The sequence below is a fragment of the Rhinatrema bivittatum genome, chromosome 13 (genome assembly GCF_901001135.1).
Source record: "Rhinatrema bivittatum chromosome 13, aRhiBiv1.1, whole genome shotgun sequence".
Classification (NCBI taxonomy): Eukaryota; Metazoa; Chordata; class Amphibia; order Gymnophiona; family Rhinatrematidae; genus Rhinatrema; species Rhinatrema bivittatum.
The window spans coordinates 68,377,567-68,521,745 of NC_042627.1; the positions used below are offsets into that span (position 1 = coordinate 68,377,567).

The 144,179-nt window shown below is 43.4% G+C and overlaps 1 protein-coding gene across 2 annotated transcripts; it reads right to left on the bottom strand.

The window, feature by feature from the left end:
• Positions 1-1,941: 1,941 nt before the first annotated feature.
• Positions 1,942-89,341, bottom strand: ACAN (aggrecan). Of its 2 annotated transcripts, XM_029575076.1 has the most exons (19): positions 88,912-89,341; positions 47,576-47,652; positions 46,475-46,858; positions 45,234-45,408; positions 44,784-44,911; positions 42,945-43,238; positions 39,247-39,771; positions 38,717-38,891; positions 35,974-36,101; positions 33,115-33,408; positions 30,622-30,822; positions 27,929-30,088; positions 23,779-23,883; positions 19,859-19,972; positions 18,455-18,613; positions 14,351-14,433; positions 13,802-13,946; positions 8,862-9,044; positions 1,942-3,737 (listed from the first exon to the last, which is right to left on the bottom strand). In XM_029575076.1, the coding sequence occupies exons 2-19, from the start codon at positions 47,643-47,645 to the stop codon at positions 3,649-3,651; spliced, it is 5,412 nt and encodes a 1,803-aa protein (XP_029430936.1). In that variant the 5' UTR covers positions 47,646-47,652; positions 88,912-89,341; the 3' UTR covers positions 1,942-3,648. The 2 variants fall into 2 exon arrangements, with proteins under 2 accessions (XP_029430936.1, XP_029430937.1); XM_029575077.1 differs by lacking the exon at positions 19,859-19,972 and having other exon boundaries at positions 88,912-89,339.
• Between the last annotated feature and the right edge of the window lie 54,838 nt (positions 89,342-144,179).

A 144,179-nucleotide genomic window follows, 5' to 3' on the forward strand; every position in this document is an offset into this window, starting at 1 on the left:
CCTCGTCTTTCCAGCTTTCTAGTTCCTCATCAGCCTTGGTGATTGCTGCGTTATTCCCAACAAGAATTACCAGTCTCTTCTTCACAGGACACTAGGCTGGAAAGAACCAGGGAAGTCTGCTTTTCATATTTAGGACCAAGCCTCTGGAATTCTTTCCTGCTGGATCTGCATTTGGAGAAAGATTTTAAGTTTAGGAAAGCCTTGAAGAGTTTCCTGCTTTAGCCTCTCCATCAAATTACCGTAGTCTTTTCCTTTCTATAAGTGCTTTTCTTTACATCATGTTGATCTTTGAATTGTGACAAGATTTTCTTCTATCATTTTTGTTGTTTTTATTCATTCTGTTGACTTTTATTACTTTTGGGTTTTAGCTTATGTCTGTTTTTTTACTGATTTTGAATTGTAAGTTGCAACAAGATTTTCTTTTATATTTTGTTTTATTCCTTCTGTCTGTTTTATTGTTTGCTTTTTATCTTTTGTCTATTTATTAATTATGCTTATATTTATTTTATTGATTTAGCTTATATTTCTTTTTGTTGACGTTTTACATTTTATTTTTAGAACGTTATGTTAGCTTGAGAAACTTTTATTATGCACCGCATTGGTTTACATGCATAAGGGTTGCGATTCATCAAGTAATAACTAAACTTCATTCTATTTAATTAGCTCCAGAGACCATGTTACAGAGAGGAATGTTTTGAAAACTTCTGCAGCTTAGCTGCACCTATCATACGAGTTAATTGGGTCAATTGGGTCACTGCCATGCTGCTCCCAGGCCACGCACAATATCAGGCAAAGTCTTCCTCACACCTCATAAGCAGTTCCGCACACACAAACCCAGGCAGATGCTGTCTCACACATACACACAACGCTGCTTCATGTACTTGAAAACCGGGGCAGAATAAAACACAACAGGTTCACGCTTTATTTTACACATTTTACAATGCTTTTTGTAGGTGTCAGAAACATTTTCATCAGTCTTCTCCCTATGCACACATGTTTTATAAAATACTTTTTTTTTTTTTTTTGCTTTTTACAAAAAAACAAAACAAAGAAACCAAAATATATATACCCACTGTGGGCGAAGGAAAATGTTGTATATCGCTCACAGAGGCTTCTTCGGAAGTCCAGGAGACTTGCAATTTAATTTAAATAAAAAGGAATTAGTACTCCCAAATTTTTATTTAATATTATTATTATTCTTTTTAAATATAAATAGGGTCCCAGAAACATCATGCACTGCATGGTCTCTGGAGCACAGCTGTGGGCTGGAAGCAAACATCATTCTCTGATATAGAGATGAGAGACAGTCACAGCTGGAAAAGCAGAGGAAGAAAATAGCAAGAGTGAATTTGCCCATTCTCACGTTCTCTCTTGTTGGCCTTGTCCATACAAGCATTCAATATTGTTCTTCCAGAGCCACAATCACATCTGGTTTTCATTGTAATCAAATATGCAACGGAACCAGATTCTTAGGTCAAATGAATGCAGATATTCATTGTGGCTTATCCTGAAAGCCAATAATAGATGTGGAATAAACGCAGTCATACATCAGATTATATCCCCTTTCAGTGCCAATTTTACTTTCACCGTGAGGCAAAGCCCAGGGCAGTGTTAATGTTCTGCTGGAATGTATTATTAGAAAATTCACTTCCAAGCCTCCAGAGTCACAGACTGGTCTGGTTTTTCAAGATAAGCCAACAAAGCAAGGTGTGCGACCAAAAATATTGCTGTTCCAATTATGTCTTCAAGGTAGCATTTTATTTAAAACTTCAAAGTCAATTCCATAGAGTACAGTCCCCCTTGAAGACAAGAGTCCAGGTGGGATTGCATCCTTACTGTAGGAAAGTTCGTTTTTCAAATCCTGGCTCATTTTAATGTTCCTGTGAGTAGAGACTCTGTTGTTTTATGCCAGTTCAGAGAGTCCCGATTCTCAGTTTGCCAGCTGCATCATGGGATGGGTTTTGTGTTTTTTTTTTTTTTTTGTACAGCTCTACAAAATGGAAAGTTTATTTTATAAGGGGCGACTTGATTTCAGTTTTTATTTTATTTTTCCCAGAATGTATCAGTGTTTATTATAACAAGAACAAACGTGATATTTACCCGGGAAAATGACCGCTCATTTCTTTCTCACTCATTTTGTCTGTTTTTTGTTCTTGATATAGTAAACACTGATATACAGTCCAAGGTAAAACAAAATAAAACTGAGAAGCAAGGTCCCCATCTTTTAAGGCAGAGTTTCCGCTTGGTTCATGTAAAATCATTGCATTATGCGTGTTAAGCTGCTCAGCCCCAGATGTGATCTATTGCACCATATATCCCCTGGATGAAAACATAACTTGTAAATTACAAATGCAATGGCTTTTTTATTATTTCAAATTGTAAATGCTAAGCTTCTCTTATCACTAGATGCTGATCATCTGTTAGGGTGCATGAGGTCAGAGAAGCCTTAGGAAGGAAGGGGGTGTTGCCATTCGTTTCAAAGAAAAATACGAAAGGCGTTGGAATTTTTGATCTTTAGATTTTCTTCCACGGGGCATTTTAGAGTGAAGCTTTTCACCTGCAGCTAATTAGTGCACCCTCACAGATCTGTGGCTGACCGTGCCGAGCTGCGTCAATGCTAAAAAGAACATACAGTGGGACTTGGGGATGTCGGAGCAAACAGTGCCTCTCCAGGGTCCAGACTTTGATACAGCAAAATTCACAACGTTGCCAAGGCAGACAGCTACTAGCCCTTCGCAAGCATCTTAAAATATGAGCCGTTATTAAGACACACACAAACTCACCAAGGGCGCAGGTGGTCGATGTAATGAATGAGCTGCGGCCATCAGGGAAAAGAGAAGTCATAATCTGCAAGTGTGAGAGAGAAAACATAGCGGGCCCACCCTCAACTTGCACTTTTAATCTAGACAATAACTGCACTGTGTTCATCACCTAGGTAGTCAGGCCGGAAGGGTTTAATGTAAATCTAACCAGGGTTGGTGTCATAGCTGGAAACTTTGAGCCAGAAAAGCTATTGACACCATTTATGAATCTTATCGACCGGTGGGAAATGCAACCATGGCGGATGGCGACTGACGTCCAGTTACATGCACCGTCCCCGGGGAGGGCGGCCATGACTCACTCCAAAGCAGCCGAAACGCAGGACAGGGCCACTCTCTTCACCCCTTCCCCCTAGCCTTTCATCCTCGTTCTCATTTGAGATACATTCAACAACATTTCAGTACTATTTATTCAACGTCTTGGATGTCCAATGTGTGGTGACTTTTTTTTTTTTTTTTTTTTTTAATTTTTATTTTCGGCCAGCCTGTACTTTAAATAGCAGAAATAGTTAGGTTGTGCTTGGATAAAATCAAGGAAAATCTGTTCTTCAGTTTTTCACTTGGCTTTTCGCCTTCTTCACAGTTCCTCCCCCTCATTCTTGATCAAGGCGCCATGGAAGACATGTACAAAGACACTTTTTTTTTTTTTTGTTTGCTAGTAAATATGCTTAAACCTAATTTGCTTTGGTGCTTTCTTTCTGTTTTTATATATACAACTTGGGTTTTCTTTAATATAAACTTATATGACAAAAACAACGCAATAAACAAATGGACTCTGTTAATATAAATTGATTTACAATATTGTGCTATTCTTGATGCTGTTTTCACTTTAATGGGTCTGTGTCTGTGAAGCTGTGGCAGTAGTTTTTGACCGACTTCTAGGGCTTCTTTTGCGTACTCTGCGTCTGTAAGTAGAGGCTGCATGGGAACAAAAACCACAGAGAGCACTGAATATTTCTTCTGTGCAAGGACATTCCATGTGGCACTGTTTAAGCAACAGGAAAATGGAACAAAAATACGATGTCCAATAATATCTGCAACACCGATCTAGTCTGCACACTTTCCTTTTGCTCTGCCATGCGGCAGAAACTACGTGAAGGTTAGCTTTGCTCCCATTTACCCACAGTTAAAGATCCCGCTTGTTCCAGGAGGCCTAGTGGTCACAGCTATGGGTTGAGACCCGGCGAAGCCAGGGTTCAAATCCCACCACTGCACCTTGTGACCTTGCACAATTCGTTTTCCCTTCCATTGTCATACATGCCATCTTAAATAGTAAGACCTCTTTGGGGCAGGGACCTACCTTCCGCCTCTGAATTTTAATAAATAAACAATAACTTGCTTCAAGCTCGGGTTTGGAGAGGCAAATGCATTATCGCATGCAGTAATACATTATTGCGGGTGTTACCCTATCACATTTGTTGCTAGGAGCTTATTTCCATAAACGCCACCCTAACTCCTCCCACATGCATAAATAATATGAAATTTGAAAATTAACATGCATGTTAGGGCCATAACGCAGGCATTAAGCCCTTATAGCAAAATGATAAATGACCCTGTTAGCTGGATAAGTAGCGATATTTAGACATATATCTGACTAACCCCATCATTCATCAAAAAAACGTTAATAACGCATTGATAACGCATACAGGTTTAGGGGCCAGTTTCGCATGTAGAGTGAGACGTACGAACAGCACGGTACACCTTGGTGAAGATTTGATGTCATTTGGAGGAAGGGAAAGGTAATTTTGGTCAAGCTGGCCTACACTGTGGTTTCTTAATGATAAAACTTAAAACTCCTTTATAACCCTATAAACACTCCTGTCATGCTAGTAAATCTGCTGGGTCATTAATTAGGACAACTTTCTGAGAAGATAAAATTTAATACGGATTAGTTTCATTAACAGTGAGGCATTTTATTGATATTGACCGATTTTATTAATTTTTTTTTGTTTTTTTCATCTTGTAGTTTCCTCCTGTTCCAGCTTCATTGGACATGATCTTTATGGGGGATTATAGTGCCTTAAGCCAGCATTTATAACTGCCCAGGCTTTTGCCATTTCTAACCCCCTTCTTATCTAGTCTGTGGCCAAAGGCCACATCTGTGACTTCTTTTACAACCCAGCATGTAAGCATCCTGACCGACCAGTGGCTGTCGCTGTTGCATGATGACTGGGATTCTCTCCTGCAGGGCCTGTTAGTAGTGCCTCTGTGGTAGTAGTGCCTCATTCATTTAAGACTATTTAATATTTACGTTCTATTGTTCTGACACCCTGTTTAATGTAACACCTTAACCGCGACTGTTTTGTTATAATGGAAACCGATCTGATTTGATATTTGTATCAAGAATGTCGGTATATAAAAATTCTAAATAAATAAATAAATGGTATCACCAGGTCCGGTCAACCCAAGGAACATAAAGCTTCAAGTCAGGTTTCCTGTGCAGCGCCACTGAGCCATTGGGCTGGCCCCAACGTGAATACATTTTGCACAGAGTGATTGGTTTAACATGAGGAAAGATGGAAAGAAAGAGTTGGGTGCAGTGGGGAGCAGGTGATTATCGGGTCTCCATGAATGAGCTTTGATCCTCACCCCCACAAACAGAGAGCTCAGTCTGTACGCTGTATACGTGTAGACGCACACAGTACTGGAGGTCATGTACAAGCAAACGAAACAGCAGCCAACTGCAAAACCTTGGGTGATGTACCAGGGGCGCTGACTGCTCTTTACAAAATATAGTTTGAATATTTTCTTCCCTGCTGGGAAAATTGCTGTGGAGGATTATAGGAGCGTCTATTGTGCTTAGACCTTGGTGAGAGTAATGCTTTTTTCCCAACACTAAGGCATGAAATACAAAAAGTGAGATTTTCCCATAATCTTTCTCTAGGCCACCGGGTCTGCAGGCATTACTTTTTGTTCACATTGTTGTCTTTATAGTCATTCAGATTAGTTTTCCCCTGTTTGTATTCAGACAACTTGAAAAATACATTAGTAAGAGCGCCAGCATTTAGGCTTGTATTTCAGAACTTAAGTGCTGGTGTTTGAGAATTTGTATTTATTTTATTTTTTTTTTTGCAGTTTATTGTTATGATTAATTACTCTTTCTTATCATTTGTGATCAAATGAAGCCTGGAACAATCTGATTGTCTGGAAATTCTTGTACCTGACAACAGCTAAAAGTTAGCGGTGGTGTATTAATGACTTTGCAGCAGATTTTTTAAAACCTGCGCGCGGGTGCAGATTTGTTCGCACAACCCGGCGCGAACAAATCTAATCTACGCCCGATTTTATAAGATGCACGCGCAGCCGAGCACACGTTATAAAATCCAGGGTCGGCGCGCGCAAGGGGGTGCACGATTTGTGCAACTTGCGCACGCCGAGCCGCGCAGCCTGCCTCCGTTCCCTCCGAGGGCCGCTCCGAAATCGAAGCGGCCTCGGAGGGAACTTTCCTTCCACCCCCCCCCCCCCACCCCCATACCTTTGAAGAAGTTACGCGTGCCGGCCAATGGCCGCTGTGCCTGGAGGCTCGGCTAAGCCCCGGGACATACGCGCATCCCAGGGCTTGCGTGCGCCGCCGAGCCTATGCAAGATAGGCTCAGTGCGCACAGGGGCAGCTTTTCGGGGGTTATGCGCGTATCCCTTTGAAAATCAACCCCTTTATGTCTCCTGTACACACAAAGTCCAAGATGAATTTAACAGTCTGGGAGAGGTTAATTCCAGAAGTCACGTAATTCTTGTGGTGGGTTATTATTATTCATGTTATGGAACTGGAGCATTTGGATAAAACGAATTAAGTTCTAATGGTAAATTTAAAATTCAAGCTAGCGTATGTTTTTGGCTCTGAGTAGGATCAATATAGGGTTCTGCTTCAACATGCACAGACTTAACACTGTTCAGTTTTTTTTCCCCTGCTCTTCTGCTGCTTGCACGGACTTGTAGCCTTGCTTTATAGCAACATTTTGGATCATAGATGCAAACAATGAGGCAGAAGCCAAAACAAGACTCTCATAACATGGTTTTCATAGTCACCTAGGAATCCTAATTGGAGGCGATCTGTTTTTTTTAATTAATGATTCAGCTCATGCCATTTCATTGGCAGCTCAAAGCAAGTTATTTTCAGATACTGTAGATATTCCTCTGTCCCCAGAGGGCGTGCAATCTAAGTTTTGAAACCTGAGATAATGAAGAGTGAAGTGCCTTGCCCAAAGTCACAAGGAAAGTCAGTGGGGTTTGAATCCTGGCTTCTTTAGTTCTCACAATGAAATACAGCAAAGGTTACAAAAATACAGGATTCATACAATACAACTTATACACGAAAACAAAAAGAATCCCTCAAAATTCTAAATAACTATCACTAAAAGTTTTAAATCACATCCATTTCACAAAATACTGTATAATTCTTACAAAATGCTTTTATTCAAACATCGGTGGAAACAATATCACATGTTGCACATATATTAGCAAATATATCTATATATATCAAGTATTACACATCTAATAACAGATATTACAAAGGAGATGTAGTAAATAATTACAAAACATTAAAAGTAAAACAAGCACATCATATTGCTATTTATCAGGAGATCACGGAGTTTTGAAATGAGATTAGTTTGAGGATGTTTGTGAAGAGATGACATTATATTATAGCTACGTCGTTATAAGGATTGGCTATGAGAGAATATTATTCAGTAATGACATTGCCATAAGGAGAAGATTAAGCGGTGCAATAATTTGTGCAGTAACAATGTAGGTCTATAAGAGATTTTACTACTTCATTAGAAACCTATATTGATAGTGGAGGTGATATGATAATGGGAGTTATATAGTGTATGTGATGCAGTGTATATAATGGGGTAATGCATGTGTGAGTTATGTTGTTTGTTTGCATGAGAAATATGAATGATTAGGCCTTTTTTTAAAATAAGAATATGTGTTTTATTTTTAATATATTTTGTAATTATTTGTTACATCTCCTTTGTTATATCTGTTATTAGATGTATAATATTTGATATATATATTTGTTAATATATGTGCAATATATGATATTGTCTCTGCCACTGTTGTCCCACTTCTGACACCATAAAAATGTTGCTAGCAGTAATTTTGTTATGAATTTGACAGTTGCTTGCTTATGATAAGTAAGTATTGCTATCCTTAACATAAGGCATGGGGGTAACCTGCACAGAGCAGCAGTTATTACCATAAGAAACGTGCTAGGCAAGCTGAATGGACCAGTTGTTCCTTTTCTGCCAACAATACTATGTTGTTATGTTTGTATGTTACTATGTAAGAAATATATTTTGTAAAATGGATGTGATTTAAAATATTTAATAATAGTTATTTAGAATTTTTGGGTTTTTTTTTTTTGTTTTCTTGTATATTTCTTAGTTCTCAGCCTATTAGGCTACTCCTCTTTTCTAAAAAGAAGATTTTAAAAGCCTTGCATGCACAAAAATGGCCACTTACACATGTAAATGGGTGGAGTGCGAACTATGTAGCCAGGAAGGGCATGCGTACATTGAGGTTCATGTGCCCAGAAAAAGTAGTGGGGCATGTATGTTATGCACAGCTTCCTGAGAGAGACTCTTTAGGCTCAGTCTGATAATCTATACATGGACCACTTTAAGGGGGCACTTTCATTCGGGGTGAATTTTCGGGAGATGGGTTGGGGTTAGGGGGGTGTTCAGAGGTATCCATTGTAAAATTGACATCATTAAAGAATTTTAGACCTTATAAGTGATGAAAAAGAATTGATTTGTACAATGCAGCTGGCAGAGACTGCAGTGTACAAATCAACTCTTTTTAGAATTTTCTTCACTTATAAGGTCAAAAAATCTTTAATGATGTCAATTTCACACTGGACACCTCTGAATTTGTCTGTAACAACACCCCCTAACCTCAACCCACCTCCCGAAAACTCAAGAGATTGGCATAAACTTATCTAGACTTCAATATGATCTCATATTGCTTCTGGCTAATGACCTCACAAGAGTCTACACCAATGGTCTAATATTTAATAGGAAAGAGGAGTCAAGGTATACGTACAGTCTATGCAGATTATCTGGGGCTTCTCCCAGTGCCCGCTTGCCTGACACCGGATTATGGGAACATGACGCTGTAAGTAACCTTCATTACACTGGTACCGCACCAGTGAGTTTATTTCATAGCGAGCCTTCGTCTTTCCAAAAGTCTTGGCATTGTCCACAACTGGTGGGTCACCACAGGCAACTGGCAGAGAGAAAGCAGGAGAAAATTAGAATCCAATAAAATAATTCCAAGCTCATATTTTATAAATCTAGTTCCTTTAGATAAGACTTGATCAGTCATGGATATTTGCAGTGTGTTTATGCCTTTCTGTGTGGAAGCCCCAATTGATCATAGAAGTGGGTCTAGAGAGCCGTCCTTGGATGGTGATATATATAGAATGGGACAGGCAAGGTATATGATTTTGACAAGAATTGAATGGAAGACTGTTTCCTTCTAGGTTTTAGAGTGCTTTTGTCTGTATTTTAGAAGTATTCTTAAGTATGGCCCCAATGTAATAAGGTGCGCTAGGCTGTGCACACATACTACCCCATGGTTCTGTGCACACATACTACCGCATGGTTCTGTGCCCATTTTTGTATGTAGAACTTTACTCCTAATGAAGCAAAGAGTTTTGAACCCACAAAAAACCCTGAATAAAAATATGCACGCAGCTGAGTGCTTTTCCATGCAAATCCCATATTAATCAAAGCATTCACTAATAACTATTACTCCTCAGTAGGGATGTGAATCGTGTCCTCGATCGTCTTAACGATCGATTTCGGCTGGGAGGGGGAGGGAATCGTATTGTTGCCGTTTGGGGGGGTAAAATATCGTGAAAAATCGTTAAAAATCGAAAAATCGAAAATCGAAAAACCGGCACATTAAAACCCCCTAAAACCCACCCCCGACCCTTTAAATTAAATCCCCCACCAAATAACTTAAATAACCTGCGGGTCCAGCGGCGGTCCGGAACGGCAGCGGTCCGGAACGGGCTCCTGCTCTGAATCTTGTCGTCTTCAGCCGGCGCCATTTTCCAAAATGGCGCCGAAAATGGCGGCGGCCATAGACGAAAAAGATTGGACGGCAGGAGGTCCTTCCGGACCCCCGCTGGACTTTTGGCAAGTCTCGTGGGGGTCAGGAGGCCCCCCACAAGCTGGCCAAAAGTTCCTGGAGGTCCAGCGGGGGTCAGGGAGCGATTTCCCGCCGCGAATCGTTTTCGTACGGAAAATGGCGCCGGCAGGAGATCGACTGCAGGAGGTCGTTCAGCGAGGCGCCGGAACCCTCGCTGAACGACCTCCTGCAGTCGATCTCCTGCCGGCGCCATTTTCCGTACGAAAACGATTCGCGGCGGGAAATCGCTCCCTGACCCCCGCTGGACCTCCAGGAACTTTTGGCCAGCTTGTGGGGGGCCTCCTGACTCCCATGAGACTTGCCAAAAGTCCAGCGGGGGTCCGGAAGGACCTCCTGCCGTCCAATCTTTTTCGTCTATGGCCGCCGCCATTTTCGGCGCCATTTTGGAAAATGGCGCCGGCTGAAGACGACAAGATTCAGAGCAGGAGCCCGTTCCGGACCGTTGCCGTTCCGGACCGCCGCTGGACCCGCAGGTTATTTAAGTTATTTGGGGGGGGGTTCGGGAGTGTGGGGGATTTAATTTAAAGGGTCGGGGGTGGGTTTTAGGGGGTTTTAGTGTGCCGGCTCACGATTCTAACGATTTATAACGATAAATCGTTAGAATCTGTATTGTATTGTGTTCCATAACGGTTTAAGACGATATTAAAATTATCGGACGATAATTTTAATCGTCCTAAAACGATTCACATCCCTACTCCTCAGTACAGAGAGGAACATAGGCTTAACTCCAATTTTTTTTTAATGCTGGAAATTTAATTGAACTTCTTATCAGAGTAAAGTTTCTAGGGCTAGGTTTAGTCTATAAGGCTGAATCTGGAGTTTGGGACGATGGGGGTCCTCTGCTTGGGTTTTATGTGCATAAAAACATGATTGATGCAGGTTTTCTGTACCCAACCTAGGAGCACAAATTTTATGCTTTTAACTCATGTTTTATGAGCATAACTTTAAGGAGCATAACTTACATTGCTAACTCACGCTTTGTGTGAACAGCTTAGGAGCATAAATGTTTCCCCAACTCATGGTTTGTGAGCACAACTTTTATGAACTCAAATCATGATTTCTACACAATGTACAGAAACCATGATTATGTTCCTAGCTTGTTTTGTTTCCTAAATCTTGATTTGTGGGCATAAACTATATTCACAAAGATTTAAATGTGATTTATGTGCACTATTCATTTTGTCCATGTGCAAACTTTTAGTTTTATACGCTTTTCCTTACAACTCCTGATGCTTTTGCATATTGTTCGCATACTGTGTCGGGATTTAACATTTATTATTTTTGCATGCAAATTAAGAAAGTGTGTTCACATTTTTTTACATCTGTCAGATTACATTGGCCTGTACGTCAGTAAATGTGCACGAGGCCATCTTATTCAGATGCATGCATATTATTGCTATGTGAGCCTGGTATCAAAAAAGGCAAGTTAGTATTTTATCACGACATGAGTGATTTCTGGAGCTCCATTAACATGTTCTTATTCTAGAGAGTAGTGTGATGAGTGGTGTGAGAGTAAGCCCTTTTTGTTGTGGCATAGTTGGTGCAGCCTTGTAGGCGAACCTACAAGGCCTACACAGATAGGTTGCAAACGTGCCCTGAAACAGTACAGACTGGAGCTTCACCTATACCCCGTAGGTTGAGCCCTTGGATTCTGATGGTCAGCAGGGCTTAAGTGGGTCCCTAAGGCAAGAGAGACAACAAGAGTCCAAGAGTATGCCGGGGTCAGACCAGGCAGCAGACTGGAGAGACAGAGGAAAAGGCCAAGGGTCGGGGCAGGCAGCAAATGTAGCCATGTGCAAGGCAAAAGGTCAGGTCCAGGTGGCAGGCAATCGTGGTCAGGTACCAGGAGATCAGACCAAGGATGGATGAAGACACATGCGAGACAATTGAAGAGCAGCTGGGCAGGGCAAGGCTGGACGAGGAAATTTGTGCAAGACAAGGCTGGAGCACAAGAATGCAAGAACAGGAGCAATTAGGAACACAGGATAATAAGGAATTTGGGAGCAACAGGCACTTCTCAAGTCAGGAGACCCTTTGCTGAGGCAGCAAGTGGCAGCATGTGAGGCCCTTCAATATCCCGGGCTGGGTGATGTCATGTGAGGGCACTGTGGGGCTTTTCCCACTGCCGGCCCTTTAAGAATCCATGCACACTACATGCACGGGCCTAAGATGGACCTGGGCGGAGGCCGAAGCTGGAAGACATGAGATGGCGTCGGAGCCACGAAGAGAGCAGTGCCTTGCCGGTGTTTGCAATCTGTTGTGGAAAGAGGCCGTCGGCATCTGGGGTGAAGGTGGAGGTTCATGGGGATGTCCCATGGACTGTGAAATGTAACTAGTAGGATGTGAGTGGGATAAAAAATGCAAAATGTCAGCTTTTTTTTTTTTTTTCCATCAAAATCTTCAATATCCATTCAGGATCAACAGCTGAGATTCTATGTAAATAAAAGGATCTGACAGGCAAGGCGAAAAATGGTTATGGCGCCTTCATTATATTAATCCATCACAGCAAAAGCGGAAGCATCTGATTGGCTGGCCTGTAGCGGTAGTTGCCACTCGGAGGCCTTCTGTCACCTACCCAATAGATAATCTCACGTGCCAGGTCACCGAAACTGCTGTGACTCGCCGGCCAAACGTCTGCTAGCCAAGATTTTATGATTTTATTGTTTGGTATTTAAACTCTACCTTTCTGTGTGCTAGGGCAAGGTCAAACGTGCTGGTAACTTAAGGGCTTCTGGCCATGCGCCAGACCAAAATTCACATTACCAACGGAGGTCAAATGTGTACGATCTGTTGAATCAAGCTTGCTCCTGGAAACGAGGGGTGCCAGAAGCTTTGCTTGCCCTTCCTCTCAGGTAATGCCCCTTGTTGCTAACAATCTAACCTTACCTTGTAGCCTGCCCCGGGCTGTGCCACTCTACCAGGCTGGGGGGGGGGGGGGGGCACAAGAATGGCAAACGGAGAGCTCCACAACTTTTGTGAAGAGAGTACTGTGCAATAAATAAATACATGGCAGACTAATTAAAAGAAGCTTTCAGTTTCCCCGCAGTTGCAGTCTTCTGTAAAATTTAGTGCTTGTGATTATTTAAATTCTGTGGCACGCTCGAGCTCCAACCGGGAAGCTTAGCAACAATTTTTGAAGAGGACGTTTAGAAAGAAAGAAAAGAAGAAAAAAAAAAAGCAAAGCAAGGCTGTGGAAAGCCGAAATAGGGATTCATTTCGACAAAGGACCCCAAGTCCTTCTTTTGTTGTTGGTGACTCTTGGTGGATCTGATGACCTGGCAGGGGGTAGGGGATTACTCTGGGGCGGGGCATGGGATCTACCAATCGGCCCACAATAAAACATGCAGGTTTATAAAGAAATGAAGGCGGAAGATGGCCCTGCGCAGCTCCGTCTTCTGTCTGGCGAGAGGGAGGCCTTTGTGATCCTGCTCCTAGTCAAATGGACAGAAAATAGCCGTAACCCAGGAGACTCTGAGCTATTTCCAGGGGGTCCTTCCCTTCCAGCTCGCAGACTTTTCACATCCAGAAGAAGGGATATATTTTATTTTATCACAGTCTCCTGAGCCACTCAGCTGCAGCTTTGCTACACCAAACCTGCACCTCCCACCTTGCTTCTCCCTGTTGATTTGTAACTTGGGTTGTTCTAGCAATTTAGGTGTTCGTTAAAAAAAAAAAAGGCATTGGATTTCTGCAGGGCTATGCACCTTGTGTCAGGTGCGCCGCGGGTTATTTACTCCTCCCCCCCCTCTCTCATCACAGCCTCGGGAGCGAACGCAGGAGTTCGGAGGGGCGAGCACTGCTGCGCGGCAGGTGCCAGCCTTGCTCACCTGTTCCCTTTTTGCAGGTAAATGGCAGGTGATAGTTGCAGGGGACGTCGTTCCATTCGCCCCGCTCATGCCAGATCATCACGACACAGTCCTCGCCTGTAGCAAAGAAGTTATCCGGCTGGTTTGGCCTCCAGTTTTCGTATTGCTGAGAAAAAGAAAGACATGTATTTCAGCTGACAGCATGGGTCTCTCTCTCTTTTTTTTTTTTTTTCTTCCATTTTCTCTTTTCTTTCATCCTGTCTTTCTGTGACAGGGCCTTTAAATTAGGTTTTGCTCAGTAGAAAATTACCCTTAGGAAATGGGATGTTCAGGGATGTCACTTAACCTCTACTTTGCTTTTGAATCACCAGTATACCAAAACCCATTCTTTGATAATGCAGCGAGCTGTTAAAAAGAAACCACATTTCTATTTGGATCCTCAGCAGTTTTGAATTGAGGATTTCCAAAGCTCGCCCTGCTCGGCCACTTCCAGCCGTTATGAATCTAAGTGTTATGTACAGGTATCGGGCAGCACGCACCCTCACTTCTCTCCCACTGCCAGACACTCACCAAGGGGTGACCGTCAGACCAGCGGAAGTCATGCTCTATTGACCGGTCATTCAGCCCAATCCATTGGTAATCCTGTGCATTGCCTAGAGAGCAAATAAAAAGACAAGGAACCAGAGAATCAGAATGCAAAACTAAAACGTTTAAAAGTGACAAGACTCAGAAGCAGAACCCAGGAACAAAACAGCAGGGCTGTCAGCATCCTCAGAGCCTGCCATCTTCTCAGGGTCCAGCCAGCCAACGGACACACTCTTGGGACCTGAAGACATGCGCCGATCGGAAGCCCCGACATTGACCCAGAGTTGCATCTTTGCTCCGGTGACTAGCCTGCACCTCTGCCTTATCTCCTGTGCCAGCCTACAGCCATCTGGCACAGTGCTCCTGTCCAGCCCAGAGGCTTCTGGGTCGCAGACGGAGACTGCACACGCTTCAGTCACTGACCTGTTTATCAGTGCGGTAAGAGAGCAGGCTCAATGAGGCTCAGGTCAGGCAGTTGAATTTAAGTAATCAGGGGGCACGGGTTGCTTGGCTGATAGAATTTGTGAATTCACAAATCTGTGAAAGTTTATAATTGATTGATCTGTTGTCATAATTTAGAAATCGTAAAAGTGCATCTAATTGTCTTGCATCACTAAATAAATCACTATATATTTGCAAAATACCTAATCAAGGTATTTACCTTAGTAAAGAAATTAATGAATCTTGACAAATCAAAGCAAGTTCTTTGTTCTGATTCCGATCCTAAATAAAAATTACTCTAAGAAATGTATTTCTCCCTACAAAAGTGACATTAACAGATTCCCTTAATTCATTAATTAATTATAAACATTTGCTCTTCTGCCTTTATCACGCTAGTCTCAAGGCAAATTACAACCAGATTTAAAGTTAAATTCTTATTACAGTAGTAAGCAGTTTACAATCTACGTACATAGGGAAACACGAAGGAAACATGTAAAGATATTAGAGACACAAGGGGATTTAATTGGTTATTTCAGGTAATAGAAGGAGTGGAATGAATTAGGGAGGGTAAGTGAAAGTGAATTAGAGAAATCATCTGCATTGTGCTTCTATTGAGTACATTTAGGCATTCTCCCTCATTGAACTAGTGGCAAAAACTCTCAAATACATAGAAACATAGAACATGACAGCAGATAAGGGCCATAAGTGTTGTACTGCTCCTCTGTTTTGAGATCATCTCTCTCCTGCTTGGTGCGCACGAGTATCATCCCCCTCAGATTTCTGCACTCCCAAATGAATTCTTTGCCTTTGTATCGCTCCATAGTGCAACCGTACCTGGAGTACTGGGTGCAGTTCCGGTTACCTCATCTCAAAAAAGACATAGCAGAACTAGAAAAGGTTAAAGGGGATGGAACGAGGCTACACAGGTTAGGGCTCTTCAGCTTGGAAAAGAGATGGCTGAGAGGGGACGTGATAGAAGCTTATAAAATCACGAGTGAGGTTTAATGGGCGAATATAGGATGGTTATTCACCCTTTCAGATAATACTAAAACAAGGGGGCATGCCATAAAACTAACAATTAACAGATTTAAAACCATTAATAGAAAGTACTTTTCAATCAATCTGTTGCCAGAAGACATGGTGAAGATGACTAGCATAGCAGGGTTTAGAAGAGGTTTGGATAAGTTCCTGGAGGAAAAGTCCATGAAACATTATTACCCAGGTAGAATAAGGAAAGCTATTGCTATCCCTGGGAGTAAGAGGACATAGATCTACTTTTTTGGGGATCTGCGGGGTACTTGACCAGCCACTGTCGGAGACAGGCTGCAGGGCTAGATGGACACTGGTCTGACCCAGCATGGCTGTTCTTAATTTCTTAATGCTTGATTGCCATTTTTTGCATTAAAAAAACAAAAAAAAACCCCCAGTATAGCATGAAACTCACGAATGTCCAATATATAAAATCTTGCTATTACTGTAAGGGCATAACCAAACCCTGTTGGTAATTTTTTGCATTAAAGCATAGCTTCCAAGCACACGACCAGTTCTTGTGCTTTCTTAGATCTCATCTCATGCTGTCTACTGGGTGTTCACTCCTGTTGCAGATGTTAGTGTCATCTGCAAAAACCCCCAAACGTTTCCTACTAACCAGTCTGCAATATCACTCATGAAAATAATGAGCAGAACCATGCCCAGGACTGAACCTTGAGGCATGTAACTATTACTAATTACCCTTGATTCCTTGGAGTGAATTCCATTTACTGCTACACTGTTTTATCTACCCTTCAACCTGTTTCTCATCCAGTAAATCATCTTGAGGCCTACCCTCAGGCTGCTTAGTTTATTAATAAACCTTCAGTGTAGGATGGTATAAAATCCAAGAGTATTGCATTGAGCGGGTGCTCCTGATCTAATTCTCTGGTCACTCAATTAAAGAAATTAATCAGATTTGTTTGACACAGCCTCCCTCTGGTAAAACAAAACTGCTTTGGATCCTGAAACCTGCTGGTTCCTAGATATTTCACTATCCTTTTCCTTGGAATACTCTTCATTAATTTTCCTACCATTCTATACTATGGAGCCAATTCAGTCTCCAAAACTGAACAGATCCATCAATGGACCCACTAGAAGCTCCCTGAATTCCCTTAATATTCTGTGATATGTCCCATCCAGCCCTATAGCTTTGTCCAACTTAAGTCTTGCTGAATAGCTTCAGGTTACTGGGAGGAAACCCTTTAGCAGGGTCAGTAAAATTCTAACTACTTATTGGGCACCCAATAAAATCTAATATCCAGGGCACTTAGGAGTCCGTTCTACCCAAGGCTCTGCAAACTCATTTTCAAAGAGAAACTCCCTACAGGGTTTCTGTTTGAAAATCTGACCTGCAAGGTCTGTGGGTATAAAAATAGCCATGGAATTTACACTTACCATTTGTATGGGTTGAGTCCAAGGGGAAAAATGCACATTCAAATGTGAAAATCAGATCTCTGTGTGCACGTTCACTGCCCAAACTCCCCCACCAACACCACCCTTTCATCCCAGTAATTCCCTTTTTTTCTCCCTTGTGCAAACCAGCACAAATACTTTTACACCCATAGAGACTGGACATGTTTAAAAGCCCATTTTACATGAATGAATGGGTGTTTGTCAGTGTAAAACGCTTTAGAAATTTACCCTTCCCAGATGCATTGACTGGATCGACTGAATGTGTTCCGCACATAGAAAAATATTTTTCCGATTAGTCGACTGATTCCCATATTCAGAAAATTGATTTGTCACCGTCTTTGATTAACATTTGTCAATGTCATAGGCTGTTGAACAGTTAATAGGCCCTGTCTTCTGGACAGTAAACACAAATACCCTTCAGTATGACGCATTATTCTTAAGAAAGTTGTTGATTTCAGCCTTCCATGGAAGAGAAAGGAAGTACTAAGTATCAGAAGGACACAGGTTCTAGCTTCTGAAGACTTGAACATGGATCTTAATTATTGTATTATAGGTGTGCAAGTAGAATTACAGTAGTTTGATTAATTCATTTGGGCCACAAATGCATGTTTTTCCTCATCCCAAAATCGCAACTCACTTGGAAACATGATCAGCCTGCTTTGCTCAAAGAGGTCACTATAGCTGGAAAAACAGGGCGTATGGCAGGTCAGCCCGGAGATAGTAATAGTGGATGGAGTTTGCTGGATTTGGGGTGAATAAGAGCTGTGAGGAACTATATAAGGTATTATTAGGAGACTATGTCGTTACTAGTTTTGGAGACATGGCAAGGTAAATTGGAAATCATAAAGAACTGATAATGGAATGAATGATAGAATTGAAAATGTATTATTGGGGGTGAGAGGGGAAGGTGAACGGTGCCAGCCAGACTGGTTCTTGCTGATGCCTGAAAGTTCAATTCCCAGTAAAAAAAAAACCAAAAAAAACAAAACAGCAGGAGCTACACTATCTTTCTCCTTTCCGAATCTCTTTATTTTGTACCATTGAAGAGAAAACAGTCTTCAAAGTAAACCAAACTGAAACTGCAATACACTACAGGAATATATTCTGATAATTTCATATTCTTTTTATCACTTGGCTCGGAATTAATTATTAATTAATTAATTATTGCTTTATTTCCAGTGACTCGTTAATGGTGGCACTTACTATTTACAAACTCCTGTTCTTCTGGGGTGATGATGCTGGCAAGGTGGGACTGGTTGTTTCGGCACTTTGTTTCTGCATCCACCCAGGTTTCTCTGTCCGGGAAGTGTTTGTAGCAGTTGCCCTGGAATTTTGTCCAGCCCTCTTCACAGAGCTCCATGTCTGAAACCAACAAGAAGTTAACAGAAGTGTTTGTGGGGGGTGAGGGAACAGCAGAGGCGACTGCCGTGCATGGAGCTTCTCTCGGCTTACAGGAGCTGGTTGGAAGAGCCTACAAAATGAAAGACGTTGTTATATTCTCTGGTCGAGAGGTAGCAAAATGTTATCTTCTTAAGGGATGAGGATGGAGAAGAGGACCTCTCCTCCACTTTACTCATACATACCCATGTACCTTTTCATACACCCCTACACCTTGGGGTTGCAAAAGCATGAAAATCAGCAGGGTCCTACTCCATTAAAGATAAATATTTAGAGGTAGAACCCTGGAGTAGCTCCCACTTTCCTCTATAGATTTCAAACCTCAGAGTATCTTGTATAGATTTGAAGCCTCCATATTTGTAGATTGAGCCAGCACTTCTAATAGACATACTGTGGGCATGTACCTCTGTTAGAAAGTCTCATTTCTCTAAAACGTTACGTCTACCCCGTCTAATCGGTGATCATGGACTCAAGTATAAATTAAAATATGGTAATGCGTTCTTCCCACATTTTGCTTTCATTGAAGAAAGAGTTTCGGTTAAGTGTGGAAATAGCAAAGGAGTTAGGAGCTACTTGTCCTTAGGAGAAGGACATGGCTTTTTTTTTTTCTATCATAAAAGCAGAGCATTTGCTGGCATGACCTGTAGTTCCTGTTTCAGTCTGGGCCTCAATTCAGGATTTAAACAGATTGGAAGAGCGTAGAGAGCAGGGCTGAATGGAAGGCATGCAGCGTAGCAGACAAGAAATGAGATGCATTTGGGGAGCTCTCATCAGTGCTTCAGTTCTTCATTGTGTGAGCACCAAAAAGAGCTGAAAGAAAAGAAAAATAAAGGACAACGTTTTGGGAATTTTTTTTTTTTTTTGCTGTCCTTCAAATGTAGTTTTATTTTTTTTCCCAGCAAGTCTTTTCTTTTTCATACAGATCTTAATAGCCGAAGAGAAGAAATAGGCAAGTTCACCAAGATGGCGGGTCTCTGAGGAAAAGGCAAATTGCAGCTTATTCTTAAAAATGGAAAGATGTCTGAAGACGCAGAAGATTAAACTGGCTCGGGCTAGATGTATAATAGTCAAATTATTATACAGCTCAACCTTCTGTTCAGTAAGAAAAGCTCTTTGTTAGCAGTTCGCTAACTGGAACAAGCATAGCTGAGGTGCTTTTGGTTTGGATGCAGGCGTTAGTAAAATTAGCTCAAGCCAGGTTGGTCGTACCGATCTCACAGAGGTCCCCTCCGTAGCTGGGAAGGCATAAGCAATTGAAAGAGTCGATGCCATCAACGCAGGTAGCTCCATTCAGACAGGGGCTTGAGAGGCACTCATCAACGTCTGCAAGAAATCAAGGGTCTGCCGTTAGGACTCCTGGCAGAGAATGGGATGAAACAGGAGAGCTCCTATACCTACTTGTTCTGCAAGAATCCACTACTTGTGTTTTTTCGCAGTTGCTGCTGCTGTTGCTGTTGCTGGTTGTATGTGTGCATCTAAATATAGGAATAGATGTGTGTGCATTGTTAAAGCACTGTCATACTTGACTCCTACCTAAAGCCTCATGATATTCATCCTTGATAGAATGACATTTCTTTGTAAACCTCAAGTTTTTTGGTGTTCTCAGAGGTGCAGTGGCAGTGTTCATCAGCATATATAGAGATTTTGATATTTGTATCTCCATATAGAAAGAGATGAAACCTAGTTGTGTATATGCTAGGATTTTATAAGTCCCTCTTTTTAATGTATTACATACGACAGCCTCAGTAAATGGTGTGGATCTTGTGTCAAGCCTCAAAATATGCATGTGTTATCTCAAACCTAATTATCTAGTTTCTTTTACTGTAATTCTATCAGAGCATTCTTTAGGGGGTTGCTTTAACATTGGCCTTTTATTTATTATAAAAAGCAAAAAAAAAATGTAAAGTGGTTGAACGCATATGAATCCAATACAATTTGGATTATGTAGGTCCTGTTGCCATAGTTACAAGGTACAATAAAACATCGCAAAGTCTAGGCCAGGCAACCACTATCTCTTGCATTTCTGCCTGTGCAATTATTAGATGCCAATGAAAGATCACCTGAAGCATCAGCTCAGTGTAGGGAGATGGTTTGCCAAGCTATGAATGTCTCTTGTTCCTGACTTGCAACACTCAGCTGGTTCTAGTACTAAACTCTCCATCGTCCACTATGCCAGAGAGTAGTGGAGAGAGATCCCCAAAGAACTAGAGATTTGAGAATACACAGTTAACTTGGGTCATATCCAGACTTGATACTGAGCCTTCCAAAGGTGACTGGACATACTATGTCAATAAGAACTCAACTCATGATTAAGTTGGGAAATCTTTTGCTAGGAAATGTGGTCAAGACATCTAGTTTAGCAGGGTTTAAAAGGGGTTGGAACCTGTTCCTGGAAGAAATGTTTTAAAATAATTGTTGGGTAGACCTGGGGAAAGCCAATGCTTATTCCTGAGTATGAGCAAGAAGGAATGGATCTAGTCTCTGGAACGGGACGGGTACTTCCTAGGGATCAGGAATAGCCACTGTCAGAGACAGGATTCTGGGCTCGATCCAACAATGGCACTTCTTATGTTCCTATGGTAACTTATTTTATGCAGTATATTCCCTCTTTTCATACCCATCATAGTCCAAAATGTATGTTGAAAGTTCCATCAACACTGATTTTTAGATTTGTTCCCTGGTTTGGAATTTGTGAGGACAGTGATGTTGATTATTAGAACAACAGAAGAATTAGCTCAAGAAGCTACTCTATGTGAAATTTTAATACCACACAGGGTCGACATGGTGACCAAAGCTCACATGAGACATCTTTGGATAATTCTTGCTTGTCCAATAAAAAGGTATCACAGCCTCTGAATGATCCAGTTTTTCCCCATTTTGCTGATAGATTATGTTGTTTCTGATGGCAATTCCTCCTTTTAATAAGGGCACTTGAATCCTCAATGTGTGTAAATGACAAAAAAAAAAAAAAAGCACCCACGGCTCTTTTATTAAAAGCTTTGCGCTAGTTTTCATTGCTAAATCTAGTGCGTTATTTTGCATTAGAGCAAAGAAGCACAAAACTCTAATAGATGAGCCCCCTTTTATGTCTCTTTTTAAAAATATTTACCAGCTTAGTTCTTTTGAGCTGTTTTGGTCTGTTTGATTTTCAAATGAGTAAAATCCCAGCATGCAATGTGTTTGTCAGCGAGCAACATCAGCAGCAACAAAGTTACACCAAGTCATAGTGGAAACCCCTCTGAACAAGATAAGGTGGGCTCCTCCTTTTCATTTGGCGTCGATTAAGGTCTAAGCAGGCAGCAGCAATGGCTGAGAAGCAGGCAGCGAAAGCAGGGGGACACAGCAAGGGGCTGCGGGAGTTTTATTATTGACGGAAGATTAACAATTTAAGCTTCGGCGATCGGCGGTTTGTTGATGTCTCTTACTCACAAGCCCTGGAGAGAGAAAACAAGGAAAGCGAAACGCACATCAAAGAATGTTGGACCAAGTCAGAAACTAATGGCATAACACTGTTTCAGGGGCAGTGACTGCATTTTTACATCTTTCTCTCTCTAATTTTATAACACGTAATGCTTAGCAGTTTCTTTTCTCATCATGAGTTAATGAATGGCCTAATCCTAGGGCCTTGGTTGAGGTAACCAAGTTTTTCTGCCAGTCTCTCTATCTCAATATGCGACTGATGGAAAGCGTTCATATCATATCTCATAGGCATTATTTACGTATGGTTGCAGTTGTCTTCTGATCAAAACATAACTTTCTTTGCCATATATTTTTATCTTATATATGCATTTCTGCTGAGTTGATCAGTAGTATCAGAGAAGAATTGGTTAACTAATAGATAAAGTTCTGGTCCTGCATAAGGACAAGTTAAAGTAATGTTCTGATAAGGAGACTCTTTCTAGAAAAATGATTGATGTGTAATGTATAGGCCTAGGATAAAGTTGGCAAAATAATTGATTTTCGTTAATGTTTTTGGAATAGACTAACTGACAATTCTTTTAATGGTTTTCCTTGTATTTTTTTTTACAATTCTATAATCTTAAAACTTTACACTGATGTAGTTGCCAACTTTGACAAAGGACAAACAACCTGCATCCTTATCTATTGACAGCCAAGTATCAGTTAAAGCCAATTGTTCTCTGTATTTCACTGAATCCCTTCCAGCAATCCCCAATCTTCTGAAAAAGAGTCTCTGTGAATGACATGAACAAATAGCAAACACAGAACTTCTCTGCAGGAAGCACTCATTTTTACGTAAACCCTTACAACTATTGCTAAGAAAAAAAAAGGATGGTAAGAAAGTTATCCCTTAATCCAGTTCTCTTCATGTGAAGGATTACGCTGACATTCAATTCACATATAAACCTTTGCTCAGTACCTTCCCAATGGTTGCACAGATTATGATCGTTAACCAAAGTTCAATGTGATCTCTTTCCCTCGTCCAGGGTGCCAGGATATCCACAATAAAATATGCATGAAATAAATCTGCATGCACTGAATCTCCAGTGGGTACAAATTATCTCATGTGTAGTCACTGTGGACATCCTGAAAAATCTGACTAGCTTTCTGTGGGGATCGCAAGGGCAGTTTTAGAAAGCATCGTGTCCTTCTCTTGATGGAATCAGTTTTATTGACTTAAAAGAATGTGTAATGGCATGGTCCAGATACAGAAATCCTTTTAAAGCATAGTGTATAGTCTTCCACTAAACTCTGCTTTTTCTAATTCTTTTAAATCCTCAGCTCCGGCCTTCTCCAGGTGAACAGTGGATCTGACATGTGGAAGTAGAAGAGAATCTCAAGTATAGATGGCAAATAGAAAATGAAACACATTTGTAAAAACTTTTCAAGTTAAAAAAAAAAAAAAAAAAGCCCTAGAATGTTAACAATTAACAATTATAATCAAGGCACACGTGGGAATCGCCAACTCTTACTTTTAGGAAACAGCAACAAAAAAAGGGATCTTTCTGTTAACATCTGCTGGGTCATTCCAAGTGATCTGGGTCGATGGACCATTGGTCTGACCCGGCATGGCCCGCCTTATGTATGTTAATGATTCTCCCAGGCGAAGTTGTTTTAAACATATTTATAAGGGGATTGGTCATGGTGCTTTCCCCATCAGAATGACTTACCGATGTCACAACGCTCCCCCGTATATCCTGGCGGGCACAGGCAGGTGACTCTCCTGTCTTTCTCCACGCATGTACCAGCTCCACAAGGGCTCCCACTGCAGGACTCTGTAATTACCAAGAAAAAAAAGCATCCGCCAAATATTCTGCCTCTTTTTTTTTTTTTTTACAAGAACAGTGATCACTGCTTCAGAGTGAGTCCAAAGATCATATTTATAGATCGAGTAAAAAGCCATTACGTCTGTTTGTTTGAACAAGCAGCGCATTTTTGTTCAAGTTTTTAATTTCCTACGACTTCTGGAGAGGAAAATATTCCACAGACCCATGCAAGCCAAATCTTGACCATGAGGGACAGGAGGACATTTCCCCAATCCTTAAACATGCGTCTTTCAAGCACATGTTCCAAATTAGAACATTTTTCTGTGGAATCTTTTCATTTCCAGGATTTTCAGGAAATTAAATCTTGGGCAAAAGATGTACAGTTCCAATGTTTGCCCATTTTTGCTCAGATACAGGTCGACTTTGAAAGCGTTGTTTGGGCAAAAACGCCCCCAAGCATGCGCAGGTGGGTCGCGAGTGAGCCACGTGGATTTTTAAAAAAGCCACAAAATACGCGCGTGTGTACCTGTGTGCGCGTGAGGAATAAGGGGGCAGAGAATGGGGGTCCTGGGGTGGGGCCGAGACTCGTGTGTGGGCCTCCATATTTTAAAACCGAAAACCGCAGCGTGAGTAGGTTAGATGTCGGCGTAACTTTACTGCTGCTCCTGATGAACAGCAAGACTGTAGATATCGGGTTTTAGGGCTTGTAGAACAGGGGAGGGGACCAAGTCAACTGGGAGGCATACAAGAGGGGTCTGAAAGACCTAAATATTAACTGGACAAACTGGTGGACTGATTGGAAAACTGGGAATGTGCCTTGCGCGAGCGTGTATTAAAATCAGCTTACATAAGTGCGTAAAAGCCAACAAAGTGCTTTGAGAGACACACGTGCTAGCTTTGCTCAAGTAACCTCTTAAAATTAGGAGCATACTTATGCGTAGTTGGCGAATTTTACAACATATGTGCACAAGGGCACACAGGAATACAAATTCCAGCGTATCTTTGCTCATGTGCTGATATGCGAGTATATGGGTGAACTCGTTTTAAAATTACCGTCTTATTTTTTACCTGATCCTTAAATTTGTCATAAGAACATAAGAATTACCATGCTGGGTCAGACAAAGGTCCATCGAGCCCAGCATCCTGTCTCGGACAGTGGCCAATCCAGGTCACACATACCTGGCAGGTCCCATAAAGTAGATCTAATTCCCAGGGATAACGATAGCTTTCTATAGTCTACCTGATTACTGACGTGTTATGGACTTTTCCTCCAGGATCTTGTGCCAAACCTCTTTTAAACCCCGCTGTGCTAGTCGTCTTGACCACATCCTCTGGCAACGATTTCACAGCTTGATAGTGTGCGAAATGAAAAAGCACTTTCTATGATGTGTTTTAAATCTGCTGCGTGTTCATGGAGTGTCCATTGTTTTAGTACTACTTGAAAGGATGAATAACCATCCTTTATTTACCCATTCCACCCCACTCATGATTTTATAAATTTCTATCAGCCGTCTCTTTTCCAAGCTGAAGAGCCCTAACCTGTGTAGCCTCTCATCACAGGAGAGGTGTTCCATCCCCTTTATCATTTTTATCGCTCTCCTATGTCTTTCTAGAGATGGGATATCCAGAACTACTCCAAATACTCAAGGTGCGGTCGCACCATGGCTTGACACAGACACGATGTGATGTTTTCTGTTTTGTTCTCCATTCCTTTTTGGATCATGCCTAGCATTCTATTTCCTTTTTTGACTTCCGATGCCCACTAAGCAGATGATTTCAACATATTGCCCCTAAGGACTCAAAGGTCCCAAAACAGAATCCAGCATCGTGTACCTGTATTGGGATTATTTTTCCCTATGTCCATCACTTTGCACTTTTTTCTACATTAAATTTCATTTGTCATTCAACTGCCCCATCCCCTCATCTCACAAGCTCCTTCTGCGGGTCCTCACAATCCTCTGCCGTTTTAACAGCTTTGAAGAATTCTGTGTCATCTGCAGATCTGATCGTTTTAATTTGTCATTCTCTTTTCCAGATCATTTATGAATACGGTACCCCACTAATGACTTTTCTCCATTTGGAAAACATTTGGATTGGCTTTACATTTGAACTGAGAGGTGATAATGGAAAAAAATGTACAAAAGTGTTTGCTGAGAAAATTAAAATGGCAAAAATGTGAGCAAAAAAAAAAAAAAAGTGAAAAAAATACTTTTACGACATTTTTTCACTATGGAATTAGATGCGAAAATGGTAGTATGAAGCAGCATAAATCGGTGAAAATCGCTGTTTTTGTGCTGCACCTTGCTACATGAATCCTCTCTTTGGACTAAAATTTCATAAGCATTTGCGTGCAAGGAACACGATTTTATGCGTGCAAGTGGGCTTCTGAAAATTGCCTGGGTGGGGTTGTACGTGTAAAAGTACGCAGAGAAATGAATCCATTTCATTCTTGTCTGTGTACAGCAAAGGGGCACTCTGGGGTGGAGTTGGGGCTTGCACTTACTCGCTTGCTTTATAAATTTACTCACAGACATCCACACCTGCTAATGAGTGCCGCTGGCTTCCAGGTGCAGACCCGCTAACTTTCAAAGTGCACTCATGCATACAATCCGCTCTTAAAATTCTGTCTAAAGTATGTGTGCATTTTGTACACATGCAAGTTAACCCTCTGTGGAACACTTAAAATTACCCTACTAAGTTTGGTGAATAGAGTTTTCTAGAACTTGCCAGAAAGCTGCAGAATTTAGTGAATTTCTCTGGTTTTTCACTTTTTTCCTATGGACATTCTTCCATTTAGGTCTAGGGTGAATATTTTTGTGTATATTACAATTTAAACAAGATTCACAAAATTATTATCATTCACAAATCCTTAGCAAAAGGTGAACAAAATGTATTTCTAATAAACAACATATTGCTTTAAATACTTCTTAGCACTTTCTTTAAGCAATCAGACTATCAGATGAATTTTTAAAGGCATTACACATGTAAATGTAACATACTATCATAGCAATTTTCAAAAGACATTTATCCACATTAAGTGCACTTAATGCAGGTAAAATCCATTGACAATTCAATTGCATATTGTTAGGATAGCAATTTTCAAAAGCCCAATTACATGAGTAAAGTGTATTTAAATGTGTAAAACACAGTTTTAGGTAGGCAAATGCTTTTGAAAATCAGGCCCGTTTTGTACATAATCTGTCGTTTCCATACAGCAAAGATACTTTTTTTTCCCCCAAGGACATAGAGTAATTTTCATAGGAACTTCTGTGGGTAAAACAGTGCTTTATCCACAGAAATGGTTTATTTGCAAATTACCCTCCTGTATGTGTGTAATTTTATGCGCTATGTTGTCTGATTTTCAAAATAATTTACACGCACAGAATTCATTTGCATCTCATTAACATGGGTCATTAATGCACATTAACGGCCGATGTTAATGCACATTAGTACATCATCTCCATTAAAGTAGCATGAATATCTATGGGAGGTACTGTAGTTTGGCTCACTCTTGTGCCTTATTTAGCAAAACTTTTTCTCACTGTGTCCCCAGGGCAACAATTTTTTATTGAATAAGATCCTTTGTTCCTTATAAGGTAAAAGACATGAGGTTGGGGTGGCCTAGTGTTATAGTAGTTTTGGAAACCTATCTGCAAAATTATGTGGACTATTAGAAGACCGAAAAGAGAGGAAAACAAAGGCCAATGAGTGCAGGGTGATGGTGTGGCTGTATCAAGCGATTTTTTTTTAACAGCCTTGTATTTTGGTGTCAAAATCCTAAAACTTAATCTTGTCACTGTTCTGGATGATGATTACCTTCCTGAAAGTTTTGTGACGGGTCTGTTCTCTGTCTTATAAACTGCTGTCTGTATGGGAAAGGCATAAATAAAAAGGACCCAATTCATTGTACTGTTGCATTAAAACTTGTCACATTTTGTAGATTACCACTTGCTATATGGAAAAATAAAACTTCTTCTAGGTAATCATACATTGATGTATAGCATTAGTAGTTGTTTGAATGTCAATAGCTTTTATAAAGATATTTATACTGTACCTTCTGGGGGAACCTGAGGTGGAACAGTTGTCAAAGTGGGTGGAGTAATATTTAGAGGAATACTCTTTTCAGGCACTTCTCCTAGAGCAGAGGATGTTATTTCTAGTTGAGTTTCTTGGGGTTCACCAGGATATTGTGTTAATTCGATTTCTGAAATTCTGCTATTGATATCAATGTCTGGTAGAGTAGCTTCACCTGAAATCTCTCTGCTAGGTAACCTTGAGGTTCCTGAAATATCAGCACTGACTTCTGTGCTACCTTCAGGTGCTCCAGAAGGTTCTCCACTAATAAATGGGATGCCAGATGGTTCTCCACTGATTTCATGAGCTGCAGACGGTTCACCACTTGTGAAGGTCATGCCTCCCAGTTCCTGTGAAATGCTTGCATGTGTCACAGTTTCTATTAATTCAGAACTTATTAAAGTAACTTCTGGAAGTCCAGATGTCTCTCCACTAATTTCTGATAGCGTTGAAGATTCTCCACTTAAAACAGTGACTCCAGAAGCCTCCCCACTAATCTCTGGAATACCAGAAGACTCTTTGCTGATGTCCAGGATGCCTGATGGTAGCCCACTAATAACTCCAGACAAATCTCCAGATGTTTCTATTTCCCCTGAAGGAAGACCACTGATTTCTAATATTCCAGATGGTCCTTCTCCTGCTTCCTGTGCAATAGATGTCTGTGTATGAACTTCAACCAGGGTAGAATCATAAAGAGAAATAGTAGGAATGCCAGATGAGAGGCCACTAACATCAAAAATTCCAGATGGCAAGCCACTAATATATTCAACCTCTGAAGGTTCACCACTAAATTCAAGTAGTCCACTGGTGAGTCCACTGATGTCAACTGTTCCACTGGGGAGTCCACTTGTTTCTGAAATTCCAGAGATAAAACCATTAGTGTCAATTAGGCCTGAAGGTTGACCACTGATATCGATAAATCCTGACTCTATTCCAGAGATGTCTTCTCCTCCAGAAGGTAAGCCACTAAATTCCACAGATCCCTTGCCCTCTTCTTCTTTAGCAAATGGTGGTGTAACTTCCAGCAAACTGATATTCACAAAGGTGATGTCAGGAGACTCTTCACTATCAAAAATGATGCCAGAAACCAGTCCACTGCTATCTGTTACTCCAGATGTTTCTCCAGTAATATCAGGGATTCCAGAATGCTCTCCACTGAAATCTGTCCCAGATGATTCTCCACTGATGCCAATTATTCCAGAAACATCTCCACTTATATCAATTATCCCTGATGATATTCCACTAATATCACTAGTTCCTGATGGTACCCCACTAAAGTCAATTATCCCAGATGAAACACCACTAATGTCAAATACTCCAGATGGTTCTCCACTGGTGTCAAATAATCCAGATGATTCTCCACTGACAGGAGCTAATCCAGATGGTTCTCCACTCATTTCAAATCCTGAAAGTAGCCCACTCATTTCCACATTACCAGATGCTAATCCAGATGTTTCATCAGCACCACTGATGTCAATTATTCCTTTGCCTTCCAGTTCTTTTGCTGTTGTTGTTGTGATACCTTCTTCCCAGGAAGTATCTATATGTGTTATAATTGGGATGCCAGATGACAGTCCACTAGCATCATCAAGTCCAGATGGCAGGCCACTAACGAACTCAAGTCCAGAAGCTTCTCCACTAATTTCAGTTATTCCAGAAAACAACCCACTAATGTCTGGAGCTCCACTGAATTCTATATCTACAGAAGGGAATTCAGCAGAACCTGAAATTCCGGATACATCCCCTGATATGTCTTTTTCGACAGATGGCTGCCCACTACCTTCGAGAGTACAAGAAGATAACCCACTTATGTCCATTTCAACAGATGGTAATCCACTTTGCACACATTCACTAGATGCCTCTCCAGAAGGAAGACCATCAGCACTATGCTCTCCAGATATTAGGTCCACCCCAGATGGCATTCCACTTTCTTCAGTCCCTGATGACTCTCCACTAATTTGATGAATTCCAGAAAAATCACCACTGATGCCTGGTTCTTCACTTATATCTCCAGATGGTTCCCCACTGACTGATGAGTCTACAGATGATTCCCCAGATGGCAACCCACTGACCATAACAGATGACTCTCCACTTATGACTTCTGGAGATACACTGATAGGTGGGATTATTGAAGGACTCACTGAAAGAAAACAAAAGAAGAAAAAGATCAAAATAATTGTCGCTTTTTTCAATTAGATATAAATGTTTATAGGTATTTGAAAAATTTCAAGATTTAATCATAGTGAAATAAGGGGATGGAAAGTATATTTTATGGACAATAAAGAAAACAAGTTTCTTCATAAATGAATCAATTCAGTGAGATGGTATCAATGCATGGGGGCCTAAGTTCCCCTTCAGCTCCTATACATTGGTCCATATAGTAGAGATGATATAATCTAAGCTCAGGGAGAGCTGCAAACTGATTGTGGACCTTTCACTAGCCTGTAACAGTTTAGTAAATTCATGAAGCGATTTTAGATTGAGTTTCAAGACAAAGGGGAATTTTGGAGAAAGGGCCATCTACACAAGGACAGATGGAAAATAAATGTAACTAGCAAAACAAAAAATAAAAATCTTCCATGTCACAGGGCACAGCAGTTGTTTTTTTCTGAATTCTTGATTACGCTGGTCCTGAGGCAACTCCAACACTTTCTCCACTTGCTCGGCACCCACCTGGTACCATTGACACATCAGTTGGAAGGACAGTGACTTCTGTTAACCATACGTCTGTTTGATTTTCAAGGTCAGTGGTAAGCTCCATTTCCACAGTTGTCTGTTCCCCAGAGGGCACTCCTTCCAAATCTGGACGCACCTGGGTCACCACAAGATCTTCTATCGACTGGGTGCCTTCTACCTCTTCCAGAGATGGCAGACCTAGAACAGTAAGTTAATAAGATCACTTTCTTTTTGAATGTAATGTTACAGGCTACATTAAAGGTTTGACATATAAGTGGAGAACAAAGGTCCTGACTTTTATGGTCTGGGAAACTGATAAGTATGGGGGTGACCTGTATGGCATGGCTGGTGCTACTATAAGCTTGCTGGGCAGACTGGATGGACCATTTTGTCTTTTTCTGCCATCATTTCTCTGTTTCTACGTTTCTATGATATGATGCACTGAGCTCAGTGGTCAAAGAGCCATCCATGTAGATGAATACTTTCCCTTTGAAAAGTTTCCACCGAGCCGCAGACTCTGCACCTGCTTTTTCTATGGGCAGATGTTTGCTGGAAAACAACATGTGCAGATTTGGAAATATAGGGGTTCATTTTCCAAAGCATTTACACATGTAAAATGAGGTTTTACGTGCGTAAATGGGCTTTTTGAAAAGTATCTCGCTAGTTGCATGCGTAAAGGTACGCGTGGAGGCGATTTCGTGTGTGCTTTTATGCCTATTTGAAAGAGGCATTCCTGGAAGTGGAGCTGGAGCAGGGAAACCATTTCTACGTGTACTCAGAGAACCAGTTTACCTGGGAAAATTGCTATTGACGCAGATAAATAGTTTTGAAACCTGTGCTCTTAAAATCTTCCTCCTTTCCATGCACTCAGCTGTCTCTGCTGGCCCGGTTCCTCCCCAGAATGATCCTTCTTGGGTGACTCAGGTAACAATTGCAGAGATGCACCCTCAGCAGTGCCCTTCCTTTGGCCCGTGAGGGCCACTACTGTAGCAGCGGCCATCTTTCCTCCCTTTCCTCCCCAGGTCTGACCAACCCCAGCAGAAGGGGGATTCAGACCTGGATCCCTGCACCTGAGTGATGGGCCATCCCTAACGTTTAACTTTGACCACCCATTGTATCCTTCTAAAAATATTTCTAGCGTTCAAATTCTCTAGATCACTCTCAGAAAGTCAGCAGCTCGGTAATATTAACTCAAACAAAATGAAGTGCTGGAGGGGAGGAATGGAATGTAGACTGGTGCTTCCACCATAAGACAAATGTTGCTGGTGTGGTGGTCACCCAGGAAACATGTACAGCAGCAGGTTTTAGGGAATGCCATGGGGATGGGCAAACTTCCTCCAGCCCAATACGAATGCAAGCTGGGATCCATGAACACTCGGACACTCAGAGGGAACTTCAATCCAATTGAAATTCAACCAAATTGTTTTGTCCTGGAAAATCAAAATTGACTCGGATTGGTTTGGGGTTGTGCGAATATTCAGATTCAGCTACCCTGAGATATTTAAAGATGATGCCAACTTAGATTTCAGGGCAGTCCTGGATTTCTGACCCCCCTCCAGTACTGATATCAAATGGTAGAAGCAGGGTCTACAAATACCACAATGCACTGGGAATATAAACTGAAACATACCAGTTAGGAGTGAAAGGGATCCAGGTAGGTGTACCCAGATGACCTTATTCAAGTATTTTCAGGGGGTCGTTTATGATTTTTGCCATATCAGTGTGGTCTTTGTTTTTCAAACTTAAGTTGTGCCACCACAGCTGACTCCCTGCCACGTTTTGGGGCTGGTTTCATTGAGAGGGCTCCCTCTACCTGTGAGTACCAGCTGACCAGCGACTGTAATTGAGATGAAAGCAAGTGACCGTGACACAGATCCCCACTACAGCACCAAGGGCCCTCTGAGGTGAACCCTGGCACCCGGGGCTGAAATCTGATGCATTCTGAGGAAGCGAGAGATCCGGGGGTGAAACGGTGAACCTGGGACTTGGCTGCAGCCTCTCGATTAGGTGGGCCCTAAAACCAAGAGGGGGTTACGCTGACAAGCTAAAAATTGAAAGGGGGACAGATGCAGGGCAAGCTTAGCTTTTAATAACCTCAAGCTCCCACGTAACACTACACCTTGGAAATGAATGACTGTGGCTCTTTGCCGAAAAATATGTGGTAATTTGTGCAAAACCTCTGTAAGTTGCCGTTGGTGACAGAAACGATTATATCTAACATTACAGATTCTTGTCCTGAAAGAATAGAAAACTCCATTACTAAAGGCAGCTACCATCCATGCCTTGCAGGACAACAGGATGTACTACTGCCAATGGATTCCAGCAAGGTTTAGAGATGATGAAAACAGACCAAAAACACTGCAGTTAAGTCAGGCAACTTCTGCAACATGGACACCCCATGCCTTTAAGCTTCCCTGTGATGTAGCAGTCTGCATATTTGGAGAAATACACATTACAAATAAAATACGGTGCTGGCGTGAGCAGCCCTACCTATGAAACAGAAGGCGCTGTACCGTGACAGCTGGTCAGGGTATCCGGGTTGGTTGGCTTTGACGTAGACCGTTCTCACTCCAGGCTGATCTCCTCCGCAGGCAGGGCCAGGGCTCACGACGGGATGACGGACGCTGCCGTCGGCAAGCCAGCCGGCGTGACATATGTCCAGGCCCGTTCTCCAGGCAGCGTAGAGTTGTCCAGTTGAAGCGAGAGTGGCATTTTGATTCCGACAGTATTCCTGCGCTTCTCGGAAGGTAAACTGATTTAGCTGGCTTGCGAAGAACACCTTGCCTGGAGGAGGGGGGGAAAAAAACCAAACCAACCTAGTATGCATTTTTCCCCTTTCGGTCAGGGCAGTTTCCTCCGGCTGGTTTGCATTTTCAGCTCAATAAGAACCTTTCTTTAGCCAGTGGCGGATTTAGGCTTTTGCTACCCCTAGGCGCTGTTGGTGCGGCCCCTACGGCTCCCTCAGAGGATCAAACAACAGGGAGCAGCAGATTTAAGGCACAGCCCCACAGTTTTCTGCAGAGGAATTAGAAAGCTCCAACATCTCCCACCTTTATATTATTTTATAAAAGTGGTTTTCCAAATTTGCTTGTGCCTGTGGATTTTATTTTGGTTTTATTGCGAGAGGGAAAGGAATCTGAACCATCGGTAAAGGGAGGAGATCTTGGGGATGGGGAGAACAGAAGGAGTGGGTGAGAGATCCAGGAATGGGGAGATGAAAGGGAAGACTGGGGAGGGAAGATTGAGAAAAAGAGAACTGGGGATAGAGAGAAGAGAGAGAAAGGGCTGAGGATGGGAAGGTGTGGAGATGTGGAAGACAGAGGAAGTGGGGAAGAGGAGGGAGCGAGAGGAAGGAGGGAGAATCTAGGATTAGGTGTTGGAGGGGGGATTCCAGGATCTGGGAAATGGAATCCAAGATCAAGAGAGAGAATTGTAGTTGGGGAGAGAGGGGAGAGGAGAAGGAAAATATCCCTACCATGCTTTGGTCTTGCTTCCCCTTGCATCCCCTTTCTATCCTCCCATCTTTTCTGGAATACAAACACACACACACACCTGGTACCAATCTCTTATCTCCCTCTCTCTCTCCCTCTCTCTCACACACACACGCACTGCTTCCTTCCCCATTCCCATCTCTCTCTCATGCACAAACACTCACACACATACAAACACTGCTTCCTTCCCCTTCCCGTCTCTCTCCCACACACATACAAACACTGCTTCCTTCCCCTTCCCGTCTCTCTCCCACACACATACAAACACTGCTTCCTTCCCCTTCCCGTCTCTCTCCCACACACACATACAAACACTGCTTCCTTCCCCTTCCCGTCTCTCTCCCACACACATACAAACACTGCTTCCTTCCCCTTCCCGTCTCTCTCCCACACACACATACAAACACTGCTTCCTTCCCCTTCCCGTCTCTCTCCCACACACACATACAAACACTGCTTCCTTCCCCTTCCCGTCTCTCTCCCACACACATACAAACACTGCTTCCTTCTCCTTCCCGTCTCTCACACACACACATACAAACACTGCTTCCTTCCCCTTCCCGTCTCTCTCATACACACACACAAAAGCACTGCTTCCTTCCCCTTCCCGTCTCTCTCCCACACACACACAAAAGCACTGCTTCCTTCCCCTTCCCATCTCTCTCCCACACACACACAAAAGCACTGCTTCCTTCCCCTTCCCGTCTCTCTCCCACACACACATACAAACACTGCTTCCTTCCCCTTCCCGTCTCTCTCCCACACACACATACAAACACTGCTTCCTTTCCCCTTCCCGTCTCTCTCCCACACACACATACAAACACTGCTTCCTTTCCCCCAATCCCGTCTCTCTCACACACAGCCATTCCCAGCCTCTTTCCTCACCCCTCAATGTTACCCTGATAACTTTAGCTGAGTATATTCAGAGGGAGAATTGTCTCGCTGAATATTTTGCAAACGTTATCCAGGTTAAATCTGTCTGAATACCTTTGGCACTTAGTGGCCTACTGAATGAGGTCCTGAAAAGTAAATACCATGAGAAGACTAGAAAAAGGCTCAGCAGAGCAGTAAAATAAAATGTGCCAAAGGCAGAAAAATCAGTAAAAGAAGACGTCAGAAGCAGGGAAACAAAGAATAGAAAAGTGATATAATTGTCTGAAATTAATTAGTGTTATTCAGTGTTTCACTATTTCTGTCGCTATTTTCCTTTCATTTTGAATATATCACATTTTTATAAATAGCAAAGAAATTGGAACTAATAGGAATAAACCAGAATATCTTTCTCATCCCTATTGGGCGGGATCGGAGCCTTTCCAGGTTATTCCTTATGTGCCTTTTCCGGCCACAGTCGCCAAGCCATGCAAGGAGATGAAGTCAGAAAGGAAGGTCCCCATTCTCGCCCATAGGAAGGCAAGTGCAAGCCTTGTGATGGGGGAAAATCACGTCCAGCCCTGAACCGCAACAAACGAGCCAAACGCAGAGAGAGTGGGAAAGGACCAAGGGCACGGCTAAACGGTTCCAAACTTTGATTCTGGATGCATCCCTTTCAGTGCGATGATTATTCTTAGTTTGTTTGGGTTTTTTTGGACTCTTTCATCCTGCTCCCCTGGGCTTCCAGCTCGATCAGAAGCAGCCTCTGGGCACCCCGAGCCTTCATTCCCATCTAACTGAGCGTTCCCCCCCCCCCCCCCCAACTCATTCTGCTCTGTCATTGCAGCCACGTTCCTTGGTCAAGGGCCGTGGAAGGAGCCTTGAGTGGAAACCGTGAAATCGAACTCCAGGACCCAGGACCGCCACGGAGTCCCTGGGCCGGGTACGTTTTATTGCTCTTAGTAATGCTCAGTGAATCACTTACCCCGCAGGCTCTCAATGTAACAGTAGACGTCAAACTTCTCCGTTGGACTAAGCACCCCATAGCTTCTCACTCCAGGGAATCCATTTCTGTCTCCCTCACAGTTGTCTTGTGGGGTTACAACTGGGTACCTGTGAAAGGAAATAGAAATAGTTCTTGCTTATTTTTTACTTTTATTTGACTTATAATAATAATAAGTTTTTTATTTATATTCTGCCTTTCAAAGCAGATTACATTCAGGTACTGTGGGTATTTCCCTATCCCCAGAGGGCTCACAGTCCAAGGACCCGATTCACCATGGTGGTCAATATTCAAAGCTGACCATGTAAGTAACTTAGCCGGTTAGAGCTTATCCAGCTAAGTTACAATGTATTTTCCGTGGCACAGCAAAGCTACCCGGCTATGATTAGACCTGCTCTATGGCGCGTTTAAAGTTACACGTATACTTATGTGGCTAACGCTGTGTAAGTTATATGGCTAACTCGCTCTGCCCCCAATCTGCCCAGTTATATATATTACGTGCATGTTAGCTGTATAAAGGACTTACGTGGTTAAGCGGCGACTGCTGAGCATGGGCGCATATTCAGCGACCGCTACTGAGCTTCCTAAGTCCCGCTTATCCGGCTAAATAGCGCTGAACGCGCTTTGAATATCGGGCCCTACATGTTTTTCCCATGGACACAGAATGGGAGAAACGCCTTAGTAAATCAGACCCTAAGTTTGTACCCGAGGCTATGGAGGGAGACTTATCACGCGCCTTTCCAATGTTTAGCGCAACAAAATGATGCGTGCAGTCTGACCGTTCATAAACAGGAGCAAAAGCAAAACACGATTTAAAGCAAACAACTAAGCTCAAATCTAGTCTCTTATGAACCTAAAAAAATAAAACAGTAAAGTAATTTAAAAAAACCCAACAATAACACATTCCGACGACAGAGAAAGCCTCTTTACTCTCCTACCGTAGACTGATATTACACAGCTGCAGTGTATGATGCACATCCTTTCACCTTCCTTCACACAGGAAGTGTTTGGGTCCCATGTAGCAATCCTGTGATTCCGTGAGAGACGACACAAAAAACCCGTGCACATACATTTGCTACAGCTGGGCTGCTACAGGTCTACTTACAGCTACCGTGAAGACGGGAGAATCTTTGCCATGAACTTTTCAGTAAGCAGATTCTCGACAGAGCTGTAATTTGTATGTAGGACTGCGATCAGCCTGGACTGCAATCATAAACCTCTTCCACCTAAATCTTCTTATAACGTTTTGGGGAACGGGGAGAAGAACCGTTTTGTGAGCAGGAAAATCCCATGCGGAAGTATTTATTATTTATTTATAGCAGGCCACTCTTACCTTTTTAGTGGCCGAGGATACACTCTCCCTTCCTCACTGCCTCATAAAAGGATGTGAACCCCAGCAATGGCGATCAACTGTGATAATTGTAGTTTTTGGCCTGACTTACCGCCATAAGAAACCATCTGACGGGGATAAATTGTGATTTGCCTGATTTTCCAGTCTTTGCGCATTGTTCCCCAGCAAAAAATTTTTTTCCCTTTGGAAAAAAAACAGGTGCAAAGTCCCCGGTGCACTTTCTACCCGCAGGTCTTATCAGTAACTTTCAAAGGGAAAATTAGCGACAAGATCCGTGGGTACATTCGGGGGAATTTTCAAATGCCTGCGCGCGCCGATACCGGCAGATATGTGTGCGGCTGGGCTGCGCGTGCGCGCCGAGCGCATTTTCATAGCAGCCCGGCCACCCGTGTATCTGCCCGTACGCGCTGAAGTCCTGGGTTACTGAAAAGGGTCTGGCTGGGGCAGCGCCATTTTGCGCGGTCCCGGTGAAACGAGCCGGCGCGCACAACTTACTTCTGCTTGGAGGAGCAGGTAAGTTCTGAAACAACAACAAAAAAAAAAATAGGTTAGTTAGGGTGGGTTTAGGGGACGGCTAAAAGGAGGAAGGTTAGTTAGGGAGATGAGGAAGTTCCCTCCCAGTTTGCTCCTTTATTATTGGGGCAGACTGGGAGGAAACCGGGTAAATGCCCGATCTCGTCACCTCGCGGGTGTTAAAAAAATTCCCACCCGCGCGCACATGCGCACGCTGATACAAAATGGGGCGCGCACACGTGCGCAGGGGCATCGGATTTTATAACATGTGCGCGATGACGCACGCGCGTTATAAAATCGGCGTGTATTTGAAAATGTACCTCTCTGTGCGCTGCGGCTGGGAGGGCTTTCTGACAGTGTCCCCGGAGAGGATAATCGTTAGTCTCGAAGACTTTTAGCTTGAATCTCCAAAATGGACTTCCGCGTAGAAATTCACTTTGAAAGTGCACGGGTTGTCCCGGCCCACGCGTACACGTAGGTGCAGAGGCGACGCGAGCTCTGGAGCAGGCGTAACGTTCGGCATGCACGCTGATGCACGTTCGTTTGAAAATCAGAAGCTTGTGCATGCGTGCTTTCCCCTCTCAACTACGCCCGTCCCAGGAATGCCTCTTGCTACTGAAGTTAAAAGTAGATGCAAAATGGGGTTCTGTGAGTTGTCTTGCACGGGCCCCTAATTGTCACTTAGGCAGCTAAAACAGGCTTGTATGCACACATGCCGCTGTGAAAATTAATCCCTAAATGTGCAGCTCTCTAGGGCAACCTTCCAGCCCTGGCAGGCTAGACACATTTCGTGATCCCTAGCACAAATAATAATTTGTATTTTTTTCATTCCTGCCTTCCGAATCGTGTTCTGGAGGTTACCTGACCGTCCGGTCGGAGAGCCATCCGGCATCGCACTGTTGGAAACCAGCCTCATAAGCCGCTTGCAGTTGCTGGGGGGTAGCAATGACCGCACTGTTCTTCAAGCACGCGTGCTGGGCCTGCAGAAAGTTGAGGGCGTACCGGGTGGGACCAGCACGGTAGTGGAACACGACACCTGATCACGAGAAAGCAGAGATAGGAACGTAAGGCGTAAAGCAGAGCAGAAGCCCAGAAGTGGAGCCGTTTGAAGAGTTCTCCATCCACGGTCCCTTCCCTCCGTGCCTTAAGATCCACAATCCAGCAATTAGATGTACCTTGGGCCCTCAGCTTTTTTCAACTAGATTTATCTCATGTAGGAGTCAGACCACAAAAGGCTTTCAAACTGTGATTAAAACATTTTGAAAATTGCATTTGTTTAATTTTCAGCCCTGAGCCTGAGCTTGTGTTGTGGATACGAAGGGTTTGGAGCATTAGCGAAACCAAAAAATGTAAAAGATGTCCATGCTTGGGAATTAGTTAATATAGCTCACCTGTTTCAGAGATGGGCTTCTGAGGAGGTTGTAAAGCATCTTTGCCCACTGTTACTGGAATGATCTCCTCCTCCACGGTGAATGCTGGGATGGACTCCGGTTCTGAAGTGGCAGTCACCTCTGTTGTAGGGCCTGTGGCATCCGTGACCAGATAAGGTGGGATGGTTTCCAGGACCGAGGTTGTAAACTCTTCTGGAGCCACATCAGTCGCAGCGATGCCCTCGCCGGTTCCGTTCTCGTACGGTGCCTTGGTGAACAATGTTTCTGCTGTCAGCGCGGTTTCTGAGCCGTCTGGTGCTCCTGTGAAAGCTTCCTTCCCATCGGAAGGGGAAGGGGTAGTGTCGAGCGGCTCCAGAGTTGCAATGCTGCCCCGGGCTTCCTCTTCCGTAGCATTGCGTGGAAAGGTGATCTCCTCGTCGGCTTCAGTAACCGTCTGGATGGTGATAAGTGCGCTCCCCAGTTCAGTAAATCCCTCTTCTAGATCTGTGAAATTGTCTGGTGTTAAAATCTCAACCTCAAGTTCACCTGTACAAATGGAAGAAAGAGCGATTTTTTATTTATGTGCTTAGTCTGTTTTCTAATCTATCTTGTCATAATTGCTCAAAATGGAGAACAAATTAGAAATATATGTAGAGAACCCAGTGGATTCCTTCTAAGAGGATCAGTTCATCTTTTCAGGAGGAAGGTATAGCACAGTATTGTGGGTTGTAGCTCCCCCATAAGGGAGCCTAAGATGGTGATCTCCTAGTCTATAGAAACCACTGCCATCATCTTAAGCTGTGAATTATTTAGTGGACCCTCCTCATGGCAGCAGGACCCTTTTGGTTTGACTTCCTGGGCTCTTATAGGGTTGAGACCTGGGTACGTAGGGTGCCTCTTCCTACTCATTACTATGAATTTTGGAAACCTTTCCTTTGCAAGGAGGAAATTTGGCCCACTCTTCCTGCCTTACGTTTTGGTTTCCCCTTTTTCTTGTTTTATTTTACCCGAGTGCACACTAGGGCCCAGGGGCCTCTGGCTTTCCCTAACATCTTGAGGAAGGGCGCCTCGCACAGAGAGAGTGAACACCGGGGGGGGGGACCATCGGTGTCTTCCTGGAGGAATGAACCTGCATTCACTCCTAGGGGGAAGACGGGTATGACCTGGGGCATCAATCAGGTGTATCCACGCCCATCCCAATGAGATCAACCGGGAAGAGAAGAGCACAAAGGCATCACCCAGGTATGAACTAAACAAAGGAGGAGAACACGTAGTACCTGGAGAAAAGGAATGCAGACTGGGACTTGAATCTAACTTAAGCAAATTGGGTTAAATTGAGGAAGCTTAGAAACCTCAGAGAAGGAACACAGTCATCAATTGGAATTGGCTTTAACATCAGAGTACGTTTTCAGGAAGCCCAAGGTGACAAATTTATTGAAGATCTGAAGTGTGGCAAAGAATTTGTAAACGCCAAGTGCTGTAAAGGATCCATTTATCAACTTTCTGTTCTTAATCAGTAAAAATTTAAGCTGAAAACCACATCAGCTTCCAGCATGATTATTAGTGCTGTTTACAATGAACTTTAATGCTTGATTGAGACCTAAGCAAGTCACAGGGCCAGGAAAATTAATCTTGGACACTCAGGGAAAATAGGTTATCCTGAGAGGACTCTAAACCTCGGTTCCTGGGGCCCCGTCGAGCGATTCTAGCCTAGGGGTCACCCACTAAGCAACCTTAACGCATTAATACCGCATGTTAAAAATATATAAACAAGGCCCCACATCCTCAGATCAAGGTACATAAAATGACAAAATGATCAAAGCAAAACACATAAGCCAAAAGCAATAAAATGACAATACACTCCCTATGAGTCTTACATCGCAACAGACTTTCTGCTGTCGTTCTTAGACCTTCCACAAGCCTAGCCAGGATGTAGCTAAACCCTCCCCTGTAGAAGACAACTTTCAGACCGTGGACAGAAGCGTAAAGTCTCACGGGTGCTTTCTTCCTACGGGACCTTTTACGTCAGGTTTCAAAGAGGAAAAGATCCCTTCGAATACTGAGTCGGGGAAAAGCGCGTGCGGCAGACCCGTGCCTGCTATTTGTCCGGGTATTGCTCCCTCGCATAATTTATTCACGCAGTTCTTAAAATAAAAATAATTACGCGTACAAGTGCTAACCTTGCCCATTCTCCGCCCGCAGGAAGGCCCACCCTATCTGTAGGTAAAACTATGCAGGTGGCAGCCCTCTGCATGCACTGCTTACCTGCAGATAAGGGCGGGCAATTTTCAAAGGCTCCGTTTCACCCATGGATATGCCTTTGAAAATTGTCTTCTTTATATATATATATATATATATATATATGGAGCTACTGATAGTGCCAGGCATAGTAAGCTTATAGATAGATAGATAGATGTGTGTGGAGACGTTGGAGTAAATACCCCATGCACACACACATATATACACAGACTGGATCAAGAACTATAATTTTCCCTTTCAGATTTTAAACAAATATAGATTTTGTTCCCCAGCCACTTGATAATTGTGGCCTGAGTCCCGGAGGCTGAATTACATTTATACTAATACCCATTACCAGCCCAGCTGCTCCCTAGCTAATGGCACCAGAATGTCCCCCATTTTAATCATCTTCCTATTTGGCTGATGAGCTGCCGTTCCCTGCTGCTGTGATGAGACCCCACCCTTAGTCCTGGTACTCTATAAATTTTCCCGGTTCTTAAACTGGAATTGCAGGGGGGGGGGAGTGAGCAAACAGAATGTTGGGAATTATTAGGAAGGGAATGGTTAATAAAACGGAAAATGTCATAATGCCTCTGTATCGCTCCATGGTGAGACCGCACCTTGAATACTGTGTACAATTCTGGTCGCCGCATCTCAAAAAAGATATAATTGCGATGGAGAAGGTACAGAGACGGGCAACCAAAATGATAAAGGGGATGGAACAGCTCCCCTATGAGGAAAGGCTGAAGAGGTTAGGGCTGTTCAGCTTGGAGAAGAGACGGCTGAGGGGGGATATGATAGAGGTCTTTAAGATCATGAGAGGTCTTGAACGAGTAGATGTGAATCTGTTATTTACACTTTTGAATAATAGAAGGACTAGGGGGCATTCCATGAAGTTAGCATGGGGCACATTTAAGACTAATCGAAGAAAATTCTCTTTCACTCAATGCACAATAAAGCTCTGGAATTTGTTGCCAGAGGACGTGGTTAGTGCAGTTAGTGTAGCTGGGTTCAAAAAAGGTTTGGATAAGTTCTTGGAGGAGAAGTCCATTAATGGCTATTAATCAAGTTTACTTAGGGAATAGCCACTGCTATTAATTGCATCAGTAGCATGGGATCTTCTTAGTGTTTGGGTAATTGCCAGGTTCTTGGGGCCTGGTTTGGCCTCTGTTGGAAGCAGGATGCTGGGCTTGATGGACCCTTGGTCTGACCCAGCATGGCAATTTCTTATGTTCTTATAATTTTGAAGGGAGCATAGCTCCCAAAAGCTCGTCACTGAATTATTAAGTTAGTCCAATGAAAAGGTATTGCCTACTACTTGTTCGTTGACCCTTAATTCCATATAAACGAATACGGTAACTGAGCCACCCCCACCACACAAACTCCTAGTTCTAAGTGTCTTATCACAGTGCTCTTAAGCTCTGACATTTCTGGCTGTACTGGGATGAAATTCCTGCAATGCACAATTTGCCTTCAATTACCTTTATAGCAGATGGCATCATAGCGAGACAGGGGGTCGGGATAGCCAGTCTGATTTGCATGAAGGTACACTGTTCTTACTCCAAGCAAGTTGCCGCCACAGTTGGGTCGTGCCGTAGAGATCGGATATCTCACACTGTGATCCGCGAGCCACCCGGCGCTGCACACATCCATGCCACGCTGCCATGCTAGATATAACTGCCCTGTAGTAGCCAGCTGGGCATCAAGGTTTTGGCACTGTTGTGCTGCTTCCTGGAAGGTGAACTTGTCTGGAGATGTAGCATAAAATACTTCACCTATAAAATAAATAAATAAATAAATTGCACTATTAATTTGTGTTGATAATTTCCATATGCTTCTGATAATGAAAACCCCTAAAGGTAGTTTTTCATGTAGTTCCTGTTATGTTTTCTTTGCTCGTGTCTACAAGGTTCACAGATTTCTAGCCCAGGTATTTTATGGAAATAATTCCTTTAGTTGTGGCAAACAGTGGATAGAATGCACTAATCTATAAGAAACGAGAAATAAATAATCTGGAGCAGCTGAATTTACATCAAGATGAGCAGTCAGCAGAAAAAAAATGCATTTTGACGATCTCCATCCAGATCCAAGTGGCAAATACTCTACCTCACCCAACAGATACTTAAGTGAGCAGAATTCTGTGTGACCGGAACAGGTTCCGCAGCTGGACAGGACGGATGTCTCCGCCTTGGGAAATCTGAGTGCCAGCCCCTCTCCTGGTTGTGCTGGCAAACTAAACTGGTGGGGCTGTCCCCCAGGAACTTGCACCTGTATTGTACCGGCTCCACCGCTCAGGCAGTCCAATGTTCAAACCTATTCACAGGACTGCGTTTGCGCACGTGAGTGGGTGTGCAGAGATGTATCCTGCTATTTTATAAATGATGCGGCAGGAGCTGCACGGTTTATAAAATACAGCAGAGTACTGCTCTGAAAGTACATGCGTATGTTTCAGTACGTGCGTATATTTCCAATGCGAGAAAACACTTACTTCACCTGTTTTATAAACCTATACGTGCATAATTTAGGGGTGAAAAAAATATAACATGCAAGTGTAATAACCCTGATTTATTCACAGAGACAGATATTTCATAAAGTATGAGCATTTTCAGCCGAATTTTCAAAATAGTTAGGCACATAAATGTAACATACTATTGTAGCAATTTTCAAAAGCCATTTACGTATTGTAAGTACACTTTGCACGGGTAAATCCTATGGACAATCCAATGGCATATATTGTAGCAATTTTCAAAAGCCATTTAAACACGTAAAATGCATTTACATGCGTACAACCCAGTTTTATGCATGTAAATACTTTTGAAAATAAGGCCCATACCATTTTCAAAATACTTGTGCTTACACCTGAAATCACCACTTCACCGATACCTCCACTATTCACCCAGTCTGTCTCCAGTTCACCTAAACCTCTAGTACTTCACCTTGAATCCCCACCAGTTCACCCAGGCCTCCCACCCAAAAATTGCAGACGAGTCGGATTTCACTTGCATGAGTCAATGTGCAGGTGTAAAAGTGTGCAATTAAGTTCAGTAATGTACACGCGTGTACCTCTTATAAAACAGCAACTTCTGTCCATATTTCTTGATCCTACCCTGCAACACCCCTAGACGATCATCTTTTTTGCACTGGTAAAATGTGCATGGACTTTCAATGTTTATAAAATAGCGCATATATATATATATATATATATATATATATATATATATATACACACACATGAATACAGGCCATTTACAAGCCCATGTGCTACTTTTCTGCATGGAACCCATTTGAAAGTTTACTCAATAGAATCCAAGCAACTTCACCTTTCATTTCTTCCGCATAACAATAGACATCGTAGGTTTCATCTGTTTCTCGGATTCCATACGTTCTCACTCCAGGGAATTCATCCTTATCCCCATAGCATTCCTCACGGGGTTCATGGATGGGGTACCTGCACAATAATGTAGCAATTAAAAGAAAAATGAACACCCACGCAGCTGCCGGTCCTGAAACCCAGTTTACATTTCTGCTCCGTTCTGTTGTGCTTTGCTCCTACCAACGGCCTTGACTTGAGTGCTGGATAGATTTCAAAAGCAGCTGGATATACTGATACAAGGTATTTCTAGTCACCAAGCCTGCTTTCTTGTACAGACAAAGATTGTCTCCATATGTTTTCTACTAAAAAGAATGATTAAAACAAACATAAGAGATGGAAACTTTAGATTGGATATTAGGGACCAACAAAGTTGCCCATCATGGCTGTTCCATCGTACCTGACGGTTTGATCGGCGAGCCACCCAGCGTCACACTGATGGAAGCCGTCGTCGTAGGCAGCCTGCAGCTGCTCGGGGGTGGCAATGACCGCGCTGTTCTGAATGCACATTTTCTTCGCTGTCTCGAAGTCCAGCGTGTATCTGGTGGTGATGGCTCGATAGTGAAAGACAATCCCTGGAGGAGTTTGAAAATGAAAACACAACATGAATCGTGACGACGTCTTTCTTCCTAATGGCGTGTTAGGTTTAGAGCATCAGGAAAGCTTCTGGTTGGGGGGGGGGGGGGGCGTGTTTAATCAAGGTCTGTATCTCATCTTCAAGAAGAGATTGTGCAGGGAAAATCAATTCTATGAGGGTATGATTACCATATAACGAGAAAAAAAAAACCCCAAACCCCAGCTATGATGATCTTACTGTGAAAGGCATTTTAAAACACAATACATTTTTCTACCATGTGGCTTTGCCTTGTTTTTCCGTTATTCCCAGAATCCTTGCTTTCCTTTATTTTTTTTTCATCCCCTACTTTTCCCCTTTCTGGTGACACATCTCCCCTTACTGGCCGGGAGGATCCTTAGGATCAAGCACGTGGCCTCCAGGCCCCACAGATTCTTGCTTTTGGGTGACTCCACATTCAAGAACAATTAACTTTATCATCAGGGTTATTATAAAGGACGGCATTTATCTTAAACAACTATTCTATAAAAATTGTGCAGGGATAGGGATATCCAAGTTTGGGAGGTTAAGAGCCTACCTTTTTATAGTTGATATAAAATGTTATACGAGCGGTTTTATGCCAATGCTTCTATAATGCCCTATGTAATATGCTACTTAGAATTCTGTCCTCGTTCAGAACTTTATACAATAGCCCAGAGAGTCTAACTGCAAAGGTTGGTAATTATTTAATTAGCCACCAGTACTAACATGGTTGTACTCTCTCCGTTCCTAGCTCCCCTGCATAGCCTCTCAGACAGACCAGGCAACCTGAGTGCCAGAGTTTCTGCTAGGGACGCCATTCCTGTACTTGTGGCCTGCTGGACAGACCCAGCTGCTTGTTAATTTTATCATCCCTGAGGAGATGAATACGAGAAGCTTTAATTACTGATCCATTATCACCTAACTCTGGTAAAGCAACAGGCAGGCAACACTTCATGCATTTTAAGACTCAGTAGCATTGGTGGTTCCACATCAGGAAGAAAAATGATGCAAAGGCTGAAGAAATGTAAACATTACATAAGAGTCACCTTTCACAAAAACCTCTACCGTATCCTGGCTGTCCTCAATGCCATGTATCACCTCACAGCGGTAGATTCCCGAATCACTGGACTTCAGGCTTGTGATTTCCAAGGTCACATCCGTGGGGATGGCAGGATAGTTGGGCAGAGAGATCAGTCCTTGGTACTCGCTGCTAATACGAACTTGTCCGTCGGAAGCCACCAAGAGCACAGTCTCCTTCTCCTTGGACAGTTTGATCCATTTGATCCTGGGGGTCAGTGGGGACGTGAAAGGAGCCACAGTCATGGGGTCAAAGGCATCAATGAAGTAGCACGGGATAGTCAGGGAGTTCCCCAAGATGCCTTTCACTGGAGCCTGCACAGGTATGCTCACACTCAGTGCGTTACCATGGTCTGCAGATCACAATTCAGAAAGGACGGGACACAGAGAGAGGGCAGTGTTACTGAAAATAAGGGAATGCCAAGCTCAAGCATATTGACTTGATTGCTTTCTTACTGGAAATGCATGCACTAGTGTTCTGTACGGGCTGTGGTCAGAAGCATCATTCAGATCTACTACTTAACATTTCTATAGCCCTGCTCAAAACTGTGGGGTGCTTACAAAAGATGTAAAATCCCCCTTCCCAAAAATAGAGAAATAGTCATTTCCAATTCCATGTCTAACTCTCAAACGATTCCCCAGTAGCTTATGGACACTAAGTGGGAGAAAGGGAAGAGGGTAGGATGCAAGATCTATGCTATTCTCAGGGCTCATGTCAATCGGAGCGGCCATTAACGAAGCAGAGGAGAGCATAAAAGTAGAGCAGAAAGGAAAAATGTATCTTCTGGAGGGGGAGTGAATTTTTAATGTGAATTCCAGCTGTGGAAGCTGTCTGCAATCTCTTGGCACGTTCAGCGAACGTCGCAGTCGTCCCCCCCTCCCCCTCCCCTGACAGAGAGGATAAAATAAGGCAGGATAACTTCCGAGCACTTCGTGGCACTCCTATGAAATGCATTCATTTAGCGAGCTCCCCAGCCAGAGCCGAATGAAAGCAGAGACTTCCACACAAGAACGGGTTCACCGCCCGCCATCACGTAAAGGGCATGGAGGGAAGAGGATGTTCTGCTCACCCAAAACTTCCATGGACATTGCTGCAGCGATGACTCGCAGGTAGACAAGCGCTAATAGTGAAGTGGTCATGGTTTACCTGCAGCAAATAACAGACGGGCGTAGTTAATACAGCATCAATCTTATCATTTTATTTTAATTTTCGAAAGGGCGGCAGTCACATGGCAATAGAGGCCTTGACAGCTCAGCGTGCAGCACTACAAACACTCCCCACGGTTCATAAGACTTTACAAATCCAAACGAGAAAAAAAAGTGGGGTTAAAAAAGGTTACTTGAAGTCAGCAAGCATAAGCAGTCAGGATCCCATGGTCCCCAAGGATGGAAAATGGTATTCCTGCAGTTTGTATTACCAGGCTTAGGGAGCAATTTTCAAAAGCGTTGCGCATGTAAACGTAACGTACTGTTGAAGCAATTATCAGTCGTGGAGAAGGGACGCCAAGGTGCAACAGCCACGTCTTGTGGCCCTAGGGCAAGTCACTTTACCCTCTCTCTGAGGTACAAACTTACAGGCCGAAGCAGAAACCGGAACATTAAAACTGGGGGCTGCAATTCAGTGCACACTTTCCTAACGCAGTAGTGAAGCTGCACGTGTGAAAACCCAGTCAGCGATGCTACGAAACAGCACCTGCAAGTGTTTGGAAATCTCACGTTTGAAAGTTGGCAGCCCTGGGGGGGGGGGAAGGGAGCTGCCAGCGAGACAGTTTGTCTGACGTCCGCCGCCACTAGGCCGGATAAGTGGCGGCGGGAGCGGGAAAGACGTCTGTTTTTCCATATTATGTGCCTGCACAACCGCGCTGGAAAATTTACTCCACCTCTGACTCGGTGCAAAGTTTCCAGCATTAAAAAAAAAGCGAGCTCAGAGCGCGCCTCTCTGCATGGAGCGGGAATGCTTATTGCCCGCCCGTGTGCACGGGATTTCCATTTTAGAAGGCAGATTTTGTGAGCGTAAAACGCCTCGCTGCGTCGACAGTAAGGTTTACGCTCACAAAATGTGCATTCAGGTGTGGGCAAAACTGGAGCTGGGGCTGAATGCACCTCTGTGCGTCAGCCGGTCAGGCCGCGAGCCCCCTGGGCATAGGAAATACCTAGGGTGCCTGAATTTAATGCGCCTCGAACTGCCAAAATGGGGAATATAAGTAAAGGCGGATTTATGTGCGTAAAGTGCACCCCAGGTTTAAGGTTTAAGGTTTATTATTACTTATATACCGTTGTCTCAGCGTAGCCTTCACAGCGGTTAACATAACAATAAAATACAATAAAAGAAATTACAAACAATTAAAATAACAGAAGATGAAATTTAAAGATTTAAGAACATATTAATAATAAGCGTGCACTTCCTGCTCTGCAGCACAAGTCCTATGAAAGGGGACCTGTGGCCCCTAAGACTGTGTATCCTAAAGGAGAGGAGAGAGAGACTCAAAGGGACCGTGTGAGTAATGCACAGGCAGCAAAGTCATTTTCAGTGGGGAGGACATTTTAGAATAAGAAGTCACAAAATAAGCGCTGGCGTCCCTTCCCCAGCCAAGGCAACTCGCAGGGATGGCCCCCGATTTCAGGGCTACCCTCTGCGCGGCTCGGTCAAAGCCCCCATCCCTCCTCCCAACCCCACGCTCATGTGGGGGATCCGTGGTGGTCTGTGGACTAGCGGCGACCTCCCCTCCATCCCCGTGCGGCCCCTAAATGCAGGGAAAACTCGCCCCCTTGGCAAGGTCTCTTTAAAGCTACCCAAAGCCCCCGAGTGGGCTCCTCCCATCACCCGCTGGTCCACCCCCCCCCAAGCTTACCCTCTAGTTGTGGGGTTCATCACTCGGCAGGAGCAATCTTCCTTCGCCACTTGTGAGGCAGAGAAAGGCATAAGATGGCGCCAGCGGGGCAGGAATGATTTGGGAAGTCCCCCAATACTAGGGGTATAGCCGTGGGAGGAGGCAAAGAAGCAGTGGGCGACTCCTTCAGGGGCTTTGTGTGGGGTTTTGTGGTTTGTTTGTTTTTTTTAAGGAGATGGGGCTTATAAGTGGAATGTGCCTTGCCAAGGGGCCATTTTCCCCCCACATTTAGGGATCGGGAAGGGTTCGGGCAGGGATTTTCCACACCGGAAGGGAAAGAGCTTTGACAGGGCCCATGTAGTCCCCTTGCACCAGGGCACACCCACGTTTATTACCTATGGTATTAAACTGGGGAGAAAGCTCGCACGCCACCCTCGGCTCCCGGGATGGCCGAGAAAGATCACTACACCTCGCGCAGGCGTAATCCTTTCTGCAGAAACCTCCCAGTGCGCTTTCAATAACATTCAGTACGGATGCTCTTGTCATGCAATCCACTAGTGAATATTAAACAAAATGTTGGAGACATTTCAAAGCCCTTTCCATATACAACTGTACCAAATGTATTTTGCTTTGCACTTAAAAATGCTTCTCATGTACGGCTTTGCACAGATTAATCCTTTACGCCATGAGGAGCATTAGCTTATTAGCATCATGCAGCGTACAGCTTCGTAATTCCCCAGGATAAACCTTTAGGGCATGATGAACATCAGTTTGTCGCTAGCATCATCCTGTGTACAGCTTCCTCTTCTCGACCCATACATGTCATGGAGCCCACTAGGGATAATTAACATATTTTTGAACATGAAAAATACTTCTTTTGCATTTCAAAACATTTATCTTGTGGTAAAGTCATGTAAGATGAGGCTTTTAAACTTTCCAAAAAATATTTTTCAACCTTAACTTGCGGATTCCATGACAAGAAAATGTGTGGTGAACACAGAAACAGAGAAAATTGACGGCAGAACCCATCACTTCCTTAAAGATCGCCTGTATTTATCCCATGCTTCCTTGAATTCAGATACTGTTTTTGTCTCCACCACATCCACTGGGAGGAAGGGAGAAATGTGGAAAAGAGGATTTACATTCAGACAACATCCAACAAGGCATGGATCTGTGCAGTCTGGGTAAAGCATTGGGGTAACTTGCTTGATGCGCCTGTTACTACCCATAACCATTAAGTCTTATGCTCGCCTTTGATGCAACTCCAACATTACTCTGCATCAATGGCAGGGGGTGGCAGGAAATTTGAATCAAACAGTTACCAACAAGGACCCTGAACTTGGTGGTCGGTGAAACAGATAAGTATGGGAAAATAAGTGTGGGAGCTTGCTGGGCAGACTGGATGGGCTGCTTGGTCTTTTTCTGCCATCATTTCTATGTTTCATGCATCCACCACTCTCTCTGTAAAGAAATATTTCCTAAGATTACTCCTGAGTCTACCCCCTATCAATCTCATTGCATGACCCCTTCGATCTAGAGCCTTCTTTCTGTTGAAAAAGCCTCACCTCCTGTGCATGGAAACCTTTCACATATTTGAATGTCTCTATCATATCTCTCCTATCTCACCTTTCCTCTGGGGTATACATGTTTATATCTTTAAGTCTATCCCCATATGCTTTAGAAAGAAGATCACTGACCATTTTAGTAGCCTCCCTCTGGACCGACCCCATCCTGTTTATATCCTTTTGAAGGTGCAGTTTCCAGAATTGTACACAGTATTCCAAGTGAGTGGAAATTCATACGTTACGTGGGTTATTATGAAATTACCCTCCCTTTAGGCACCCTGGTGGGCAGGGGATCACGGTCATCACTCAGGGGTGACACCTAGTGGCTGGATTCAGAGTCCATAATTGCAGGGTTCTGGAAAGAGCCTTGATGCATGACATCAAGAGGGGGATTTTCACTTTGTAAGTTGAGAGAGCAACAGGAAATGGAGGGCAGAGAATTTAAAATAAGGGAAAAATCTCCAGCTAGTTGTGAGCGAAGGCATCTGGCACCAGATCCCAGGCCTGGTTCTGATTGACCTGGAAGTACAAAGGAGCAGGAAAAAGCTGCCAGATAAAAAAAATAAACAACCTGCCTATGAAATTCTTTTAATTCATGAATGTCATATCCGACTCACCTTCGACCCTACACACTACTTTCATATCAATGGATTTTTTTTTCATACATGCAATGACTGAAAAACATTTGAGGTAACAGGAATAAAGCTAAAAAAAAAGTTATTTTTTAACCTGGCCCAGTGCAAAAAGTTTGGAAACCAATTATTGTTTGCACATATTTAGGACACAAACAGGTTGGTGCAATTTAGTGCACTCGGCCAAGTGCATGGCCTTACACGCGCTTGGATGTGCGTTTTGGATGCACATCCAAAACCCCTCATGCAATAAGGAGGTTAATGTGCCCAAAACGCACATCCAAACCAATGCATAGCTAATAGCATGCATCATATTTAAATTCATGTTGATGAGGCTATTAGCTATTACCCCCAATGCAAAAAATTGTTGGGTGGCCACAGTGCCCAGTTTAATGCTGCAAATTTAATGCCTGCCCGGGAGCAGCTCAAGGGCTGATGAAAAAAAAATCCTGCTTTTCATGATTCCTCCTATTAGTATCCTATCGATATTAAATAGAAAGAACCACAGAAATCAGAATTATGTCCTGCTCAAGGGGGAACCACAGAAAGCAGCAGCCCCAAGGTCTGGCTCAATTGGAAAGGAGTGAATACATTAATATTAAAGGTCTGGCACTTGATATTAATTTATTCAATACTTCACTTCCTGCGGATTGGTCCATTCAGTGTCACATGTCAGCGAAAGGACCAATTCCCTTTCAGGAAAGCCTTCTGAAAGAGGATTGGTCCTTTCACTGACAAGTGTCAGTGGAAAGGACCAATCAGGAACAGCCCTGCAGGTGGTGGGGAGGGGGCTCTGGCCAGGTTGTTCTAGACGCACAGCCACTTCTCCTGGGCGCCCGATGCAGAGCACTAGGGCCTCCCAAATTACCCATTCCACGGCCATTAGAGCATGGCAGCATCGCACGGCCAGGACAGGTGGATGTGCGTGTGTTCCAAAAACGTGCGCCCAGTTTGGATGCATGTTTTTTACGCGCTGATATTGCTTAGGCCTGAAAGAGGGGTTGAGTTTTGTGTCTGCAACTGCATGAAAAGGAAATAAAAAAAAAATCCACAGAAAAAAAATCCTGCCTGTAAAAAAAATGTGCACTAAAAGCCTTATTATGGAATTTCGCTCTTCTCGAATGTGGCACTTTTGGGCCAAAATCCTGCGGTGCTTCTTACAGAAATGTTTGCTTGTGCGGTGTTATCTGTGCATTTTTTTCCCCCTTTCTGAAAGAACTGATAATTCATTCAGCAAAAGACTGTGCAAGCAGAACGGCTTACGCGCTTCTTTACACTTTCCCACATACTTTAATCCAAACCTAAATCTGACCTCTGAGATCTAAACGAATTAATCATAATTCTGTCTTTGTTTTCAATTTTTTAAAGTGAAATGTTAAGGGAAATAAATAAAATAAATATTTGTTATGTTCCACTATGAATTTTCCTTTCTGGGGATGTTATTTTCCTATTATCATATTTAAATGTTTTGAGTCTGTATATGTTTTCCGTATGTCTTAGTTACAGTACTGTGTTTGATGCTATCAGTGAAAAATGAACATAGGCCTTCAGTTTTCCTCAATTTTGAGACAATTTTTTGAGTCAGATCCTCGGATCACCATTCAAACCCGCCATGTCCACAGGACTAGCATAGACCGGTCGACTGGACTTATCTGAAGTTAGAAGTTTGTGGAATTTACCTTGTTAGATGTAACTATTATTTTCCTCCTACTGATGTTAATTGTTACCCCTGTTATAATGTAAACCGATGTGATATCCATTTGAACGTCGGTATATAAAAGTTTTAAATAAATAAATAAATAAATAAATAAATATTTCACACGCAACTTGGTGTACTGTGCATGCAATACTTATGGAAGATATGAGCAAAGAGAAACTGAAGAGTTATAATAAATGCCCCGGTCAACAAAGCTTCTCAGACTGTGCTGAGTCCCTGCACACTCGAAACCTTCAGATTGGAGACTGAAATGTTTCTCAGTCTAAGAGATGCCTTCATTTACTGAAAATCCGTGCACCACGCTGCCCCTCAGATAAACTGACACCTTATAATTTCAAGGCACTACATTACTGAACTGCAGCATTGCAGATCTGGTTAGAGGTACTCAGTGTACCCTTTTTATCACCCGAAAACATGTAGCAGATGTGTTTAAACCCAACCAATTGCTGGAGCTTACTATTGGTGCATCTTATCTGGCAGGAGGACGTGATACGTCGTATCTAAGTCAGGCAAAGTGACCTTTTGGCTGTTTTGAAGTGTACAGAGATGCTTGGGTCTTCATATGTGTTATTATAACATAACATTTTCTAAGATGTGTGACTCGGGAAAGACACAAAAGGAGCGATGAAATCAGCACAAGTTTGGAATCTGTGAGCTGTAGCACCGATTTATAAGCACGGAGCGCAAGCCAATGAAGGAGACACTGCCCTCGATGTCATAACCTGAAAAGAGGCTTCAGGAGACCTGCCGCCAATGCTTCAAACTATGTTTCTGAATCTTTAAGTGACATGCATGGGAATCTGCAGCTCAGGAAAGGCAAACCTGGAGAGCCGTGCTCCAGGACAAATTAGCGAGCACCCTCCAACCAAGCGCAGAGGGACTTCATGCTCTATCTGCTTGCCTGGCAGATGGACTTACAATCTTTTTCATCAAGTACGTAATCACACCTTTGCTTTGCGAGGCTAATATCAGGAGATTCCCACACATAGGGCCAGAATTACGTTTTGGGCAGAAGTCCGATCCAAAAGATAAACCAAAAAGCCCTGAAGTCAGCTTGCTTGCCTAATTCTGCAACAGCGCGTTAACTTGTTGAGAGATTCAGCTTCCTGCAGTTTCCGGAAGGGAACAAAATTCCGCAGATATGTTTGTGTCAGTAAACCCCTCTTCGGAGAGAAGTACTGGAGCTTTTGCTCATTTTTAAGTTTAGGATTTTCAGGCCAATGCAGCGTCCCCGGTGCATAAGATGTATAACTCCATCAGAAGCTGACGTTCACAGAGGCCTAGCTACGAGGGACATCACACGCCCGAGTCTTACAGCATCTTTATTCCCCATTATAGTACAGTCATCCAGAAGAGAGTCTCTCTTTCTTTGTAGTAGGCAGTGTCATCTTATTACAATAAGAGTAGTTCATGATCAAATGCCGCTGGATACTCCTTTTGAGCTCTTGCTGGAGCAGAGATACAAAGGGGGTTGAATCTGGAGTTTCCTTAATTTGCCCGACTGCTGCCCATCCATCCTCGCCCGACGACCCGCCCTTCACTACCTTCCCTGGTCTTGCTGCTTACTGGCCAAGTTTGAAATTTGCGAACAGTGGCCCCAGTCCTCAAGGGTTCAACCCCCACCTGCTGCACATTTGTGTCTCTCTCAATAAACATTAAACATTCAGTTCCCTTAAAAATATTGAAAAATCTGTAAAAAAAAAAAAAAAATAAAGCAAATCTCACCTTTATTCCTTCAGTCTTGGATAAAGAAACAAAACAAAACTGGGTGCACCTGTTATTAGAGAATGTACATATCAAAGGGGAACAGGGGACTGTCACTAACCAGGGAGGGGGAGGGGAATAGGGGAGCACATTTTACAAATGCAAAAATAGGTATAGCTGGGGAAACTACTACGGGGAAGGAAACTAAAATCCCAAAAATACAAGAAGAACCATTCATTGCCCAGATCCTCCCATGGGCACCAGCCTCTTCCTGTATACACGTTCCCAAACCTGACTAATTCTATTTAGGATTTTGGGCTCTCCGATTTAGTTAAAAGTGCATTTCCCAGCACTCTCATTAGAGAATTTAACCTGCAGGGCTTTGTTACAGACTGATATTTTTATTCGCCTGGAACTCCCAAACAGTCCTTTATGATCCATGCTTGAGGTGAACGGGGACAGGATTCACTTATATTTTCATAGATTTTTCTCTTTAATTTTCTAAAGTAGTTGTTTATGAAAAAATGTCCTAATGGACCGCCGCCAGGGCTGAAGAGTTAATGATCGGCACGGCTGCTCACAAGTTGCAAACCGGTGCTAATTCATCTGTTACCGTGGAGGAAATAAAGCATTTTACAAGGGGTAAACAGGTTCCTGCCCACATAAAATTGCATTTTGATTCTTGCCCTCCCAAGGTATGAGTAAAGGTGTGCGTGCTGTTCACAGGGCGGACACTTTTACCTGTGGGGAGAAAAGGGACGGGGGCGGGGCGGCAGGTCAAGGAAGAGAAGATATGCACGACGGTGATTGCATCTTCAAATCACTGGAGGTACCGTGTGCCGGTTTCACTGTTGGTAACACTTGATTTTCAAAGGGAAACTCTCTCCAAGGAGTTTCCCTTTGAAAATGAGCCTGTAGTCCCATAGGTAGAAAGTACTTGTGGAACTGCAAGCTCCGTGAGGAGGCTCATTGCCCTCCCTGGATCCAGTATGAGGACAATTTTCAAAGGAGTTTCTCCGGGCTTAAAATTAGGCTCCTTTGAGCAGTTAAAAGTATGTTTAGGTAATGGTGAAACCCTAGTTGAGGCTTGAAGTGGGGGGGGGGGTCAGCTCTAGGGTTCAGAACAAGAGTCCTAACCCTCAGAGCAACTAGGGACCCAAGTCAATAGGAAACAGCAGAGAAGAGCACTTCAGATATCCGGCAAGGCCACACCTCCAGGGATCAGGGATTGGTTGGGATCAGACAAAAGGCGTTGCAGAGGAACAGGAAGTTGTGTGCAGCAAACTAAAGGCGGACTCGCCCTCTTGCTAGGGGATTTGCTACATTCTGAACCTTGGATTTTCAGACTCTTTGTAAGACTTTAGCTCCACTCTGCCACTGCAGTCCTTGTAGTTCAACTCTTTCAGTTCCTTCCTGAATTTGTGTTTTCTGCCGGTGCAGTGTTTACTAGCTTGGCTACTGCTTGTGACTTGGTTTCCAGACTCCAAGCCCTGACCTACAGTCCCAGTCTGCTTCTAGTGCCTGTTTCAGCCTTGCAACTTGCCTGCTGATTTCAGTTTCTGGCCTGCAGCCAGGCTCCGGATCCAGTTCCACTCCAGCTTTTGTTGCCTATTGGCTCCAAGCTTTGGGCCTCCATCTATCTGAGTGAAACCATTGACTCCTGGGAGTTTCCTGGTCTGTGCTTGACCCAGTCTGCCCACCCGTGCCTGGTGCTCAGCCCCACGCCAGCCCTGTAAGTACATAATTGGGGGGAACCTGACAGCATGCATGTGGGGAAGGTAAAGCATACACAACAATTTCATTTCAAATCCTCCTATGTGCATTATTCTGCATGTTTCGTATCAGCTATGTAGCATGTGCAAAGTCCACAGGTATATTTGTACTCTCGGTCCCCAGTAACCTGCATTTTTAATGTGAAACTCCACAGATTAGCTTTTTGGTCCAAGCTACTATGGCAATTTAAAAATTGGCCCCTGTTTAAGCACCAGTTTTTTTGTCTTGGTGGCCTTGGAATGAGATCAGTTTACAATTCCCTTTTATTAATGACGACAGTTCTTGAAAATTGCTCTTTACTGCACCTAAAAAAGCAAGATCGAAAGAGTTGCTTATAGCATTGTTGGGTTTTAAAAGTTTCTGGAGGGCAGATCCATTAACATAGGGCTTCCCAAACCTGTCCTGGGGACCCCACAGCCAGTTGGGTTTTCAGGATAACCGCAATGAAAATGCATTTGCATATACTGAGTCTCTGTGATATGCAAATCTGTCTCCTGCATATTCATTGTGGATATCCTGGCTGGCTCTGGGTCCCCAGGACAAGTTTGGGACGCCCTGCATTAACAGTTACAGGTCACACAGACTGCACTTCTTATATTCTCATGTTTGTACAGAATCATGACTCATTGACCAGCTTTTCCAGCTAGGATGTGCCAATGTAGAAGATTTTATCCTAAACCTATTTTAACCAAATAGGGGTGACTTCTTTAGTCCATGGGATGAATTAATATTTTCTGCTATCAGGATAAACTCAGTCTTACAAAACCATAGTTTAATACCTGTCCGAACTATGGGAACAGGAAAAACCTCATAATGTCAATGAAAAGGAAAGATGGTGAAGATTTGCTCCAATCAAATCAATGCAGTGCCCCCTGAGACCAAACCTGAGACCAAACCTATCTGTCAGACACCCCTTCCTTGTGAGTTTCAGAGAGCGACTGCTGCTCATTTTGTGCACCATCCTGACAGCTTGGGTGATACCCGACAGCTTCTCTTCCCTTCCCCCATGGCCTTTAAAGAAAAAGATTGCCAGGAGGTCATAAGAATGGAGGAAAGAGAATTGTAAAAAAAAAAAGAAAAATGTTTTATAACCCTTTACCACCGCAGCAGCAGCAGCAGCACTACTAACGTTCAGAAGGAAGATGCCTGCATTAATCATTTATTTTTCAGAAAGGAGTGAGGGTGGTGACATTTGGGTAATAAAAGACACTGGGAACTGCAGGTGCTCGTGATCTCTGCTGTCCCAGTGAAAGGATGGGCTTTGACTGGCCGACTCTCCTGAGAATGTCCCTGCTCCCCAAGCAAAGATACGTAACTCTGGGCTGGCTGTGAAATAATTTTTCCATTTCGGTCTTTAGCATGGCTGTGGCCATTCATTGTAGCCTTACAGCACGGTGAAGCTAGAGCTCTGGTATCAGCAATGGTATCGGCTCTCCAACAGAGGGGAGGAGCTGTCTGGTGGTTGTAGCAGCGGCCCGTGATCCAGAGACCGCGGGTTCAAATCCTGCTCCTCCCCTTGCTGCCCCTTTACCCTCTGTTGCCTCGGGGGCGAAACCTAGATTACAAGGCTGCTGGAATGGGACGTGACCTGATGATTACTCACCTAGAGCTTGGAGAAAAGTAACTAAGGGGTTGATTTTAAAAGGAGCGCGCAGTCATCCGTGTGCACGCGGTTCCCAGCGCATGGACACACCAATTTTATAACATGCGTGCGCACGTTATAAAATCCGATGGCCGCGTGCACATGCGCACTGGATTTTGAAAGCCGCACGCGCATGTACAGGCAGCACGCACGGGGGGTGTGTGTGTGTGTGAATTTTCAGCAAATACGCGCAGCAACGCAATCAGGCCTCCTCCAGTTCCCTCCCAGTCTGCTCCAATTGAGAAGTGGACTGGGAGGGAACTTCCCTACCCCCCTGCCTAGCCTTCCTTCCCTTCCCCCCTTTTCTCCTCTCCACCCCGACCCCTAACCCCTACCAATCCTACCCTAAATATTTTTATTTCACTACTTAACTGCTGCTCCGGAGCAGAAGAAGCTTCTGCCAGCTGGCCGGCGCACGCTTCCCGGCCGGCGCACGCTTCCCGGCTGGCCCCTGTCCCGCCCCGGCACTTGTGTGCGTACCGGGGTTTACGCTCGTGGGCCTTTGAAAATCCGGGCTTTAATCCAGCAGAAAAATGTATTGGGTTTATAGTCCTTAGCTTCATCTCAAAATATCTTTCTTGGAGCAAATCTATCTCATGCATTTTCATTCTGGCTATCCCAAAAAGCTGAGCGGCTAGGTGTGCCCCAAGGACTGGGTTGAGATGCACCAATCTCTAGACTGAGGGCTTTTCTTTCAAAATTCCTAAACTGGCTCAAAAAGAGAGGAAGGGGAAACCAATATTGCTGCTTTGATAGAAAAGGCAAATTCTGAAACTGAAATGCTGTCATAAAATCTGCTCTGACGGGTTTTCTTAAATCTCCTCAGATGTTGGAAGAATATTTTTTCATACAATCTTTACCTCCAATCATTCTAAGACCAGTTCTTTATGTCCCATGTCAGCAGTTAAAGAGTTTCCTGCTGCTGGAATGGCCTGTGCTTGCTTTATTGCATAATGCCCTCCTTTTAGCATTCAGAAAGAAACGTGGCGGCGTTGAATCAATCAGAGATTTCTATGGGGCTGGCAGCAGGCGTTGCTTTCAGGCTTTTACAGCAGGGAGGACTCATGGCCGGGCTGAAGCATTCTACAGCACCGTGGGAGACACGGAATCCACGGGGTTATAAACTAGAAAACACTCCCTCCATAAACTGCAGACTTCTGGCCAGGGCCAGTGCTGCCCTGTGCAAACAATTACTGTGCTGCACCCCCGATTCATTCAGTGTCTGTCCCGGGCCCATCGAAGAATAAAGCCCAGCTCCCTCCTGCAATCTATATTTTTAAAAACTGACACGCCCCCATCCCCTCTCCTCAGTCACTGATGCAGAATACGGACCCTCGCCAAATACAGAATGAAGAGATCAGAAAGTATAAACAGAAACGTGATGAGAGGAGAGGAACTGAACTGGAACCCACAACAAGCCAGCCTCTATATTCAGAGCAACAATGGAAAAATAGAAACAGTACTATTCTCCATAAAGCATTAAATAATAAAATCAAGAAATATAAAACATCAATCATAATAGTAAAATCATACATGTAAAAAGAATAAATATTTCAAACCAGTTAATGGCGATATTAAGTCGGTGGCCCCAAAAGTAAAAAAAAAAATTAAAAAATATAAAAAACAATTGTTTAAATCTGCCCGTGGGTTGGAAGATGGAGGCTCAATTTAGCCGGCAGCTGTTTTCCGAACCCGTGGCTGTCAGCGGATTCAAGAACTGACGCCGGCAAAATTGAGCGTCGGCTGTCAAACCCGCTGACAGCCGCCGCTTCTGTCAAAAAAGGAGGCGCTAGGGACGCACAAGTGTTCCTAGCACTTCTTTTTACTGCGGGCCCTAATTAGCATACCTGGGCTTCCTGAATTGCGCGCGTCGGGAGAGCGGGTGTTCGCCGGCTCTCCCGCGCAGTTTTCTGTATCGGCCCGTAAGTAAATGGCTTTAGAAAATTGATCTGTACAGACTACAGGATTAGGGAAGGGGGTGGGAGGTAGGAGCTATTTTTGTCAACTTTTGTTTAAGAAGATTATGATGATTATCAAGCATGTTCTGATATTGATTGTTACCATTTCCGGAGTCTTCTATATCATTTGTACTTTGGAAAATTCAATAAACAAGAGTTTACAGAAAATAGTCCTCATAGGGGGTCATTTTGAAATGGCCTGCATAAGGAGGTCAGAAAATATGCAAATAAATTATAGCAATTTTCAAAGCAAACCTATGAGAATTTGTTTGCTTTGAAATTTATCCCACACAATTACACCTGCTAACTTGTATGTGGACATTTTGAAGAGAATTTATACGTGTGGCAAAACAGTAGTTTCACTGTAAATGTCACTTTTTGCCATTTAAAATTCCTTCTGCTGGACAGCAAGCGACAGTGATCCATCGTCCCTGGCAGCTGGCCCTGAAGGGGTTAACTTCAGACAGAGCCAGCCGATGATGTCACTGCTGCTGCTGCTGCTGCTGCTTATTCTCTCATGAAGTGTTAGGGCCACGGGGGCTTCCCAAAGCCGTCCTGGGGACCCCACAGCCAGCCGGGTTTTCAGCATATCCACAATGAGTAGGCACGAGATACAGATTTGAATGTCATGGAGGCTCGGCATATGCAAATTTATCTCATGTATATTCATAGACAGTGTCAGGAAATGTAGATATTTATGTTTCCTAGGTGCTGTAAGTGCAGTTTTGGGGGTGAATATTCAAAGGAGGTCTGTGCGTAAAAGAAGCAGATTGCATAGCAATTTTCCAAAGCCCGTGTATACACATAAAACCTTTTGAAAATTCAGCCCAATGGAGTGAATTTTCAGAGGAGTTATGCATATATAACAAATTCTTTTGAAAATTACTTCCTTGGTATGCTACGCTGTATCATTATATAAAATGTGTTGTACCATATGGTAGTGGCAAACTCCTAGACAAGTTAATATTTACATTAATTATACAATAAAACTCTTGTAAACTTTCTGCAAAATGGCTCATGCTTTAGTACTAGGGAAAACTGATTATTGTAACAGCCTGGGTGTAAGGCTGAAGCAGTTACAATGGCTGCAAATATTGCAGCTCGTCTTATAGAAAAGAGGTTCTTCTCGCCATGTCGCACCTATCATTCGAGCTTTGTGCTAGGGTCACAGTAGAGCAGAGAATTCAATTGTCGCCTATTTTTAAGTGCCTTCGCCATGCCAGGCCGCTGCGTCTGGCAGAGCTGTTCTCCCTGCGGAGATCTTCCCAACAGGCCTGGTTGCCGGTGCCCGCGTTTCCTTGGAATACACAGGGATGCGGGCTTTTTTTCGTGCCTTGGCCTGGTATTGTGAAGTTGTTTGCCACTGGAAATTCAGTTAGAGTTCCTCTTTATCATTCCGTAAGCAGGGTTTTGGACAATATGTGAGACGGGGAGCATCCTCTGAACTGTGCAAGGGGGGGGGTTAAGATTCCAGCATTGGTATCATAGCCCCAACCATTGGCTACCTGTCTGCATTTGGCTTTATCTGGTAGTTACATTATAAGATGGGCAGAAAATGGGGGGGGGGGGGGATGGAGGTAAGGTGAGGGCAGGAGAGCTTAGAATTTGGATTTATATGTTCGGAAAGGGATGTTTTCTGTATTTTTCATGAGAGATGAACATTGCTTATTTTTAATTTTGTTTAAGAAGTGGTTGTGTTTTTATTGTAATTAGCTTTGTGGTCTATGATGTAAAGTGGGTAATCAAACCTAAAATAAAATAAATAAAACCACTTTTAGTATGCGCTCACAAAGCAACTAAAGGCACTTAATGATTGATTAAAAAATGTAGTGTGCTTGCAGCCAAAAATGTCAGAAATAATGTACTCCTGCTATTTTTATGCCCAGGAACCCAAAAATACATTGGCTAAATAGTGTGACTATATTACTTACTGAGGGCAGACTAAAGAGCATAAATATGCTAATGAAGCATGTTACGTTCCCTTTTCATAAAAACATAAGAACATGCCATACTGGTTCAGACCGAAGGTCCATCAAGCCCAGCATCCTGTTTCCCACAGTGGCCAATCCAGGTTACAGGTACCTGGCAAGAACCCAAACATTAAATAAATCCCATGCTACTGATGCCAGTTATAGCAGTGCCTATTCCCTATTGATTAATAGCAGTTTATGAACTCCTCCTCCAGGAACTTATCCACATTTTTTTTAAACTCAGCTATACTAACTGTCCTAACCACATCCTCTGGCAATGAATTCCTGAGCTTAATTGTGCATGTTCTCTGATTTGTTTTAAATGTGCTACTTGCTAAGTTCATGGCATGCCTCCTAGTCCTTCTGTTATCTGAAAGAGTAAATAACCGATTCACATGACTCTTGACTCTTCCTGCTGGCTTTCAAGGGGTATTCCACTATGCCTAAATGTTGTGTTTCAGTGCAGACAAAAGAAGTGGGAGAGTTAGTACCCTCCAGGCAAGAAGGTCAAATGAGAGCAGAGATTTCCAAGAGAGTAGAAAACTCATGTGACTGAATTTAGAACTGCGTTTTCTGTTAGTAAGTGTCTTCAAAGAGTGTTGTGAGAGGATGTGGTTGGGGATAGAAGGGAATATGCAAGGGGGAGACTCGGGAAGAAATCTGGCCACCCTGACTCAGAAAGGCACTGGCATCTGACCATCCCCCCACTCCCTGACTACCCTGTAGTGTAGGCACTTCAGTGGTTGCACCAAATAGGCTGCTATTGCCTCAAAGCTCACAGAAATGAGCTCTGCACTCAAACTAAAACCATGGTCAGCTGAAAAAGGCTTTTCATGCTCAGACTGCCCTTCAGTCTCAAGCCTTTCAACAACTACAGACGGACATGCGTGCAAAATAATGTGCGCACACACACTCCGGGTTGGAGTCTGGCTGGGGTTGCAACTTCCATGCATGCTTGTGGATTTTAAAAAGAATGCATGTAAATTACCTTGGCAAAACTAAGCACACCGAATAACAAGTGTGATTATGTGCACGTAGTTGTGCCTGGACGATTTTCAAAGCGGACTTATGCGGGTGAGTCTGTTTTTTTAAAATTGGAAGAATTTTCTCAATTAAAAAGGTACTGGATGTGGTCCAGCGGTGGCTTCAGCCTGCCCCCCTTTCTCCCCCCCCCCCCCCCCAGTGTGGGAAAGGTAGGAAGTTGAGAAAGGTCCTGGGTTGGCGAGCTCGCAAGATCTGGCAGAAAATCACCACAGCTAACTTATGTGCAATGTTACAAGGTCACCCCCTAAAGGTTCCGATCCATATTGATTTGAATACATTGCAAAACATTTTTGTAGCCTTTGTGTAACAAAGTAAATTGGCATTAGAATCAGATATTTTAACCATAGCCACACGAAAACAGTATGGGTCGGAAGCTGGAAAACTTGCGTCTTTTGAATGTTCCTGTGATTAAAGGTCCACACGAGCGCAGGAAGAAATTTCTAGCTCCGTGGTCCGAGCTGATCTCCTTGGAAGCCACCTGTTTTGTTCGCCATCCACGTGAATTCATTGGGGTTGTAAATGGCCTGAAATATGCGTTTATTCATTTTTCAGCTTTATACAAATGTGTGCCTTGCAGATTCTAAATGTGAGCAGTACCCTGTGACGTAAAAATCCCATGACACGGGAAGGGTAATAATGAAAGCCCTTTCAGAGGGTAAAATGCTGTTTTCACCTGTGAAAATGGACTTTTTGATCATTGCCTATCTTCTGTGTGGAATAAAGTAACTGCCGGGCACTTTCACCCGCGTATCCTTGGAGATCTTCCCAGGGTGGGATCAAGTTGGAGGAGGCACTTTATGTGAGTAAGTTTTACCTTTTAAAAAGTACCCACACAAAGAGGAGGTGCCGGTTTCTCAGGGCACCTTTTATGGGGCAATAACCAAAGGTTTGGCGAGACCGCGAGCAGTTTGATTGCCTGCTCCTAAGGTTATATTGGGGGGGTTTTTTCCCATTGATTATTGATGGCAAGGAGCAAAAGCGTCAATCACACTGAGCCACTGCATTTGCTAAAATTTCAATCCATCTCGTTTATCGGCATCTTCATTGATCTCCTTCCGCTGACGGAAATGACTTCCTACTTCTCCGCGTCATATTTCTTCTGTTGAAAGGATAAAAGTGAAACCACTGACTCTTGGCATATTTGTCCACCATAGGAAAACAGCACAAAAGTCCTTATCGCTGGGGGACTGATATTCAAAGGGACATAGCTACTAGAGATGTGAATCGGAACTGAAATCCAAACCGATTCTGGTTCCGATTCACATCTCTAATAGCTACCCGACTCTAAACTTGGGCAGCCAGGTCCCATGGGGGTGACATTTTACTCCTGCTCATTGCCGAAATCATTAGGCACCTATGGACATTCTTGGGGCAGGGTTAGGTTGGGGGTGGGGGGGGAGATGTGTGCACGTTATCCAGAAAATGCCGATTTTCAGAGTAGCAAACCTAGGTGCAGCTATTACCTGCTATGTTTTAGCCAAATGTCCATTGCAAGCTAGCCAGTTAGTTTGTGGCTGAATGTATGGCTGATCGAGCCAGCTAAAGCACAGCATGAATTTGCATTAAAAATGTTCCCTTCACCACGTGCACAAACTTGAAGTAGAATTTCAGGCAACTGATAGGAAAATGGAGAAGGTTACAATAGTAGAAGAGACAATCAAATGGGTCATAAATTGATTTTACATAGCCCCTCTTTGATTAGGGACTGACTTTGATAGATCTCAATGCTGCTTGGGTTATTTAACTCTTATTAAAATGAAGGTAAAGGTACTTGCAATTGTTTTAATGTAATGAGATGTATGTTTGTAGGTAAAAGGGATATCTATTTTACTAAATTGATAGTATAGGTCGTTTTAAACTGCATATGTTAATGTTTTCATATATAATTAGAAATATGTTGTACATCTGTATGAGATTTAGGTATAATTACCATCAATAAATGGTAAAAAGAGTAGATACGAATTGTAAAGAATAGTTCTTTGGATGTTTTGAGTTTGTATATGTTTAAGAACTGTAGAGTGGTATTTTTGGTGTCTAGTTATTATGCTGTCTATATAAAATTCTGCATAGACAGTTACACCTACTATTTGGTGTGCATAGTTTTGCCGCAGTAATTCACATGCATACTTTGCCTACAGAGTCTCTTTAAAAATTACCCTCCCTCTATGGCGTGTCAACGAAGTTATGTCCTACCTAAGAAAAGCACCTCCTGAAGGTGAAGAAGTCACAGCTTCATCTAGGATATTGTGCATTCATTTACCTTGATTACGAATGTAGAGTAAAAATCGTTCAGTCTTGGTAGTTTATCATATCCTTTTTAAACTTTCCTTTTTTCAGAGCAACCCCAAAAGAAACAAATCATCTTGTGGAAGGCATTTACTCACTCCAAAACTCTTTTCAAATTTGTGACCCAAACTATACAAAGCAGCCATTAACACTAATGTGAATATGTTTGTGCCAGACCTGTCGCGTTACCAACAAGTTACTGCATTCTCAGACTGACAAAGGTGACATAAAATGACCTCTCTGCCATTTTATACCAGGAAAAGTATCTTTCCATTTCACCGTCATTAGGTAATAAATCCTTCTCTTCTCCAGGCCATATTTTTGCCATCCACACCCTTCCAGATGCTTTTTCCTTTCTAGTAATGCCATCTGCACATTTTCTCTGCATTAATTTCAGACGCAGTGTAAATATCCAGCCTTCACCTAAATGAGACTATTTTAGTACAGTCTTTCCACAGCTAAAATATATATAAATATATATCTATATATATAGATAGATAGATATATATTTCCTATGTAGTAAGTACTTTTCACATAAATGAATGTCGTCTTTGGCTGAATATTCACGAAGCAGCCTGTATTTACTATGTATTCTTCACTGGTTTATTTTTCCTTTTCTGTGACTTGGTAGACAGAGGGCCTGAATTACTAAGTTGTTTTTTTTTTCCCCATTCTCTGTCTGTGAGAAAAAGACTTAGGGGTAGATTTTAAAAGGAGTGTGCGCGGCGTACACGTGCGTGCGCTACCCGGCACGCACACATGCACGCCCGATTTAATAACATGCGCACGCATCCCGGGGCTTTACGCGCGTCGCCGGGCCTTGTTAAAATAGGCCCGGCGCACGTAACCCTTTTAAAATCCGGACCTTAGTATATCAGGCCCATAGTATATAAAAATAATTTGCCAGCTTTGATTATGTGTGTGCCTCGGTCACCTAGATTCTCACAGGACTTCCATTCACTTTATTCATGAGAAACAAAACCAATCAGTAAGCTTCTATGACTTAGCTCACTTATTCAATAGGAGGAAAGGCTAAGGATGCCTGTGCTGTGCTTACCAGATCCCCAAACTCCTAACCCTTGACTTAGGGGGTCATTTACCAAGCGGATTGCACGCAATAAGGGATGTTTCGCACGCGAAAAGTCCCTTATCGCTTGCGATACCAAGATGGAGGCGGAGTCGGGGGCGGCGTCAGCCCCGGAAGAGGAGGAGTCAGGGCGGCACCGGGGCTGACGGCGCGAAGACTGCGCCGACAGCGAAAAGTAAGCACCTTTATCGCTGTCGGTTTCGCGCTGAATAACTACACCTTTTATGGTGCGATGCCGGCAGCTATCGCACCGCGGAGGTGTGATCGCTGCCGGATATCGCAGGACCGCCCCTCCCCCTCCCCGTCCTCCCCTTTCTGTGAGAATCATTATGCCTTGCGGCATTAGTAAGTCCAGCCCTTAGTTTGTTCTGTATTGTTTAGTTTGAAGATGTCGGGCCATCGACTGCGAGGACCAATAGAGCGGAGAATAAAATCTCCTTGTTTTTCAAAGACCTGAAGTCCTAAAATCATGAAGAAAATGGTGTGCAGGGCTGGCCAAAAGATAGTAAGGCCAAGAAAAATGGTGCAATAGGAAGAATTTTGAGAGAGAGAGAGAGAGAGAGAGATTGAGAGATTCTTTATAAGGCCTTCATAGTAGTCAACTATATCACTATAGGAGGGCCAGCTAGTAACTGGAGGTGAGGTTTTGGTGGTGGTCTAGGGTTTGGGGGCCAGAGACATACTAACAGCACAGTAGACCTCTGTGAGGATTTGACGTGATTTGGAGTGAGGAAAGTCAAACCAAGATCAGATTACTTCAATGTTCTCTTGCCCTAGCTTGATAGGACTTAGATATTCAGATACAAATGGGAAAGCAGATGGACCAAGTGATCCTTGTCTGTCAGCATTTTCTGTTTTTCTTTTATTTCTAAATCTGACCTTTACAATCAAATCAGTGTCTCTGTCGGAGAACATTACATCGCGCAGGGAATAGAGGGAGCTTGGCTATCAGGTGATTCTGCAACTGCTGGTTTTGTAAAAAAGAAAAAAGAAAGGCGTGCCGCCATAAAACAAGAGGATGATATGGCTTCAGCGAGTAGCACATTTATTTGTTGTGCACGATAACTAAAAGTGACCTTTAGCGAATCAACCCCCATAGAGTAAAAATCACACTCTGCAGTGCGTACGGCAGAGGCAAGCCACCTAATCTATTCAGGATGGATACTGCCACCCCAAAGACTCAGATAATAGCAGCAGGGGAAAATCTTATGCCTGCCCCTAATCCCAGGAGAAATGAAAAAAAGAATTGAAGATATTTGTGGTGATAATGTATTTCTTTCTTTATAGCCAACCTTTTTGGCCACTTCAGTTGTTACTTCCATTCTACGCACTTGAATGTCAGAATATTGTAAAGAACTTGCTAATTATTAAATATATATATATTCATTACTCCAGAAGGCAAGAGGGTGAAATCAGATTTTCTAATGGTGATCAGATGTTAATAGAGGAGGAGAACAGCGGGCATGCAAATAGATCAGAAAACTAACGGTGCACAAGAGGCACTATTAGATGCTATTTCGAAATGAAACGAAAAGAAACCCGCCCAAGAAATGTGTTGGAATTTTCTGTTCGTTTCAGAAGGCAACCCCAGCCCAGTCTCCTGCCACTGCTTCCCCCTCCAGCGCCACTGAAATAAAATATTAAAACCCCCTGAGGCTGGCGCCCTTCCGTTGTATGGCAGCACAACAAAATGGTGCCGACCTCAGGGTCCCGAAGGGAAAATGGGACCCAGAGGGACAGAAATGAGTGGGGATCGCTCCCTCCCAACCTCCTCCATTTTAACTTCTTGAGATCCAGGCATGAGGTAAAAGATTGGTCCAGGGAGGGTGGGAGGATAGGGCAAGACCTGGAGGGAGAGTTTTTATTTCGTTGGTGCTGAGAGGGGGGGGAACCCAGCCCCTTTGTAATTTCTCCATTTATTTATTTATTTATTTATTTATTTATTTATTTTTAATTTTTATATACCGAAGTTCTAGTAGGGACTACAAATCACTCCGGTTTACATAAAACGAAGAACTGCTCAACAGATAGCGGAGCTTTACATGGAACCGTATAACATATGGAACAGTATAACTGGTTGACAATTTAACATAGTGCTGAATAAAGTGATAATATTTTAACTGGTAATAAATAAAGAAATATAATATTTTATATAAGAAGTATAACTATTTAACGTAGCTATAAATATAAGCAATGCCTAATATATATATGAAATAAAGTGAATTTTTGAGCTCACAGATAATTGTCCAGTTGCAGATTCTTAAAAGTAGTACTTTTTTCACTTTGGTATTTATTTCATTTCAAAGAAACAAAACAAACTGAAATAAACATCAAATGAAATGAATAATAACCCCCCCCCCATGAAATGAAAAAAATGGCAGAAAGCAAAACATTTTTCGCTATTTGTCACAGAGAAACCCGGATAAAGCCAGAGATCAGGCGGGGTCTGTCATGTGATCTTGCAACAGGAAGAGAACATTGGCAGCTTGGCCTTGCAGCCTTTATCTGCTGTCATGTTCTGTGGTTCTCTGTTTCTTATTCAGTAAACTCAAGGATACTGTAAAATTCCTTCCTTTCTTTTTATTTTCCATTTTTGCCAGTTCCTCATTGTAATAAATCTGGCACTGAAAGGTTTGGGGGTTTTTGGGTTTGTTTGTTTTTACCAATGATAATTTTGATTAAGCCAATGAGGCTGATAAAACTGAGGCCTTCCCCACTCCAGTGGTTCTAGGCCCCACAAGTCCAGTTTCTCCTACTTTTACACCTTGTTCTACCAAGTTATTTGTATCCAAGCTGTTTTCCTCCCTGTTCATTGTAAGACGTATCTTATGTCATTGTTTTGTTCGATGTTTGAATGTAAACCGAAGTGATTAGTAACTCTGTTATCTGAACCTCGGTATAAAAAAAGTTATAAATAAATAAATAAATAAAAACTACTAAAGTTCCTGTAATTTGGTTTCCCTATATCAGTCTTTTAGCCTTCCTTCCATATCCCTGGTTGCTTACGGGGGGGTTCATGTCAGGCATTCAAAATTGCAGAGGAAGAACAACTGGGGATAACCAACCACCAGGCCACGATTCAGGCCACTATTTAACACTGTCGCAACTCTCTGGAGACCCTTGTGCTAAATAGAGTTTATTGTTTGGGTGCTGCATAAATAACATTGCCATAATTATCGATGGTTGAGGTCTTTTTTTTTCACCTGTTTTACCCATGGAAATGCTTTTGAAAATTACCCTCATTAAGACAAACAGGCAGATGGTATTAAACGGTTCCCCTAACTTTGTGTCCATGGAAATGCGAGCTTTCTGTTACCCATGATCCAGTGCATCTTCTCTCCCACCGGGTCTCCAGTTATTTGTGGGACGGGCAGGACCTGGACTGGCTGACCATATGCGCAGGCCTTCTTGGCACGTGTATTTTGTAGCCGGATCGCACGGAGGTGCTCCTGGAGGCATTTTTAGGTGGGTGTGTGTATGGGGGGGGGGGGGGGGGGGGGAGATAGTGCACGGATGTGACTTTGAACAAGTTCACACACTCTTTTGCACTTCCCAGCAGCCCCCACAAAATAGCTGGTATAAAGTGCAGAAGTGTCTTCAGTGCTCAGATCTGACAATAAGTGTAAAGGGTGTGCATTTAAAAATGCCTTGTGTACTTCACGAGCTGTCTGCTAATAGCCCCCGTGGAGCCCAGGGAGTCAATCGTGCTTTATAGATTTTCAGTCTGGTGACTTTTCCATACTCCCTTCTTCACGAGTATCATGCCCTGCCCTTTTGGTTTTTGTGTGTCAGAAATGATGAGCAAAGTTCACTGGAGATGAGGTTTAAGACCCCAGAATGGACGTTTCCTGGGCAGAGTATGGCAAAGTGATCACATACTGAACCCCCCCCCCCCCCCCATGCTAAAACCTTATTAAATGACTGCAATTAGCATCTAGAATAGTAGAAAACTTCTAAGGAACAGAACCTTAAACTAGGAGTATGTGAAAATCAAATGGGATATTCATCAACCTGTAGCTTGATTTGCAGTTTTACAAAACGAATCATCTTGATAACGCCTGGTGTTAATAAAAAGCAACAATGCACAGATTTGCAGAAACACTCAGCTTGGAATTGTTCCCAATTTGAGATAAATACAGTGTATGTCTGCTCAAAAACAGCTTAGTGTGTTTCTCACAATGTCTCTGTTTTTTCATCACTTTACTGTTACAGCTAGTCTAATGGGTGCAAGGTCAGACTTTCTCCTCAAGGCCCTCCCTGTCATAAGCACAGACCAGTTTTGCTTAACCTTGCACTCCTGGGAGAGCTGCGAGCGGTGTGCTGGGAGCCGCCATGTGATATGCTGAGAAGCATGGGCACTCCCTGGTATTAATGAGTTACGCTTCCTCTGTCTGCCACATTATCTCACAGTCCTTGCATGTCTCAGGATCTCTCTGGCTTGCTTTCTCTCTCTCTTTCTCCACATCACCTGACTCATCAAGCACAAGACACAAAACCCAAGATAAAAATGCAACGGTAATATTCCAGTCTAATTCCCTTCCACATCCATTGTCAGCTCTTGAAACAGGAGGCGTGGTAAAGTAATGGGCAGTGTCTGGAAGACAATTTTCTCCATTGGTTTACCAATAATGTCTTGTTCTTCCACTAATGGCATAGCATAGGAGACCCTGGATTTTCAGCACAGTAGTTCAAAATAAATAAGCATGTGTGGGCCAGAACTGTAGAGAAACCCTAACGACCAAGTAAAATAATTATGGAATATGAGCGACAGACAGAAGACCATGATTTCTGTGTCTTTGTTAGGGAGGCACCTACTTGATTTACAAAATAGGCCACAAGCTTCTCAATAAAAGCCTTAGGGGACCAGATCCCATCTAGGCATTTCAATGGCTAAAGGTGGCCACGGGTCTATTATCTTTTCAAGAGGGAGCGTCTTGCCATGCAGCATGGAAGAATGGGGAGAAGGGCAAATCTCGGTGAATCAAGGGAACTTAAGTTTCACATACGGTCACTGAAGGTGAAGGTGATGCATCGATTGGAATACTGAACTGAATGGGTATTGTGGCTATCTGCACAGTGACGATGGCAACCAGGTAGTTGCATTTATGATTGGCCTGGTGCGTGCGGAGGACCAGCCCAGGCTATTTACAGCACTGCCTCTGTCACATACCTTTGGCCCACTTGTTATACATGGCTTATACTCAAAATGCAATAAATGGAATAAGCACAATAAATCGATCCAGCGGTTTGTCAGCGCCCGCCCACGTTTTTGTGGTATGGAGGGGTAGAAAAGGGCTATGGAACGGAGTGATTAAATTAGGATAAAGCCATAGATAAACTTACCAAGTGGTGTGCAACCCAAAATTGATTGGAATGTTAATTTTAAGAAACATAACAATGATGTCAAAATGCAAAGTGCTCGGTTTTAAAGCTACTCCTGGGAGCAGCCACGTCTGGTAGAAAATCACAAGTTATATCACTCGTAACTGATTAGCTCATGCAGTGTGTGAATGCCATTTTATTATTATTATTATTAGTTATTTATACATTTTAATTATTTTACAAAGATTGCACTTTGCTCAGAAACATGAGAACAATAACCATGCACATTAATGAAATTCAGTACCACCAAGGAAAGCAGACAATCTTAATTAGACCACAAACAAAGAGGTAATAAAGGAGGCAGAAAAAAAGGAGAAAGCCAAGGAAAATGTTCTCAGGAAACTGCATTAACAATGATACAAATCTGCGATCCAAACCATAATCTTTCTAATTTTCTGACAATACTAGGGGACTAGAAGCTATCAGTGGCTTTCCTAGAATTTACAAATGCTTACAGTTGTTCAGGAGCAAAAAATATAAAGTTATCATTACTCAGTTTGATAAAGCATTTGCAAGGATATCCTAATATAAAATTAGCTCCTAATGCCAGGACCTCCTGACAGAGAGCTAAAAAAAATCCTGCCTTCTCTACTAGGTAACTCCAGAGACATCTGGAAAGATCCGAATAAAGGAACCCATGAAAAGATCATTAAGATTTTTTTTTTAAACTTTTTGTAATGAAATTAAGATCAGACTCTGGAAAAAAAAAAAAAAGAAAACCAATAAAGTAGCTCTTTCAATGATCTCTAAATCTGAAGTCTTAAGAAAGCCATGAGATCTAAGGCCTCGGCTTGTGTCTGCTTGTTCACAAATGAAAGGAAATAAACTTTATTTAAAGCAGGAACCGTCTCATTTCATTTCATTTATTAAAGCTTAATATCTCGCTTGATTAAACGTTACCCAAGCAGCAGTACAATAAATACACAATCAGAATTTGCCATAAAAATAAAACATACTAAAATATAATAAAAAAACATAAGCATAAAAAAATTCCCCCAAAAAAATTAACATAAAAACACAAAATTACCAATCATAGTTCTATGCTCATTCAGGAGCCTTGTTTACAAGACAAAATAAAAATTATCATAAAGGACCTTCAGTGCCTTGTTTGCATAATAATTATGACCCCACCTTGAATACTGTGTACACTTCTGGTCTGCATCTCAAAAAAGATATAATTGCGATGGAGAAGGTACAGAGAAGGGCGACCAAAGTGATAAAGGGGATGGAGCAGCTCCCCTATGAGGAAAGGCTGAAGAGGTTAGGGCTGTTCAGCTTGGAGAAGAGACGGCTGAGGGGGGATATGATAGAGGTCTTTAAGATCATGAGAGGTCTAGAACGGGTAGATATGAATCGGTTATATACACATTCGGATAATAGAAGGACTGGGGGGCACTCCATGAAGTTAGCATGTGGCACATTTAAAACTAATCGGAGAAAGTTCTTCTTCACTCAACACACAATTAAACTCTGGAATTTGTTACCAGAGGACGTGGTTAGTTCAGTTAGTATAGCTGCGGTTAAAAAAGGATTGGATAAGTTCTTGGAGGAGAAGTCCATTACCTGCTATTAATTAAGTTGACTTAGAAAATAGTCACTGCTATTACTAGCAACGGTAACATGGAATAGACTTAGTTTTTGGGTACTTGCCAGGTTCTTATGGCCTGGTTTTGGCCTCTGTTGGAAACAGGATGCTGGGCTTGATGGACCCTTGGTATGACCCAGTATGGCATGTTCTTATGAGGCTATCCTAAAGGTCTCAAATTAAATATTATAAAATGCCTTATTAAAAACTCAGGATTTCACAGCATTTCTCAACATCAGATAGTATGATATAGAGCACATATCTAATGGGAGGGCATTCCATAGCAAGAGAGCTTGGAAGCTAAAAGAAGATTCCATAAGAATAACAGATGATGAAGGAATGTGATGAACGTAGAGCAGGTAATGGAATATAAGGAATTAACAATTTGGAAAACCAGGTAAGAGAATACAGGAAACAATGCAAAGAGTTTTGATACAAATTCTGTAAACAACTGGCAAGAAATATGGCCATGTTTATGAAGGCTAAGAACATAAGAAATGCACGGAAACAGTATAACGAACGTCAAAGCCTGAGTGGTATTCTGTGTATTTGCAGGGATTGATTTTCCAAAGGATTTACATGCATAAAACCCAGTTTGTATGCATAGATCACTTTTTGAAAATCAATCGGGGAGGGGGCCAGTTTGTGTGAAAGTACGAGCGAAGCTAGATTATGCACCAATCTTTACACAAACTGGCAAGAGACGTTCCATGGGGATGGAGTTGGGGGGCAGAGAATGGATTTACGTCCATTCTTATGGTTTTTGAAAGCTATGCCCACCTGTTTGAGAGACGAAACTTCACGTGCATATGTTAGCGTGCATATTGAGGACTTCTGTGCACAAAACCACTGTGAAACTTCTGGCTAAAATCTGGGGGTGCAAAGCTGTGTGCAGGCTGTCTGAAAATTTCCCTCTCTGAATGCTTCACAGTATACAGGGAGGAGAGCTTGCTTTGAAGATACAAATGTCGCACTGAGATGAGCGGACAAAACTGTTTTCTCTTTTAAGTGCTTTATTTTACAGTGAAACACAAAACAAATTCAGGTTGGCTTTGTAAGGAGCTATCTTCTCCTATACTACATATCAAATATATAGAAACATATCAAATGATGGCAGAAAAGGCCCAAATGGTCCAACCAGTCTGCCCAGTAAGCTTATGGTAATATCTGCTGTGCTGTGTAGGTTACCCCATGCTTATCAGTTTCTCAGACCATAAAAGTCAGGGCCCTCGTTGGAAACATGAACAGGTCAGCTATTCTCAAGGGGGGCTGCCTTTCTATTTTGGGTCCTCCCTTTTGCTCGTCTCAACTATATTATATCCCCGGGCTAGAGGAGGCAGCCTATACCCAAAATTCCCTGTCTTAAGGTGGACAGGGTCCAGATAGCTAAGCCCTGTTCTTAAGGTGTTCTGTGGTCCCTGGGTATATACCCTATTGCATACCCTCCCCTCAGCTTGCCAGTGCCAGGACTACCTCCCTGAGGTAAGAAAGCCCTTTCCCCCCACCTGTGGGTCTAGAGGTTGACTTAACTTCTACTGACATGCTATTCCTAACCAAGTGAGGCTCTTTCCTTGGACTAGGTTGGTGCTCTTCCTTTCTTTGTTTTTTTCATTGTCCAACATCTTATTTTGTTTGAGGTATCATTTATAATCTGTTCTGTTTGGGTGGTCCTGAAATGGTCCCAAAGTACCTGAAATTGTGGGTAGTCCTATCCTACTACCACTGGATATGGGAGTTAAGGAGATATTCTGACCTCCAACGAGGCCTGTCCTGCAGTTGTTGTCAGTACTGTCTGTCCAATGGGGTACTGTTCTTGATCTCCCTGTACACATGCAAGGGTTGCCTTTCTCTTCTGGCTAACCCCTATTCTTCTACTTAGCTCCTTTCTCACCAGTATCTTGCCACACCCCAAATCTATCAAAGCTTGGTTGAGGACTTCAATTCAACTTGACTAGGACGATGAAGTCTACCAATCCCAGATGTGCACCACCCACCAGGCTGCAGCTTTGCAAAGATGCGAGCCCACTCCCATTCCCACTTTTCATTCTTGAGATGGGAATTGTCTGTGCCAACATGCTTATTCACTTTTCATTCAAGGATTCATCCCTCACTTCCCTTGGTTCATTGCAGTCTCTCTTGCTGTGTTCTCCTAGGCAATGTTCCTATTCTAGATCTTCCAGCCATAGGCATTCCTCATCTGTATGGGCTGTAGTCTTACAACAGGAGCATTCCCGCAGGGCTTCTTTCACTTTAACCTCATTGCTTTCCTCGTGGATTTCTCCAACACTTTCCTTATCACAGGGCAACATTCTTCTCCATGTCCATTCCCCGCACAGAGGGCACAAAAGGAAAAATGATCTGGACCATCACCACCAGATAAAGAGGTAGTTCCCTGACCCCTTTCTTTTCTCTTTTTCAGAGTTGTCACTTCTTTAAATTTTCTCTCTTCTTAACATGTTTTACAGTCTCTTGGTTAGGCTGAAATACCAGGGCAACATCCATGGCCTCACCTCCTAAGTACCAACAGTCTTTGTCGAAATGACCTCACAAGCCACAAGTTAAAGAGTAAGGAGCTTGCTGGTTGTCCTCTCAATGTCAAGGTGGGGTCTTGCTGCCCTGAGGACAGTTGCTGGGTCCCCTTATTCTCCTTATCAGGATCAGGCATTTCGACAGAGTATCCCTCTGTTCTCAGTTGTATCCCAGGATACCCTGTTTTGAGATAGGCATCAGCCAACTCTAAGGCCAATTCCAAGGTGAGCTTAGTTTGTTGGCACACCCATCGCCGCATGGACAGATGTAAGCTCTCTGTAAATTATTCAAGCAAGACCAAATTAGCCACTTCTTGGCCCAGCTTCCCATTAGGCTGTAACTATTTCCACTCATGGTCCTTGAGATTATAGAAAAGATTCCTGGGCTTTCTCCAAAGTGGAGGGTCTCTTTTTGGCACCACAGTAAATATGTTTCCAGGGTACAACCATCCCTTTTGAGTATAACTGCCTTGACATCTGGATACTAGCCCGCCCATCCAGGTTTGCAGACTGATACACCGCTTGGCTGGGACAGGTCAACAGATTTCCCAGATATATGACCCAGTCAGCCTTGGGCCACCCAGCAAGTTGGATGGTTCGCTTAAAGTTCACTAGAAAAGCTTCTGGATATTCTCTCAGTCCTAACTTTGGTATTATGGGAGCAATCATGGTATAGAATAAACAAAAGAGCTAAGCCAACCCAAGGAACAATCAGCGAAAAAAAGGGGAAGCTAAATTGATATAAAAATATTTTGCTCCATCATGGCAATCATGGTATGCCACGTGGCATTAGCTTGAAAAGCATCTATAAATAACATATATTGCCTAGCTGCACCTTCATGCAGGGCAACCAAGGTTACTTGTAGGGTGCTCAAATTCTCCAGGAGAAGCTGTTGTTCAGCCCCCTAGGCCTGCATAATGGTATTTATCTTTCAGCAAGGGCCTGAATCACCCGCTCCATTCTCTATATTTTCCATTTTATTTCTCCACCATGGAAGAGGGAAAGAAAAAATAAAACTCCTCTTTCCTTGCTGGGAGGTCCATAAATCCAGTATCTTGGCTACACCCTGCAGAATGCAAGGTCCATCCACTGACCCAGAGGAATGAGGCCATCACCCAGGTGCCAGTCCTGCAAACAAAAGTGAAAGTGAGAGAATTCCTAGGCCTCTCGGGGTATTACAGAAGGTTTATCCCCAATTACCAGAGAAAGTGGAGCTCTTACAAGACTGTTGAAGAAGACACCTTTTAGTTTTAAAATTCTGAATTTTTAATTTGTTTTATTCACTATTAATTGTAATGTATGGCATGTTTGTTTTGATTGTGTACATCACATTGATATACATGTGTAAGAAATGTGATTCATCAAAATAATAAATAATAATATCTCAGACAAAATAAACTCCTGCCTGTCCAACTCTAACTCATACACTTTTCTCCTAACTGCTTCAGATGGAGCTAGTCCCCTTGGCCTGTTATGAACTCCTAGGCTATCTCTGTAACAAGGCCCCAAGAAAAACTTCCCACAGATTTCTCCTGTGTGTGTATTTTCCCATATACTTCTTTGGTCCAGAAGGGAAACTTTTTTTTTCCTCTTTTCTGGCTTGCACTGCTCTATGCTTCTATATATAGTTTACCAGTTACTTCTCTGTGCAACCTTTTAGAGCCAATAGAACATAAGAACAAACATAAAAATTGCATACTGGGTCAGACCAAGGGTCCATCAAGCCCAGTATCCTGTTTCCAACAGTGGCCAATCCAAGTCACAAGAACCTGGCAAGTACTCAAACATTAAATAAATCTCAAGTTACTATTCCTTATCAATAGCAGTTTATGCATTTTTCCTCTAGGACCTTATCCAAACCTTTGTTGAACCAGTTACACTAACCTGTAACCACAACCTCTGGCAATTAATTCCAGAGTATAACTATGCGCTGAGTGGAAAATAATTTTCTTCGATTTGTTTTAAATGAGCTAATTGCTAACTTCATGGAGTGCTCCCTAGTCCTTCTATTATCTGAGAGAGTAAATAACAGATTTACATTAACTTTTTCTAGTTCTTTCATGATTTTGTAGACCTCTATCATATCCCCACTCAGTCGTCTCTTCTCCAAACTGAACAGCCCTAAGTTCCTTAGCCTTACCTCATAGGGCAGCCTTTCCATTCCACTTATCATTTTGGTCACCCTTCTCTGCACTTTCTCCAGTGCAACTATATCTTTTTTTGAGATGCGGCAACCAGAATTGCACACTGTATTCCAAAAAAACTTTCTTTATGTTCTGAGGTGTGGATTTCTGGCTGTGTCTTGCTTAGTGCAGAAAATCCCACTTCTCACACCATATGTGGCACAGAGTTGAGCAGTCAAGGTTTTTTTCTTTTTAAGTGCTTTATTTTACAGTGCCACAAAACCATCAGCATTCACAGTTCACATAACACAAATTGAAGCCAGCTATATAAGGAAATATTTTCTCCTATATTACATATCAAACATAAACAGGTCAGCTATTCTCAGGGGCTGCCTTTCCCTTCCTACTCATATTGTTGGAGTCCTAGGCCCTCCTTTTGCTCTCTTCTCAACCTACATTATATCCCCAGAATTCCCTGCCTTAAGGTGGACCGAGATAGCTAAGCCCTATTGTTAAGATGTTGCATGATCCCTGGATATATACCCTGTCACAACAAGTTAACTATATCCAACTTCCCTTTTTTCTTTTATTCTTTTGGAATAAATCTTCTGTTTAAGGAGCTATGCAAGAAAAAAGTTAAAAATTTTAAAAGGCATGGTGTCAATCTGCTACAACGACATTGAAAAAATGCTTTTTCCTTATAAAACTTTCATATCCTGCAATGTTTGAATCCAACTAGAAAAAAAGAAAAGAGAAAAGAATACACAACGTGGATGGAATCTCAAAACGATGATGCTCACCGTGACAATCAAGCATAAAATCCATCCATTCAGGAGGGCAACAAAAAGCTTCTTTAGGTAGTACCATAAGACCATTCAGCGAGAGAAACACGTACAGGCACTCTGCGCACACTGACTGGCTGTTCTACTTCTCAAAAGTAGGTACTGAGATTTTGAAAGTAAACTTGTAAAGTTTCCGTTGTTCCACTGGGCTGAGTAATTTATTTTTTCTGAGTTCTATTAACAGTTTTCTCTCAATTTTCTGTCTCTCTCTCTCTCTCTCTTTCACCGACGCCCTCCCTCACGTCTTGAATAGGCCGTGCACTTTCCTGGCTGTTCCAGCAGCCCTCAGCAGCAGCAGCAGAGTTCTGGCACACTCCATGTGGTCCCAGAGCTGCCGTGAACACGGCTTTTGTTGCAGATGAGAAGTTGGCTGTGAGCAGTACAGAGGACGGCTTGTTTGGCACAGAGCAAATGGGAAAGGAAGGGAGGAGGCGAGCAGCAAGCTGGCATCGTTTTGCGGTGGTAAAGGCACTTTGTTCAAACAGAGCAAAAGGAAAATGGGATAGAGGGCAGCACACTGAACACTTATGAGCTCCTAGACACCAATGTGATTTATAAAGTTGGGGTTTGGGAATACACGTATTTTAAATAGATACATTTCTGTGTCTGTACAGACGCGTGAGTGCATATTCAGCGCATTTTTCCGGTTAAATCTGGCACTCGGCCAGACGTACACCTGGATTTGAAAATCCGGCTACTCTTGACTGGACCGGAGATAGCCAGATTACTTGTTATCTAGCTGGAGCCCAACTCTGGCCGGGTCAGCGGTGCTCTGGCGGCATTCCAAAGCTAGGCACCACTGTTCAGCTGATTTAGCTGCATAACTTCGATCTGCAGAGTTATCTGGCTAGTGTGGCCAGCATGGAAACAGTCCTAAAGGACCCAGGATAAACGTTTCTGGCCAAATATGGCCTTCACAGCACAGATAATGAATAATACTGTATTTTATTTTAAGGAGGACTGAATAAGCAGCAGCACATCTTAAATGCTGTTTTGGATTGTTTTCAAGTCACTTTTTTTTTTCCCAAAATCATTTCTATTGAGATAAAGGCGAGGACTACATAACCAACAGTAGAACAACCAAATCAACTGACTTCCAAAACGTATGAGAAGAACAAAATAATAATTAGGTTGATTTTCTCCCACCTTATATATTGTACGAACCCTCTCGCCCCCACACAAATAAAATTAAATGAAATAAACCTTCCCCCACCTACTCGCAAACATCCACACGACCATTCCTCCCTGCCCCCTATGCCCACAGTTAGGCGCTGTCCCATTTCTAATATGTTTTGATAAATTCCAAATTGGGGAGTAACCTACATCTTTCAGTCTGGTTCTTTTGTTATTTGGCAACGTATCAAAGAAACATTGCCAAGTAAGTACGTAATCTTCTGATGCTTTTCGTGTGAGATGGCACATATCATATCTTTCTATTGCATGAGAGTGGACATCCGCCGAGGGAGATTTTTCACTGATCCATTCTGCCACGATACATTGGCGTGCCACCAAAAGGGCTGTGTCAATATTCAAGTCACTGTTTGTATCAAAATCAGAATGTTTGGACTCAGCGTTGATTTTTGCCAGCTTGCCTTGTATGACGGTCCGTTTGGACCTTCACATAGAAACGTAGAGAATTAAGGGATAATTTTGAAAGAAGTTTATGGGCATAGGTTTACTTTGAAAATTGGTGTATTTTATGCCCTCTGCCAATGCAGAAGTTATGCGGGTTATGATAAAATGACCCTCTTGGGAGTAATTTTGTAACTTGGCGTATAAATTAGCTGGCATTTATGCGCAGAAATCCACTTTGGAAATTTATCCTTATATGCATTCAATTACACCTGTGTAGTTGGTGCACGTAGTTGTGCCAAGAGAATTTACGTGCATGCTTTTTGAAATCCACGATCATGTGCGTACATCCCAGCCCTGCCCAGACTCCACCCCCAGGAACGCCTCCTCCCGATGAGTGTAAATGCATAAGAACATAAGAAATTGCCATGCTGGGTCAGACCAAGGGTCCATCAAGCCCAGCATCCTGTTTCCAACAGAGGCCAAAACCAGGCCACAAGAACCTGGCAATTACCCAAACACCTAGAAGATCCCATGCTACTGATGCAATGAATAGCAGTGGCTATTCCCTAAGTAAAACTGATTAATAGCCGTTAATGGACTTCTCCTTCAAGAACTTATCCAAACCTTTTTTGAACCCAGCTACACTAACTGCACTAACCACATCCTCTGGCAACAAATTCCAGAGCTTTATTGTGCGTTGAGTGAAAAAGAATGAGTGCCTATAGTGTGCATATACAGAATTAGATGCATGTATCGGTCATGCAGTTTTCTAAAGGGCCAATCTAGAGGTAAAGAACTACTTTACCTGAAGACGTCCCCTTTTGTAAACTACCCCTTTACTGCATTTTTAAACAAAATGCTGTTCATATCTGGAATAAACAAAATGCATGGATACTGAAATTGCCTGCCAGCGCTGCAAAACCTGTTGATTAATGATGGTCATCCAACTCACAAGCCTGAACAAGATGCACTTGATAAATATAATGAAGTGCTCTAAACTTCCTGCCAAAGGTCAAAGGTTGCTGGATGGGAGTGCTGCTTAGCAGGCAAGAAATCTTCCTTGCCCAAAATCCCCCTTCCCATTGCAGATAAATGGGCCAATCTGAGCTGCCGGTTGGCATCAAAATATTTCTTCAGTTATAGGGTGAAATAAAGCAGCCTCCCAATGGAGGCGATGGACAACAACAGTTAAGAAGACACAGAAGATCCCTAGATGCAATAGAGTGAAGGGAAACCCAAAGATGAACAGGAAGCAAACTGAGCAGACTAGATGGGCCTTATCCACCTTTATAGTAAGGGACGGTAACTTTTTTAAATGGGCGCAAATGTGCACGCGATCGTAAATGTACATAGATCTGCTTTCAGAATCTGATTTGTGGGTGTGCGTGTACCCAGTGCCGGCACACATGCCTCTATATGTACAGGTGTGTGCATTTATGCGCATGCGTTTGAAAATCAAAAGTTCGTGCATATGTTTTGTCCTCCTTGTAGTGTGTGTAAAAGTCTGGCTTCGCGTGTGCTTTTGCAAGCACAAACTCCTGGGCAGTATTCAAAAGGCTATTTACCTGCATAAAACTAGCCTTTTATTGCTCAGATAAAAAAATGCTGATTCGATAATTAGTACATCTATCTGCAAGTGTCCCTCTTTCACTTCACTCTCTAAACACGGCTGCTAGTTTTAAGTGAATGATATTACACTGGGCATTTCTATTATCTAAAAAAAAATAAATTTGGCATATGTATATATCTTCAATACATCATGAATCCCTGTGCATACATCCTTTTGACCTGATGGAACTCTCTGTATACATCCTTTTTACTGTATTCCATTTGACTGGGGAAAGTGAATTTTTATTTGATTTTTTTTGTTTATATTCCTTCTTTCTGGCACTTCAGTTATGTAATGAATGGTAAACGTGCCTCCTAGAAGGTCAATACACAGTTTCTGTAACTCAAGAAATATATTAAGTAACATTACTGCGTTGTGTCTAAAATACAGACAGACAGAGGAAAATATCTCTATCTTATCTCGTTGCCCTGCCTCACTGGTATGCAAATACTGCTCTGTCCCCTCCCTCAGGAGGCGGTGCTCTATTTGCATACCTACAATGCAGGTATGGGGTAACTTTCCTCTATGGAAAAGAGACGGAGGATTTGTCACGTCTCCAGCCAACATTAAAAAAAAAAAAAAATGTCTGGACCTGTTGCAGAAGCTACAAGCAGGCCCCGGAGGAAGAAATCACAAGTTAACTGGCCCGGGCGGGCAAGAAGGAGGAGGCGCGTTGGTCCCGCGTGGCAGATAAGGAATCCGGTAGCATCAGCTCTCAGTGGCGTAAGAGGAGGTAATTAGTTGCTGCACGGGCCCAACAGAGAAGGCTATTGCCCTGCAGGGGAGAGAAATCTGCTACTAGGGGAGGGAGGGAGGAAGGAAGAGGCTGCAATCAGTTGGATTTGGGGGGGGGAGGGGAGGTAGGAGGAGGCCGCAATTGGCGGGTGGAGGGGAGGAAGCTGCTGTTGCTGGTGGGGGATGAGAATGATTGAGTGTGTGTGGGTGAGAGAAGGATAGAAGTGAAAATGTGAGAGTGCATGTGTAGAAGAGGGAGAGGAGTGAGTGAGTGTGCATGTGAGGGGATGTGTGTGTGTGAGAGAGAGGGATAGAAGTGAAAGTGTGTGTCCGTGTGTAGAAGAGGGAGAGGAGTGAGTGTGTGTGTGAGGGAGAGAGGGATAGTGAAAGTGTGTGCATATGTAGAAGAGGGAGAGGAGTGAATGAGTGTGCATGTGAGGGAATGTGTGTGAGAGAGAGAGAGGGATAGAAGTGAAAGTGTGTGTCCATGTGTAGAAGAGGGAGAGGAGTGAGTGAGTGTGTGTGTGAGGGAGAGAGGGATAGTGAAAGTGTGTGCATATGTAGAAGAGGGAGAGGAGTGAGTGTGCATGTGAGGGTGTGTGTGTGTGTGTGAGAATGAGCATGTACGTGCGTGAGAGTTAAAATGCGAGTGTGTTAGTGTGTGGGCGAGAAACTTTATGTGCAGATACTCTGACAACGCCCCCACCCCACCCCCGCTAATCCATGAAAATCTCAGGGTCGCCTGAAATCAAAGGTTCCCAGATATGATTTGCCATCTGATAGCCGAGTCTCCCCTGCCCAGCCCCGGGACTCGCTTATTCACCGGCTCCTATCGGATGGTGGCCTTGCAGCGCCTCTGGCACGTCCTTCCTTCTGGTGCACCCTGAACCTTCAAAGCACGATGCAAACCGCTCTCCTCCTCCTCCTGTTTGGCCGATAGGAGCCAGTGGGGAGGGGGGAGGGAAGAGAATGAACTGGCCAGTGATTGGGGCAGGAGCAGGAAGTGAATGAATCGGAAAAAGAGGAGGAGATGTGGGGAGAATGAACCGGGGAAAGGGAGGGGTTCATGGGGTGGAGGGAGGGAGGGAGGGAATGAATGGGGGGTTAGTGAAGCAGGGTGTGTGAGGAGTTTGGGAGGAGGGAGTAAACCTGGGTGAGTGAAGGGTTCACGAAGGAACCAGGGTAGCTGAGGGGGGGAATGACTGGAGGAGGAAATGAAAGCGGGAGAGTGAAGGGATCACATGGGCTCTGGAAGGGGGGGATAAGAGAGCGAGGGGCCATGGCTTCCTTCCTTCCTCATCCCAGCCCTCCCTCCTTATCCTCCCACATCCATAGTCCTCCCTCTCTTTGTCATCCTGAGCTTCTCTCCTCTTCCACCCCATCCCCATTTCTCTCTTCCCATTCCCCCGACTCCTGATCCCTCTTCCATCCCCTCCTTCCTCTCCTCTCATCCCCCATCCTCCCCTGTCGGTTACCTCTCCGCCCTCCTGCCTAAGATTTCATCTCCTCTCCCTTCTCTCCACTCTCCTCCCTTCCCATTCCCAGACCCCTCCCTGCCCCAACCACTTCGATCCCTTGTCCTCTAATAAAGAACCAAATAACATTTACTGGACACAGAAATGTCCAACTGTATTTATAGAAAGTACAAACCCAAACCTTTATAAGAATTGCAAATAAATTCAAAACTATGTAAGTTTGCCACATATTGCTGCTGATTTTTTTTTTAATCTGCCACAGAATTTGCCTTCTCTTGCCGCAGAATCTTGAAAATTCTGCCCCAAGGGCTCGGCTCTCTATTACCACACATCTCAATTGCACCTTTCCTACACTTCGCAGTATTTTCCCATCCGTGGACGGTCTTTTACTAATGGTATATAAATAAAGCTGTTTGCAGGTTTGAGGCAGCACTTATGGCATTTATATAACATATAGTTCATTAACTCACAAAATAGCACATTGTGTGTGTATGTGCATGCGCATGTATGTATGTACGTGTAGTAGATTTCTGCAAGGACCTCTCGTTGCTTTGAAGGAAACCACAATTCACTGAAGTACAGGGGTTCCCAACTCTGCTCCTTGAGGATTTGCAGCATAAGAACATAAGAAATTGCCATGCTGGGTCAGACCAAGGGTCCATCAAGTCCAGCATCCTGTTTCCAACAGAGGCCAAACCAGGACACAAGAACCTGGCAATTACCCAAACACTAAGAAGATCCCATGCTACTGATGCAATTAATAGCAGTGGCTATTCCCTAAGTAAATTTCATTAATAGCCGTTAATGGACTTCTCCTCCAAGAACTTATCCAAACCTTTTTTAAACACAGCTATACTAACTGCACTAACCACATCCTCTGGCAACAAATTCCAGAGCTTTATTGTGCGTTGAGTGAAAAATAATTTTCTCCGATTAGTTTTAAATGTGCTACTTGCTAACTTCATGGAGTGCCCCCTAGTCCTTCTATTATTCGAAAGTGTAAATAACCGAGTCACATCTACTCGTTCAAGACCTCTCATGATTTTAAACACCTCTATCATATCCCCCCTCAGCCGTCTCTTCTCCAAGCTGAAAACTCCTAACCTCTTTAGTCTTTTCTCATAGGGAAGTTGTTCCATTCCCCTTATCATTTTGGTTGCCCTTCTCTGTACCTTCTCCATCGCAACTATATCTTTTTTGAGATGCAGTGACCAACAGGTCTGGTTTTCAAGAACACAAAGCTATGCAAATTATTCCTGTGTTTAGATCTGTTGACTTGTTGTTTTAGTCTCATTGATTTCAGGGTTGTCAATTTTAGTTTTACGATGTATGCTTGTTTGTTACATTTGTCAGAAATTTTGGGTTTTTTTGTGATTTAAATAGTAATCTGCCCTGTCGGGGTAGGACGGAAGAGAAATGATTTTAAATAAATATAATAAATAAATCATACATTTGCAAACACAGATGAAGAATATTCATTGTGCCTGTCCTGTAAACCAGACCTGTTTGTAGCCATTGTCACTAAGAAACCCCCTATGCTAGAATGATCTCTAAAAGGATCATAGGTCAGACAACAGGCAGTAGTCCTACAGGATACGTTCGACGTCATTAAATATATGTTTCCTCTCTTATGGGCTGCTTAAAAAAAGAAAATCTAGAAGGACATTTCATGAATCGAGGGAAAAGATTGGTCCTTGAGAATTATCTAGTGACCTCGAAGTAAATATTCCTCTCTGCTTCACTCTGAGCTGGGAGCCTGCCGTTGGACATGGGGTAATAAAAGATTGCAAATTGTTATATGTTTTTATCAATAGACATCATGAATAACTGAAATTTCATTTCATTGTGAATAGGTAATTTTTTTTTGCTGTTCCATGGAGACATCAGGCCTTGTTCAAACAGAACTTTTCTGCATTCTGTGCCAATGGGAAAAAAAATCTTTATCAAATAAAACCATTGGAAAAAAAACTGGAGTAGATTTAAGAGGAGACTTCTTTTAAACTGCAAAATACATAAAAAGGAAATATGCTGGGACAAAATGTAAAGGAGTCATCGGGATCAGACCCAGAGCAGAGACAACCGATCCATGAATCAATCAAGATTAGATTTTGAGCTTTCTCGTTCTTTCTCGTTACCAGTTTACTTGCATATTTAAATTAAATGCAGATTTATTTTTAATACCAAGGAGATATCTTGTACCATCAGCACTTGTTAGGTGGATCATCCGTAAGATAAAATGTACTGATACATATCGATTTTTTGGTAAGACTACATACAAATTTTAATAAATCCCCTCATTCTAAGGCAAGCCGGGGTGGGCTCCATAACTCTTGCTCATTTTGTTGGCAAGGTTTACTTTTCCATGTTGCCTTCTTTCCTGCTTGCAGGGAACATTAATCAGCATTACAAGTGGCACACATGGAGATCTGATGCTGTTAGAGACACGGAGGTCTCTGCAGGTTCTCATGCTGACATCCGCGTTTCTCTAGATCTGTCAAGCATTCTGGCGGAGAATCTGTGCCAAGCTCTGATATTGCCCCTGTGCCATCGCAAAGGGAATAAAAGCGATCCCATAACCTTACTAATCGATCCGATTTCAATCTGGTGATTTACTTGGGAACAATTTGTGATGTGTCCTGGCTGTAGTGATGAAAGAAGGCGATGTCATGGATATGTACAGTGGAAGGAAATGTGAGGAAGATGTTGGCTGCCTTTTCAGGGCTAGCATCATTCACCTGAGGAGAGCTGAGAGGATTACAGTAGGATCTGGTCACTGATTTGCTTTATTTTAGGAATAAAATAAAACAAACCCCCTACAGCACCCATTCAGACCTTTCACCTGGATGTGCATGTGACATATATGCTGGAGGGTCTACAAGACTGAAAATAAAGAGTCTGATCTGGATCTTTTCAGCCCGTCCGTGATCCAGGTCCATATGAAACCTCTGCACTGGGCCCGATATAAACAAAGGCTGTTGCCCCAATCCACAGTTACCCCTACGGTGAAATGCCTAGCAAGATCCAGCCCTGAGAAGACCTCTCGGAATCAAACCATGGAATGCACAAAATGCCCAGCTGTTACTTTTCATGGCCCTTCTGACAAGTTAACTTGGAAATCCAAGGGAAAAGGCGCCTCCTGCGGCAGAAACGTTTCCTGCCAGCCAGCAAACCAGCCACTATCATTAATTTCCGCTTAGACTAACAGTGTTCTGTGGGCAGAATAGAAGAGCTTCACATAAATAAATACATTTCACTCTTGCACAGATTATTTTTTTTTACTCTAAAAGGGAATCCTTTGTAGTTTTAGGATCCCTTTTTATTGGACCGAAGTAAGAATAATCCAAAGATGTAGTGCATCTGAGAGAGGGCCTAGAACGCTATGTTTTATTATCTCTGGTTTCTTGAATAGTCATAACAATTTGGAAAACCACCCCCACAAACTTCCTTTCCCTCTCAAATGAGGGTTTCAAGTTCCCACTCCCTAGCGAAAAACCTTATTTTATTATGGTTTTTAATGACATGGTTTACTGAACAGAAGTCAAGCAAGTAAGAACAGTAACATAAGACAGGCTGAGCCACCTGCGCACTGTGCCTTCAAACTAACTGTTTCTAGTTAGTGGAAAGTACCAGCAACCCTTCTCTGATTTGGGAAACTGCTGATAGCAAACTAATTGAAAGCACAAAAACCCCCCAAAAACCCCAATAATACCAAAGACCAGTAAGTTGGCTAACTTTCTAATTCACTGAAACATTGTCAAGTGCAAAAAGATTCAGCTCAGTAAATTAAAAAGAAAAAAACATTTTTAAGCATTTACTGAAGTTGAAAACGAAAGCCTTACTGTGCAGAATAAACTGTTCTTTCGGGGCATTCAGTTATTCAGCAAATTGCCCCCGAATTCCAGAACAATCTCCAGAGGACAGGAGGGAATTTTAGATCTGAAATGCTCCCCATACAATTTCATGGCAAGAGAGAGAGAGGAGAGGGGGCAACTTCCCCACTTGCCCTCGGGGGTTAGCTGGGGGGAGGTTTAGTACATCTGGGCTGGAAAGTGCGAACGCCCGGATCTGCCGAATGCGCGCGAGCCAGCAGGGGAGCGGTGCAGGGCAGGCGCGCGCGCCCTTCTGTCCCATTCGCTTATCAATGGGGACAGTGCACGGATGTCAGCCTGACCCTCACCCAGGGATGGCAGCACTTCCAGTAAACGGGCCTCTTATGGCAGGTAGAGAAAGTGTAGCTTGCAATCTCTACCTCCTTCTTTAGGGGGGAAGAGTTGAAGGAATGATAGTATATAAAAAAAAAAAAAGCAACAATACAGGACTTGTAAAAAGAAAATGCCATTACCTTTAACAGTTCAGTGCAGTGTTTCAATAATCTATGTCCCATACACCTGGTGATAAGTTTGGGTTGTCGTCTTTTAATTACAAAAAAGAGAAAAAAAAAGAATTCTCTTGCCACAGCTTTGTATATTCACTTCTTCACAGCTTCCAGTTGTTTTCTCTGCCTTCCTTTATACGGTTGTATTTTTTTTTCCGTGCCTCCCACCCCCCCTGTCCAACAGAAAGCACAATTCCCTGCGCGGTCGTGCGTCGGGTCCCTTGAAGGCAGCAGCAGCAGCAGCAGGGCTGAAGTGAAGTCTACGTGAACGTAAAAGAAAGAGGACGCTTGTGTCCGAATCAGACCAAGTTTAGCTGCCCCCCCTGACTCCAGACTCCTCCTGGCAGCGTCCTTCAAACCCTCCTGGATTGCTTTCAGATGACTAAGCCTGCTCCAGCCTCCCTGTAAAGGTAGTCGGGGATCTGGGAGGGGGAACAGACACATGGGGATGGGGATGGGGGGATGGTGGGGGTAAGGATGCTGCTTTTGAACTGAAACCCTGCCTCCTGCTGAGAGATCACCTGCACTGCCAAAAGAAAAAAAAGAAATTAAAGAAGAGGGAGATGGATAAAACCTGCTATGTACCAGAAGTGGTGGGAAGTTAGGATTAATCAAAATGAAGGGGGTGGGAGAGGAAATTTTTTTTTTTTTTTAATGCAAATTAAAATAAGATGAAAGTAATTAAAGGAATCAAGTCAAAGTGCCTGCAGTGAGGTCACTATGAATACAATCTGAATGGGAATTTACATATGTATTCAGAGGAGATTATAGTTGTCTTGTTTTTTTAGGTTATAAACCAGGACTGGAGCTGCTTAGAAAACCCAAGTGCAGATTTGCTTTGTGGATTGAATCTGGGAAATGGAAAAGAGCCTAGGAGGTCAAACAAGAGAGGCTTGTGGTTTAGTGCACAATGAGGCATCAGAAAGAGGTCTAAAGAGAAACAATTGCTAAATCAGTTCCTATGGTAAAGAAAATCCTGTGCAGTATGTGGACGGAAAGAGAGATAGAAAGTGGAACATATTCTGTGACCAGGAGGACACCAGCACCTCTGACTAAGCCTCCTTCTGGAGACCGTTTCATCCTGCAGCTGTGTCCTGCTAGATGCTGATTTGCTGTTATCGTGGCATCATTCACAAATTTCTATGACTGTTCAGGGAAAAATATAGTGCCATCTATACACATATTGCAGTATTTGGCAATGTGATATAATACTAGGGATGCACTTCCCTTTGAAACGAAATGGAAATTTTCAACAAACTTTCCTGTTTCGTTTCATTTTGAAAATAACACAAAAACCAAATGAAATGTTTAGTTTTCATTTCATTTTCAAGCCACACATATCAATGTACATTTCCTACCTATTTAAAAAATATGCACGCATATATTTTACATGCGAAGACTCACTCGTGTAAGTTGGACAATTTTAAAAACATGCGCACATGAATGAAATTAAACAGTTTTACCAATTAGTTCACCAGTTTGCCCAGTCCTCCTGCAGGTTATCGAGACCTTCCTGGTTCTTCAGCTCAAACACCCCCCATCACATTTAGACCTCCTGCCCAGTCAGCACTGCACAATAAACATGTTTGATATCATTTACACCGGATAATTAGCAGGAGTAAAATTACATGAGTAAATTGGCTAATGTATGCGTGTGTCTTTTAAAATAGCAAACTTACACGCATAAGTGTTGTCCCTGCGCTGGAACGTCTCTTTTTTTACAAGTGTACATGTGTATGCGAGGGTGAAAATACAGTGCATTTTCAACTTTATAAAACATGGAATATGTGAGTAAAGGCTGCTTACACTCATATATGCTAATTTTTATGGCGCATCACATTTTGAAAAATCGCCCCCATGTCTTAATCGGATCTCTTTTCGCCCCAGGGGGGTAAGTTTCACAAACTGTGCCCCCCAAGCTAATGGCTGCACTCTGCCCTATTTCCCCGAGCTTCGCACAGGTGTTCTAGCCGCTTTGTATCGCTAGAAATCCCGGATTAAGTAACTTCCGCTACCAGTGCTACTGCCTATAAAACCTATACCCCAAAATCATAGTTTATTATATCCTGGGAGCAATGTTCCACACTGTCTGCCTAGGCACAACATCTGCGCCCAAGGACCTTGCACCTAATTTTCAAAGGGAAAGCATACGTGTACTTTTCCTTTGAAAATTGCCCAAGGTACAAATGACTTGCAGACTTCCGCACCTGCTTTTTTTTTTTTTTTTCTGCAGGTAAATTTCCTATGTAAAAATAACGCACGTGGCTTTGAAAAATACAATCTACGTGCATTGTCTTCTAATCCTGGGGCATCCCTATCATTTGAGAATTTTCATGTCACGTGGTCTTTAGCTTTTGTCATTAGGCCATCAGCGGCTGCTGCTTTAATGAATGCTTTGCCCAAGTGTCTTGGTTAATTAGCTAGGAAGTATTAAAATATCTCAAAATGAAAGATAAGAAATGAATGACTTGTGTTACAACCCTACTTTCCTCTTAGACATGCTGGCATCAGACACTGGGGGCAGCTTACTGTGCTGGCCCCCCCGTCTGCCCATCAGGAGTGAAGACTAGGAGTAATCCTAAAGAACCATTCCAGGTTTGGGGTTTTTTTTGGGGGTTGTTTTTTTTTTGCAAACATTAAAACCTGTAATGGAGCACAGACTCCTGTAAACTGTTATTTCTGAAATTGGATTCAAGGATTGCAAATATTTGTGAAGTGGGTAGGGCTCAGCTGCAGGACCTTTCAAAACAAACTGCTATACAGAGGCCCTTCATGCTACTGCTTGAGCAGGGGGTCGGAGCTAGCAGGATCCCTGAAAGACAGAGAGAGCTGTGTCACTCAGCTCACAGGGGTGGGGTAGCTATGCTTATTCACTGAGGAGGCTCTGCCCAGCACTTTCAATGGATTTGGAACAGTTGTTGTGCTTTTAAATATTGCTCTTCACCCATGTAGTTCTCTGTTTTATTAACGGGAGGTCTGTTCCTCCATGATATTGTGCGCCCATCCACTCCCTAAAAAAAAAAAAAATCACATACTCCTACGAACTTGTTCCCAACTGATATTTACATTTCCTGAGGAACCTCCTTAAGAGCATGCTCAGCCCTTCTGTGGGTGAATGTAAGACTTTGCATGGGTTTTAAGACGATTTGATTGTGAATGGCTCTGAAAGCTCCAATGAATGCACAGCAGTCCAGGGTTGGAAGCCTTGCAATCACTGCTACCATTTGCAAGTTTCAGACTTGTGCTAGCAGTCAACCTCCCTTTTTGTGTCCAAACTCAGTCCGAGGGTTAATTTTGTAACATCGGGCACAAGTTAACTGGCTCAGGGCTCGTATAGTTGCACACCAGTTTTAAGAGTGGGCTTACACGCACAAGATCACTTTTGAAAATTATCCCAACAGATTTACTCATGAAAGTTACACCTGCTAAAAGTACCCGCAAAGTTTCCCTGGAGTTGAACCCGCATCCCTTTGGGAAAATCCAAAAGTGCATGCCAACGCTCCCCCCAACCCAGCGCCAGGGACACCTGTGGCCAGACAGGGTGACCACATCCATATGCGTTTGGGCATAAATTTTACATGAGCGAGCAATTTTGCGTAAGGCACATGCAACATTGTTTTATCTGCAGAGGTCCCTTTGAACGTAAAACCTTCCCTATGCCTGCCTATTTTTCCATAAAACAATTTAAAAATACGGTGATGCCCCTTGAATCTTTCTTTGCCCTTATAATCATTTTCAAAACTAGAACAACAAAAATGTCAAATGGAAATGGCTTTTTTTTTTTTAAATATCAGAAATGGTGTGAAAGAACTGTGGAGACAAGCTCATTGATAGCAACATTGGGATATTTATTTTATTTATTTAACAGTTTTATATACCGACCTTCATAGTAAATAACCATATCGGATCGGTTTACAATTAACAAGAATAAAAAACTGGGGTAACTATTCAAGTAAACGAAAGATAAACAGTAGGTAGTAACTTTCCCTCCTGTTCTGCCATTTACCTCTGAGCTCCTTGATAGGGATGATCATCACCAGCCGACAGCACTAGAACGTGTGCGCGTCTATACATTTCAGAAACTAGGAGGTATTGCACAGTACAAAGTTATGCTGAGTCATACCGAGAGCAATTTTCAAAGGGACTCCTGCAGGTACGACAGTGTTTTACCCACAGAAATGGTGCTTCTGAAAAGTGCTCACCCTGTATGCACGTGATTTTAAGCGCATTGGGGGGAGAGGCATTCCAGGAGGCAGAGTGTAGGTGGGGTTGTATTTACACACGTACTTTTCAATTTGGAAAAGTATGTGCCTATATTTACCCCCAAATTTTCCCTGCACAAAGTGGTGGTAGATTTTGTGGGATAATTTAAGACAGGACTACATGCAGAAGTTTGCTTTGAAAATTGGTGTAATGTATGCCAGCTGTTATAAAATTACTCCCCATTATGGATGCTAGCTGACAAAAAGTATGCTGTCATATATTAGGCAGTCCAACTATGTTTTATTTAAATGGTCTACCTCCAATTATTCCAATAAGTGCATAGGCTCTCACTCTCATACATAGGGCCTCCCAAAGGTATCAAAATGTGGTCATTTCAATCCAGTATCCATCATGCACAAAGCTCCAGCACCTATTGATAATAAGGGAGATGTAGTAGTCCTGCTGACCACTAGTCCACAACACTCCTCAGTTGATCTGAATCATCACCCTTGAAAACCATCTCCGGAATGGGTATCTTAGTAGACCGATAGCTCAAAGGTAAGCAAGAGCAACCAATTATGGCAAGCCTCTTCTCCAAACAGTACCTCTACATACTAATACCTTTAATTGGTATTATAATATGCTTGTGAGATAATGTATATTTAATTTTTGCTGATTGTATGAGGAGAGAGATTAATTGCAAGAAAGGTGAGAAGGAAGAGTTGCTGGGAAATTTATACAGTTCTAAAATGAAAGTCAATTTGAAGGTGACTCCAGGTGAGGCAGAATGTAGAGCCCTCTGGATGGACATCCAGACTGTCAACCGGTCTGAAATAAAGAGACCTAGTATGTTGATTTTGTTTTCTTTTGGTTTATAAAAAAAATATTTCACACATAATTGCAGTACAGAACTGTGCAAATATTTTTATTAAAGATCTTTTACTGGAAGTTTCAAGGAGACGAGGAAAACTTGTATTAGCTTAAAGTTGAGTGCATAGTCAGCAACTGGGATGAGTTCTCAATGCCGAAAGAAAGAGTGCCTTCACTACAAAATAATGGGCGAGGTTTCAGGGCTTCCGGTAAAGAAGAAGCAGACTTTGGCAGATATCTTTCAGTATCTCCACTCAATGCAACAGATTGAGGTTTCTGACATATTTTTGGCCTCTTTTTATTGTAAAGTAACAATTCATTGAATTGTTCAGTATTCCCAAAACCCAACTGTTGTAACGTGCTGCTGAGTTGCTCTGCATAATTGCTTCTCCAGTTCCAGCTTCAAAAGCTGCCCTGGACAGAAAGCTCGGAAGAAGTTTCACATTTGCCCGGTACTACCCCAAATGTTTCTAGGCTCATAATTGTGGCAGTGCTGTAACCAACACCTTGATTATAAACTGAAAGTTTTCTAATGTGGGTTATACTCTGGACATACAGTTTTCAGGGTGCATGAAAGCGAAAAGGCTGAACGTTGTATTACAGAAATGTGATGGCTATGCTTCCCCAGGCCTCTCTATGAATGTAGCTCAGTACCCAACTTATTATTCCCGTCTTGCTTTATTTAACTAACTCTTCCAATGAATGTTGGACTCGACCTGCTGTACCCTTTTGCTGCTCCTGTCCTAGGTATCTTTTGAATAAAGGTGGTCCGTCCTGCCAGATTTGTCAGTTTTGTTTTGTAACCTGAGCAAGCATTCGGTACGACTAGCAAAGAGTGCCAGGTTCATTTCGCCAGCACTAACAGCTGCCAGATGTTGTAATTGTGGTGAGCTGTGGCGAGCCCTGGACACTGTAGCCACTGAATACAACCGATGGAGAAACCAATATTCTTTGGCAAGGCAAACTGCAGTCATAACAGAAGAAGCTATAGAAATAGCCCAAAACACTCTGCGTTAATCAGAAGCCTCTTTTAAAGCGTGATGCACAAATCACCATTTATGATTCACTGGGTGAGATCACAAGAGACAAAATGAATCACACATCACTTGGTTGGGAAGTCTGGGGCTTCTGATTCACAGGTAAATTATTTTTCTTTAGGTTTCATGGAAAACCGAGATATCATTTAGAATTAGTTTTATTTAGTTTTTTGTTTTTTTTTAACTTTCTGGTTATTAATTATACATATATGTAACCGTCCGATAGGGGCACATAAAATGTGAACGTGCCTGTTGCCTGTTGGAGTCGAGTACCAGTCTCTTGTGGGCTCAAAAGCAAATATGATCGAGCAGACAGAGTTGTGGGGCCCCAGTTCACAGGCAAGGGGTGCGTCTACCATGTTGGATGGAGAAACTGCACCAAAACCTTCTCCCCCCCCCCCCCCCCTCTGTGAGCCCTCTCACTGATCCCCACCCTCTTCCATGTACCGAGAGATGCCTCTTCGAGTTCCCCAGCTTGTAATTAAGGAGGGCCCCGTTCTCAACACCACTTTAGGTTAACCCAATGGAAACTCCTTTGGCTCCCCTCCCCCCTCCCATGCTCTCTCTTAAAGGAATATACCAAATCCCCCTGACAACCCCTGCCCAATTACATAGCATGATAACCACAAATCGCGGTTAAACAACATTTCTCCCCCTTCGCTCCCTAGGATTTCTCAAAGGGCAAATTTCGAATGGCCAGGCCATATTTATGGGAGGGTCCTACCACACATATTAAATATGGAAAAGAAAATCCATAAGAATATTATTCAGGAATAAGAAGCACATATTAATACAAAACCAAGGATAGGATAAAGGGGGTGCAGACTCAAAACACAAGAAAATTAAAGCAAGAAATAAGGAGCAATGCATCTTGTCCCAAAACAAGAGTGTGATTGATTCTCCAGTGATTTCCAGGGAAGACACAATAAAGCTCTGAAATTTGTTGCCAGAGGATGTGGTTAGTGCAGTTAGTGTAGCTGGGTTCAAAAAAGGTTTGGATAAGTTCTTGGAGGAGAAGTCCATTAACGGCTATTAATCAAGTTGACTTAGGGAATAGCCACTGCTATTACTAGCAACGGTAACATGGGATCTTCTTCGTGTTTGGGTACTTGCCAGGTTCTTATGGCCTGGATTGGCCACTGTTGGAAACAGGATGCTGGGCTTGATGGACCCTTGGTCTGACCCAGCATGGCAATTTCTCATGTTCTTATATTCTTAAGACCAGGAGATGTTTGATGTATAGCCTGCTGTATGGATACCCATACAGCAGGGTTTACACTTAACTCCTTGAAAAAATGAGTGATGCTTGAACCTCTTCCAGTATCTTCTTTAAATTAGTCTTGCTAGTCAATAAATTGATCCCACTGAAACTGCCAAAAAAGATTAACAAATCATGAATGCCATTTGTGGCTCAAATTGTGGGATGGCAAGAACCCTAATGGCTTGTTTGTACCGTATATTTATCTTGACTGAATTGTAAGCTCCATTAAGCAGGGACTCTCCCTTATGTGTGTCTGTACAGCACTGCGTATGTCTAGCAACACTTTAAAAATACGTAGTAGTAGTAACAGAAGTGTGGATCATCAGTCCAGAGGTTCATGAATTGCAATCTGCTGATCACAAATGAACCTATCGAGGATCGGTGGTGGAAGTGTTTATTCTAAGCGTCTGGACACTAGGACAGTAACTTTCAGTGTGGCGCGCGGGTGTGCGCGTTTGTTGACCTGTGTCCAGGGACACGGCCGTTTTATAACACACGCGCGTCAATACTTCTACCACACGAGCAGGGCAATTTTACAAGCCATGCGCACCGACGCCATTGGCCATTTTCCCAGTTGGTCCAGTTAAGGGATAGGACTTCCAAACCCCTCTTAGTTTAATAGCCTCTCTTCCCTCCAGTTAGCTCCAACCCTTAAAAACTCCGCAGAGCTGCTCGTATTTCTTTGTTTTACTTCTTGCAAGTCATCCGTAGCGGCAGGGGACCCCCGGCTCACGCCCACGCGCGCTAAGTATTTTTACGCGCAAATTTCATGGTTAAATCCCAGAATACCCAGGCCCCGCCCCCAAGCCCGCCCCCTTTTTTTTTTTTTTTTTTGAACTTTTCATTTGCGCACGCAGCGGAACGTACGTGTGGCGTCCGGGTGGCTTTTAAAATCCGCTCAACGTGCACCGCTCCTCTCTATCCCTCGGGAATCCTCGTGACCTCGTGACCCGGCCTGGCCTCTGTGGGGAAACGGGATGCTGGGCTCGATGGACCCTCGGTCTGAGCCAGTAGGGGCAAATCCTGTCCCCCTAGTTTCGGTGCGTGTCAGGCTTTTAAGATTCACATTAAAGGCGGGGAATCGGCAGCCGTCTTCGTTTGCTTGTTTCTGAAGGCAGGTAACAAAAAGTCTGAAACGTGAAGAGGATTCGGTTTCCCCCTTTCATTGCCCTGCTCTCTCCCTCTTTGTCGTGGTGCAGCGCCAGGCCCAGCGTTTGCCAGAGCGGGAAGTTGAGTTTCTTTGCCCGGGTCTCTTACGCTGCAGGTTTGTGTGATGCTGGTTTGTTATGTGGGGAGGGCGACCTTCCTGCCCCATCTGAGGTTAGAAAACCTGTGCTGAATTTTTTCAGAGGGGAAAGTGCGGGCCTACTTTTGGCCTCTGAAAATCGTCCACGGGTGCAGAGTATCCAAGGACTTTGCACCTGCTTTATGGGTGCAGAAAATTTCAACGAAAAATAACTTGGGCGCTCTTATCCAGATTGTGGAAGGCCGGTTTACCCGGATAAATCAGTATTTACTCCGTAAACAGCTTTGAATATTGTCCTCCTATGTCTCTGCATTTCCTCCTCCCGTGATACTACAATATATTGTCCTCTTATCTCAGGGGTAGGTGACTGATATCTGACCACCTGCTTCCCCCTAACTGGCTGGTCCCCTTATCTAAGTAGGAAAGAGCAAATAGCACCAGATCCCTTCCCCCTCATATTCCTTCTATCCTTCCTTACCAGATCAATTCTGCACCTGTCTATTCCACTTTCTTCTGATCTATCGTTCCCCCTTTTCATCTCACCCACACACTCACACATCTTCCTCTTGTCTCTATAATCTCTCTTTCATTTCCTCTTCTCTAAAAGAACACAATAAATCTCGCTTCTTGCGGGCACAGCCCGGGTGCGCCCATTGCTGTTACATCTTACCACCTTGGGATATTTGATAAGGAGATGCCAAGTTCTGTCACGTTCCCTGACGGAGGGAGTTTTCTGACATTTGCCATTGCAGTATTACACAAGGCGTACTTCTTTGCACACAGTGCCAGCTTCGCGTGTTTTTATTTTTAGCTGTTGATTTACCCTCTGATGACTAAAATGTCTCTCTTACAGAGCTCGGTTCCTTTCGGTTGGACTGCGCTGTGCTCCAGCAGCTTCCGATCACCCCCCTTAGATCAATAGCATTTTGCAGGCACTCACTATGCTGACAATCTTGTCTTTTGTATGGAGGGGGGGGGGCGTAATTTTATCTCACCCTGCCTAAATTAGGCAGGAAATATGTGGGTAAGCTTTGAAAGTTATCCCACCAAATTTACCCCCACACACAATTCCATCCGCCATTATGTGCGTAGAAAACGTAGCCCCGACCTTTCACAAGGGTCCACGTTTCAGAGTCCAACGCAGAATTTGGAAACCGGATTCTCCTAATGGGAGACAGGCTAACATGTAAGACCCAGGGGATCACACTCTGATAAAATGAAAGCCACACCAAGTGCTGTGTTCCAAAACAAGAAGGAATTATAACTGAAGTTAAAAAGAACATAAGAACATGCCATGCTGGGTCAGACCAAGGGTCCATCAAGCCCAGCATCCTGTTTCCAACAGAGGCCAAACCAGGCCCCAAGAACCTGGCAATTACCCAAACACAAAGAAGATCCCATGCCACTGATGCAATTAATAGCAGTGGCTATTTTCTAAGTCAACTTAATTAATAGCAGGTAATGGAATGTACTGTATATAAATCAGTGCAGTATTACACAAAGCAAAATAGTTCAGAGGTAAAACTTGTAAGAAAGTCATCTTTGCCCAAAAGTGAATTCCACACAGTCTCAAAAAGCAAAGATATGTCCTCAAACTGCTCGTGTACTGGGGCAGGGCTCCGGGGCTCTCTCCTCGCTCTGCTTTTGGAAACCCCACGGAATCCAGGACGATCCCACAGCACGATACCTGACCAAAAACCCGAGGACAACAGCCCTCTCCTTTCCAGGATTCTTAGAGAGCCACTCGCTCTTGGCTGTGTCTCCAGCTTCCAACTCCAACACCAATTCCTACAACCTCCCTCTAGTGACTCATGAAGTCACCTTTATAGTACTATCACTCATACCAACCATGAATCTCCCCTTACTGGAAAGTTCCTCTCTTTCTCCATAAGACAGTCTAGCCAGCCCAACAAACATTTTCGGGAAGGATTGTCTGCAGTCTTGTTAATGTGCCATTAATTTTTACATCTCTCTCTCTCTCTCGTTAGGAGCGGAGTATCTTTTCCTTGCTAAACTCTGTGCTCTGTCCATTCCAACATCACCTCTTTCTCTCCAGTTCCCCGCAGACTGCTTGCTGCCTGGAGAAGGAAGCTGTGGTCTCAGGTGACCAGCATATTGAATTAACTAGCATGGACCATTCCTCTGGAACCACAGTATACAAAATGCCTAAATAAATAAATACAATATTGGATTAGGCATCACAAAGCATTCTCTTTTATCTTTATGTTGACTCACTGTGCTTGTCCCCTTACCCTCGAATGCAAATTTTTGGCTTACTTAATGAGCTTGACTAATTACAGAGGCACTGTGGTTAGGCAAAGTAAGCCTGCATTGCTTAATAAATATAGGAAGACAGTACATTCTAATTTCATCTCTGCTCTAAATTTGCTAGTGCTGAATAGATCTTCTGTAGCAAATTTAGCATGAAGAATAAAAATGTATGTGGTATTTGATTTCATGCCAAGTCCCAGAAGCCTAGCAAAATATGGTAAAATCCATCCTAGGCGATTAAAGGGATTAAGGGGGGCATAAAGGAGTGAGATGGCACCATGCCTTGTATTGAAATAGTAGGGATATACATTCGTTTTACCCAAATGGGTGCAATGAGACAAATGGGGCCGTTTTGTATTCATTTTGAATGGAACACCTTGAAAATGGCCTCTGTAAATCCCACACCTCTTATGAAAAATAGGGCAATCACAGAAGGCGTAATATCCAACCATCGCAGGATAAGCAACAAAGTGTGTGGAAGGAGTCAATCATTAATGTCCATAAAGTTCCTAAAGCATTTATAACTGCTTTATTTGAAAAGACTGAAGAGGTGTCAGCATAATGCCCAAAATTTGACAAGGGTAGAAGGTGCCCTGACACGGGCCATGTTTCGTAGGAGCTGCGTCAGGCGGGAACCCAAACTTTGCAAATGCTCAAGACACTTAAAGATTAAGCAAGCAGCCTATGGGATAAGCGAGATTCACTCCCACAGGAAGGGGGGCAGGAAATTCCTCGTGGTTTCCATCCTTCTTGCAAAAAAGGCCATTTTGCTCAATTGGAAGAGGCTCCTTCTTTCATGCAGTGGAAGGAGTTGATGGCACAGACTGTGCACTTTGAATCTTTTGGGAAAAGAGCTCGGCATCTCCTAAGGCTTTCCATGCCCTTAAGGAACAGAGACCTCCGGGATCGCATGGCCTCTCGCGTTTTTTGCAGGGGCGTGCCGTTCTCGGTGGGTGTGTGCATGTGGGGAAAACTGTGTGGTGCGAATGTGGTGGGCTTCTTTGGGTTTTTTGCAGGGTGTTACTTTTGTATGGGTTGGGAGAAAATAATGTTCAAATAATTTGGGGTCACTGTGGTCTGACCACTGTCAATGGTTGTATTCTCTCTATGGTTGTTAACTGTTTCGTTCTTTGACCCAATAAAGATGAATTTGGAAAAAAATAAAAGCAAGCATCATTTCATATCGTTGAAACCGGGCAAATCATAGACTGGCACGTCAGTTGCCTGAAGCAAATTTATTTCCATATTAGCAGTGTATGCCCGGTTTGAAATGATGCTTGCTTAATCTTTAAGTGTCTGGAGAACTTCCAAAGTCTGGGTTCCCTCCTGACGCAGTTCCTACAAAACACAGCCTGTGTCAGGGGCCCTTCTATCCTTGTCACATTTTGGGCATTATGCTGACACCTCTTCAATCTTTTTTGATAAAGTGGTTATGAATGTGCTCTGTCTTGTGAAAAGACCCCAACATGTTGTGCATTTTCATTTTCATGTGGATGGGTCAAATTTTAAAATAAAAAAGGCCTCCCAGAGAGAGGCTCTCCCAGCACAACTGAAGCCGCTTTCCTGGCCCCTCAGGCCCTCTTCCTTCCAGTAAAACGGGTCCAAGCCCAGGCCTCCCGCAACTTAAAAAACCATCAGGTCCAGGGGCTTGGGACCTCTCTGGCTCCCACTTACTCATTCCATGGTGATCTGATGCCCCGTCATGCCTGCCCCATCTGGTGCTCTTTAAAAATGGCAGGGCCAAAGTCATTTCACTTCGGTATCTGTCTCAAGAGCGGCTGCTGCCATGTTGCTCAGCTGTACGTTTGCAAATTGCTTTGATATTTGTTCTCCCCCCATGCAACATAATAATTATACAACTCCCTTGGATACTTTGCATCTTGCTAGGCAAGCTCCATTGTGTTTGCTCTGAAATCCAACAGCTGGATGCTAAAAGCCTCTTAAGCCTTAGCACTTCCCATTAGATCTTGACATTCTGTACAAAACAGACCCTGACATTTTACAATCCTATGCCAACTTCTTACGCACCAAAATTGTGAACAATTCACACTGAACCAGGGATAAGTTAATGTGATTTGATGAGTGGAGTCCCTCTGGAAATTGCCTTGTAAACAATGAAAAACCTTCACTCTTTCCTTTTATACTCAACAAACAACTCCCTTTGACACTCACATCTGGTGAAACTTTGGTTAGGTGCATGGCTTTGCAAGCTTTCCATGCATGTACAATAGATGCCAGTATTTGGGTATGCATGTGAACTTCTATATTAGAAAATGCCAGATAAAATCGGAGATGTCGGGGGGAGAAGACAATCTGCTGCATATTTGTTCCCTATTTTGCTTCTCTATTTTCCTTTCTTCTTTCTATGGGCTGAAGTTGTCCATTAGTAGATGGGCTGGGAGAAGGAGGAAGCATGCGCCTACCATCTCATCAGTCGGTGCAGGGGAAGAAAGCTGCAGCAATGAGCTGGCAGCATCAGATTAACAGGGAAGGAAGAGAGTGCTTGGGTTGGAGAAGAGAGGGAGTGTGGTTGGTGGTGGTTTAGGGGCCCGTTTTTCATGCATAGTGAGACGTGCGAACAGCACAGTATACCTCGGTGAAGATTTAATGTTATTTGGAGTGAGGAACGTCTCATAAAGATGACATTTCTACTATGTTCTCTCACCCTAGCTTAATGGACTCTATAACAGGGTGCTATCAAGCTAGGGTGAGAGAACATAGTACAAAATTTCATCTTTGTGAGGCTGGCTATGAGCCAGGAGACCAGGGTTCAAGTCCCACTGTCACTCCTTGTGACCTTGGGCAAGTCACTTTACTCTCCATTGCCTCAGGTACAAACTTAGGCCTGGATTTTCTAAGGTCACAGACCTTAGAAAATACGGCGGTAACGGGCGGGGGGCAAAGCGGGGGGCGGGCCTGCCAAAGCCGGCAGCCATCGCACTACTGCGGTGAACTGGCTGTCGGCTTTCGCACGCGAAAAATCCCTTTTCGCGTGCGATCGCTTTTGAAAATGACCCCCTTAGATTGTATTCTCTCTGAAGATAGGGAAATACCTACAGCGCCTGAATGTGATCCGCTTTGAAGTGCTGAAAAAAGTGCGAAAAGTGGAATATAAAAGTCTAAATAAATAAATAAACCACCACCAACACCTCATCTCGAGCTATTAGCTGCCCCTCCTATAGGCATATAAATAGTTACAATATGTGAAGGCCTCCCCAGAGGCGCTCTCTCTCTCTCTCTCTCTCTGAAACACAATTCAAAAAATGTATCACAAATTGCATTACAGCCATTTTGGTCATATTGCACAGCTTAACATCAGGAAAAAAGGTGTAGTTATTTCCGGTGTTAAAACCGTGCGATAGCATGCGTTATGCTATCGCATGGTGTGATATTGCCCCTTATTTTCATAAATCCCACCCAAACTCCTCCCTAATCCTGCTCCTTCCCCAAATTTGCATTTGCGCCATGCGATAGTGCTATTATCACATGCGTTATGGCATTAACGCTTGCGTTAATGCGTTATCCCGTGCATTAATGCCATAACATGTTTTGATGAATGACCCTACATCAGGGATGGTGAACTCCAGTCCTGGAGGGCCGCAAACAGGCCAGGTTTTCAGGATATCCACAATGAATATGCATGAGAAAGATCTGCATGCGCTGCCTCCACTGGATGCAAATCTTTCTCCTGCGTGCTCATTGAGATATCCGGAAAACCTGGCCTTTTTGTGGCCCTCCAGGACTGGAGTTCGCCATCCCTGCCCTATATGATAGAAACATAGAATATGACGGCAGATAAGGATTGTAAGGCCCATCCAGTCATTTTGCTACAGACTCTAGTTATTCTCTTGTTTTTTGGATGTTGCAGGTTAGGGTTCAAAGGCATTGGCAGAAAAGTTGGTGTGAAGCATGTTTAAACATTTGATGTAATTATTTTTATGTTTCTGTGTTCTGTTGCTTTTGTGATGTTTATTATGTTTTTTGTTTTATGCTATGTACTTTTTATTCCCTTGTACACTGGTTTGAGCTTGTTTTACTTGTAAAAGCAGTCTATAAATTTGTAAATTAAATTAAAATTGCATTTGACTGCAAGCCACTCCTGTAAGAGGATAGGACAGACCAACTAATGGTAATAACTGTCGAGTGTGCTTCTAAATCGCTTTATAGATTGCAAAACACAAGTTGCAACCTGTTCACACGCTGCTTCTTATTTACTTTTGAGTCACATCTGTAATAGCTTTTTTTTTTTTTTTTTTTTATCGATAACAAAAGAAAAATGTATAACCTATTACTCACGGGAGATTTGAATTCACCGAGAAAATCCTCTAACCTGCTTCAGGAGTCCATGAACTAAATATAAATTTTATCGTAAGCTAGGCACACTTGAACATTGAAATGAAAAAACACATTTGTGTTTAAATTGGAGCAATTTGTTAGGTAAGTGAACAATTTACACAGCCCTGAGATTTTTGTAACTTCACAGTCTAGGGGTACAGGGAAAGACAGCGGTGGACATTTCATCTCAGCCGCCCATGCCAAGCTGCCAGCCACAGGAATCTGGCACAGCTCAGTGACTCAGGCACACACACCAGTTCGGGGAAGAGCACAGCAGACAGTAAGTGCTTGTTTTCATGTCGCGGGCCTCCACATGGTCCTCAGTTCCCTCTGCACAAACCTGACCGGAATGGTGCAGTTCCACTCTGGTAAAAGCCGTCCAGTCCAGTCCAGGCTTTTGCTCTGTGAGAGAGCACTTCAGCACTATGTAAAATGAATTTGCTGGGTTCAGATTCTAAGTTCTATCTGACTTCTGCACAGACTTACAATTTAATCTGTGTCTGGCTAGCACATAAAGTTCTAATTTTGTGGCGTTTAGCCACCCACTAAGGCAAATGAGAAGGGTATTTTTATTTTTTGATTTGTCTCATTAGAGAACTGAATATCCCAGCCTCGGGGAGGAACAACTGAAGAAAAAGAGTTCACAGTTAAATGAGACAGCTGGAAAAAAAAGGACCTTAGAGAGGTGTCAGACACTATTTTTTTTTCTTTGCAGAGCAGAAATAAAAGTCGTTGACAGGCTCGGAGGCAGGGGGGCAATGCTTTTAAGTCTTGAAAGGAAAACTTTCTGCAGCGTCCCTCTGACCGAGCTGACCTTTCTGGACGGAGGATGGAGATTGCTTGGCTGCAGACCCTCAAGCTGTCAGACATGCTTACCCTATTTCACAAGTCGTGCACATTTTCACCAGGCGGTTCCACGTATTTTGAAAATGGGGGAAATTTCACCTATCTGGAGCGTGACAAAAGCCCTCATTTAAAATAGTGGCAGCCAGGTTAGATGGCGGGCGCCATTTCCTGAGAGTCAGCATTTTGGAGCAGGCCGGGTACGCACACTCACTCTTTATGCTAATAATCACCCTTCCTGGCGATAAAAGCCCTGCCACCAGATGCATTGGTGCATCGAAAGAAAAGCTGCAGAAGTGCTGCGCCCAGACCTAGCAAAGTTCAGAGAAGTTACATTCTGCATGGTTATTATTAGCTCTCCTGCTGGGGGCCTCTGCACCATTAATTCCAGTGAAAGTGGGAACGGAGGGCATGCGGGGAAACCAAAGGTCGCACAGCTCCCCTGTTAGATCAACACCGGGCCCACGAAAGCAAACTAGCAAGGAGGTTTAGCCATGTTTTTTCTTTAGCTCCGTCCACATGTTTCTGTGACTATTTCATTGTGCGGGGTGACTTCATGACGTAGCATCACGACGCGACAGATATCGGTTGTGTGCTATTTCACAGCAGATCTCTGTTTGGTCCACCCAAGGCTGTAACGTTGCAGCTATGACAAAAAGGAAGGCTTTGGCAGAAATGTCCAAGCATTTCCCATCCCGCAAAACATCCCATACATAAGCACCTTGATGTAGTGCCCCTGGCCTCCAGGTAAAAAGAATGGGGCAGGAAAAAAAAAAAATCAGTTGACCGACAGAGAAGGGCACAGAAGACTATTCGAAATCTGTGTTCTTAAAAAAACAAAAAAACCCGTACAGTATCAAGATAGATTTCTTTTTTTTTTAGTGCATGGACTGTGAATGAATATCATGAATTTCGGCAAAGTTGCACGATTGCTTCAGTAAATGAATTCTGGCTTTAAAATACCCTGGCCCTCGGTATATTTATCCATGTGGCTCACCTTCCTGAAAGAAGGAGCAGAATGTAGTAACCCTGGTACTTTTCCATGGATCTGGAGGATATCCAGACTAGCAGACGAGACAGAGCAGCTGAAAGACGGCAGGGTTGACTTAAAACTTGTAGGTCATACAATTATTCTGTTCTTTTATTTGAATGTACTTTGACACCACCGTTGAAAACTCTGACTTTTGTCATAATCTTGTTTTCCCCATTAACAGATTATAAATAAATTATGAGGTTCACAAGCAGACACGGTCCAGATAGCAAAGTTAGTTGGATAAACTTATCCGGCTAACTTTAGGGCAGGTCTTGGCCCAACCAGACTAAGGGGCCGATGCAATAAAATTTGCGGAAAGCGGGTGCTGGCTTTTCAGCGCCCGCTTTCTTGGTGGGCGCCATGCAATAAACAAATTAGGGGGTCGCGCTAGCAAGGAGGCGCTAGGGTTGCCAGCGTGACCTTAGCGCCTCCTTGCTAACACGACCCCGCGGTTACCGGCAGTCTGCCGGTTATGAACACCGATGCCGATAAAGTCGGCATCGGTGTTCATAATCGGCTGACTGCAGTTATGACTTGAAGTGATGAAAGGTGAAAGAATAGAGATGTGAATCGTTTCCGGTATCGTGTTCGTAGAACCGCAGGAAATCTTTGTTTCTTGCATTTCTTATCGCATTTTTTTTTTTTGGCTGTCCTGAACTGTGTAAAAAAAAAAAAAAAAAAAAAAAAACCCAACCCGACCCTTTAAATCTAATTATTTAGCATCCCCCACCCCCCCCCCTGCAAAACTTTCCTAAAGTACCTGGTGGTCCAGTGGGGGTCCCGGGAGCGATCTCACGCTCTCGGGCCGTTGGCTGCCACTAATCAAAATGGCGTCAATGGCCCTTTGCCCTTATTTATTTATTTATTTATTTATTTAGGTGTTTTTATATACCGGGATACGTTGGGAACATCATCTCGGTTCACAAATGACTAAAACTGCAACAGGCTTTACAGAGAACAATTTAAGCAGTGGAAGTAAATAATGTAAACCATGAACGACATTTGAACAGTTAACACGATATGCTATATAGTTAACAGATTATAATGGGAAAGATAATTCAATGTAAGCAAGATTATATGGAATAGATGGCAGGGAGGAATTATGCAGGGGTTGGGTTGAGGTGGTTAGGTTAAATGGGGGTTACAAGGCATACTCGTAACAAAAGAAAGAGGTAATCGGGCTTAAGGTAGTGGAGAGGAGGTAAAGTGAGATGGGGGGGTGATAGCCCCTTACCAATGGCACTGATAGCCCCTTACCATGTGACAGGGGCTATCAGTGCCATTGGCTGGCCCCTGTCACATGGTAGGAGCAATGAATGACCCGCGCCATTTTTTAAGATGGCACAGCCATCTCTCTCTCTGAAAATAACATGGGCGCAATAAATTGAATGTGTGTTGCTTTAAAATACCTATGCGGTAAAAAATTATCCTAACCATGCCCCTTTTTTTTTTTTTTATCACTGGTGCAATTTTTGCTATATTTATAGCAAACTGATGAACCTAGGCCTTGGCTAAATTCTAGCTGGCTATCTTATTAGCTGGCTAGAAAATAGCCGGATTAAGTGCCCAGATATTCATTTAGCTGACTGAGTACTGAGTTAGCTTCTAAATTTTTGAAGATGGGAGCTTCTTGCATTTTATCTGGTTTATTGGTGGAGGTAGCAATGTCTTTCCTGGTTGATATATTTATCTCTCTTTGGGACTTGGAGCAGAAAGAAGGCAACTGAGCACCATTTGCTCCTTCCATTATTGCTACTTATTTATTCTATGGATTTATATTCCGCCTTTCAGCAACTTCAAAGCGGATCACCTTGCAGTACGGTAGGTATTTTCTTGTTACAGAAGAAAATTGATGATGGGCCGGGCCTCAGTTTCCCGGCGCTACCCTAACACTGGCTGGGAAGCAGCATTTCTGACCGGTGAAGAAAAAAAAACCCTGGGGATAAGAAGATGCAGGGAAGGGACTGAAAGAAGGCCCAGGAAGGGTTTGCAGCTTTTTGTAGGGGGTGAAACGACATTTTTATATTTTGCTTGATTTTTTTTTATTTCAAATAAACAAAACATAATGAAACAAAAAAGGGGAAAAAAAATATGCGTGCATGTCACTATTTTACACCTGCAAGGTCCGGCAAAAACTTTGCCCCGAATTTCACGGTTCCCCTCGGTTAAGCAAGAATATGGAGGTTATTTCTGCTTTGGGAGAGATTTAAGTTTATCGTGACCTCTTCCCATCTAAAGCGGAAGAGAGGCTGCTCGTTATTCGGTCGGAACTGCGACAGCTTGGTTTCGTTTCGTTTCGTTGGTTTCGTTTCATTTCGTTTCAGCTTGCGCGTTTCTGGCCTCCTTGCGCTTCTCTTGCAGCTCCTTCTGATGTCTGTGCACAAGGCGGCTCCAGCTTCCCGCCCTCCAGGCCTCGCAGAGCAGCGGAGGCTGTTTTCGCTTTTCCCAGATTTTTCTGAAATCGCAGCAGCAAATCACCCGATGTCAGAGACTCTTTACCATCAAGAATGATAGGGGGGGACTGGGAGGAGATGGTTTTGTTGTGGGGTGAGTCCAATTTTAAAATAGTCCCCTAGAGAGCTGGATCCTCAGGCTGCCACCTTCTTGTGAGCTCGCTGGCGCCCCCGGGTGCCCCATCTGCCAAATAAATAAACCCTGCGAGCTTCAGCGTCAGATGCCAGCGCTGACTGTTGCATGCTCCGGAATGATCCCTTCTCCAGAAAGGTTTGTGCACGTATTTAAAAAAAAAAAAAATCTGACCTTTCTCGTTCCCTCTGGCTCCGGGACTGTCTGACCCTTCTTTGCTCGGCCTTCCCTAGGTACTGTGTATCCTTGTCTTAGTTTGCAGTTTGCACACACTGCATGTTCTGTGCATCCCCGTGCATCCCAAAAAACAAGCAGGGGTTTGTCTTGAAATGCTTTGCAAAGGGGGGGGGAGGGGAGCGAGCCAAGACTAACCTACGCTGCGCAGATTCATAAACTGGGGTGGGGACACCCCCCAAACCTGCAGGCATTTACAAGGCCTGCGCTACCCGAGCTGAGGCGGGAGTAAGATCAGCCTCCTTGGCTGCTCTGCAAAAGGTCAAGAGCCGGCAACAGCTGGATACCTGCCGGGACTTTACCTTGGAATATTTCTTTTCATCAATAATGAAACAGAAACCCCTCCACTGCTCCACCCCCTTTCGTGCCTTTCTTTCTCCGGCTTATCACGCGTTCCCCTTCCCCAGGGCAGATTTACTGTTTCGCTGAAGACCATGGCATCGATATTCAAAAGCTTGGTGAGATTAAGATGAAGCTTTTTAACCGCATACATCTATGATTAGAAATTGCCTCATCCTTCCCTCCCCCCCGCCTCAACACCTGGCCACGCAAGATTGCTGTGCGGCCTGATTAGGCAGACACAAAAAAAACAGGCCAGGTCAGGGCCTGCCTGGGGCAGGGGCATTCACCGCTAACCCGGCTACCTGTGTACGCCTACCTGCAGCTTTACCAATGGCTGCTTTGAGTCCGGCAGCACGAGTTTGTTGCCGTTTAGATTGAACCAGATATTCAGCCGCAGTTTTGGCCGGTTAGAATGTGTGGACAGAGGTAACCGGTATGCACTAGCAAAGAGCAACCCAAATTATATCATAATGCAAGGTTCCCCATTAGGAGACGCCACTCAGGTGTCATCTTGATACTCCTTCAAATCTTCTGCTCAGTGGGCAGCAGCAGCAGCCAAGAAAGCAAATAGAATGCCAGGGATTCTCAGGAAAGGAATGGAGAATATCCTAACGTCTCTGTATCGCTCTGTGGTGCGACCCCATCTTGAGTACTGTGTGCAGTTCTGGTCACCGCATCTTAAAAAAGATCTAACAGAATTAGAAAAGGTACAGAGACGGGCAACCAAGATGATAAAGGGCATGAGACAATTCACCTATGAGGAAAGGCTAAAGAGGTTAGGAGTCTTCAGTCTGGAGAAGAGACGGCTGAGGGGAGATATGATAGGGGGGGGGTCTATAAAATAGTGAGTGGAATGAGTAAAACAATCAGTTTTTTTACTCTTTCAAAAAGTACAAAGAGCAGGGAACACACAGTGAAGTTACTAGGTAAAAAAATGTAAAACTAATAACAGAAAATATGTTTTTTATTCAATGCATAATTAAGCTCTGAAATTCATTGCCAGAGTATGTGGTGAAAGCTATTAGTGTTGCTACATTTAAAAAAGGCTTGGACACATTCCTGTAGGAAAAGTCCATTAATCATAGTTAAGATGAAGTTGCAGAAATCCACTGCTTATTCTTGGGATAAGCAGCTTGGAATCTCTACTCCTTGGGATCCTGCCAGGTACTTGTGATCTGACTTGGCCACTGTTGGCAAATCTTATGTTCTTATAATATCTACCTATGTATTTTAAAGGCCTGGAGCATATCAGAGCATTGGTATCTCACTCGTGATTCAATTTTTAAAAATTCCGCACCGGTCTAATTTAATGATGCAGGATGTTGAAATTTTCCTTGTCAAGTAGATGAGAAACTGCCAGACATGATTGAATCACATGGTTGAATGGAAAATAAATAGTCATGAACACTGGCACCGTTAAGGGGGATTTTTGTTCTTGCAAGGGCCCAGGTCTTATTGGTGAGGCAGGCAGGACCTCTTCACTGGGAAGAAGAACCATGAAACACAGTAGCCGGGTTCACCCCGGGCATCAGGACTTGGGGTAGAGCACATTAGCCAACGCCCTAGCTCGCGTTCCTGACTCCTAGCAAATGCAACCTTGAAGAAATGAAACAACTTCAGTTGAAAAGTCCAGAGGTGAGGGCGGCTTCTAAGCCGCTGGAGGCCCTGTTTACCAAAGAATTGTTTTGTCCATACAGAAAGGTCGATATTCAAAAAGCCATTTAGACGGATAACTGAAACATTATCCATCTAGGTGACTAAACTGGCATACTTGAAGACGGAAATGGCTGAATTCTAGCCAGGTCAGTTGGGGGCGTAATTTTGTGCCATAAATGAATAACTAAGGAGGGTTTTTTGTGCAATGACAGTACTTCAGGCAAAGCGCTCAGTTAGTTTAGAGCAATGTCTCTGCACTCTGAATTGCTGACCTATAATAAATATCTTAGGTTAAAAATGGACCAAGGCGATTTCAGTTCTTTATTTTTACTTATTTGGCATTTATTTGGTATCCTTAACCAAGGTGACTTTCATAGCCACAGACAGCCATAGGTGCAAAAGTGAAAAGATAACCAAGGAGAGTTCAATGAAAGCCTCTTTGGGGAAAAAATGCATTTCGGGAGACTAAAGCAGAATGATAAGGGGGGGATGCACATGAAAGCAAAGTTAAGGATTTTGAAGCCAGCCTGGTAGGGGAGAGGGAGCCATAGCCCTCATACAATGGCGACACCTAGTCGCAAAATTTAAGGACGATAACTACAGGGTTCCAACAGGAGCCCTGGTTCGTGCCCCAGCTTCCAGCTGAGGACTTTTGTTGCAAAGACTTAGTCCAATGTAAGCTGGGAGTGCATTAAAAACCAGGAAAAAACCGGTAAGTTATGAATAAAGGCTCATGGTGCCAGATTTCAGCCATGGGTCCGATTTGAGCTGAAAGCCCTACAGGAAGAGAAAATTGCTGCATCAAAAAAAAAAAAGTGAAGGATATTGAATAGACGACGATACTCGACAGGAAGCCAATGCAGAGACTCAAGGAGATGAGAAAGCTTGCGAAGAGTCAGGTAGCTGAAAAGAAGATGAGTAATGGAATTTAGCAATATTTGTAGGGAAGAAAACCAATGGTCAGGAAGTCCAGCAAGCAAAACTATTGCAGTAATCCAAGCAAGAGATGACGGGAGCAGGGTAGGCGTGTGACGGGCATCCAAATGTGCCAGTTACAGCTATTTTATTGATGTGTGTGAAAAATTGCCCGTCGTCTGTCTCCACTGAGCATGTTTTTCCCATTGTGAGAGTAAAGCGATATTTTGTTATTTACTGCGTTCCTCTTAAATTCATCCCTCTAACCTGGATACTTCATCTGAATAAAAGGGATGAAGAATAAACTTCTGTTTCCCTGCTAGAAGGAGCCACGTTCTAGTCTATTACTTTGCTGTAGCTAAAGGGTGTTTTGTGTACACTGCAAACTTTACAAAAATGAAAAGGGTTGAAAACCACCCGTCTTGAGCTTCTCAATTTGTCACACACAAAACGGGTCTAAAAGTCATCAGATGAACACGTGACAATAAATATTAAAGATGAGTGGGTATAGGATGACCCACTGAGCATTATTATTTGATATTTTTCTCTTTGTGGTTGAAAAAGCATCATCCTAGGGCATCTTATTATTTTATATACTATGGTCATCCATAAGTTCACGATTTTGCTTAGTTGTACCTTGAGATCTCCTTAGCTGCAATAATATTATTATTATTATTATAACTATCAGAATGTAAGACAGACTCATCCAGGAATTCAAATGAATGCTGAGAATAAACCCACTGTACAATGGTTTTCTTCAGAGCAATTCTAAGCCTACCTTACCATCTACAAATCTGTTTTTCATCTCTGCCAGTCAAGGACAAGGCCATGGTTAGGTGAACTCATTAAACCCACGCCCGGTCCTGATAGGAAAGGGCTCCCCCCGTCCCGTCCCCTCTATAAGGGACACTGCTGCTATTCAAAAGGGCAGCAGCAGGAATCTGTGGAAATGAGAAATCAGGGTTAGGATTTAAATTTCTCTCTAAAGTTTCATTTCTCCTGTCAGATAAAATTAGGGACACCCCCCCCCCCCCCCCGCCCCCCAGTGTCTTAAAGTGGCAGGCTTTGGGTCCTGTTTCTTTTCCTACTTTCAGTGGAGTTTTCGTGGGTTAGAGGCCATCGCTGTTTTTACAGTGAAGTGAATGATCTTTTGTTTGTGCATTAAAAGGAAGAATTTATTGAGGAGGAAAAAAACCAAGATGGTAGCCCCTCCCCCCCTTTTTCTGACGGGCCTCCGGCAAAGCTCCCTGCCTCCTGGCCCCGGTTTTGTCTTTATTTTTTTTCCTTTGAAATGATTAAAGGGACAAATAAAATGAAGATTTAGCCCACCAAACCCCCCCCCCCCCCCCGATGCCGGTTCAGAGCTGTGTGAAGGGCTGGATTCTGCCTCATTGCAGGCTCTCCCAACAGCCAAACTCCTTGGCCCCCTCTTGAAAGTACACTGAAAGCTAATGATGTCGTAACCCTGTTTCGGGACCCGTGGGGACTGGATTTTGGCGTGGTCGGAGAGAGCGCTGCCAGCCAGCACCCTGCAGCGCCTGGAGGTCCCCCGGGATACTTGGACGAGAACGCAGCTGGCTTTCGCGCCGTTCCGCCGGATTGAACTCGCAGCGCTGTCGTAGACTCTTGGGACTGCCTTGACGGCCCCAGATTGGAGTTCCCAGCAGCAGGTCCTGATCCTCATCCCCGGGTAGAATATCCCAGGGAAAAGCTGCGACGGTACCCGGAAGTGTAACGCTTTCCCTGGCGCAGCACCTGTGTCAGACCCATGAACTGGTTAAGCACCAGCTAAGTACTTTTTTAACATCCACATTTAAAAAAAATATATAAAATATCATGTATAGGACCGATGTTGATAACTTCTGGACCCAAGCAGTGAGCACTGAGCTAATAAGCTGTAGCGTTCCTGTTTTTTGGGTTTTTTTTTAAAGGCTGGTATAATTAAACACTTTGAAGAGATGGGATCTATCCTAGATTAGCCATTTTTTGTTCCCCGTTAGGACTTTACTGTAGGTTAGTTTGTTCCATCAGGGTCAGCCCAACAAGGCGCTGCATACATTGCTTCAGAATACGGCTGCCTGTTTAGTTGAAGGGGAAAAAAAAGTACGGATCGTATTTCTCCTATTTTAATGTTTAATGATTGGCTCTTGTATCTTTCTATCTTGCATGGTACAGGAGGAAATAGAATTTTGTTTCTGTTTCTCCAGTGTGGCACTGCATGCAGTCTAGCCTCTTGGGATTTCTAATTTTTGTCTGCCCATTTCTATTTCTACTTTGTGGTCACTTGTTCTGATTTGCCGAAGACCTGTCTGCGTGTGCAGCGGAGGTGAGGTAAACTGCTAGTGTGTAGTTTCTGCCTAGCGACGGCAGTCCAGCTTGTCTTCTTTTCCCCAATAGGAGGTGTATTGATCTTCTAGGACCCAGTGTAATATTTGTAATAGTGCCTTTTTATACATTGGGTTTTGGCTTCTCGAGTGTTTTTATGGCACGGCAGATTTGCTACATAGGTTCTTAGTGTATTACTCCACACAAACAGAGAGAGCTCGTGTTGCGGTTACGGAAGTGACACCAAAATTATTAATTTTTTTTTTTTTTTTGTAGGGTGAGAGTTGTAACAGGAAACCTCCCATTTCTACTTCTTCTGCTTTTCTCCCAAAGTTGAGGGAGATAAATGTGGATAGACTGAAGAGTGAAATAAATCAGCACGTCTCCCTTGCCACCTTCCCCCACATACACACACACACACACACACACACACACACACACACACACACAAATTAAGCAGTCAGACTAAACGTATGTTTAGGTGTAGGTTCACGGAGCTCAAGGCACAGGGGATTTACCCGGGGGGTCTCTCCAGAGTTCACTCCCATTTAGACGACTTGGTTGAACGATACTATCGAATATTGCATAGAAGGCCCTCTGCATTTTTTCTTTTAGTGTGTTTTTACAGCCAATTAAGGAAAAAAATGATGTTTTTTAATGAGTTTAGTTTACACTGTGTGACACTGATAAATGCAGGTATTTGTTGATGCTCCCTCAAATCAAAGGTTTGCGTTCCTAATGGTGGGGGGTGACAATAAGTCACGTGTGGAGACACTTCGTTCTGTGTCGTGGAAGGTGTCCAGGAGAGTCCCAGAGAAGACAGTCGAAAAGAGAGCGTTAGTGCCAGCGCTCGGTCTTGTTTTGTGCCAGTGGAGACAGGGAAACGCTCAGAGAATGTGCCACATTCCTGTCCCATGGAAGGATCTGATGATGAAAACAAACGTCTCCGGGCAACCAAGTTTCTGGAGGATTTCCCATAGCCATTTGTTTGTTTACATTTAGTAACCCACCGTTAATCAAAAAAAATCCCAAAGCCAAGCATGGTCAGGTCAGAGTTTCACACTCCACATCACCCATCCCCTTCCCCTTCTCTCCATGTTCATCCCACAATGCCGGTATATAAAAGTTATAAATAAATAAATAAAATAAATAAGAACATCATCTCGAAACCAAACATCATACGTAGTGCAAACTCACCATTAAATTCAACTCACCCATCTCTGCTTTCCTAGATCAACATATCCCATATGCCAATCTCCTAAATACATCATTTCAACCTCATAGCAATCGTCACCCTACATCCAACACCACCCTCACTCTCACTCTTCCTCCCCCACCTCAGCCCACAGAACCAGAACCATCAACTCCCCTGTCATGCTCCTAATGGGATTTGATGAATTAGGCTAACTCCGTAATTCTCACCATCATAATAACCATGTGCAACTAAAAAAACCTCCAAAAATTATATCCTAATCCAAGGGTAACCAATTCCGGCCCTCGAGCCACAAACAGGCCTGGTCTTCAGGATATCCACAATGAAATATACATGAGATAGAGTTGCATGCCCTGCCTTCATTATATGCAAATCTATCTCGTGCATATTCATTGTGGATATCCTGAAGACCCAGAGTTGGCCAGCCCTGTCCTTTATCTATGGCATCTCATTACCAAATAGAGGCAATACCCCCTTTTCCCACAAAGTGCAGCTCAGTAAGAAAGCTCTGTTCACCTGCTGTAAGGTTGAATGGGTCTTTATTGTCTTCTGAAATGTCAAATAATTTAAATCTAATCAGGCCTCTAAAGTTATTGCATTCCATAACGTTGGAGCGAAACCAGAAGAGGTAGCCAGCCACCAGCTTCCCAGCTGGATGCAAACCTGCTGAGAGGACCCTAATGGCCAGTGAGGTTCATACTGAGAAGGACTGGTGGTATACCTCGATGCAAACATCTGAAGACTAAAAACAAAACAGGGAACCACATCCTTCACCCAACTGACTACCAGTGCAGTCCACGAAGAACGGGAGTGACGTGGTCTCCACTCCTTTTGCCCTCAAACAGGCATGTGGTGAAAATTTGGTAATAATTGTAACTCTTTTAATCTCACTGCTGGGAGACCTTGATATAGGGAGTTAAGTAGTCTGTCGCCCCTTAATACATGGGCTAGAAGCACTAGGACTTTCTTTTCAAGGATGGCACATGTCTGGCGGATATACCGCAAGGCCATAGAATAAGTACTCACCCCCCCGAGATACTTGAGCATGAATTGGAAAACTAATTGCTTTCTCAAACTAACAGCTTCCTTAGGGGTTAACATAACCCCAGACAATGAAGGGGATGGTGAAAGATCTTTCTTTCATTTGCTAACTCAGATCGTATCTGTTTTTTTTCTAGGTTAAGCTTAACCCTGTTTTGGTCAAACTGCATTGCCGCAGCTTGCAAACAGGTATTCAAATTAGGGTATCAAGGGCTCCTAATTAGTAGGATCCTTGGTTGCCACCAACTGGATATCATCTGCAAAAAGATAATCACAGAATATTAATAAAGGGTTGCAATCTGTCTTCCAAAGTATATATTCAAAACAAACTCACGCAAATAATTTGTTATTGACAAGCAACAACAAAACAGTACAAGTTTCTTTTTAATATGAAAAACCAAAAAAATAATAATTTTTTTTAAAGAGAAAAGAAATAGTAGCCATCACATCAAGCGACTACTGAAAACTTTGTAGTATTTGTTATGCAGAATACAATGATCTCAAGCTGAAATAAGCAACTGCGGCTGAGGATTTGTTGGTAATTTGCATATTTTTTCGTTTTTCTTTCCGCCCCCTTGCATTCAGCATTCATTCAACCACACCTTGGGAGATCTCACTTCTATCCTCCATCCCCTAACACACTACAGACATCCCTCAATCGCGCTCTTTCTCATAATCCGGAAACGTGCTGGTCTAATATCAAAGTCAAATCAGAGCACCATGGCAAAAAACGAAGAGATCATGCTGAAGGAAGCTGTTTTGTCTCCGTCCCAATTAACAAAATAACCCACAGCCTGTAAATCACTCTGCGCATTGGGAGGCTAGCTGTTCAAAAAAAAAAAAAGATTTGCAGGCCTCCACGAAGTGTTTGCAAACTTCTCCTTTAGCATCTACCCATTCCATCTGCATAGCTGTAGACATTTTGGAAAACCACCTATCAATACCCAGGCACCCTGTCACTTATCCATGTCTATAATATACATTTACAGGCCACCACCACAGCTAGATGTGGAAACTTTCCAAAATCCCAGTTCGTCTTAGTAAGGCCAGCCAGTTCTCCCATTAATACCCATCTTCCTGTACAGGCGGTGGAGATGCCAGCGCTGTCAGAACTTCATCCCACAACATAATTTTTCAGCACTCTAATATACGATGCGGCAGCGCGCCAGCTTTTTCTTGACACTTGACATATAGGGGTAGATTTTAAAAGGAGCGCGCACAGCCTACATGTGCGAGCTCCGATTTTACCTTTTGTGCCTGCCTCTGGGCAGGCGCAAGTTGCGCGCGCCGGCCAACTGCTGGCACGTGATCCCCGCGGCACAGCGGCAAATATGGCCGCTGTGCCGGGAGCCTGACCCCGCCCACGCCCACGCCCCGCCCCTTTAGTAAAGCCCCGGGACTTACACGCGTCCCGGGGCTTTATGCGCATGGCCGGGCCTTTTGAAAATCCGGCCCATGGTGGGGACGGCGCCAGCTTCATACGATATCTCTTAGTGTCATCAGTATAAGCATGATGCAACAATCATGTAATATGTATTCATACTGCAAGATATAATCATCTATAGGCATGAGTGAAAACCGGTGTGCTCAGAAACCATGTTGCCTGGCAGAAAAGAAGCACTCGGAAAGCCAGGGCGTCACTTAGCTCATCAACGCATGCCGTAGAACCACTCATTAAATCTGATTGAATTATTCCTATGTGAAGCCAAGCCACTAATAAAAATACTTTTATCTGTGAACTGTCATGTTTCCCAGTAAGTATTTTGGTTATTACTATGCACACAAAATCCAACCAATGGTCAATGGGATGTTATCCATAAACTATACAATTAACCAATGTAGCGAGTCAGAAAAGAACGCACCAAATATGCAAACAAAGAGCATTCGAAAATCCTCAATATTGTTTCTATACATGTGCAATAATCGTGACTCATCAACTCCTGTAGAACTGGGAGATACTGTTTTTTTTTCTCTCCTCCGCTACCAGCACATGGGTCATATTTAATCATAGATTCACGTTATTACATATAATCGGACGGATTTTAAATCCCCCCCCCCCCCCCGCGCGTAAAATCCGGCCTTTACGTGCGTGTGGCCGGGCCTTGCGCGTGCCGAGCCTATTTTCAAAAAGGCCCGGCCACGCACATAAAGGCCGGAATACACATACGTGCCGGCCTTCCTGCAAGGGGCGGGCCAGGGGGCGTGTTCTGGGGGGGGTGGGACAGCGGCATTGATCGCTGACCCGGAGCTTCGCGTGCCAGCCGGCTGCTGGCGCGCGCAACTTAATTCAGGTCGGGCCCTGAAGTGAGGTGGGAAAAAAAAGCAAAAAATGTAGGACTTAGGAGTTGGGAAGGAGCAGGGAGGCTCAGGCTAGCCTACCACCCAAGTTCACCACTGCATGGTAAAAAGAGACCGCTTTTAAAATGAAATAACCATACTCCAGGGATCCCCGAATTTTTTAAGTGACGAGCCACATGCAAAATTTCAAACCACTAAATGATTTGAATGGGGGAGTAGATCTCCCCCCTCCTTAGAGTTTTGATGAGCCTGGGGGAGGAAGTCTCTCTTGAAGTCGATGTCGGTGATTGGGAATGCTGCGGGAGAGGCAGGGGTGAGGGTTCCCACGGAGGTGCAGACCATTCTGGTGCATTATGGGACCTGCAACACTGATTTCAATAGGCAAAATCAGAGACTACAAATCCCATACTGCACTGGGATGTAAAGTCAAATGCAGGACCAGACCGGAAGTCTCCCTCCTGGAACTGGGTAGCTTGGGGGCTCTGCTTGAGGTAAAGCAGTAAAAACACTTCTAAGAAGTTGGCAGCCCTGCCACACCTCCAGGAACATTCCCAGGTGCCGCCTTTCCCCCTCAGCATCAACATCTGCCCTCTGGGGGATGGGGTGGAATGCTTGGGGTGCACTTTCTCCCATTCACCTCTCCAGACACGTTAGCCGTCTCTCTCTCTACTTCCCTCCCTTTCCTCACTCCATTCCTCAACCCCCCTCCCCCCCACCCGCCTTTTCCCCCTCGTTTCATATCACTCCTCTCTCACTCCCACCCCCTCCTTTCACTCAGCCCTTTCCTTCCCCTCCCCCCTCCCCCTCCCCTTTCACTCACACTGACTTTCCTCCCCCCCCCTCTCATTTTTGCTGCCTTCCCCCTCTCCTTATTCAGGCATCTTCCTCTTCTGCTCAGCGAGGATTGGGAGAGTCCCACCAGAACGTCCGCCCCGCTGTGATACTGTGCAAAATTCTCAGGTGGCACTTCCTCTCGCTGCTGATCGTGTGGCTGGATCCTCAGACCAGTAGCAGCGAGAGGAAGTGCCACTCTGTGTGTTTGATTTTTTTTAATTTTTACGTGCTCAAGCTGTTGGTGTGGGTAGTCACAGTACCAGAGCAGGCAGCACTGCTTGAAAGCAGTCCCCAGTGTCTCCTCTTCCTGCTGCAGAGACAGATGTAACCTGCTCCTCCTCCTCCCACTGCCACACAGGCCACACGGATCCCACTCCTTCTGCTGCCACCATGAGCCACATAAAACTTGGCCACGGGTCAGATGTGACCCTCGGGCCATAGTCTGTGGTCCCCTGCCATAGACTTTTAAACAGAGGACATTTCAAGCCCTTCCAATCTTTGTCAGCGGTATCGTTGAGAAAGTGAATCAGCATTACAGACCCCCCCCCCCATCAGCTCACTTTTTTTTCAGCTAAGGGGAAATGAAAAGGCATTACTGAAAAAACATTTGCAAATTATTTATAATTTGCATTGCACCATCCACCGTATTCCCTCCATTGCAACATATCTAATTGGCAACGAGCTGAAGAGGCAACTTATGCCATCCCCTTCCCGGACTAACTCTTGAATTCCCTGAATCTTTAGTCATCCGTCCCACCCTATACAATGAATGGGGGCTCCTTTCTCAGTTGGGCTCTATGAGAGACTGGAATATAGTGAGGTTTGGGAAGCTGTAACGTGTTATTTTTGGGTCTTCTAAAGAAACTGTGTTCAGACACATCAGTCCCCATGGCATTGACCCCCAGTAACTCTGATTATGTCATGGTTCTAGTGAGATCAGTGTATATAACTGTGATTTATAAAGAGTTTAAATCATTCTTATTCTTTTCCCTTTCAAATGTATGGCAAGGTCATTAACAGTAGCACACGTTGAGCTTTGCCTCACGCCAGTGTTTCTCTCTTCAGCAAAAGAATTTTTCCTGATGGCACGTCTAGAAAGAAAGGCGCTTTTGTTCCCTGTCAAGGAATGAATAACCCTGAAAGTGCTCTAACTGCAGATAGCTGAAATTTTAGCAAGGACAGATTCTGATAGCTTTTCATCTCATATTCAACAATGTATATTTCCCCTCCAGTTCAACTGAGTATCATAACCTTATCTATAGTCTTCTGAAACCCTAAATTTTGTTTAGCTTCCACCTACTATTCTAACACACACCTCTTTAAGTAAAAACACAAACAGAAAGAACCCCTGCTTGTAAGACTTCAACAGGCTTTATACAAATGGAGTAAAATTCACTGTAAGAAAAAGCTGCATTTATGTCTGGTGTGTGCAAGGTTTCCTGAGCCTTGAGTTTCCATAGTATAACAGGATAAGGTCAAATGCAGTTACTGAATGGAAAATAAAGCAGAAGGATAAAAATATTTTGTGTAAGTAAAATTGATAAATGATGCCACTTACCTGTGGAATTTTCTTATGCTGTAGTATTCATGTCCACTAACAAAAATTTCAATTCGGTTCAGTTGCCAATTTGTTTCATTTGTTTTGGTTCCCAAGTTCATTCATTTATTTCTTGAGACATCTTTAAATATAATTGAAATATTTCCATAACTATATACATGGTTTAGCATTGCTAAGAGCCTGAAATTGTTAAGTTTAAATATTAAAAGTACAACAATTGTAGTAGACTATTTATAAATCAGTTGTCAGGTGCACTCTAAAGTATTATTTATCAATAAGCGTATAACAAACTTGGTCTCAATCAATAATCAATGCTGGCTATGCCACTGAGTCAAAGTACTCAAAAGTGAATTTTTATGACCCACGTATACACACACTAATATTATCCAAATGTCCTACCCTTAGTTCATCCTGTAGTATCACAATCAAGAGTCTTGGACGATTTTTTTTGCCTAAATTTTGCTTGCAATTCTAATTCCTTTCTTTGAGTGCTCCTTTTAAGTTGTATCTACTTCTTTTCATGTTGGCCTCTTTACCTTCTGGCTAAATGCTTGCATTATTGGCATGATGAAGGCTACCTGGGTAAGTGCACAATATACAAGAATCAGGGTGGAATTGTTAAGAGGTTTCAAGATGACACAGTGTTGGTTGCTTAATGCACATATTCGTTCTTTGGCTCTGCAAAAGGAGAGCTGAGAGTGAGAGAGCATGGTAGAAAAGAGATGAAGCAGAGTAAAGAACTGCAGCACACAGTATATATGCAGAGCACTCCAATCATTTTTAACTAATGTAGTAGATTGGCCTCACCAGGCCCGATGCCTGAGTTGAATGGAATCTATTCATGGTCCACACACTCAGCAGAGATCTAATAATTGCAGGAGCAGCACGTACAGCCATCCTAATCCATAAAATATAATGCACTCGTCACATAGCTCAGGAAACAAAATAAATATGTTCAGCCAACGACATCGCAATGAGGCCTTTGAATGATTAAAAACTTGAAAGGGACTTTGTTGTGGGATTGAGGCCTAATCTGTCTCTGGCGATGGGAGGTGGAAATGAAGCCAAGATAAGGAGATGCTTGGAAAGAGTTTATATAAATGCAATTCATATGCATGCGGCACATAGGGTATAACATCATATCTATGTGCGTGTGTGTGTTTATGTATACACAGTATACATATATATATATATATATATATATACACACGCAGCATACTGTGCATAGTACATTGCCAATAGGGAGCGAGTGCAGTCCACAGAAAGCTGCAGGAGATCAACACTGATTAAAGCAGATGATTAAAGGTTTCTGAAGGTCATGAGGGGGCTATAGTGTGGGGGTGAAATGGTTTTCTGTTTGCTTTCTTCGGTGTTAGAGTCCTGAGGTTCCACTTCCTGCTCACTGAATCCCCACTGACTCCTCCCTCCCGCCGGCCCTTCCCCTCTATCTCTCTTTTTCTCAGTTCCTCTTTTGAAATTATATGGTCAAGAAATCTGTTCATTTAGCCGAGACCAAAATCATCACTAGTCATTGGCCTCACTGAAGCCCAAAGAGGAAAGGATTCTATGTTAAAAAGTGTCCATTTTATGCAAAAAAATCCCCAGTGATTTTTCAATGCCAAGGGGCAAGAGACAAACATCTCAGTGGTGTTTTGAGTTGCCTGCTCGTTTTGTTTAAAAGCCGCCCCAGAGTTACAGGGATTTATTGTGCCATTTACCTGCAGGATAAAACAGAACAATGAAGCTGTCTCAATGGGGTCAGAGCGCCATGTAAAAGACAAAATGATGGTTATTATTTTCTAAAACGTAATTCTCAGACAAAATCTGGTTCAAACACATTAATGGTTCTAAATAAGAGTGGATCGCCGAAAAATATGTACACTAAAAGTGCACCAGAGGCGTGTCTGTACGTCTTGACTAGATTGTAAGCCCCCCGCAGCAGAGACTATGGCGTAGGCGCTATCTGTGCAGCGCTGCGCACATCTGCTAGTGGGTACAAACTGGTTACTAGTGGGGGCAGCAGTAGCAGTGGGGGCAGTTATGAAACGCGGCTGGAAACTTGCAGGACAGCAGGTCCCATGTACTTTGTACTGACGGGCCTGCAAGAACAAAGTGCCCGCAGACCTTTTCACCTGCCTCGCAGCAGAGGCAGGGTCCGCACCATAAACAGCCGGTGGGGATTTCAGAAAGGCAATTCCTCGCCCGTGGTTTGCCAGCTCCGCCCTCCCCCTCCACTGTTGCCCCCGGTGCAGGCAGAGGGGGGAAGGGCCGTTTTCAATTCTTTCTTTACCTGGGTCACTGCTCATAGTCGCCTGGAGAAAATCTTCTGAAAATTGCTTTCCCCCAGTGGTAAAGTAACAGAATTTGACGCCAAATATGAACCATTAGGGCTTATCTGGTCTCTGCCCAATGTCATTCCTGGGGCAACGCTGCAGACCGCAGTTGATCTCTTCCTCTTGAAGTATGTTACAGTTTTGTGGTAAGTATCCAACCTTAGGAAGCAGCACGAAAAAACCATCTTGACGGTGGTCAGGTTAGGAAAACGAATACTCAATTTATGAGCGTCCATTTTCCTAAACCTCGCACAGCCACATCTCCTGGCCGCCCAATGTCATGGATGCTGTAGGGATCCCTTGCGTGTCCTTTTTAGCGTGGCAGCTCATTTGCCTATTGCATCGGGTGCCCGGCAGAGGGGGATGTGCGAGCATTGAAAAAAAAAGTGCGTCCCGTTTGGGCGCATGTTTTTTCGCGCTTGATGTTGCATCAGCCCATGAGATAAAGAAACTATATATATATATATATTTTTTTTAGATATCACACATCTTGCTAGACTTAATTTCACCCAGAGGTAGCGTATTGTGAATAACTTGAGTTTAGCCCTTTCAAGACATCTAATGGAGTGGGAGAAGGGGAGAAAACCCATCAGGATCACCAGGAAAAGAAGCTTCCAAAGATTGAAGAGCTCTCCTGTTGCGCGCGAATGAAAACGTCCAAGCCAAAGCAGCTCCCAGTGTCATCGCGTCAACTGTTCCAGTGTTGGGTCCAAACCAGCAGTGGCATTAGGTTGACATAGAAACTGGCAAAGAGTGAGTCAAGGTCGTCCTGGAAAAGAAAACATCCTGACCATTACCTACAAATATAGGGAGCAATTATCAGTAGCCTCCCAGGCGCTAGGTGCGTGGGGATATTTGTAGCTAATCTTCAAACTTGAAAGTACCTGGGTACAAAAGTACCCCATGAACCCTGCAACTGCCGTTTCTGCGGGTTGGCTGCATGCCAGAAAATATGTGTGCATGTTTGAAAATGAAATGCACTCGTGTATTTTCCCTCCTCCCAGAACAGCCTTTTTCTCCTGGCTAGATCCTTCTGTAAAATGACCTCTCCACCGCCGAGGGTGTTAGACAGAAAAACAACCACGCAAAAAGAACTTATTTGCATAAGCATTCATTCTGAACTGAAAAAAAAAAAAGAAACAAAAACAACTCCTCGAATTATCATAAAAGTCTTTTGAGAAAAGTAGAACAATGTGTTAAAAATCTAACAAAACTGTCTGTTATCTCTTAGCTAAGTATATTTTCATGTACGTCTCTTAGGGCCTAGGTATAGGCAGCATATAAATAAATATCAGAACTGTAGGAGACACCCTAGATGAGAAACCTATAATTGTTGATTCTGAATGACAGTTCCCTCCATCTCGATGGAATAATGTCCCGGGTTCTATACCTTATTTGTATCACAATCCCCTTTTGCGGCGGCTTTAGAAGTTCTTTGGACAATTGGTTACAAAGCCAAACACTTTTGTGGAAGGTGCTGCCTATTATGGAGGCCCAGGAGCTGGAACAGGGTTGAGAGAAATCAAAGACCTGGGGGAACGAGGAGGGAGCTGGTGTTGATTTAAGTATGGGAAGGGAATTCATACGCCCATCTGCCCAAAGTGGTAGCCAACCAGGGAAAAAATCTCAACTGGACAGATCAGATGGGGTGGTGGATCTTTGTCTGTGGTCCTTTACTATAGAGGGGGGCAAATCACAGCCCGTAGGCCGCATTCAGTCTATGGAAGGAATCCATCCGGCCTGTGGCAGCTACAGGTGATCTTGTCAGGCCAGAAATTGTCGCTGCAAGCCCATCAGACCTTCCTCTGCCCCCAGGTCTTCTTTCAGACCCCCCCCCCTTCCCCCCACAAACACACACATACACGTATAGATACACTTCCAACAAGAGGAGTTGATTTGTACACCGCAGTGCTAGCTGTATTATACAAATCTACTCGTTTTCATCATTTATAAGGGCTATAATTCTTTACCGATTTCAATTTTACTATGAATACCTCTGAATGTGTCTGTAACAATAGCCCCTAACCCCAACCCACCTCCCGAAAACCCACCCCAATTCAAAGTGTTCCTCCAGATATATTTAGAGTACCTGATTGACCCTATACAGAGACTCTCTCTCTCTCCCTCTCTCCGAAGGCTCTTGTGCCTCATGAGGAGCAGTAGCGCAGGCAACATATGTGTGTTGCCTGTGCAAAATTTGTGGCTACTCGTGTCAGTCTTGGACCTGCCCCTTTTCCACCTCCTTATTCTGGGCGCGCATATGGCTTCTTAAAATTGGCATTGCTCGCGCGTGTATGTCGCCGGTTTTATGCAAGCAATGCTTCTAAAATCTACCTCTTGCAATACCTTATACAGTTCTGGAGATCACGTCTTCAAAAGGATATGAACTGGTTGGCGTCAGTCTAGAGGGAGGCTACTAAATTGGTCAGTGGTCTTTGTTTTAAAAACATATGTGGATAGACTTAAAGGTCTAAACGTACACCCTAGAGGAAAGGGGAGATCTGAGAGAGACATTTAAATACCTCAGAGGTATCGATGCACGGGAGGCGGGGTCTCTTTCAATGGAAAGGAGTCTCTGGAACTAGGGGCTATGGGGTGAGGGCGAAAGTTGGGAAGACTCAGGAGTAATCTAAGAAAATATTTGTTTGCAGAGAGGGTGACGGATGCATGGAGCAGCCTTCCAGTGGAGGTGGTAGAGACAAGGATGGTATCTGAACTCAAGAAAGCATGGGACAAGCACAGGGGACCTCTGAGGGAGAAGAAGAGATTATAAGAGCTGAGCAGTAGTGTGGATGGGCAGTCTAGATAGACCATGTGGTCTTTTTCTGCCTTCTTCTTTCTGTGTTTCTAGTATTGGAGGGCAACAGAGATGCAGGCAGACAGAGTGATGATATAAAAAAAATGATATCATTTTGGAAACTTGGACAAAGAAGAAAGCTGAGCCCAGAAGGAATTGGCACACCATGGCTGCCAAGCTTCACACTGAAGACTGCACTTGGTGATAGTGATGATACCTGCTTTCTATGTGAGGCAGCATGAAGGGACATAAACCATTTTTTACTGAAGTTCTTCCCGTGTTCAAACCTAAGGAAAAGACTAGAGATAGGTATTTGTTTTCTAGTGAAATGAAAAAGACGACAAAGAGTCTTGTTTTATTTGGTTAGAAAAAGGGGGAACCCCTAAGTGCCACTAAAATTTAAAAATTAACCCTCCCCACAGGTCTTCCCATATCATTCTGCCTTCCCTAGATCTGATCTTACACCATCTGTGGGATTGTAAGTTTAAGAATCAGTCAAAATGGAGCAAGAGTGATCCCCAGCGACTCCTGCCCCACTAGGTCCATTTTTAAAATGGTACCAGCCCTCCTTGAGTTTGGCGCCATTTTGTTCTACCACACAACAGATGGCAGGTATTGTTATTTTTGTTGTGTTTTTCACAGTGCCAGTGGAAGGGTGTCCAGATGCCCTAAGCGGTGATGCTGTCACTTGATCTCTCTCTCTCTCTCAAATCACACACAACAAATGACCCCAGCTCCTCAAAGAAATACATACCCCAAAACAGAAAACTCCCTCCAGCTCTATGCCTCACCCGGGCCACTTCTCATCTCGTCCATCCTTTCAAAACTGCCACCCTGCCGCCCCGCCCACTTCCAGCACCCAAGGCCACCGCCTACCCTGCCTAATGCTTCAGCCAGCCCTGATTTTTCATTTCATCAGAAAACAAAATGGCCTCAGGGCTGGCTGGCGCCATTTTGAAAACAGGATCCAGAGGTGCAGGAGCAACTGAGGATTGCTCCGACCCCATTTTGACTTCCTCTTGTGCTTGTGACCCCCACATATGGGGGTAAGATTAGGTCTGAAAGGCATAGGGGGGGATACAGGAAAGCCTGGGAGGGGCAGGGCAGAACTTTAAATTTCACCAGCTCTTCGGATTTTTGGCCCTTGGCTGTTTATTTTTGTTTCATCTACACAAACCGAGCTCAAATAAACGCCAAATGAAACGAAAAACAAAATTTAAAAAACATAAAATAAAAAAAAAAAAAAAACCAAGACAAAACGAAAACACTTTTGATGCACACCTCTAGAAAAGAGTAAGTAGTCCCAGCAGGATCCATCTGTTCTTTGTTATAGCGGGGATTTTAAAGGGAAAAAGTGTAAACCTCGTCTTCCATTTTCAAGGGAATAGAAGAAACATTATTTTCACCTAGAGAACCATCGCCTGGCAGGTTCACTGCAGAATGTTTCCAAGGCAACAGCAATATTCTCTGACAGTCGGATGGGAGAGAGAGAGAGAAAACGTGAGAATTACTACAAGAGAATGGTCAGAGCATGGATTTTGATGGGTTGTGCAGTTTATTCACTCACTGCTTCATGTTTTCTACTGCACCCCAGGATGGCCGTTTTGTCAGAAATCGGGAAGAAACAAAATGACGCTAAAAGGGGAAGAGAGGTCTCCTTTAATGAAATAGCAGAGGTCCTCGAGAGGGGATGAAGCCCTGTTCATTTATTTTGCGGACTGTTCTTGCCATGGTCTTTAGGTTTCTAACTCGGATGGAAGCAAGAAGCCCACAATGCATCCTGCTTCCAGATGAGTCGATCGGTTGAGTCTGAATTGTTTGGTTATGAGTGATTTATAAAACAACTACGGGAATTGTATCCCATCACTCTCCATCCATCTGTAGCCTGCCGTAGCAAGGCAGCACCTTGTTCTAGTTGCCTTTGACATTTTACTATAATTATTTCTTCTTTTGAATCTACAAGGCAGACTTTGATGATTTATTTTTATATCTGTATTGGACAAAGTTTGTTGTAACATTTTCATTTTTTATTCCATTATTGAAAAAACCTAGGGGCTTGCATCTAATTCCCTAAACGTTTCTCCTATTCTAAGGGGTGGGAGGAGGGAGGAGGCAGAGTTTAGTGAATTGGGTTCTAGATAGCACTTAAGAACATAAGAAATTGCCATGCTGGGTCAGACCAAGGGTCCATCAAGCCCAGCAACCTGTTTCCAACAGTGGCCAATCCAGGCCACAGGAACCTGGCAAGTACCCAAACACTAAGAAGATCCCATGCTACTGATGCAATTAATAGCAGTGGCTATTCCCTAAGTAAACTTGATTAATAGCCATTAATAGACTTCTCCTCCAAGAACTTATCCAAACCTCTTTTGAACCCAGCTACCCTAACTGCACTAACCACATCCTCTGGCAACAAATTCCAGAGCTTTATTGTACGTTGAGTGAAAAAGAATTTTCTCCGATTAGTCTTAAATGTGCTACTTGCTAACTTCATGGAATGCCCCCTAGTCCTTCTATTATTCGAAAGTGTAAATAACCGAGTCACATCTACTCGTTCAAGACCTCTCATGATCTTAAAGACCTCTATCATATCCCCCCTCAGCCGTCTCTTCTCCAAGCTGAACAGCCCTAACCTCTTCAGCCTTTCCTCACAGGGGAGCTGTTCCATCCCCTTTATCATTTTGGTTGCCCTTCTCTGTACCTTCTCCATCGCAACTATATCTTTTTTGAGATGCGACGACCAGAATTGTACACAGTACTCAAGGTGCATCTCACCATGGAGCGATATAGAGGCATTATGACATTTTCTGTTCTATTAACCATTCCCTTCCTAATAATTCCTAACATTCTATTTGCTTTTTTGACTGCTGCAGCACACTGAGCCGACGATTTTAAAGTATTATCCACTATGATGCCTAGATCTTTTTCCTGGGTGGTAGCTCCTAATATGGAACCTAACATCGTGTAACTACAGCATGAGTTATTTTTCCCTATATGCAACACCTTGCACTTGTCCACATTAAATTTCATCTGCCATTTGGATGCCCAATCTTCCAGTCTTGCAAGGTCCTCCTGTAATGTATCACAGTCCACTTGTGATTTAACTACTCTGAATAATTTTGTATCATCCGCAAATTTGATAACGTCACTCGTCGTATTCCTTTCCAGATCATTTATAAATATATTGAAAAGCACCGGACAAGTACAGATCCCTGAGGCACTCCACTGTTTACCCTTTTCCACTGAGAAAACTGACCATTTAATCCTACTCTCTGTTTCCTGTCTTTTAACCAGTTTGTAATCCACGAAAGGACATCGCCTCCTATCCCATGACTTTTTAGTTTTCGTAGAAGCCTCTCATTGTGCCTGTACTTTTAAATGAAAGAACAGGTCAGATGTGTTCAGAGAAATGCACCCTGATCTCAGATGCTGAAAGCATGCAGGATTTTTCAGTCTCATTCCTTAGAACAAGGCTAAGCCATGGATACATGATGCACGGCCACTGGGACAGACTTATCAAAGTTCTGTTCCGGTGCTAACATCGCTTGAGATTTATCTGTGAAAATAACCCAGTATTTCCACTAGGAAAAACACCAGTACAAATGTGGAGCAATCGCTATTCTGAAGCAAAAGCCATGCTGGCGACCACACAGCTGCATTTTCAGGATATTCATTGTGGATATCCTGAAAACCCAATGGGCTTGTGCAGTCACCAGGACAGGTTTGGGAAGCTCTGCCGCTATAAACTGACTGCAATGTACTGCTGGTGTGCTGACATCAGACAGTGGGAAACCTGTGTTGCTATTGGCTATTGTTCAACATGTGGCATCCTTAAGGGTTGGCCACTAGATGTCCCTGCTTAGAACTTTAAAACTATGAGCCTAGAGGGTTTGGATTGGATGCCACATCCTATTTAGTGCAGCCATTTTAGTCATCTGGGGAGTCATTTTGAGTTAACATCAAAGCAGTGAAGGTGCAGTTTTTTCATTTCCTGATGAGGCCTCCCAACCTTATCATGAACTTTATTTTTGAAGAGTTCCTCTCTGTGCACATCCTGCCAGAGGCTTGTCATGTATTTAGTTGTAGTGAGAGAGATTTTTGCCGGATTCCCTATGGGGCAAAAGGGCTGTCAACACAGAGGCCTGAAGTCCTGTGAGTCTACCCTACAGCCTAGGTGAGGTAAGCTCCAGTGCAGATCCTTCTGTTTGAGATTTTTGATGGCCAAGATGTATCCTGACTTTTTTCAGGAAGGGACTCCTGCTTAAACCTTGCACCTTGTGTCAAAGGGGAGCCTTCTCCAAAAGCCCTAATCTACTTCCTAGATGGGGCAAGCACAGTGAGGCAGCAGTCACTGAGAGTTTTTCGGAAAGCAAGAATTCAGATATTGTTCTCTGGGGAGGTTTTTTGACTCGCCTCCTCCCCACAGGGTTCCAGGGCTGGGGTAGCCTGGTCCCCACGTTCTAAAGACTTTCCCTCCAAGAGAAGTGACCAGCCCCAAAATCAGGAAGGTTTCCCATCGGGATCTCCACCCTACAGGACCAGGACAGGCTGGGCTGGGCTCTCGTGAATAAACTGGACTCGGGTAGGACGTTCAATGTTTGAGGGGACCCCTCCAATAGGATTCCCATTTGGCCCACTGGGAGAGTTCTGTGCACTTTAAAATCTACCCAGATACCTGAGGTAAAGGACACCTACCCAGAAGAGAAAAATACCTTGGCATGGGTATTCACTTTGACCTCCAAATTCTTTGCTAATATTTTCAAGATTCCATAGAACCGTGAATATAAGCATCAGTTTTGGAAACCACCTTCCAGATCCCCGTTGGTATGACATTCTGAGGGTTCAAGGTAGTCTTCTCTGTACAGACACAGTCAGGGCAGAAGGCCCTGGTCCCAATGCCAACTTCCCAGCAAAACCGCTGGTTCTCTGCACAGCAGGATCCTGTGTAAACCTGTGGGTTCCCGGGACCCGCACCCACAGATAGTGCTCCGATGCTGCTTGGGGTGATGTGTTCACCCCAACTCCTCCATACTCTGTTGTACCGAAAGGCAAAGAGGGGAGGGTGAATCCCACAACCTGGGGCTACAGTCTACGTCCAAATCTGCGAGCGGGGCTAAGGAAGGACCCTCCAGGCTGACCGCTGTGCAAACTGACCCGAATGCCCAAGAATAGAAGAACTCCAGAAGGGTACGTTTTCATTTTGCCTTTCCCACAGTATAGACAGCCAAGTCCTTCCAGGGCAAAGAGGTTTGGGGCATTTCAGGAACAAGGCCTCAGGAACAGATGCTGAGGTCCTCCATCTTGGACTCCTCCCCTGGGCCTTCTAGCTTTGCAAATTTTTAAGAGGCCCGGTAAAACTATAACATTAAGTTGCTCCCTAAACATCTTGCATCCATCAAAACTCTGACTAGTGAAAACAAGGTAGTTTTGGGAACATGTAAATTGCAAGGGGGGGGGGGGGGGTCAGACGTGTGGCTTATTCCTTACTCCTAAAAAAAACTTTTTTTCCCCACACTAAACAATTTAAAAAAAAGAAACTCTTGTAGGACATTTTTCAAAAATAAACTGGCTCCTGATTGGTTACAGTTCTGCTCAGGATTGTCTGTTCTAAATTTGAAACGAATGTAAATGCTTCAGCATGCAGCATCAACAGAAAAAGCTCGCACATTAGTCATATATTTTCTGTGTCCTATTTTTTCCTCACAAATGACCCTTTGAATACAGGCCCCACTCAAGTAAACATTTACTGACTTGAATAACGACTTCAGATGGAGTTTCTGTGGCCGGCAGTGCACTCAGAACAAACAGGCAATTGACATTTCCAGCAGAAGAAAATACGTCTTTGCTGTTTTTTTATATAACATTGTACACTAATACTCAGTACTGTTTTCTTGCAAGCAATAAACTCTTAAGCAGTTAATATGCATGTTACTAATCATTTAAATAATAATTACTTACAATATTTGCCCGGTTAATTGAGACTGCTGGATCCGGACAGAAACCGGTCTTTGTACACTTCGAAGGATCCTCATTCCTTGTAGGGGTGGCAATGATTAAAAAAAAAATTTTGGAATAGTTGGTCTTTAAATGTCTTGGTCTTTTAAAAAAAAAAAATTCTGTTGCACCTTTTCCCTTTGTTCAGAGTAGAAGATGAGCTGATTGATGCCTCATTTCTCCTGTGTGGCACATAAATCGGTTATTCTATAGCCAAGTCAACTACTCAAATTTGGGTACTACGGTTTAACACAAAGCAATTTTTCTCATGGGACAAAATTATTCCAGGATAAATAGTCATGAATGTGCAAAGTATTTTGACCCTTGAGGAGTCTGTAGTCATAGTGCTGACTCCCTATCTTTTTTTTTTTATCTATAAATTTATATTTAGGGAAAGAAAATTGTACATATTAAACATTCAATCATTAACGGATCTCTGTCCATACTTTTTATTTTGATTTATTTCTTTAGTTTTAAATAAACCAAATGAAACAACAAAAAATGTGCAGTGCACATCCCTAGTGGAAATGACCGAGAAGGGGAGACTCATTTCAGATCGCAGTCCTGGTTTCTTGTATTCATGCGAGTTTGGTAATTACAAAATGACTTGGGTGGCTTATTGAGTCAGGGTTCAGTTCTCCCCTTCACACAGTACCCGTGGCATGATATAATGGCAGCTAAATCATTCCTAGTTGTGCAGTAACGGTTTAATAAGGCTTTGGGTAGGAGATAGTCCATGTTGATGTACTATAATCAAACTGCTGTTCAAAGGCCATGTCAAGCTTTGAGTTCATTCTCTTCCCGTTTTCAGTTTTGGAAAATATTGTGATCTTTACCCAGCTTGGTTCTCTCAGTCTTCTTGGACAATTTGCTTTATTTTTTAAGCTTTGACCCCCAAATGCCTCTTTCAGTTCCTCACCTCCCTTTCCATGTTCATAGAAAACTCGTTCTCCCACCCATATTCTTCAGTTTGTTATCCAAAATCACTCCTTGAAGACTAGAGTGTGTTGGTCGTATCAATCACCCAGCAAGACCTAGCACCCCCACCAAGACAAATCTCCCTGGACAATCATCGTAACTCTGGTTGCTATGAAAAAGCAACCCTGGGAAAGGAGCAGGGTGTGTGTGGAGGGGAGGGTATTTATGACCTATTGACTCACACTAGTTTATAAAGAGCAGTTTTTCTGATACACCACTGGGATTGTACAGTTTTGTTGGCCATGAATAGAGGCTTTGTAGGAGTCCACTGTGCTGTCATTCAGAGCCAATCTGTTGGTTTTTTTAAGAACACGCGCTTTAAAAAAAAAAATCTATGTGAAATACACAAGAAGCGGTTAGTCAAGTATCAGCTCGCAGTCCATTTAAATGAATAAATATATTTGGAATTTTCAAGGAAGAAAAGCTTGTTTAAGGAGTTTAACCGGGCATTGAGTTGGTTCTGTTTGTTTAGCCCTTTCATTTTGAAAATGCTAGCAATTAATCAGAGGTAGTGCGGTGTAGGCTATGGGGATTTAGGATAGGGCACAGACTGAGTTAGAGTAGAAATAAAATCAAGATGACATTTAAAAAGTAATTGGGAGTTTTCTGCTAATATACACACTATGTGCAAAAATCAGAATTTGTTTGAAAGCAACTTTTGTATTAAGCTGAGAATAAATCTGTGCCTTTTATAAAAAGTTTCAGATCTCTGTTACTTGCCCTCTTAATTTACACTGAGTTCTATGTATTGTGGGTAACTTTGACACCTTATTTTAGGAATGAGACCCTATTCACTTTGTATTATGAGCAGTTTTGCAATGACCCAGCACCTGTACTCCAGAGCGTTCTGGGTGATGGAGAGGACCAGCCTCATTCTTTGCCCATGAGAATGTCTGGGGCTCCATCTGTTTTTGAATTATAGAGTTCCAGCTTTGGACCCATTTATTTTATTAAAAACCTTCATGCCTGGTCAAACTCATTCATTAACTATTGGCAGACCCCAATGAACTTCTCATATAATCTAATTTTGCTGGTTCTCCATACACATACTATTAACGACCACCCAGTTCTATAATTTGTCTATTTGTTGACTTTCTGACTAGGTATCAAGAATTTGTCCATTATGACCTTTTCTTTTGATAAGAAATTATACATTTTTTAGATTCCATATTTGTATTTAATTCATGAGAATATTTATCTACAATTTCCACTGAGTGAATGTACATCAACTCACCTGGGAGGATATTACTGTATTATACCTCACAATTTATCTAATGGCTACAGCACCTGGGATACAAAATGATCTGCAGATTTCCTGAAATTTTCCAGGTCTTCATATTTCTAAGTATGTATCTCTGGAAACATAGAAGTGACAGCGGGAAAAGAACCCCATGGCCCATCCAGTCTGCCCAGCAAGCTCCCACAGTTACCAGTTTCCCATACTTATCAGTTACTCAGACCACAAGGTCAGGGCTCTTGTTGGTTTCTGCCGTTGAAGCAGAGAGCAATGTTGGAGTTGCATCAGAAGTGTGTAGTATCAGGCTTTTTGGTTAAGGTTAGTAACAGCCGCATCAAGCAAGTTACCCCCATGATTATTTGTTATCCCAATGTCCTTGTTGGTTGTTGACTGAATCCCATTCCTCTTTTCCCCCTGCCGTCGAAACAGCGAGCCCTGATGGAGTTGCATCACAGTATGAAAGCTTATTTGTTAAGGGTAGAATCCGTCACACCAGCAAGTTACCCCCAAGCCTCTTACTTCATCCCCCTCCCCCCAGTTGATAAGGATGTGGTCAAGGATAGTAAAAAATATGTCCGTTTCCGTTCACATTGGATATTCACGTATATCCTTAAATCCTTTCTCATACCCCAAACCAAATGTCCTTATATTGTGAGAATGTCCCTATCTCTGTGTGGTTTATTATCTTCCCAAGTTCGGAGTGCGTAGATTTTTACCATGTCCGGACTGCCCTATGAGCAATAGAATTAATACAACATCCAAATAAGGGATTCAGACATTGAAACTCACAATAAGGTGAGATTTAAAAGTCCGACGCGCTCTGAAATTAGGGGATCCTCGCGCACACAGAGCAGATTTTAAAAGCTGCCCAGCTGCGCGTGTAAATGCCGCTGCACGCACATCTCGGAGCCTCTCAAAATGGGGCGGGGAGTGGGCGTGGTCTGGGCATGGGCAGTACATTGGGCGTTTTTGGAATTGCACCAGAAATTTGCACATAAATACTTAGATGATCTGGTGCAGGCTGAGGCCCCCTCCACGCAACCTTACTTCTGCTATGGATGGCGTGTAAGTAAAAAAAAACAAAAAACCACGCCATTTCAGAGGGATTTTTAAAAGGTCTGGGGGGGTGTACAGGCTATGAAACCAAGGGGTGCGCGTGTTCTAAAATCTGATGGCCGCGCACACATGGGCGTTGGATTTTGAAATGCGGGTGACGCGCACGGGGGGGGGGGGGGGCGAATTTTTGTTAAATACGAGCGGCGACGCAATTCGGCTTTCCCCAGTTCCCTCCCAGTCCGCTCCAGTCCTACTGAGATTAATCAAAGATAATATTGGAATGCGGTGTCTTCAAGATTTGTTGATTTCTTGCCCCCCCCCCTAGCAGTGATTAAAGTCTGAAGCCTACTGATTCATAAGAAGCCAACCACACAAAGACCTAGTTTCAAAAGGCCTTTGCAGGTCTAACCCTTATGGACTGTGTTTTTACAGCGAGTTTTTTTCCCCTTTAAGAGGGCATATCGAGCATGCCGAGCTAGATGCCGTTGCTTCATAGCAGCCATATTTAAGGTCAATGCATGTGTCCATTGGCTGAAGAACCTGCAGGTGGAACGGCTGCATATGGTCAGTGGGGGGGTTTCCTCGGGCCTTTACAAACCTCTACTACCAACAGAATAGTTCTAGGCCGGAGAACAGTGAAAACCTAAGCGGGCAGCAGAATTCAAGTTGCGGGAACTTTCCTTTCAGGTTAGTGCCTACTAATTTTTCTTAAGCAGCACAACTGATGGCATCGACCTATTTCACTTGCTGATAATGTTCTATTTCTGCAGATGTAAACTTGCGAAATATTGAGTTGTAATGCTGTGGGAATAAAAGCTGATAGAATGTAAACATTATGTTAAAGGTTTTTGTAAAGGGTTTTCCTCGGTTCTGCACAGATCCTGGAGGAGACCAGCAGACCTGCGCTACCACCAGGAGAGCGGTAGGCCAGAGGCCAGCGGAAACCTGAGTGGGCTGCAGGACTCAAGTTGTGGAAAATGTTCCTTTCCGATGGAGCAATGGAGCCAGAAGACTACTCCTAAAGAAGGAACCAGACCCCTAGCATGGAAAAAATTACAAGTAACCAAAAAGTCTGCAATAGGAGGAAAGAGACTGAGCAATTCTGAAAATCAGAACAATAGCTTGTAGTAAAATCATCATTTGCGTTCATTTAAGCCCAGATTTTCAAAGGCCCGCACGCATAAAAACCGGGGTTTATGTGTGTGGCTGGGCCCTGTGCGCGCTGCGCACATTTTAAAACTGGCCCAGCCAGTTCCCCTAGGGCTTGGTGCGCGCAAGGTGTACAAGTGTGCACCCCCTTGCGCGCATCGACCCCGGATTTTATAACATGCGCACAGCAGCACGCGCATGTTATAAAATCGGGTGTACATTTGTGCGTGCCAGGTAGCGCGCACAAATGTATCCCGCACGCATAGGATTAAAAATCTGCCCCTTAGTGCATACCCGAGTGGTAATTCTATGCTTCTCTCCTCCCTGTAAGAGCGCCTTGAGTTGGTTGTGGACACACCTGAGTACTGCCACTGGTTCACTTACACCTTCTCCATCCTCCATGAGAGAAACCACTTTCTTCAGATGGCAAAACAAACCGAGAGGGAAAACCAAACCCTGAGGATCAACAGACGGAAAACCATGGCAAAAAAATAGGTCAGATGTGCTCTGTCTCCTTTCTTTACGTCAGGCCTCAATCCCAGAGACCCCGGAGTCCTTCCCAGGGAAAATGAACCAAAAAAAGGGACAGTCTGCCCCTAGGAGGGGCAACCAAAAACTGCACAGCTAAAGAGGGCGGCGGGGGCTTATATAGTTAAGGAGCTCCTCACATGGGGAAGCTAAACCCAGTCCAATGCTAATTCTCTTCCTCTTAGCAGATCCACAGGAGTCGATGGTTTCTTTTTTTACGACGCGTCTCCTATGCGGCCTTCCCCCCCGGAGCGCACACATCCCGTAAGGTTTCAAAAAGGGGCGGGGCCTGCGTGTAATGTGAGGGAGGAATGGGCGTTTCGGGGCGTGGACCTGAGATGCGCGAGTAAATACTCACGCGATCTGGCGCGTGCCGGGGGTCCCCTGCCGCGTAACTTTACTTCTGCTATGGAGGCTGTGCGAGTTATAAAATAAAGATGACTAGGAAGATTTGAAGGCTTTTAAGGGTCGGGGATAGCTGGAGGGGATTGAAGGGGCTTGGAGGCCGTATCTCTGAACTGGGGAAGAACTGGCAAAACTGGGACTAGCATCAGCATGCCCCCCCTTTTAAAATCCCCCGCTTTACGTGGTAGACGCGGCATTCGCACACGCACCCACCCGCTTGAAATTTGGCGCGTGCACACGTGCGCGCAGCCAGGCTATTTTATAATGTGTGTACCTTTGTTATAAAATGGCCGCGTGCCGACGTACGCGCGGTTGGAAAGTTACCGTCCCTGTGGGGCGTGGGCTTTGGGGGGGCGCAGGGCTGTAAGATTCACCTAAGGCGCCTAACACCCTTGCACTACTGTGGTGTGAAATATCCCGGAAGCTCTGAGCGGGACCAGGTCTCCCACACGGAATTTGCTGCGCATTGTTTGGGGAAGGGAGGGGGCTGTCCTTTATTCTTGACATTTTTTTTTTTTTTTAGAGTTTGCATGTTGATAAGAGCTGGATTTTCTTGGCCGATTTGGATTTTTCTGGTGCATAACTATTTCCCTTGTATTTAGGTTGAACTCCCCAGCCCTGCGGCTCTGTATTGGGGCTGCAATATTTAGTGGTTTCAACCTTTTGAGAGTGCATTACTGCAGTTTTCCAAGGGGACAGCCCACCAGAGAGCCACCCCTCCCCACACATGAACTGCCTGCCTGCTCTTAGCATCACAGGGAAGAAGATTGGCGCTCCAGAAGTGTGGTCACCTTACCCGAACCTCACCACACCTGTAAAAGATGTTCAGACATAAAAAGCTATTGTTAGGGGGGGGGGGAATACAAGAGAAGCCCTGAATGGCTCAATTTAAAATCCGCAGGGGTTTGACAGGCAGGGAAGGAAATGGGCAGAAGGCCGCCCGGTGATTGTCTGTACAGGGCAGCGGAACAGGAAGCACCAGCCCTATATATAAGCTGCAATGATCTCCACGGGTCGGGCATTTCTTGCTAGCATGGTGGTAGGTTAAGATCCATTGGTCTTGCCGGGGTCTCTGAGCGCCTGTCCTCAGGATATTAAACGGCCTCCCTGTCTGTCACTGTTACTTAGCAATCCTTTTCTAGCAATTAAAAGCAAAATGTCCGCAAATTCCTGAAAAATGTACAGAAAAAAATAAAATATCTCTCTATCTTATTGCTCCCCGACTGAAATGTACCCTCTAAGCTGACGTGCCAGCCACACGCATATCATGCAAAGCTTAATGCGGCCGAATGAGGTTCTGACTGTGCCGATCTCTCACTTTAAATTGTTTTCTGAGCAATCACAAAAGATGTCTTCCAGGCTCGTCAATGAATTGCTGGGCACGGAGAGCACAATCCTTTATGTGCCAATCTATTGCGTGCATTGCAAATTGTATTTTGAATTAAAATAACGTGACCAGAACGTGGTGGAGGAACAACCGATAGCTGAAGTATCTCAAGGCCGCGAGCTGGCGGCGTTCTTGCTACATTCACTCCAGAGCTGGTAGAGAGCACTGCAAGGCTAGGAAATGAAAAATGAAAAGGAAAATGTTACAAGCTGTGACTTTTTTTTTTCCTCGGCGGAATATATTTACACATGCATTTTACCTAAATAATTATTCTGTTCTGTATCTACTTATTGGATTAAACAGCAGATATTTGTTTTAGCAAGGAAAACAAAATAACTACTGTAACTCTGGTAACTTCTTCAACAGCCGTGTTGGTACTTTTTTCCACTTACCATCCTGGGATGTTGGTTTGTTTTCTTTTGAGCATTTTAACTAATGGGAGACTGATTTTTTTTCCCTGACAAAGCAGAAGCTTCCCTGATGTCATTCCGTGTACACAGTGCAGCACAATGGGGCCACTATATTGTAGGCTGCCTTGAATCCATTCCCAAAGGCAGCTGTTTCCACTCAGCCTGGTGCTCGAGTCCCACCGGTCAGGTGGGGAAGATAGGCCGAGAATGTGAAAGCGGTGCTGTGTTCATGCCCGTCCCCAGGAGCCCCGGCCTATTCCCTCACAATTAATAATATCCAGAAGCCCACTTGGCTGCAGCACTAAGGAGAACCGAGGGTTGATCCAGTCCTAGTTTTTGCCTCATTGCATGTATGCATGGAAATTCAGGCCTGCTTCTCTTAGGGTTAATGAGAACTACGACTTCATGCATGCAGCGAGTTAACGTGGGTGTGCTGACCAGCCCAGGATGCTGGGTGTATTGGCAGGCTGGCCTGGCTGTTTTAGAATAGGCACATGCATGGCCTCTCATGTTACTAGCCAATAGCGATGCGTCTGACATGAACCCTGGAATGGAAGAGAAGGAAAATTTTTCTACAAAGCTTCAAAGTCTTAAAAGTAGCTTAAACCTCAATGGAAACAAGGATTTTTGTTTTATTCTTTTGGTGTGATTTCCAGGTTTTTATTCTTGCCCTAAAGGCCTGTGTTGATGGTTGGGGCATTTTTTATTTCTGTGACCATGCTCTTCCCCTCCCCACTGGTATCCTATTGTCTTATATGGATTGCTTTCAAACACAATAATCACATTTTTTGCAGCTTTACCCAATTAAAATAGTCTCTACCCACCGTATTAACTCACCGTTGTGACATTAAAATTTTATCCCTTGTTCTATTTTGTCTAATAGATTGTTTAAGATTACAGAGAGCGATATTATCCTACCCAAAGCAATCTGATTTTTGGGACATTCAAAATCAACCCATTAGCTCCTAGCCAATTCTTTATCTCGTACATGCATTTTCAAAATGATTTTTCAGGCATAACACCAATAACATCTGCATACAAAAAGTATAAAAGCCCCAGTGCTTGAAGGACTACACATAATGGTGTAAGGTACAAATTAGAAAGAACAAAAGACAGTGCTAAACCCTGGGGTTCTGCAATTGGCAACTCCCACCAGGAAGAACATTGATTATTGATCTGAACATGCTGTCTTCCACCCTGCAAGAAGCTTGTAAACCACATCCAATACTTCCCTGGAAGTCCCAAGCAGGAGATAAGGATTTCATCCCTCACAGTCTCAAAGGCACTTGAGACATCCAACTGTTCCAAGATCCCAATCCGGCCATGTTCCAGGTTACAAAGTAAGAAGCTCAGCCATTGACTTCTTGCCTTCAAAGCTTGCCACGTGCAAGTCTTTACATGCAGTACTCTGACTGCTAACCAAATTATAATGTGAAGGCTCCATGTTGAACGCCTATCTCCCATCACAATTCACCAATAGGCCGATGACTTCACCTTCTTGAGATCATTAACATAACTGGCTGAAGCCAGGAAGATTTTCCCCCATCTTCTGGGTTATCACAAATAAATAACTGCTCAAATATGAAGAAATGGAAGTTGAACTGGATCGACTGATGACATCTTTCATGTGACGTGTGAAAGTGTGCATGTAATTCACTCAGAGTGTGTTGATGTCATATGCCACATACTACCAAGAATGAACACAGCCATTGCTCTCTTTCTCACTTTTCCCTGTTTTATTCACTCTGAGGTGAATCCAGAGCAAGAAAGCAGTCAGCTTTCAACACTTGGAGCTAGGAGACTATTTTAATTCATGCTGAGCAAAGGACATTCAAAAAGTAGAAATACTGGAAACTGGTGCACAAAAAGCAACAGAGAGCAAAGTTATGGACGTGCCTTTAAAAAAAAATGTAAAAGTTAACCCCCCCCCCCCCCCCAAAAAACCAACCCACAATACTGCAGTTCAATGAAATATGAAATCAAGGTTCTTGCATTCATAAAGAAGTCGTCGCACCCTTACAATGGGAGGGTTGTGACTCTGAGCACTCCTGGGAAGGATCCCTCAGCCTCAGGCGTCAGCGGGATACAGTGATCTCCTTGATGAGGTCCCGTCCCTTCTCTCTCAGGAGCTCAGTCACAAACCCTGCCTGAGTGCTGCCACTGAATTCAAGCCCAGAACTGCATCTAAACAGCTGGCACCAATGCCTGCTTTCACTAACCTTCCCCCCCCAACGTTACACCACCGGCTCCATCTATTTCCAAGAGACAGGAACACCCCCACCCCCCCACACACACACACGGGAAGGGAGCCGAGGTGAGGAAGGTGGGGAGAAGTTCAGGCCCAAGAACACCTATCCTTCTATTCTGTCCATGAAAAGAGCTTTCATAAGTCAGCCTTCTCCGAATGTTCTGTTTCTGGGAGCGGAGAACCGTGGCGCACGTGCACGTAGGACCGCGTCCATATTCTACTCCATGCCGGCGTTTTAAAGTTCTTCTTACTGAAAGTAAGCCCCCCGCTGAAATGCATGAGAAAGGGAACACTTTGGTGAGAATAGAGGGGAAACCTGTTAATTCGCAGCTTTCCTGTACCCCATGTGGGGCTTGCCCTCGTTTTCTTTGGCAGAGTCAAACCATACATTGATGATCTGCACTGTGAATGTATTCTGTGACCTGTATGATTTATTTATTTTAAAAAAATGCAATGTGTGATGAGCAATACGAAAGAAAAAAAAACCCCCAATCAGTGAAAAAAAGTTAAAGCACCAAAATGAAATTTCACCCAAAGTAGCAAGGCAAAGCGAATATTCAAAGATTTGCTAAAAAGGACTTCATATAATAGGGCATTTAAACTGCACCATTAACTGCACTGTCTTATGTTATATGAACGAAATGAGTGCTTATATATTTATAATCATTGGCCCAGGATAGATTCAATGTCCACATATCCCAGGTAAAGTTTGTATTTTTAAACATTTTTAATATTGCAAATAAAATGTCCTTAGCTGCAAATCAATATGGTAATCAAAACTTGAAACTTATCTTGAGAGCTTCAGAAGACAAATTTATTCTGAGCTAATGAATAGTATTCTGGTTCCTGTGAAACCATCTTAGAAGCCCAGATAAAATGTATGCATTTAAAAGAGTTGAAGGAAGGCCAAATGACTGTGAGAGAGGCAGTTAAAGCCAAGCGGGCATCTTTCAAAAACTGGAAAGTAGAATGCTAATGCAAAATAGGCAAGAGCATAAGTACTGGTAAGTTAGATGTAAAACAATATTGAGGCAGGCCAAGAAAGAATTTGAGAAGAAGCTAGCCAAAAAGGCAAAATAAAAACTTTTTCAAGTATACTTGAAGCAAAAGGCTTATGAGAGAGGCAGTTGGGCCACTAGATGACCAAGAGATAAAAAGGATGCTCGGGGAAGAAAAGTAGAAAAAAATGACTTAATTCCTTGCCTCAGTCCTTAATGAGGATGTTGAGGACATACCCACACCAAAAATATTTTTTGACAGTGACAATTCTGAGCCTAATAAGGCTTCATCTCCTTCAGAATATGGCAGCTCAAATTCTGGTAGAGGCTAAACTCTGGGATCATATCACCTCCAATTCTTAAAAGAATTGCACTGGCTAGCCATTTTATGGCATATTCAGTTTAAACTACCTAAATGGAAAGGGCCTGAACTATTTAAATGGACCATTTGATGTCTTGCAATCTTCTCAGTGAGATCTATTGATGATTCTTCCCTTATCTAAGGTGAGACTTGGGTTCCTGTCTTTGAAATGAGCTACCACTGCAAATCCAGCTGGAACCCAATTTTTTGACGAGCAAAAATCAGCTGAAGTCATGGCTGTTCAGGAAAGCTTTTAACTGATTCTGTATGTTGGTATGGATAGGCTAGAACTGATGATTTTGATTACTGGAAAGATGGCTTATAGTGAATAGATAAATTGGGATTGAGGGGTAAAAGGATGAGCTGGTGGTTGGTTGGGTCTATTTTGTATGTTGTATTGCTTTGATCTATTGAATTAAAATATGAATAATGATTATTGTTGATTTGACTTATGTGTAAAATCACCTTGAAAGGCTGTACTAGGAAGATGAGAAATCAAGTCAAACAAATAAATAAAGGAAGATGTAATGTAATAAAGCAAATTGAAAAACTCAAGAATAACAAATCACCAGGATCAGATGGTATTCATCCCAGCATTCTGAAAGAACTCAAACATGAAATTGCAGACCTTTTACTAGTCATTTGTAACCTATCATTTAAAATAGTCACAACTCCTGTAGACTGGATGGTAACCAATATAATACCAGTTTTTAAAAAGGGCTCCAGGGGTGATCAGGGAAACTATAGACTGGTAAGTCTCACATCGATGCCAGGAAAAATGGCAGAATCTATTCTTAAAAACAAAATTACTGGCCATATGGGTAGACAGTGGAAAATTCAACATGGTTTTAGCATAGTCTTGCCTTATAAATCTATTAGATTTTTAAAAATTGTAAATAAACATGCGGATAAAGGTGAAACAGCTGATATCGTTTACTTGGATTTTCAAATATCATTTTATAAATTTCCTTGCGAGAGACTCCTCAGGAAATTAAAATGTCATGGGATAGGAGGCAATGTCCTATTGTGGACTAGTAATTCATTATAAGATAGGAAACAGAGAGCAGAATTAAATGGTCAGTTTTCTGAATGGAGAAAGGTCATTAGAGGAATGCCCTAGGGATCTATGTTGTTTAACATATTCATACCTACAGTATAAAATACCTATAGAATCTCAATCTAATTCACTTTGAAGTGTCACAACAGGCTGAATATAAATTAAAAAATTATTATTATTATAAATGATATGGGAA

Coding starts and splice junctions, on each gene's coding strand:
- ACAN (XM_029575076.1), bottom strand. CDS start 47,645: ATGACCACTTCACTATTAGCGCTTGTCTACCTGCGAGTCATCGCTGCA. Junction 19,973..23,778: donor GGGGGAGCGTTGTGACATCG/GTAAGTCATTCT, acceptor GATTTCTTGCAG/ACGTTGATGAGTGCCTCTCA. Junction 13,947..14,350: donor GGTCTGACGGTCACCCCTTG/GTGAGTGTCTGG, acceptor TCTTTTTCTCAG/CAATACGAAAACTGGAGGCC.